The sequence below is a fragment of the Emys orbicularis genome, chromosome 21, assembly GCF_028017835.1.
Source record: "Emys orbicularis isolate rEmyOrb1 chromosome 21, rEmyOrb1.hap1, whole genome shotgun sequence".
Classification (NCBI taxonomy): domain Eukaryota; kingdom Metazoa; phylum Chordata; order Testudines; family Emydidae; genus Emys; species Emys orbicularis.
In genome coordinates this window covers 12,837,521-12,981,699 of record NC_088703.1, presented here as the reverse complement: position 1 = coordinate 12,981,699, position 144,179 = coordinate 12,837,521, and the positions used below count along the sequence as shown (strand labels likewise).

Below are 144,179 nucleotides of genomic sequence, written 5' to 3'. Positions count from 1 at the left end.
TCATACATTCATACACACATTCATTCCCCATATCTAGATGCATCTCATTTAACAATAATCTTAATTCTTTATGTCCGGACTTAATACAACTTTTCCCTTATCTGAGGTGGCAAAAACCTCTCAGCACCAATGCATTAACCTTATTGAGGGCGGCAAAACTATTCCTCAGAACTGCAGTTACTAACCTTACTTGAGGACGGTAACAAGTGTCATAAGTATAAAGGGAAGGGTAACAGCTCTCCTGTGTATAGTACTATAAAATCCCTCCTGGCCAGAGACTCCAAAATCCTTTTACATGTAAAGGGTTAAGAAGCTCAGGTAACCTGGCTGACACCTGACCCAAAGGACCAATAAGGGGACAAGATACTTTCAAATCTTGGGGGGGGGAAGGCTTTTGTTTGTGCTCTTTGTTTTGGGGGTTGTTCGCTCTTGGGACTAAGAGGGACCAGACATCAATCCAGGCTCTCCACATCTGTCTGAACAAGTCTCTCATATTTCAAACTTGTAAGTAAACAGCCAGGCAAGGCGTGTTAGTTTACCTTTGTTTTGTCAACTTGTAAATGTACCTTTTACTAGAGTGTTTATCTCTGTTTGCTGTACTTTGAACCTAAGGCTAGAGGGGGGTCCTCTGAGCTCTTTAAGTTTGATTACCCTGTAAAGTTATTTTCCATCCTGATTTTACAGAGATGATTTTTACCTTTTTCTTTAATTAAAAGCCTTCTTTTTAAGAACCTGATTGATTTTTCCTTGTTTTTAGATCCAAGGGGGTTGGATCTTGATCCACCAGGAGTTGCTGGGAGGAAGGAGGGGGGATGATTAATTTCTCCTTGTTTTAAGATCCAAGGGGTTTGGATCTGTATTCACCAGGGAATTGGTGAAGAGTTTCTCAAGGCTACCCCGGGAAGGGAATTAGCTTTGGGAATGGTGGCAGCGGACCATATCTAAGCTGGTAGTTAAGCTTAGAAGTTTTCATGCAGGCCCCCACATTTGTACCCTAAAGTTCAGAGCGGGGAAGCAGCCTTGACAGAAGGAAAAAAGGATCGGGCTGAGACAAGCAGGCAGGCAACAGATAAAGAAATTGGAAAACAGCCTAGAGGGCATAGTAGCAGGAGTGAAAAAAAAAGGAATAAGTGCAGACATGGGGAATTTAAATCCCTGAAACAGTACTTGAAATGGTAAAATCTGAGTTAATTAAGGTGTCATTTTGGGAGATAAGCAAGTGATTTAAGGAGAGAAAGTGAGAATTTAACTCTGCAGAGACTGGAGGGAATAAAGCAGTGGAATGTTGTAAAAGTGTTAAAGAAAAGAGAATCCTTGATTTCTTTACAGCTATTCTGAAGGAAAATGGGCCCTTTCCCATTCCTTTGAATGTCTATAAATAATCCAGGCAAAAAGGTTATCTAAGTGAAATCATTTGACTGTGAACAAGTTAGTCAAATTTGCTAAAATAACACTCCTGGTGGGTATAATCTCTGTGTTGTAGGTTTAAGAGAAATTGGTGTTGTGTTAAGTAATACCACTAAAATCCATTTGAATCAACACCGAGAAACACTTTTGCCAGATACAGGTAACTAGTGTTGTTTAATTTTGGTATTCAGCATTTAACCCTTAAGGTAACTTAATGCTTTACAAAACTTAAAATGTTTTTAAATAAAGACCAAAGTCATGCCTGCAGCAGGGCAGTCAAAGCCAGGAGAATGGGAAAAAAATAGCAGATATGAGCTGTAGTAAAAGAGAGAAAGACCGTGCCCCACACTGCGCCTTTAGGTGACTCTGTGTAATCAAACTGTCACTTTGCCAAAGGGAGCCACAAAAGGTTATATCTTCCTTTTCAAATCACTGTGTGTTTTGGAAGCAGGGGTTAAAAGTTAGAAGTAATCAAAACTCAGGTAAAAGTTGATTGTGTCCCTTGTAAGACAGAGTCTGTAAGCTGCTGATAGCTTTAAATCCAAATGCAAGCTAGAATGCATCTGTGTTAATGCAAATTACCTAACTGATAAAGGTAAAAACCATTGAGATCTGGCCTGCCTATAGAACAAACACAGGCCAATTCTAAAAATAAATGCCCCATAATTGATTTTATTCAAATGTCTAAATGTTGCAATTATGAGTATGTGTTATGTGCAGCTTTGCAGATACAACACAACCTCCACTGCCCCCACCACCCACAGTCTGCCGGGACAATGGAACATAAAAATGGGATTTTGAAAAATAAACTGGCCAAGATCTGTGCTGAAACAAAATTAAAGTGGCCAGATGCCCTTCCATTAGCATTGATGAATATGAGAGCCACTCCCAATTGAAAGACTGGACTCAGCCCTTATGAGATTCTGACAGGACGTCCACTGCAGCTTCCAGCAGCACCTCCGCTGACCGTTGCCCAGATGGACATTCATTTAATGGATGACACAATGCTTAATTATTGTCAGGCACTAATGAAATGTGTCAGGTCTCTTTATACACAGATGAAAGAAGCACTACCCAAGGATACTGAGCAACCCTGCCACTCGCTGGAACCAGGAGACTGGGTCTACATAAAGGTTAATCAGCGAAAGACCGCCATGACCCCATGCTGGAAAGGCCCTTACCAAGTCCTGTTAACTATCAACACCGCTGTGAAGTGCCAAGGACTGACTCCCTGGACCCATGCTTCTCACTGCAAAAAGGCCCCTCCACCTCGAGATGACTCTCCGACTGATGATCGGTCTATCTCTCCTTCTGGTGCTGCTGTTCCTTCTGGACAGCAGGAGAAAAGGATAAGGTGAAGTGCTAGTAACCTCTCCCTTGTCCACTGACAGAACTATCATGCATTTGGATTTCGCTAGAAGAACCAAATCATTACAGGGTGATGTGTTTGTAACCTCTCCCCTGTATAATGCTAAACCACGACTGTTCCAGGAGAGAAGAAGGAACACTTGCTCTGCTGAACCCACCAAGGTCCAGGAATTCCTGACTACAAAAGACATTAAGCATTGGCCCTGGTGGAGAAGACGGGGTATTGTAAATTGGCAGGGAGGGACTTGCGGGGACCGCACTTGGGAATGTGGGGTTGAGTGGTGGTTTGGGTTTCTTCTGGGGGCTGGGATCTGTGCTTACGGACAAGTACCATCAGAATGCACCACTCTCCCTAATTGGCTTCTGGATGATGAATACCAAAGGCGCCTTGCTGCCACGAGCACTGCCCCCACCAGCTTCTCCACCACCACTGACACCCCTGTAACTTACCTAAATATCAACAACACCACATATTCTGATGAAACCCAATGGTCAAAACCTTCACACCTTAGTGATTTATTTAAATATTGTTTGGAAAACTTATTTTTTAAGGTTCAGAATATCTTATACAAGCAAATGACTGAGTGGAAAACAGATAGGTCAGTAGAGATAGAAGTGCATGAGATCACTACAAATAAGTTTCAATAATCCGTCATTGAGATTAGTGGGTTTCATAGTGAGGTGACATGATGGCCATTCCCAGAGCCTGCAATATGTTGGAAGGAAGGGGTCCTTACTGTTATTTGGTTATGCAATTAGTCAATAATCGAATTCATACCAAAGAGAGATGTGCTAGGGTATCGATGGACAATAGTTAATGCCACTCTAGGGATTGTAAAATTCACACTGCCATTATCTAATTTTCAGGTTACCTCTTTATACCCAAATTGCTCGAAGGGGGCTGCCATTCGGTTAGCAGAGCATAGGGCATGGGTCTTCTCTAGAAGGAAAAGGGACTTGAGTGAACACCTATGGACGGTGCCAATAGTGCAGCAGCAATTTGGAATATTTAGAAGAGCCAACAACATGAGGAAAAAATTAGGGCAGCTGGAAAAAGCCACAGGTCTTATTACTGGAGCACAGTTAACCCAGGTACAGGCTAGAGTTGGTGAATTATGTGTTATCTCCGCCCTTAGTTCTATGACCCAGAAACTTCTGGTGACAATGGTGTTAAATAGCACTGAGGCTGGAAAGGCACTGCAGTGGGATCTGGCTTGTTCAGAAATTCAGGATTTCCTGAATGACCAGCTTATGGCCATTCGGAGTGATCTTGAGCATCAGGCTTGGCCCACTGCCCTTACAGACACTTCAGGAGTATCATCTGATCTGTGGCCATAAAGACATACTTAGAGGTTTCAGGGTGGAAATGCAGATGTTCACAGTGCTCCTTCCAAGCATATGGGCTGGTTGGAGGGGTGTGGGCTCCCACAAACTGAATCCTGCCGGGTCCTTGGGGAGGATGCATGTGGGATTGGATAATTCACCAAGACATTTGGGAAATTAAACTACCTGCTATGCCTAACTGATTTATAGTCAGTGCTCCTGGAATAACACCGGATATTTGGATAGGGATAGGGAGTCAATGGACACTCTGTCTGTTAGAACCCCCACAGCTTCAGTGAGTACGTAAACTGAAGCCCGGGGAAGTTGTCACTCTTCATGACAATGTTTGTTGGGAGGGTATGGGACAAGGAACTATCCTGACAGGATACCTGCTTTTCCAAGCTAATGACAGCTATGTGTATGTTAAGACCACCACTTTGCAAGACATACATTTTAATCTTACCACTGCTGCAGGCAATAATATCATTTATTGGCCTGCGGATAGAATTCTCCAATCAGCCCTTAGGTTTCAGATATCCTTTAATTGGACTGCCTTAGCACCTGATCGATTCCAAAATTTGCTTTCACTTCTACCAGAGGTCCAGAAAATCTCTGAATTACAAGGAAAATGCATATGCTCCAAAATATATATCAAATTGAGAAGTATGCCTTTCATACAGCCTATGGAGTGTCTACTTTATGTACTAATTATGATGTATCGTGTTTTGTGACTAAGGCTATACAACAACCCCGTTATATTATTACAATGGGAATGTTAATGCTTTTATTGTTGTTGTTTAGTTTAGCATTATGTTATTGTTGTTGTAAAGGATGTGATAATACTAGCACCTTCTATGTTCATACTAACCCTGCATTGTCGTTGCATTCAAACAGAACCCAGAAGGCTGAACCATTTGATCTAGAATCAGAAATACAAGATTTAATGAAAATGGAGGTTTAAGATTGATAGTTGTGCTGGAAACACAAAAGAGGGGAGTGTGAAAGTAGAGAAAGGGATAAAGGGAATTGAATGCAGACATCTTAGTTACTAGGAATAAAGCAAGAGTCAGGCTAACAATAATTCTAATAAGGCAAGACTTTAAGGCAGGGTCTGGGCAAGTGGGAAGCGAGTGGGAAAACTGTAAGACCATGTTTTGACCTTGTGTTAGATAAGAATGGAATGCAGAATATAGCAGGAACTGCTAAGAAAAGTAAGATATCAGGAAGTAATATGTATAAACAAGACGTGGTTGTTGATCATTATTGTAAGATATAAATGCTTGCCCTAATTGTTTATCAGTGGGAGACCTGCCTAGGAAGGGAGAATCCCTGTCTGTGTGCACTCTCCTACTTGCAATTGCTTGTAATAAAATTGTCTCTGGCTTGTTGCTAACAAACGCAGAGTGAGGACTTTGTTTTCTTTCACACTGGTAATAAACGATTCAATATTACCTTTGCTGACCTGTCACATGCAGTTCAATTACCACCTCATCATACCAATTCTCAGAAACCACTTGGCACATGTAATTCCTGTGTCAGAGGTCTGGACATTCTTCAGCTTTAGGCCTGGTCTACACTAGGAGCTTATATCGAATTTAGCGCCGTTACATCGAATTAACCCTGCACCCGTCCACACCAGGAAGCTACTTAGTTCGAAATAGAGCTCTTTTAAATTCGACTTCTGTAATCCTCGAAAACGAGAGGAGTAGCGCTAAATTCAAAATGGCAATATCGAATTAGGCTAGGTGTGGATGGAAATTGATGGTAATAGCTCCGGGAGCTATCCCACAGTGCACCACTCTGTTGACGCTCTGGACAGCACTTCGAGCTCGGATGCTCTGACCAGCCACACAGGAAAAGCCCCGGGAAAATTTGAATTCCTTTTCCTGTCTGGCCAGTTTGAATCTCATTTTCTGTTTGGACAGCGTGGAGAGCTCAGCAGCACTGGCAACGATGCAGAGCTCTCCAGCAGAGTTGGCCGTGCAATCTAATAGAAAGAGGGCCCCAGCATGGACTGATCGGGAAGTCTTGGATCTCATCGCTGTGTGGGGCGATGAGTCCGTGCTTTCAGAGCTGCGCTCCAAAAGAAGGAATGCAAAGATCTACGAGAAGATCTCTAAAGCCATGGCAGAGAGAGGATACAGCCGGGATGCAACGCAGTGCCGCGTGAAAATCAAGGAGCTGAGACAAGGCTACCAAAAAACCAAAGAGGCAAACCGACGCTCCGGATCCCAGCCCCAGACATCCGGTTTCTACGAGGCACTGCATTCCATCCTAGGTGCGGCCGCCACCACTACCCCACCACTGACCGTGGACTCCGAGGATGGGATATTGTCCACGGCCGGTTCCTCCTCGGAAATGTTAGGTGATGGGGAAGATGAGGAAGGAGATGAGGAGGACGAGGCAGTCGACAGCGCTTGCACCGCTGATTTCAACGACAGCCAGGAGCTCTTCATCACCCTTACCGAGATCCCCTACCAACCGTCCACAGCCCTTACCCCGGACACCGAATCAGGGGAAGGATCAAGCAGTGAGTGCTTTAAACATCTAAACATTTCATTTTAACATAAGTGGAATATTTATATTGTGAAGAATGGGCTTTTCAGTCACTCATTTAAACATAGAAACTTTTATTTATAACAAAACAGGAATATTAACTATATTAGTAATTTGTTGTTCATGATTTGGTTGGCTTAGTGAACTATTTACTACTAACTATATATAGAAAATCAAGTACTGTCCGGATATTCATGATTAGTCCACCACAGGACGCTCCACTCTGTAGTCCGTTATGCTGAACTTAAATGAAAAGGCGGTCAATGTGCCCGGGAATGGACAGACAGTCCTCCTGGGATAGCTCGGCATAGCTCTCCTGCAGGTACCGCTCCAGCATGCGCACGAGGTTCAATGGCAGGGCGATCTTGTTTGGTCCCCCGTGGTAACACACGTTCCCACGCCATGAGTCCATCAGGTAGTCGGGGATCAGTGCGCGGCACAGCATGGCGGCATACGGCCCAGGCCTCTGCATGCTTTCACGCAGCATCCTTCCCCTCTCGGTCTCCGAGATCCTCATGAGGGTTATGTCACACATGACGCCCTGCTTTAAATTAGGAAGGGGAATGTTAGTATTGGGACTGCTTTACAGCCACGCTGTGGAGGCGGCAGAGGGGCAGCATACAGGGATCTTTCCCGGGGACAGCCGCGAGGTGGTGGGACAGGGGCAGAGCTCATGCTTCCCTGATTGCTGCCAGCACAGAGTGGCCTTGCATTCAGTGCGAAAGGAGCCCAGTGCTACTATTACATGTTTAAGCTGCCACAAGTCTACGGCTTACCATGTTTTCCTGCAGCAGAAGTAGAGGTGTCCTGCAACGCTTCTCTGATCGCAACTGCAGGACCCCAGACACATAAGGCGAGGGCCGAAAATTCGACCTTGTCCTGAGTGCGCATGTGAAAGGTGCAGTGCATGGTGTTGTTCACAGAGAAAGACTATGCTCTTTGTTAGCAACTTCATGTATCTGTCTCAGGAATTTACTCCCTTTTTCCCATTCCCACAGACACATCTGCGACTGTCTCCCAACCCAGCCTGGCATCACACTCCCAGAGGCTAGCGCAGATTAGAAGAAGGAAGAGAAAAACTCGTGAAGACATGTTTTATGAACTTATGGAGTGCTCACGAGAGCAGGCAGCCCAGACGACACAGTGGAGGGAGAACTTGTCACAAATGCACAGAGCAGTCATGGAACGGGAGGAGAGGTGGCGCCAGGAGGACCAGCAGGCTACTCAAACCCTGCTTGGACTAATGAGGGATCAAACGGAGACGCTCCGGCGCCTAGTGGATGTTCTGCAAGACCGGAGGCAGGAGGACAGAGCACTGCTGCTGTCTATCTCTAACCGCCCTCCCCCGCCACCAAGTCCCACACCCCCCTCACCAAAAGTACAAAGAAGGAGGGGCGGCAAGGTCCGTTAAAACTGTCAGTCGGCCACTGCACACTGCTGCAGCAATGGAAGGCTCTCGTTCCAAAGTTTGAAAAGTCCTTTCCTACCCATCTCACACTAGCCCATGTCCAAGTTTCCTCCACCCCCCCCCCCCTTTTCATGTGCGGTTCACAATAAAACATCTGTTTCTGTTAAGTACTGTTTCCGAGAGTGTCTTTTGGAGGGAATTCTGTCTGAAGGGGGGGAAGGGGTTTGTTACTTGGACAGGACAGTCACCTGTAGCAGGCTACAGTGGCGGGTGCAGGTCCAGCATCAGGACACATACACAGCACAGTCACCAGTTACCCTGGTTAGTCTGGTAGGCGGTTTTCTTGTTCTGGGGTGCGAGGGGGTTGATCTGTGACTTTGTGTCGGGGGAGGGCAGTTAGAGATCCTATGCCGCGGTCCTTATCCTGGATCACAGAGCCACGCAGCAGGGGATCTGTTACCCTCCGCCCCCTGCCAGAAAGTCACTTGGCCGACACATACATCCAGTCCCGCCCAGGACTGCTGGCAGGCTGCGTTGAAACAACCAGTCCAGCACTGCGAAGCCTGTCATTCCCGGACTTTAGAAGCATCATTTGCATCAAAACACTAAGCCCGCCCCCCCGCCACAGTCTGCGTCCCCGGTTTAAAACATTCCCGCGAAAACAGTAAAAAAGAGAACCTTGTGCATTAACGGAACAGAAAAGATTTTATTTGTTGGGAAGGTGGGGAAGGGGGTATGTAACTTGGAAGGATAGTCAACAGTAACTGGGTAAAGAAACGGGGGCAGGTTCAGCATCTGTGTCCACAAAGTAAAAAGTCACTGGAGACCCTGTTCAGTCAGGAACTTGGCTTTCAAAGCCTCCCTGATGCACAGCGCGTCCCGCTGTGATCTTCTAATCGCCCTGCTGTCTGGCTGGACGTAATCAGAAGCCAGGCTATTTGCCTCAACCTCCCACCCTGACATATAGGTCTCCCCCTTGCTCTCACACAAATTGTGGAGCACACAGCAAGCAGCTATCACAATGGGGATATTGGTCTCGCTGAGATCACAGCGAGTGAGTAGGCTTCTCCATCTCCCCTTGAGACGGCCAAAAGCACACTCCACCACCATTCTGCACTTGCTGAGCCGGTAGTTGAATAGTTCTTTCCCTGAGTCCAGTGCGCCAGTGTAGGGCTTCATGAGCCAGGGCATTAGCGGGTATGCGGGGTCCCCGAGGATGACTGTAGGCATCTCCACATCCCCAACAGTTACTTTGTGGTCCGGGAAGTAAAGACCGTCCTGCAGCCGTCTACACAGACCAGAGTTCCTGAACACCCTAGCGTCATGAACCTTGCCAGGCCATCCAACGTAGATATTGGTAAAACGTCCCCGATGGTCCACCAGTGCTTGCAGCACCATGGAAAAGTAGCCCTTCCGGTTGATGTACTGGCTAGCCTGGTGGTCCGGTGCCAGGATAGGGATGTGAGTCCCATCTATAGCCCCACCGCAGTTTGGGAATCCCATCTTGGCAAAGCCATCTCTGATGAGCTCCACGTTTCCCAGGGTCACTACCTTAGATAGCAGTAGCTTGACGATTGCCCTGGCTACTTGCATAACAGCAACCCCCACGGTAGACTTGCCCACGCCAAACTGGTTAGCGACGGACCGGTAGCTGTCTGGCGTTGCGAGCTTCCAGAGGGCTATGGCCACTCGCTTCTGGACAGTCAGGGCTGCCCGCATCCGGGTGTCCTTTCGCTTCAGGGAAGGGGACAGCAACTCACACAGTTCGAGGAAAGTCCCCTTCCGCATGCGAAAGTTGCGCAGCCACTGGGATTCATCCCAGACCTGCAGCACTATGCGGTCCCACCATTCCGTGCTGGTTTCACGGGCCCAGAATCGCCGTTCAACAGTATCAACAAGACCCAGTGACAGCGAGATGTCCTGGGCGCTGGGTCTCATGTTCTCAGAGAGGTCGGAGCTAGTGTCCGACTTCATGCCGTCACGGTAGTGCCGTAGCCTCCTCTCATGATTGATCTGCAGCTGCCTCTGGTACAGGTGGAGGAGAAGATGCGAGGCGTTGAGAACTGCCACAACTGCAGCGATGGTCGCAGCGGGATCCATGCTCGCACTGCTGTGGCGTCCGCGCTGTCAGTAATCAGAAAAGCGCGCGAACTGATTTCCCGCCGGCGCTTTCAGGGAGGGAGGGAGGGAGGGCTTGAGTGACGGACGGATGACGACAGGCGCCCAAAAGCACCCTCGACACATTTTTTTACCCAGAAGGCATTTGGGGCTCGACCCAGAATTCCAATGGGCAGGGGGGACTGCGGGAACTGTGGGATAGCTGCCCACAGTGCACCGCTTCCAATGTCGACGCTTGCCCCGTTAGTGTGGACTCACAAAGTCTCACAAAGTCGAATTACTGTCCTTAGTGTGGACACACACGTTCGACTTAGTAATATCGATTCCACATAGTCGAATTAACTAAAATCGAAGTACTCTCGTAGTGTAGACAAGGCCTTAGAGACATGTTTGCTGAGTTCATTTCATGTTGAAAGAACTCCATTCCCCCCGGTATCTCTGATCCTGTTTTTCTTCTTTGTTTCCTCTGGAACTCACATCTATATTTTCCTGGGGTCAATCAAGTCTCCAGTGGAGAGTGATGTCCCCAGGGATACTCGTGGATATCACCTGGCAAGATGGGGTAACGTCTTCTCCAAGGAATCCAATAACAGGCGATTCAGGGTGAATGATTTTTTTTCATTTGTAGGGATACACAGATATACATTTTCTCTGTTTCAGATAATTAGTAAATCAATGAACTTTATGATATAGGAGCAGCCTGAGATGAAACGAGATAGTCATAAGGTTCCCACCTGGAATTTTACAGTTGTATTTTCTGTTTTTAAATGTTAAATGGGATAATCTAATTGGTGCTTCAGGCTGTGATTTTTGGCACCATGTGCACTCTTATTATCCCTGTGAAGTTCACTAGAGTTCTGAGGAGCTTTATGCAGTTCTGCTGGATCAGCTACAGTTCTGCCAAGCACCCAGGATCCCACATTCTCATATGCAGGAATGGACCTCCCTCCTCCTGTGCGGGAGCCAGCAATCCTTGCAAAGTGCCGCAGAGACGAAACAACCTCTTCAGGCACCACTGGAGTGATGCACATTCCTAGCCATGCGAGTTGCTGACAAGGCCCCTAAAGCACTCTAGTGGCTGAGAGCTTCATAAGGATATGTCAATGCTGCAATTAGACATCCACAGCTGGCCCATAACAGCTGACTTGGGCTTGCGGGTTTGGGCTAAGGAGCGGATTAATTGCAGTGTACATGTTTGGGATTGGGCTGCATTTTCTCAGGCACATACGTTTAGAAAGGTGAGTGAATATTAGTATCCCAAATGTAGAGTGAGGAATTCAAGACAGAGAGCAATTAAGTGACCTGTTCAAAATCACAAACGGAGTCAATGGGCAAGTCAATAATAGAACCCAGGTCTTCTACCATTCAATATTGTGCCCTAACTAATAAACCAGATCCCTCAGAAATGGGACTTACAACCTGCAGGCCCTAACCTCTGAAATAATTTCTCATTGATCAGATATTTCACTGCAACAGCCATGTCGGCCAGAGCATGATAGATACAGATGAATCTTACTTTTTTATTAGGCAGCATAGTTCTTGTCTAATGGCAAATAAACTTCTTTGCCTCTGAATACACTTAGAAGTTTCATAGAGTGATGGGGGATTGGAAGCATCCCATGAATGAGGTTGTTCAGTGAATATTCTGTGTTGGTATTGCATATGGCATTAGAGTCGAGCCATTTCTCTTCACATTGGGGTGAACAAACAAGTGAGCTGCATTGCACTGCAAAATGAAAATGTTAAATACTTAAAAAAATAATGAAACCTTAGATTGTCTGTGCCTGTAATTTTTTTCTCACCCTGGCAATAATTAATTACTTCATTAAATAAATTCATCAAAGAACTCTTATCAAGTAGGTTGTAGAAAAATCAGTATTTGAATAGCTGTCATCCACTGGAATAAGGAACCATTGCTGGGCAGACATTCAAAACACCAGTACATCAACAAACTTCTTTAAAAGCAACATGCTGGGGGAGGTGTTATTAGGCTTTCCCAGGCATTTGAAATGAAAGCACTATATGTTTCAGTGTTATTGCTGTACAAGAAAGAGCAATGCATTAGCGAGCAATGCTGTAATCCATATTCCTATTGACTGACCTTTCTGTTCATTACTCTAAACCCATCCAATTCACAATTTGCTTAAGAGGTTCAAAGTTCTGTCCAGGTGCTGAACAAAGCAAAAAATAGTTGTTAAGAAAATGTAGTAACATTACATGAGTCAGATCCTTAACTTGGATCAGTGGGGCCTCATCAGTTTACACCAACTGAGGATCTGGCCTGAAATTGTAAAGAAGCTGGAACGTGTCCCTTTCACCACGTTTAAATCCATTTCTGCAAAAGGATAGAGAGGCTGGATACTTTTATACATGTTCTGAGCATTAAAATCACAAAATAATAAACCCATTCCATTAAGTATATGAACTTGAGGATCCAAAGGTGGAGGAAGCCTGGAATTACTTCAAGTCAAAGTTGCAGAAACTATCAGAAGGCTGCATCCCAAGAAAGGGGAAAAAATTCATAGGCACGAGTTTTAGACCAAGCTGGATGAGCAAGCATCTCAGAGAGGTGATTAAGAAAAAGCAGAAAGCCTACAAGGAATGGAAGATGGCAGTGATCAGCAAGGAGAGGTACCTTATTGAGGTCAGAACATGTAGGGATAAAGTTAGAAAGGCCAAAAGCCATGTAGAGTTGGACCTTGCAAAGGGAATTAAAACCAACAGTAAAAGGTTCTATAACCATATAAATAAGAAGAAAACAAAGAAAGAAGAAGTGGGACCATTAAACACTGAGGATGGAGTGGAGGTCAAGGATAATCTAGGCATGGCCCAATATCTAAACTAATACTTTGCCTCAGTCTTTAATGAGGCTAATGAGGAGCTTAGAGATAATGGTAGGATGACATATAGGAATGAGGATATGGAGGTAGATATTACCACATCTGAGGTAGAAGCCAAACTCGAACAGCTTAATGGGATGAAATCAGGGGGCCCAGATAATCTTCATCCAAGAATATTAAAGGAACTGGCACATGAAATTGCAAGGCCATTAGCAAGAATTTTTAATGAATCTATAAATTCAGGTGTTGTACCTTATGACTGGAGAATTGCTAATATAGTTCCTATCTTTAAGAAAGGGGAAAAAAAGTGACCCAGGCAACTACAGGCCTGTCAGTTTGACATCTGCAAGGTCTTGGAAAAAAATTTGAAGGAAAAAGTAGTTAAGGACATTGAGGTCAATGGTAATTGGGAGAAAATACAACATGGTTTAACAAAAGGTAGATTGTGCCAAACCAACCTGATCTTCTTCTTTGAGAAGGTAACAGATTTTTTAGACAAAGGAAATGCAGTGGATCTAATTTACCTCGATTTCAGTAAGGCATTTGATACAGTTCCACATGGGGAATTATTAGCTAAATTGGGAAAGATTGGGATCAATATGAAAATTGAAAGGTGGATAAGGAACTGGTTAAAGGGGAGACTACAACGGGTCGTACTGAAAGGTGAATTGTCAGGCTGGAGGGAGGTTACTAGTGGAGTTCCTCAGGGATCGGTTTTGTGACCAATCTTATTTAATCTTTTTATTACTGACCTTGGCACAAAAAGTGGGAATGTGCCAATAAATTTTGCAGATGACACAAAGCTGGGAGGTATTGACAATACAGAGAAGGACCGGGATATCATACAGGAAGATCTGGATGACCTTGTAAACTGGAGTAATAGTAATAGGATGAAATGTAATAGTGAAAAGTGCAAGGTCATGCATATAGGGATTAATGACAAGAACTATTGTTATAAGCTGGGGAGGCATCAGTTGGAAGTAACAGAGGAGGAGAAGGACCTCGGAGTATTGGTTGATCACAGGATGACTATGAGCTGCCAATGTGATATGGCCGTGAAAAAAGCTAATGAGGTCTTGGGATGCATCAGGCGAGGTATTTCCAGAAGAGATAAGGAACTGTTAGCACCATTATACACGGCACTGGTGAGACCTCATCTGGAATACTGTGTGCAGTTCTGGTCTCCCATGTTTAAGAAGGATGAATTCAAACTGGAACAGCTTCAGAGAAGGGCTACTAGGATGATCCGAGGAATGGAAAACCTGTCTTATGAAAGGAGACTCAAAGAGCTCGGCTTGTTTAGCCTAACCAAAAGAAGGCTGAGGGGAGATATGATTGCTCTCTATCAATATATCAGAGGAATAAATACCAGGGAGGGAGAGGAATTATTTAGGCTCAGTACCAATGTGGACACAAGAACAAATGGATATAAACTGGCTATCAGGAAGTTTAGACTTGAAATTAGATGAAGGTTTCTAACCATCAGAGGAGTTCTGGAACAGCCTTCCAAGGGGAGTAGTGGGGGCAAAAGACATATCTGGCTTCAAGACTGAGCTTGATAAGTTTATGGAGGGGATGTTATAATGGGATAGCCTAATTTTGGCAATTAATTAGTCTTTGACTATAAGCGGTAAATATGCCCAATGGCCTGTGATGGGATGTTAGATTGGGTGGGATCTGAGTTACTACAGAGAATTCTTTTCTGGGTGTCTGGCTGGTGAGTCTTGCCCATATGCTCAGGGTTTAGCTGATCGCCATATTTGGGGTTGGGAAAGAATTTTCCTCCAGGGCAGATTAGCAGAAGCCCTGGGGGGTTTTCGCCTTCCTCTGCAGCGAGGGGCATGGGTCACTTGCTAGAAGATTCTCTGCACCTTGAAGTCTTTAAACCATGATTTGGGGACTTCAATGACTCAGACACAGGTTTGATACAGGAGTGGGTGGGTGAGATTCTGTGGCCTGCATTGTGCAGGAGGACAGACTAGATGATCATAATGGTCCCTTCTGACCTTAAAGTCTATGAATTTTACCTACATATAGAAAAACTATCAAAAACACCCTTGTCTTGAAACAACTTCCTTATAACCAACCTGCTTAAACCTCTCCAGTAGAGAGGAATGTCTGAAATTCTGTGGCATGTAAACATATAACCTTTCAAAGCAAGTTCATAGGTATCTGAAAATGGCAGTGAGTTATCCTCCAGGCTGTTTCAGACCAAGAATCTGATTGTAATCTCCCAATTACATGTGAGAACTAGACTTGCAATAATCTATCTATGATCGGTTTTTCTAATCAGTGATTTCTTACCTACATATCTGGATTTCATGCACTGCTACGTGCTGTACATGGATTGTGGCTGTCAAGGCTGTATCCCTACTTTGAACTTTAGGGTACAAATGTAGGGGCCTGCATGAAGACTTCTAAGCTTAACTACCAGCTTAGTTCTGGTCCGCTGCCACCATCCCAAAGTTAATTCCCTTTCCTGGGTAGCCTTGAGAGACATTCACCAATTCCCTGGTGAATACAGATCCAAACTCCTTGGATCTTAAATAAGGAGAAATTGACCCTTCCCCCCTCTTTCCTTTCACCAACTCCTGGTGAATACAGATCCAAACCCCCTTTGGATCTTAAAACAAGGAGAAATCAATCAGGTTCTTAAAAAGAAGGCTTTTAATTAAAGAAAAAGGTAAAAATCATCTCTGTAAAATCAGTATGGAAAATAACTTTACAGGGTAATCAAACTTAAAGAGCTCAGAGGACCCCCCTCTTCTGTCTTAGGTTCAAAGTACAGCAAACAAAAATAAACACTCTGGTAAAAGGTACATTTACAAGTTGAGAAAACAAAGTAAATCTAAGACGCCTTGCCTGGCTTTTACTTACAATTTTGAAATAAGAGAGACTTGTTTTACAAAGATGGGGAGAACCTGGATTGATGTCTGGTCCCTCTCAGTCCCAAGAGCGAACAACCCCTTAAACAAAGGACACACACAAAAGCCTTTCCCCCCCCAAGATTTGAAAGTATCTTGTCCCATTATTGGTCCTTGGGGTCAGGTGTCAGCCAGGTTACCCGAGCTTCTTAACCCTTTACAGGTAAAAGGATTTTGGAGTCTCTGGCTAGGAGGGATTCCATAGCACTGTACACAGGAGAGCTGTCACCCTTCCCTTTATAGTTATGACACGCCCCCCAAATCACAGATAGTGTTGGACGTCCGGTTCCACACTGGCTGTGATTTCTTCCTGGAGCTCTAGGAGAAAACAGAGTTAATAAAACACATGTACCTTTAGACATACTACTGATTATATAAAAACTAACAATATGTTTTATTTCAAGAACAATTGTTAACCAGTTAACTCTGGGAAACTTTCCCGGGAGAGTGCATCAGCCACTTTGTTAGAAGCTCCCGAAATGTGTTGTATTTCAAAATCAAAATCTTGGAGAGCTAAACTCCACCGAAGAAGTTTTTTGTTATTTCCCTTGGCGGTATGAAGCCACTGTAGCGCAGCATGGTCTGTTTGTAGTTGGAACCGCCATCCCCAAACATATGGGCGTAGCTTTTCCAGCGCGTACACAATGGCGTAGCATTCCTTTTCGCTGATTGACCAGTGGCTTTCCCTCTCAGACAGTTTCTTGCTGAGAAACACGACAGGATGGAATTCTTGATCCGGTCCTTCCTGCATTAAAACTGCTCCCACACCTCGCTTGGACGCATCTGTGGTTACTAGGAACGGTTTGTCAAAGTCTGGGGCCCTTAGCACAGGGTCAGACATGAGTGTTGCCTTAAGCTGGTTAAAGGCCTTTTGACACTTATCAGTCCACTGAACTGCATTTGGCTGTTTCTTTCTGGTTAGGTTTGTCAGCGGGGCGGCGATTTGGCTGTAGTGTGGTACAAATCGCCTATAATATCCGGCCAAGCCTAAGAAGGATTGGACCTGTTTTTTTGACTTTGGAACCAGCCACTTTTGGATAGCATCCACTTTGGCCTGTAGGGGATTTATAGTTCCTTGACCCACCTGGTGTCCCAGGTACGCCACTCTGTTTTGGCCTATTTGACACTTTTTAGCCTTAACAGTTAGTCCTGCCTGCCGGATGCACTCGAAGACTTTTTTCAGGTGCTCCAGGTGTTCTGTCCATGAATCAGAAAAAATGGCCACATCATCGAGATAGGTAACGGCAGATTCTCCCAATCCCGCTAAGAGACCATCTACAAGTCTTTGGAAGGTGGTGGGTGCATTTCGCAACCCGAAAGGGAGTACATTGAATTCATACAGCCCTGCCTGGGTGACGAAGGCGGACCTTTCCTTAGCGGGTTCATCTAGTGGTACTTGCCAGTACCCCTTGGTTAAGTCTAAAGTAGAGATGAATTGGGCATGTCCCAATTTCTCCAATAGCTCATCTGTGCGTGGCATTGGATGGTTGTCAGGACGAGTTACAGCATTTAGCTTACGGTAGTTCACGCAAAAGCGTATTTCCCCATCTGGTTTGGGAACTAGAACCACTGGAGATGCCCATGCACTGCTAGAGGGGCGGATTATACCCATCTGTAGCATGTCCTGGATCTCCCTTTGTATAGCCGCTTGGGCATGAGGTGACTCCCGGTAGGGTGGGGTTCTAATTGGGTGAGCATTACCTGTGTCAATGGAGTGGTATGCCCGTTCGGTCCGTCCTGGAGTGGCTGAGAAAATCGGTGCAAAGCTTGTGCACAGCTCCTTTATCTGCTGTCGCTGCAGACGTCCCAGGGTCGTGGAGAGGTTCACCTCTTCCACGCCACCATTCCTTTTTCCTTCATAGTAGACACCTGCAGGCCACTCCGCGTCATCAGTTTCCTGGGATGTAAACTGGCAAACGTTTAATTCTCTAGAATAAAAGGGCTTAAGAGAATTAACATGGTATACCTTAGGCTTTATGTTGGAGGTGGGGGAGGCTATGAGATAGTTAACCGCTCCTAGGCGCTCCTGGACCGTGAATGGTCCTTCCCACGACGCTTCCATTTTATGGGCCTGGAGCGCCTTTAAGACCATGACTTGGTCTCCTACTTTGAAGGACCGTTCTCTGGAATGTTTATCATACCAGGCCTTTTGCTCTTCCTGAGCATCCTTTAGGTTTTCTTTAGCAAGGGCTAAAGAGTGTCGGAGGGTGTTTTGTAGGTTGCTTACAAAGTCTAGAATGTTAGTTCCTGGAGAAGGCGTAAACCCCTCCCATTGCTGCTTCACCAACTGTAATGGCCCCTTAACCTCGCGGCCATACACAAGTTCAAATGGTGAAAACCCTAAACTGGGATGTGGTACAGCCCTGTAGGCAAAAAGCAACTGCTGCAACACTAGGTCCCAATCATTGGAGTGTTCATTTACGAATTTACGTATCATGGCCCCCAAAGTTCCATTAAACCTCTCCACCAGACCATTGGTTTGATGGTGATGAGGGGTGGCAACCAAGTGATTCACCCCATGAGCTTCCCACAGGTTTTCCATGTTCCCTGCCCGGAAATTAGTTCCCGAATCTGTAAGGATGTCGGAGGGCCAACCTACCCTGGCAAAAATGTCTGCTAATGCCTGGCACATACTTTTACCCTTGGTGTTGCTTAAGGGTACAGCTTCCGGCCATCGGGTAGCAAAATCCATGAAAGTCAGTACGTACTGCTTTCCTCTGGGTGTCTTCTTTGGGAAAGGACCCAGAATATCCACAGCTACTCGCTGAAATGGGACCTCAATTATGGGTAGTGGCTGGAGAGGGGCTTTAACCTGGTCTTGGGGCTTTCCCACTCGTTGGCACACCTCACAAGACCGGACATAATTAGCAACGTCCTTGCCCATTCCCTCCCAGTGGAAGGACTTCCCCAACCGGTCTTTGGTTCTGTTCACCCCAGAATGGCCACTGGGATGATCATGGGCTAAGCTCAAGAGCTTTACCCGATACTTAGTGGGAACTACCAACTGTCTTTGAGGATGCCAGTCTTCCTGGTGCCCACCAGAAAGAGTCTCCTTGTATAAAAGTCCTTTTTCTACAACAAACCGGGATCGGTTAGAAGAGCTGAGAGGCGGTGGGGTGCTCCGCGCCGCCGCCCAAGCTTTCTGAAGGCAGTCATCTGCTTCCTGCTCAGCCTGGAACTGTTCCCTTGATGCTGGAGACATCAGTTCCTCCTTGGACTGTGGACTGGGGCTTGGTCCCTCTGGAAGCGATGCAGGTGCTGGGGCTGTTTCCATTGACTGTGAACCGCTGTTCACTGGTGCACTATGTGGTATCTCAGGCTCTGGCTGAGCCTCTTGGGTAAGGTTATCTGCTGCTTCCGCCAGTTCAGGCTCGCTGGTGTCCTCTGGCATTGGAGTTGTAGACGGGCTTGCAAGCGCTGGACTCAGTGCTGACAATGGTTCTGGTGCTGGTTGCGTTGCCAGTTCCGGTTCTGGGACTGGCTTTGGCTGGGTCTCTGGGATTGGATCCACTACGGCTGTTGCAGTCGTTGGCAGGGGATCCGGGTCCACCACCTTTGTTTGGGTCTCTGGTAACACAGACGGGGTCCTGGTGGACGGCTCAGGAACAGGGATGGGGGTGGAAGCTTGCTTAGCCTGGCTGCGGGTGACTATTCCCACCCTCTTGGCTAGCTTCACATGGTTGGCCAAGTCTTCCCCCAGTAGCATGGGAATGGGATAATTGTCATAGACTGCAAAAGTCCACATTCCTGACCAGCCCTTGTACTGGACATGCAACTTGGCTGTAGGCAAGGTTACAGACTGTGACACGAAGGGTTGAATTGTCACTGTAGCCTCCGGGTTGATGAGTTTGGGGTCCACTAGGGATTGGTGAATAGTTGACACTTGTGCCCCAGTGTCTCTCCAAGCGATAACCTTCTTTCCGCCCACTCTCAAGGTTTCCCTTCGCTCCGAGGGTATGAGAGAGGCATCTGGGTCTGGGGTTCCTTGGTGTGATTGGGGTGTAATGAACTGTAATCGGTTGGGGTTCTTGGGGCAGTGAGCCTTTATATGCCCCAGTTCATTACATTTAAAACATCGCCCTGCTAATGTATCACCGGGGCGATGTTGGTTGATGGAGACTGGTGTGGTGGGGTGAGAAGGCGTCTGGGGTTTCCCTTGGGATGTGGGTGGGGCCTTAGGTTGTCCCCGGTGATAAGGTTTTGTTTCGGCTTGCCCCTTCTGATATTCGCTCCAACTGCTACTAGCTTTTTTCTTTTCTGTCACCTCCACCCATTTGGCTCCAATCTCCCCCGCCTCGGTTACAGTTTTGGGCTTCCCATCTAGGATGTACCTTTCTATTTCCTCAGGAACACCCTCTAAAAACTGCTCCATTTGCAATAGGAAGGGCAACTCTTCCGTAGATTTAACATTTGCTCCTGATATCCAGGCATCCCAATTTTTCCCAATGTGGTAGGCATGTCGGGTAAATGACACATCAGGTTTCCACCTTAGGGCTCTGAACCGCCGACGGCCATGCTCAGGTGTTAGCCCCATTCTGATTCTGGCCTTGTTTTTAAAAAGTTCATAACTGTTCATGTGTTCCTTAGGCATTTCAGCCGCCACCTCTGCTAAGGGTCCACTGAGCTGCGGCCTCAGCTCTACCATGTACTGGGTTGGAGGGATGTTGTATCCAAGGCAGGCCCTTTCAAAATTTTCTAAGAAGGCCTCAGTATCATCGCCTGCCTTGTAGGTGGGGAATTTCCTGGGATGGGAAGTGGTACCTGGAGAGGAGTTGTTAGGATGGTCTGATGCACCCTGCCTAGTCCTTGCTGCTTCCAGTTCCATCTCTTTTTTTTTCAGCTCCATCTCTCTTTTATGGGCCTCCTGTTTGGCTTTTTCTTCTCTTTCATGGGCCTCCTGTTTGGCTTTTTCCAGCGCCATTTCTCTCTTGTGGGCCTCCTCTTCAGCTTCTTTCTCGAGTTTTTTAATTTCAAGCAGTCTCTGATGTTTTCTCTCATTTTCTTCTGCTTCTAGTCTGGCCAGTTCTATTTTGTTAGCTGCGTCTTTGGTAGTCATTTTTCTGTTTTCTTGTGCTGGGTCACACCCTCTGCAGTTGACTGAAACTGGGATGTATTTAGCTTAGGCTCCTGCTGAGTGCTGCTGAGTTAACAGAGACTTTCTAACTAGTTACTTCCAAGGATGTAAAAAGAAAAAAAAATTCAGCTTGTAAATTACCTTTACCAGATCAAAGTTTGCTCACTTATTTGAACACTTCTCTTAACAAAGGACCTTGTTAAAAAAACTTAACACCTCTGCCTTCAGGCAAGGAGAGATAAGATATGCATCTACCTTCAGCTCTGCTCTCCAAGCAGCTAGAAGGAAAAAAAATCTCTTACTGGCTTTTGGGTTTAAAACGATCCCACCGCTGTGCCACCATGTCAAGGCTGTATCCCTACTTTGAACTTTAGGGTACAAATGTAGGGGCCTGCATGAAGACTTCTAAGCTTAACTACCAGCTTAGTTCTGGTCCACTGCCACCATCCCAAAGTTAATTCCCTTTCCTGGGTAGCCTTGAGAGACCTTCACCAATTCCCTGGTGAATACAGATCCAAACTCCTTGGATCATAAATAAGGAGAAATTGACCCTTCCCCCCTCCTTCCTTTCACCAACTCCTGGTGAATACAGATCCAAACCCCTTTTAGATCTTAAAACAAGGAGAAATTGACCCTTCCCCCCTCTTTCCTTTCACCAACTCCTGGTGAATACAGATCCAAACCCCCTTTGGATCTTAAAACAAGGAGAAATCAATCAGGTTCTTAAAAAGAAGGCTTTTAATTAAAGAAAAAGGTAAAAATCATCTCTGTAAAATCAGTATGGAAAATAACTTTACAGGGTAATCAAACTTAAAGAGCTCAGAGGACCCCCCTCTTCTGTCTTAGGTTCAAAGTACAGCAAACAAAAATAAACACTCTGGTAAAAGGTACATTTACAAGTTGAGAAAACAAAGTAAATCTAAGACGCCTTGCCTGGCTTTTACTTACAATTTTGAAATAAGAGAGACTTGTTTTAGAAAGATGGGGAGAACCTGGATTGATGTCTGGTCCCTCTCAGTCCCAAGAGCGAACAACCCCTTAAACAAAGGACACACACAAAAGCCTTCCCCCCCCCCCCAAGATTTGAAAGTATCTTGTCCCCTTATTGGTCCTTGGGGTCAGGTGTCAGCCAGGTTACCCGAGCTTCTTAACCCTTTACAGGTAAAAGGATTTGGAGTCTCTGGCTAGGAGGGATTCCATAGCACTGTACACAGGAGAGCTGTCACCCTTCCCTTTATAGTTATGACAGTGGCTTTGAGGACTCTTTTAGTCTTCACATCTGTTGTTCATTGCAGTTGAAGTTTGTACTTTCAGTTTATACTTTTATGTAGCTATTTATTAACCAAATAGAATAGTAAAAATGAAAGCAATTTTCCTTCAAAAAGAAGCAGGCAGCCAAGCTCGAATGTGAACTGACTGTGTTAGCCCTGACTGCACCAAAAAAAAAAGTTATGTAACTAAGGAGCTATTTTGGACATCTAAAACCTGGTTTTAGCATGACTCTGATGTACTGCACCCCTTTCCCCCCGCACCACCAAATCCCGCAGACGCCTAAACTCACATGGCTCTTACGTTTCTACAGGAAAAGTTCCCTCTGTGTCTATGTTCCTTCCTCTGTACACTGCAGCATCCCTTTAGATGCTTATCTCTGGCCTAAATCCCAGAGTGATTCACATACCAGTGGAAGATAGGCAGTTTAGGATGAGTGCAGGGCTCAATTGGGTAAGTGTGCTCAGAGGCTGCCTACTATATTGGGCCCCTCAGGTGAGCTCACACAAAATTGCCACTGGGGTAGAAGGAGGACAACCCTCAAAACACTTATCCCAGTAGTTAGGGTACCCACTTGAGTTATTGGAAACCCCTGGTAGATGTCCACCCTCCACCTGCAAGGGAGAAGGACTTGAACTGGGATCTTCCACCTTGCTGTACCCACTGGGCTATGGGACAATCTGGCATGAGGCTCCCTCAATCTCTCTTTTTGAAGCTGTTGCACTGATAGTCAGTAATTATAGAGTAATTGGAGCAGGGAGGCTGGATCCTGCATCATTCACATATCATATGAGTGGTTTCATCACCAGGCTACAGAGTCATTCTCATAGCATCATAGAATCATAGAATATCAGGGTTGGAAGGGAGCTCAGGAGGTCATCTAGTCCAATCCCCTGCTCAAAGCAGGACCAACACCGACTAAAACATCCCAGCCAGGGCTTTGTCAAACCTCTAAGGATGGAGATTCCACCACCTTCCTAGATAACCCGTTCCAGTGCTTCACCACCCTCCCAGTGAAATAGTGTTTCATAATATTCAACCTAGACTCCCCCCACTGCAACTTGAGACCATTACTCCTTGTTCTGTCATCTGCCACCACTGAGAACAGCCTAGCTCCATCCTCTTTGGAAAGCCCCCTTCAGGTAGTTGAAGGCTGCTATCAAATCTCCCCTCACTCTTCTCTTCTGCAGACTAAATAACCCCAGTTCCCTCAGCCTCTCCTTGTACGTCATGTCCCCCAGCCCCCTAATCATTTTTCTTGCCCTCTGCTGGACTCTCTCCAAGTTGTCCACGTCCCTTTTGTAGTGGGGGGGACCAAAACTGGACAAAATACTCCAGATGTGGCCTCACCAGTGCCGAAGAGAGGGGTATGATCACTTCCCTCAATCTGCTGGCAATGCTACAACTAATGCAGCCCAATATGTCATTAGCCTTCTTGGCAACAAAGGCAAGCTGCTGACTCATATGCAGCTTCTCATCCAGTGTTATCCCCAGGTCCTTTTCTGGAGAACTGCTGCTTAGCCAGTCAGTCCCCAGCCTGTAGCGGTGTCTGGGATTCTTCCTTCCTAAGTGCAGGACTCTGCACTTGTCCTTGTTGAACCTCACCAGATTTCTTTTGGCCCAAACCTCACATTTGTCTAGGTCATTCTGGATCCTATCCCTACCCTCCAGCGTATCTACCTCTCCCCGCAGCTTAGTTTCATCTGCGAACTTGCTGAGAGTGCAGTCCATGCCATACTCCAGATCATTAAGGAAGATATTGAACAGAACCGTCCCCAGGACTGACCCTTGGGGCACTCCGCTTGATACCGGCTACCAACTAGACATTGAGCCGTTGATCACTATCCATTGAGCCCAACGATCTAGCCAACTTTCTAGCCACCTTATAGTCCATTCATCCAATCCATACTTTTTTAACTTGCTGGCAAGAATACTGTGGGATACCATATCAAAAGCTTTGCTAAAGTCAAGATATATCATGTCCACTGCTTTCCCCATATCCACACAGCCAGTTATCTCATCCTAGAAGGCAATCAGGTTGGTCAGGCATGACTTGCCCTTGGTGAATCCATATTGACTATTCCTGATCACTTTCCTCTCCTCTAAGTGCTTCAGAATTGATTCCTTGAGGATCTGCTCCATGATTTTTCCAGGGACTGAGGTGAGGCTGACTGGCCTGTAGTTCCCCGGATCCTCCTCCTTCCCTTTTTTAAAGATGGGCACTATATTTGCCTTTTTCCAATCATCCAGGACCTCCCCTGATCACCATGAGTTTTCAAAGATAATGGCCACTTTTCACAGCAGACTTAGTTGCTAGCAAGTCTAAAAAAAAAGCAATGAAAAATAGCAAAAGAAACAATAAGAAAAAAAGATGAACATTGAAAACACCTTATTTGTATTTCTATTCTGTTTAGGTCCAGTAACGAATATAGAAAACTATACATTATTTTTATTATTGAATCTGTAAAAAAATGGCGGCTGCTTGCGGTGGTTGCTTGTTCTGCTGCAAAAACCCAACCCAGAGTTCTGGCCCTGATATTCTTTTCTTGTGCTTCTTCTCCCAACTGTCTTCTTTTCCTGCTCCTGACCATCTGACTGACCGACTGACTTTGCTTGCTGACTGTGAGCCTTTTATTCAGTTTTACCAGCCTCTAGACCCTTTCAGTTTAGTTTGTTTCCCCAATCCTGGCATTAGCATACTCTAGCCTATAATCACCTTTAATCCCTCTGTCACCGTGTCTCAGTGGGTCACATCTGAGAATACCAGATTCAGGACAAGCTGCAGAGAAATGGGGCAGATTCACCCCAAAACTGGTGATTATTCATCCATGAGATAAATCAAACTACAGCAAAAATAAACTTCTGTCTCACCACACTGGCTAACAAGTAGTCAGAAATGTAGCATCCTTAGGTATTCCAGTCCTTGTTTCAATACCCAGACGGTAGACTTAATGATGAGTGGTTATTTAAAGTCAATGTAATCAACCAAAGGAGTCTTCTGATCCCAAAGGACCAGCCACATACCCAGGTCAAAATATCACTCAGATCTTACCCAATTATCACGCTGTTCCCAATCCTTTAGTATCTAATATCTAAAGGTTTATTTCTAAGAGAAAAGAAAGAGGTGAGCGTGGTTAAAGGAATCAAATGCATACAATACTTGCAAAGTTCTTGGATCAGGCTTGAAGCAGTGATGGAATAAACTGCTGGCTTGTTAAGTTTCTGGTTGTTTCCAAATGATTGGAAGGTCCTCAGTCCCTTGGTTAGAATGCTCCCGTTAGTGTAAGTCCATAGTACAGAGATCAGAGCAGGAAAAAGGCAAAATGAGGATGTTTCTAGTGACTTTTATAGCTTCTGCCATGTGGAGGAAACTTCATTGTCCCAAACAAAGCCCCCAGCACAGTTAGTGGAAAAGTACAGACACAAGGTGGAGTTCAGTGTCATATGAGCTGGTCACATGCCCTTGCATGCTTTGATGAATCTTAGCAGGGGCCATTAGACATATTCTGGATAAAACATCCACAGGAAAGTCCATCAGGTAGGAAAACGCTTCTTCCATGGCCCATTATTTTCGTTGATAGCCCATCAACTTGAATAGTCCATTCACAATGTGCTGGCTAGACTGGATGTAAACTACCTTGTGGGTGTTACCACAGGAGCAAAAACATTTTAAATACAGGTACCTAGTCAATATTCATAACTTCAGATGCAAAAACGATACATGCACGCAAATATGATAATCATATTCAGCAAACCATAACTTTTCCATCGACACCTTACATGAAATTCTTTGTACAACATTTGTTGTAATTGTATCACAGTGGTAGCAACAATGATATACATGGTCATATTTTACTCATATAACATCACACCCTTTCTCATTGGTCCATACTTATAGTCCAATCACAACCACTAAATTCAGCTGTCAACCAAAGCTATTACACAACTAGTCTTAGTATTATGGCCTGTTTACTATTATGGGGGTGACCCTCACCTAGTTTTGGACTGAGCATGGCTGACTGACCCCTCCATGCAATGTTGGAGTAACCTTTACTTGACCTCAGTCCACATTTGTTTGCCTGCCAAAATACTAGCCATAGGCTGACCTGAAACTGCTAGCTCATTCTCCTTGGCTATATGCCAACATTTTACACAAACCAAATTACCAAACTATTACAGAATCATAGAATATCAGGGTTGGAAGGGACCTGAGGAGGTCATCTAGTCCAACCCTCTTATCAAAGCAGGACCAATCCCCAACTAAATCATCCCAGCCAGGGCTTTGTCAAGCCTGACCTTAAAAACCTCTAAGGAAGGAGATTCCACCACATCCCTAGGTAACCCATTCCAGTGCTTCACCACCCTCCTAGTGAAAAAGATTTTCCTAATATCCAACCTAAACCTGCCCCACTGCAACTTGAAACCATTACTTCTTGTTCTGTCATCTGCTACAACTGAGAACAGTCTAGATCCATGCTCTTTGGAACCCCCTTTCAGGTAGTTGAAAGCAGCTATCAAATCCCCCCTCATTCTTCTCTTCTGTAGACTAAACAATCCCAGTTCCCTCAGCCTCTCCTCATAAGTCATGTGCTCCAGACCCCTAATCAGTTTTGTTCGAGTTCCGCTGGACTCTTTCCAATTTTTCCACATCCTTCTTGTAGTGTGGGGCCCAAAACTGGACACAGTAATCCAGATGAGGCCTCACTAATGTCGAATAGAGGGGAATGATCATGTCCCTTGATCCGCTGGCAATGTTCCTACTCATACAGCCCAAAATGCCGTTAGACTTCTTGGCAAGAAGGGCACACTGTTAACTCATATCCAGCTTCTCATCCTTTTCTGCAGACTGCTGCCTAGCCATTCGGTCCCTAGTCTGTAGCGGTGTATGGGAGTCTGCACTTGTCCTTGTTGAACCTTCATCAGGACAAAGTCACAAAGCTTAGCCACCAGGCGTGCTGTGGCCTCATCAGGGATACTGTTCCTGACAGCTTGTAGTCGATCCTCATGCGGAATATTGGTGTAAAGTGCTTCTACATCCATGGTGGCCAGGATGGTGTTTTCAGGAAGAACGCCAATGCATTGTAGTTTCCTCAGGAAGTCGGTGGTGTCTCGAAGATAGCTGGGAGTGCTGGTAGCGTAGGGTCTGAGGAGGGAGTCCAAATAGCCAGATAATCCTGCTGTAAGAATGCCAATGCCTGAGATGATGGGGTGTCCAGGGTTTCCGGGTTTATGGATCTTGGGTAGCAGATAGAATACTCCTGGTCAGGGTTCTGGGGGCGTATCCATGTAAATTTGTTCCCGTACTGTAGCTGGGAATTTCTTGAGCAGATGGTGTAGTTTCTGTTGGTATTCCTCAGTGGGATCAGAGGATAGTGGCCTGTAGAATGTGGTCTTGGAGAGTTGCCTGGCAGCCTGCTGTTCATAATCCGACCTGTTCATTATGACTACAGCACCTCCTTTGTCAGCCCCTTTGATGATAATGTCAGAGTTGTTTCTGAGGCTGTGGATGGCATTGCGTTCCGTACGGCTGAGGTTATGGGACAAGTGATGTTGTTTGTCCACAATTTCAGCGTGTGCACGTCTGCGGAAGCACTCTGTAGAGGTCCAGTCAGTCTGGAAAATGATCCCTCACTCTCACAGACCTTGGGAGGCAGGCCAGTCCTCGCTTACAGACAACCCCCCAACCTGAAGCAAATACTCACCAGCAACTACACACCACACCACAGAAACACCAACCCAGGAACCAATCCCTGTAGCAAACCTCATTGCCTACTCTGTCCCCATATCTACTCTGGTGACACCATCAGAGGACCCAACCACATCAGCCACACCATCAAGGGCTCATTCACCTGCACATCTACTAATGTTATATATGCCATCATGTGCCAGCAATGCCCCTCTGCCATGTACATTGGCCAAACCGGACAGTCCCTCCGCAAAAGAATAAATGGACACAAATCGGACATCAGGAATGGTAACATACAAAAGCCAGTAAGTGAACACTTCAATCTCCCTGGTCATTCTATTACAGATTTAAAAGTCACTATCATTGAACAAAAAAACTTCAGAAACAGACTTCAAAGAGAAACAGCAGAACTAAAATTCATTTGCAAATTTAACACCATTAATCTGGGCTTGAATAGGGACTGGGAGTGGCTGGCTCATTACAGAAGCAGCTTTTCCTCTCCTGGAATTGACACCTCCTCATCTATTATTGGGAGTGGACTACATCCACCCTGATTGAATTGGCCCTGTCAACACTGGTTCTCCACTTGCGAAGTAACTCCCTGCTCTCCATGTGTCAGTATATAATGCCTGCATCTGTAACTTTCACTCTATGCATCTGAAGAAGTGAGGTTTTTACCCACAAAAGCTTATGCCCAAATAAATCTGTTGGTCTTTAAGATGCCACCAGACTCCTTGTTGTTTTTGTAGATACAGACTAACACGGCTACTCCCTGATACTTGATACCATGCAAGGCACTAAATTTAGCTGTATGGAGTGGAAATCCATCAGCCTCAACAAAAAACTTGCACAGATACAGATAGGCATCATCTTCCTCTCCAAATGCAAACAGATAGACATCATACCAAATGGACTGAAGGTAAAAAATCCATTGCAATCAACATACTACACTGACTATGGTGAGAGACTGTGCCACACAATCTCAAAGAAACTGAGGAACCACCTGATCAGCATCCTGTACAGCAGACAGGAGAAGTTCAAGAATGAGCTCTCAAAACTGGAGACTCTCATACAATACCAACCTTCCACACAAACTTCCACGTGGCTGGACTTTGCAAAAATGAGACAAGCCATTTACAATGCACACTTCACTTCTCTACAGAGGAAAAAGGACAGTAAGCTATCTAAACTCCTACCTGCCACAGGGGGCTACAACAGTGGCACCCTCAACTCATTTAACAACATTGTCAATCTTTCCAACCACACTCTTAGCCCAGCAGAAGAGGTCTGAGGAGAGAGTCCAAATAGCCAGAATGACCAGGGATATTGAAGTGTTCACTTACTGGCTTTTGTATGTTACCATTCCTGATGTCCAATTTGTGTCCATTTATTCTTTTGCGGAGGGACTGTCCGGTTTGGCCAATGTACATGGCAGAGAGGCATTGCTGGCACATGATGGCATATATAACATTAGTAGATGTGCAGGTGAATGAGCCCTTGATGGTGTGGCTGATGTGGTTGGGTCCTCTGATGGTGTCGCCAGATTAGATATGGGGACAGAGTAGGCAACAAGGTTTGCTACAGGTACTGGTTCCTGGGTTGGTGTTTCTGTGGTGTGGTGTGTAGTTGCTGGTGAGTATTTGCTTCAGGTTGGGGGGTTGTCTGTAAGCAAGGACTGGCCTGCCTCCCAAGGTCTGTGAGAGTGAGGGATCATTTTCCAGGATAGGTTGTAGATCGTGGATAATGCGCTGGAGAGGTTTTACCTGGGGGCTGTATTTGACGGCCAGTGGTGTTCTGTTATTACAGAAGCAGGTTTTCCTCTCCTGGAATTGACACCTCCTCATCTATTATTGGGAGTGTACTACATCCACCCTGATTGAATTGGTCCTGTCAACACTGGTTCTCCACTTGCGAAGTAACTCCCTTCTCTCCATGTGTCAGTATATAATGCCTGCATCTGTAACTTTCACTCTATGCATCTGAAGAAGTGAGGTTTTTACCCACGAAAGCTTATGCCCAAATAAATCTGTTAGTCTTTAAAGTGCCACCAGACTCCTTGTTGTTTTTGTAGATACAGACTAACACAGCTACCCCCTGATAATTGATCACTGTATCATTCATACTGTAAACAATTACCTCATCCCTTTCAATATATATCCAATTGTTAATTTATGCATCTTAATGTTAAGGTCTACTGTTGCCACCCTATTTCTTACCAATGTAGTTATTTTTATTTTAGTAAAAAAAATAACCCTGCATAAATAGATTACATTGATTTGGGCATGTACCTGTACGTATTCATTTATTTTTACTAAAGTTAATTAAGTATTTTAGGAAAAATAAGGTTGTTACAGAGGTTCAGAGTTCTTCCCAGGTGCTGAACAAAGCAAAAAATAGTTAAGAAAATGTAGTAATGTTACATGGGTCAGATCCTTAACTTGGATCAATGGGGCTACATTAGTTTACACCAACTGAGGTTCTGGCCTCAAATTGTAAAGAAGGTAGAATATATCTCTGTCTCATCCTTCAAATCCATTTCTCCAAAAGGATAGAGAGGCTGGATACCTTTTTACATGTTTTGAGCATCAAAATGAGAATTAAATTAATAAGCCCATTCCATTAAGTGTAAAAGATTATCAAAAACGTCCTTGTCTTGAAACAACTTCCTTCTAACCACCCTGTGCAAACCTCTCTAGTAGAGAAGAATGTCTTATTTTCTGTGGTATGTAAACATAAAACTGTTCAAAGTATGTTGAAAAATACCTGAAAATGGTAGTCAAATATCCTACATGTTGTTTCCGATCTGACCATAATTTCCCTATTAAATTAGGTGGCTGGGCTCGCAATAATCTATCTCTCTATGATCCTTTTTGCTAAACTGATTTCTTACCTGCATAGCAGGGTCCTATGCACTGCTACGTGCTGTACATGGATTGTGGCTTTGACGAATTATTCGGTCTTCATGGATATTTTTCCTTGCAGTTGAAGTTTGTACTTTCAGTTTACACATTTATGTAATTATTTTTTAACCAAATACAATAGTAAAAATTAAAGCAATTTTTCTTCAAAAAAAAGCAAGCAGCCAAGCTCGAATGTGATCTGAGTGTGTTAGCCCTGATTGCACAAAAAATAGTTAGGTGCCTAAGTCCCTATTGTAGACATATAAGTTCTGGTTTCAGCACCACTGTGATGTACTTCGCCCTTTTCCCACCCCACCACCATATCATGCAGGTGCCTAAACTCACTCAGCTCTTAAGTTTCTACAGGAAAAGTTCCTGCCTCTGGGCATGTGCACTGCAGCTTCCCTCTAGGCTGCCAGATGCTTAGCTCTGGCATAAGCCTGAGAGCAATTCACAAACCTGGGGAAGATAGGCAGCTGACCACCTATGTTGTGTGCAGGGCCCAATTGGGTCGGTGTGCTCAGAGGCTGCCTATTAGATTGAGCCACTCACACAAAATAGCCACTGGGGTAGAAGGAGGACAGCCCCCCAACCTGAAGCAAATACTCACCAGAAACCACACACCACACAACAAAAACACTAACCCAGGAACCTATCCTTGCAACAAAGCCCGATGCCAACTCTGTCCACATATCTATTCAAGTGACACCATCATAGGACCTAATCACATCAGCCACGCCATCAGGGGCTCGTGCACCTGCACATCTACCAACGTGATATATGTCATCATGTGCCAGCAATGCCCCTCTGCCATGTACATTGGCCAAACCAGACAGTCTCTACGCAAAAGAATAAATGGACACAAATCAGACATCAGGAATCATAACATTCAAAAACCAGTGAGAGAACACTTCAACCTCTCTAACCACTCAGTGACAGACTTGAAGGTGGCAATTTTGCAACAAAAAAGCTTCAAAAACAGACTCCAAAGAGATACTGCTGAACTTGAATTAATATGCAAATTAGATACAATTAACTTAGGTTTGAACAGAGACTGGGAATGGTTGGGTCATTACACTAATTGAATCTATTTACCCATGTTAAGTATCCTCACACCTTCTATGGGTGATCTCGATTATCACTTCAAAGGTTTTTTTTTTCTCCTGCTGAGGATAGCTCATCTCAATTGATTGACCTCTTACAGTTGGTATGGCTACTTCCACCTTTTCATGTTCTTTGTATGTATAAATATCTTCTTGCTGTATGTTCCATTCTATGCATCCGATGAAGTGGGCTGTAGCCCACGAAAGCTTATGCTCAAATAAATTTGTTAGTCTCTAAGGTGCCACAAGTACTCCTTTTTGCGGATACAGAGTAACATGGCTGCTACTCTGAAACCAGTCCCCTTAGTGTCTCCAGTCTACCTTGTCACCCAGACAAACTGAACTTCGTGATAAAAGGTTACTCATCTTGAGTACTGTGTCCAGTTTTGGGCCCCACATTACATGAAGGATGTGGACAAATTGGAAAGAGTCCAGTAGAGGGCAAGAAAAATGATTATGGGGCTGGAGCACATGACGTACGAGGAGAGGCTGAGGGAACTGGGACTATTTAGTCTGCAGAAGAGAAGAATGAGGGGGGGATTTGATAGCTGCTTTCAGCTACCTGAAAGGGGGTTCCAAAGAGGATGGATCTAGACTGTTCTCAGTGGTACCTGATGACAGAACACGGAGTAATGGTCTCAAGTTGCAGTGGGGGAGGTTTAGGTTGGATATTAGGAAAATCTTTTTCACTAGGAGGGTGGTGAAGCACTGGAATGGGTTATCTAGGAAGGTGGTGGAATCTCCTTCCTTAGAGGTTTTTAAGGTCAGGCTTGACAAAGCCCTGGCTGGGATGATTTAGTTGGGGATTGGTCCTGCTTTGAGCAGGGTGTTGGACTAGATGACCTCCTGAGGTCCCTTCCAGCCCTGATATTCTTTGATTCTATGAATCTGCCGCTTTCCCAAAAGTCTTTTCAGAGTACCCTGATTGTGTCTGGGGTTCTCTGCTTTTCATCTGGTAAACTTCCCTGTAAGAGTCCAAACAGTCCAGAGATAAAGGATCTCTCTCTGAATCCATATTTATATCTTCTTCTCATAGAAGACAAGCTGACAGTCTGTCTACCCACATGGGTTTTTCCTTTGAGGAGGATGAGTGAGGAATACATTTAGCCTTTTGTCCTCCAACCTCCAAGCATAATGGCCACTCTATTTGAAATTAGCATTTTCTGTTAAAGCCCTTAAGTGTTTCATTAGCATTTCACAAGCTTTCTTTGGTGGGTTATTTTGTCAGAGGAGTATACAAAATTAAAGTGTTTGCTATTACATTATAACACAAGCAGACAAGTAAAACAATAGAGGTAACATTCCACTAGTTTTCATGAAGTTTAAACATCTGAATAAACTCTGACATTTGCGCTCATCTTGATCTATATTAACAAGTGAATTGGACTGAATACAGCCTAACATGACCTGGTCTGCCAGTGTCACACCTCCCCCCCACCCCATACCTAGGGAAATACTGGGTGATGTGAAAGATGCAGATTAAAGTCCCTCCTGTGAATGAGATGAAGAAGGGACTTAAACCTGGGTTTTCTACATGCCAGGTGACTGCACTGTTTAGGGGTGGCTGGGTTTCTTCCTCTGGTATGTCTCTTTGTCTCTGGCTTTTGGGAAAAAAAATGAAAGATCTCAATTTCACCCCAATGTGGGTCAGGACATTGTTTTGAAATCTCCAATATTTTTGCAGGAAGAGATATCTGTTTCCTGCCAAGCTATGGTGGTGCTAGTGATTTCATGAGAGCCCTGACTTGCAGGTATGGGAGGGCGTGACCTCTCATATGGACTCTGAGGAGAGTGACCCTCACTTTTAGGGGATGACTCCTTAATAGGGGCAGGCCCCAGGAACCCATCTTAATGATACTGTGCCTCACGCCTCTTCCTGCTCTTTCCGCATCCCCCAGGGCATTGAGATGTCACTCTGCTCAGGCAGGGCTTTTGCACTGTCAGTGTGTTGCCCTGGCAACTGGGTCCTGAGGTAGCTCTAGGCTCTGCAGGGGTCAGGCTCAAAAGGGATGCAGCTCCTCCCCAACTGGGCCTCCCAATAATGAGGGCCCCATATCGCCCAACTGGTGGCCCAACCCAGCCAGCCACTGATAACAGGGTGTATAGGCCTGGCCAGAACCCCCAAAAGATGCACCAGAGAAGAGGGGCTGAATAACGTTATCTACTTCCAAGATGAACTGTCCCCCACCCCCAATCTTTCACCCTGGCAGACTTGTATCCTATAACCTCTGTGCCAGGGGGAATTACACTTCATAATGTGTTTTTGGTTGAAATGTTCCCCTAATCTACTCTACACTCCATAATCTGTCCTTTAGGAGAGACTGCACCCCATAATATGTTTATAGGGAATTAGCCCTCCAAATTTGCCCTTCTAGGGCACTTACATTGCATAATTTGTTCCTGAGACACCTGCACCTCAGTAAATCTGCCTCCTCAAATACCTCTGCCCCTTGACCCACACAGTCTGAAGAGCAACATATATCCTTAAAGATGGATTTTACTCATGACAGTTTATCTGGATGCACCAAAGAATGGAAGGAAGTTGGTATACAGGTCTGTCACATCTTACACGCATTTAACATGCATGATTTCAGCTTTACGCGGTCAGCAAAAACAAAAAACAAAAAAACAAAAAAAAGAGAAAATACTGTACCTGTAGTGCGGGCAATTCCACCCGCCATTGAACTCAATGTAATTTTGACTATACGCGGTTTTCACTTTACGCGCTAACCGCGGAACGGTACCCCCGCTGCGTAAGATGAGACAGACCTGTAATTGAAAACCCAGGGTGCAGGAATCTAAATGATAAGCACATACATCTAGCATGATGCTGCATTATGCAAATGGATTATTTCAGGTTGTATTTGTTGGACTGGTGATGTTCAAAATGATTTTAAAGCACCAGGTATTTTTGAATTGTTTCAGTTGTGTTGAAATAAGCAGCTTTGGATTCTTTTTAGAGGAAGAATAATGCATAAAAATAAAACCACACAAAATAAGTAGAATAAAAAAGGAAAAGAACATTGATTTGGTGTTTAGAGTAATAATAACACCTGGCTTTTATACAGCACTTTTCATCAGTAGATCTCAAAGTGTTCTACAAAGGACATCAGTTTCCTTATCCCAATTGTACAGTTGGGGAAACTGAGGCACAGAGAGACTGACTGGGCCAATGTCACCCAGAAGAGCAGCAGAACTGAGAACAGAAACCAGGTCTCATGAACCCCACTCCAGAGATTGATTATCTAGGTCATACTGCCTCCCTCTTGGTAACTGGCTTATATAAAATATATGTTTTATCATTAGAGAGAGAGAGTCCAATTATAAGGAGAAGTATTAAAATCTACTCTCCTTTGTCCTCCATCTGTAGAATAGTTTTGTTTTTGATTATTTGAGATGAACTGGGCAGGTGTTTTGGAGACACAAGGGGGCTTTGCTTCTTGAGAAAGTTCCTAACACTTTGTGACTCATCTTAATTCCTAAACTGCTTGAGCTAGTGCGGGAAAAGTAGAATATGAAGCCCAGGAGTCATTTATAAAGTAACTACTTCAAGGTTTCTGAGGAACATAATGAATGTTGTGCTGCTTAAGCTAAATTAGTGACTCAGGAGTACCTACAGATTTATATAATGTATTAACAAAACTACTATACGTACTGGGATCAATGGAGCCATAGTTAGGGAATTATCCGCACCAGTGAAATACACGAAGAGGCAGTTTCCATGTTTACTGAAATAAGGACAGTGGAGGTACTTGAAAGCTGCTTGTGTTTTGTTAATGGCTTTGACAAAGTTCTTCATCAGACCCAGCTTGATGTGTAAGGGTGGTAACAAAATCTTCCTTGATTCAACAAGTGGTGGATGCTGAACACTTTTCCTCCCAGGCTCCAATGACTGTCGGAGTGGCCAATCTTTCTTGATGTAGTGGGAATCTCTTGCACAACTATCCCATTCACAGAGAAAACAGCAGTACTTTGTGTATCCAGTCTGCAGACCAAGCAAGAGAGCAACAACCTTCAAATCGCCACAAAGCTGCCACTGATGTTGGTCATAGTTTATGCACCTCAAAAGTTGTTTCATGTTGTCATAGGTTTCCTTCATATGGACTGCATGACCAAGTGGAATTGATGGCAAAACATTGCCATTATGCAGTAAAACAGCTTTAAGACTCGTCTTCGATGAATCAATGAACAGTCTCCACTCATCTGGATCGTGAACGATGTTGAGGGCTGCCATCACACCATCGATGTTGTTGCAGGCTACAAGATCACCTTCCATGAAGAAGAATGAGACAAGATCCTTTTCACGGTCACGGAACATGGAAACCCTAACATAACCTGCCAGGAGATTCCACTGCTGTAGTCTGGAGCCCAACAGCTCTGCCTTACTCTTGGGTAGTTCCAAATCCCTGACAAGGTCATTCAGTTTACCTTGTGTTATGAGGTGTGGTTCAGAGGAGGAGGATGGGAGAAAATGTGGGTCCTGTGACATTGATGGTTCAGGACCAGAAGTTTCATCCTCTTCCTCTTCCTCGTCTGACTCAAGTGAGAATGATTCTGGTGCATCAGGAACCAGCAGTCCTTCTCCGTGGGGTACTGGGCGTATAGATGATGGAATGTTTGGATAATGCACAGTCCACTTTTTCTTCTTTGACACACCTTTCCCAACTGGAGGCACCATGCAGAAGTAACAATTGCTGGTATGAGCTGTTGGCTCTCTCCAAATCATTGGCACTGCAAAAGGCATAGATTTCCTTTTCCTGTTCAACCACTGGCCAAGATTTGTTGCACAAGTGTTGCAGCATATGTGTGGGGCCCACCTCTTGTCCTGATCTCCAATTTTGCAGCCAAAAGAAAGGTGATAGGCTTTCTTAACCATAGTGGTTATACTGCACTTTTGTGATGCAAAAGTCACTTCACCACAAACATAGCAGAAGTTATCTGCACTGTTCACACAAGTACGAGGCATCTCTGCTCACTTTGGCTAAACAGAAATGTGTCCCTTTGCAAAATCAAACACTGACGAATAAGAGAGCACGACACTGTATGATTTCTAGAGCTGATATAGGGCAATTTGTTCAGCAGAGTGATGTAAGCTTCGTTATGATTGCATCATCCATGACTTCTAGGAATAACATGATGCAATTCATATCATGTATGACGCAATACCAGCTTCAGATTGCATCACTCATTGTTTTGCCTAAAAAGCAAGTACTGTCCAAACCCAGTCATAGATTTATTCATAGATCCAGTCAAAGATGTATTTTAGTCATATCTGGTTTAAATTGAGATCCCTTCCCTTTATAACTCACTTATCCTCTGCCATTCTCAAGTCAAGGGTTGTATATACTGACCCAATAGCATATCTTGAAAACTAGAGCCAATCAACAATTTTAAGCTTCATTTTCATTCTCATTGACCCAGAATTAGTAAAGTTTGACTACATTTATTTCAGAAGCATTTTGGCTGTAGAGCAGTGTATTGCTACATTGCTGGCAATATCACACTTACATTTCCCCTCCATCTCAACACATCCCCCCACGACTTTGTCATTAAAGTATTTTCCTATTTAAAAAAAATGCAACAGAAAGTTAAAAATATTTCTATGAAGACAAGTCTCATTTCTTTCAGAATTTATTGATTTTGATTTCTGAGTCAACAGGCCTATGACAAGTGTTTTTGTCCTTTTTCTTCTGTTTCATGTATTTTATTTTATCTTCAATTTCTACTTTGCTTATTTTACTGTTTCTGGTGTTTCACATGTTTACATTCCCTTCTCCCCTCTGTTTTGAATTTTACTTCTCTAAAGTAACTAGAGCTCATTTTTCCTTTCTCAGAGGCTGTAAAGGAATAGGGACTCTGATGGGGTGGATTGCTAGTGGTTTCTGCTCGCCTGTGTTGTTCCTGGGACTGAGGAATGGGTAATACAAAATTTTATTAGTAAACTCTGCAGGGATAGTTGTGATGAGGGACATCATTCCTGCATCATAAAATGAGATTCTTCCCTCTTCCTGATCCAGAAATACACCAATCACTTTATTTGGCATCTCCCTCTTTTCAATCTTATCATTTTTTATGCTTGAAAAAAAGTCTCCCTGGGATCTCTTCAGAGACCAATATCCCTCCTCAGGGAGTTTCTCTGCCTTCTCTCTTTTCACTCTGTCCCTTGCCGACTGACTAAGCACCCCCAGCTCCCACTCCAGTTTCCACCCCACCTCCACCTCCCAGTACTGCCTCCCAGCCACAAATCCCTCCTTCCCCACCACGAGCAGGGCCCCGGAGGCTGCATCCAGCTCAGGAGATGCAGGTTCTTGCCAGACTCTTTTCTGATCCTCTGACAGTTTGAGTTCTGGGTGTTTGCAATCCGGATCCAGAGTGATGGGAACTGGGGAGAGAAACCAGAATGGTCCCTGGTCAGTAAGGAGTGAATCAGGGACACTCAGTGCAAAGAGAAGAGACAGAGAAAAAAACAGGGAAGAAATGAATTTTAAAATTACAAATTCATATAAACACAGGGGTGAAAGTGAGCCGGTACAGGCCGGTACTCTGTACCGGTAAAAACTTGCACCAACCCATACCCAGCCCACATTAAAGTGCTGCTGTGGCAGCGCTTTAATGTCCCCGCCCCTTTGGCCTCCGCTGTCGGGTCCTGCCGGTCGGGTCCGTACCAGCAGGGCCGCCAACTGGTGGGGGTGGGGGGAAGGGGTAGCAACGTTAAAGCGCTTTAAGGATGGTCCTTTGCTGCGGCAGTGCTTTAACGTAGCTGCCCCTTCCTCCCACCCACCCCTGTCGGTGGCCCTGTCGGTAGGGTCCGTACCGCCAGAGCCGCCGACAGGGGAGGCAAAAGCGGCAGGGGGGTGCAGCAACCTTAAAGTGCTGCTGCAGCAAAGGAGCCTGCAGCGCTTTAACGTCCCTGCCCCTTTTGACCCCCCGGCCGCTGACGGCCGGGGGGGGGAAGGGAGCAACTGCCCTGGGGCTGGTGATTTAAAGGGGCCCGGGGCTCCGGACACCACTGACACTACTAATCAACACGGGAGACTTGGGTGGTGCGGGCCAAGGGCTGGCTGGGGGATGCTGACCCAGCCCCGCCCCTTCTGTCTGAGGCCCCTTCCGGGGGCCAGAGCAACCCCCCCCCACCCGGTACTGGTAAGTGTCCTCAGTTACTTTCACCCCTGTATAATCATCAGCATAAAGGGGTCAGAGTGCTCAGCACCTTGCAGGACCAAATCTTATGTGCTGTATAACACACACACCACCCCACAAACACCTAAAGGCAAGAATCACACAATGCTCTGCCATGTCGTAAGGCCACCACAACTGACCAGAAGGATGTGACATTTTGGTGTTATGTTACAAACCAGTAATGCTTTAAAAACTGGACTCAAAGGGTGAATTAAACCTGGAGTGAAACTCTATTCTGGAATTGCTTTAGTTGTCTTTAAGAGGCTTATTTCCGGCTTGATCTTCCAGACAAATGGTCCATCCCAGAGCTCCCAGCATGAAGGGGAGCATCAAGCAGCACACTTAAGATCATAGAATCACAGAATATCAGGGTTGGAAGAGACCTCAGGAGGTCATCTAGTCCTACCCTCTGCTCAAAGCAGGACCAATTCCCAACTAAGTCATCCCAGCCAGGGTTTTGTCAAGCCTGATCTTAAAAACCTCTAAGGAAGGAGATTCCACCACCTCCCTAGGTAACCCATTCCAGTGCTTCACCACCGTCCTAGTGAAAAAGTTTTTCCTAATATCCAACCTAAACATCCCCCATTGCAACTTGAGACCATTACTCCTTCTTCTGTCATCTGGTACCACTGAGAACAGTCTAGATCCATCCTCTTTGGAACCCCCTTTCAGGTAGTTGAAAGCAGCTATCAAATCCCCCCTCATTCTTCTCTTCTTCAGACTAAACAATCCCAATTCCCTCAGCCTCTCCTCATAAGTCATGTGCTCCAGACCCCTAATCATGTTTGTTGCCCTCTGGCGGACTCTTTCCAATTTTTCCACATCCTTCTTCTAGTGTGGGGCCCAAAACTGGAAACAGTACTCCAGATGAGGCCTTACCAATGTTGAATAGAGGGGAATGATCACTTCAGTCGATTTGCTGGCAATGCCCCTACTTATACAACCCAAAATGCCGTTAGCCTTCTTGGCAACAAGGGCACACTCTTGACTCATATCCAGCTTCTCGTCCACTGTAACCCCTAGGTCCTTTTCTGCAGAACTGCTGCTTAGCCATTCGGTCTCTAGTCTGTAGCAGTGCCTGGGATTCTTCCATCCTAAGGGAAGGACTCTGCACTTGTCTTTGTTGAACCTCATTAGATTACTTTTGGCCCAATCCTCTAATTTGTCTAAATGCCTCTGTATCCTACCCCTACCCTCCAGCGTATCTACCACTCCTCCCAGTTTAGTGTCATCTGAAACTTGCTGAGAGTGCAGTCCACGCCATCCTCCAGATCATTAATGAAGATATTGAACAAAACCAGCCCCAGGACTGACCCTTAGGGCACTCCACTTGAAACCGGCTGCCGACTAGACATGGACAATCTAGCCAGCTTTCTATCCACCTTATAGTCCATTCATCCAGCCCATACTTCTTTAACTTGCCGGCAAGATTACTGTGGGAGACCGTATCAAAAGCTTTGCTAAAGTCAAGGAATAACACATCCACTGCTTTCCCCTCATCCACAGAGCCAGTTAACTTATCATATAAGGCAATTAGGTTAGTCAGGCATGACTTGCCCTTGCTGAATCCATACTGACTGTTCCTGATCACTTTCCTTTCCTCGAAGTGCTTCAAAATTGATTCCTTGAGGACGTGCTCCATGATTTTTCCAGGGAATGAGGTGAGGCTGACTGGCCTATAGTTCCCTGGATCCTCCTACTTCCCTTTTTTAAAGACGGCACTACATTAGCCTTTTTCCAGTCATCCGGGACCTCCCCCAATCACCATGAGTTTTCAAAGATAATGGCCAATGGATCTGCAATCCGCCAACTCCTTTAGCACCCTCGGATGCAGCGTGTCTGGCCCCATGGACTTGTGCTCATCCAGTTTTTCTAAATAGTCCTGAACCACTTCTTTCTCCACAGAGGGCTGGTCACCTCCTCCCCATACTGTGCTGCCCAGTGCAGCAGTCTGGGAGCTGACCTTGTTTGTGAGAGTGTTGAGAGTCCTGCCGCTCATTAAGCTGAGCCCATTATAATGGGCATACATGTCTTAATATCCCCATAGAGTCTGCCAGGTGCTATTACCATACTTCATTGACAATAAACCTGGCCAAGTGTCTTCACTACTGAACCAAGTCTGTGGTCTTATTGAGCAGTTGGAGCGAGGTCTGCTGTGTCAGCAATCTGTACAGAGGCAGCATAGCACACAGAGAGAACACACACATAGCCAACAATTGACAACAGGGTTATTCATGTTTAGAATTATGCTCATGTTTAAACACTGTACTGGACTGGGGCCTTCAACTGTAAACTGTTCTTGACAGGGACCGGACCTTCCACAGAGCTCGTCGTTAATGCTTAACAGATAATTACTGCTGGTTGGAAACAGGTCAATACAATAGAATTTAAGGTACCGATGGACTGAGAGATATAACATATGTTTATAACATCTGTAAATATATCCAGTGAATGTACGAGGAATGATTTTCAATTCAAATATTAATTTGTCAAAGAAAATATCTCATATTTTATAGATAACAGGTTTACTGTATGCACTGGAGCTTACCTGCATAGCTCTGAGCTCTTCTGAATTCTAGAGAGGGAAAAAGCAATTACTGCCTTGACAATCTATGGCATAGTGAAATACAATGGAGTTTAAAGTATCTTCTGTCTGCCTACCCATGTGTTTATAACATACTCATCTCCATGCTGTTCTAATCTAGTTAATGCACGAGCAATAATTATAATTTTCATTTAAAGAATAAGCAGATAATTTAAAACCAATCAACTTACCCAGCTCTCTTGAGAGTCGATCTGAAATGAAAGGAAACTCCGGTCACTGACCCTAACTAGTTCTTTTCTGATACTGTTTTTAAAATTCTGAGAACTCTGTACAAACAATGCTTAGACAATGGGGCTCAGTCATGCAATTTTTTTTGTGCTAGTAGTTCTTTAACCATGCTAACAGTCCCATTACATTTAATGGAACTACTCACCTAAGTAAGAACTGAGCTTTTAGTTTCAGAGCTTCTTTACGGGAAGAGTGGCAATCACTTGGCCACTGAGGCTGAGATTTATGAGAGCTGGGCACCTATTTTCCTTAAGCTCCCTTGAAAATCCTAGGCATAAATGTTATTGACAATGATATGTTACAGTCACTGTGCCGTGACTATCAAAGACACAAAGCAGAGAGCAATGTTGGTTCATTCCATTATATAAATACTTCCCCAACATCTTTATATTCAATTGTCTACAGTGCAGTCCCCCATTAACTCAGCCATTCAAAGTGCCTCTAGCCAAAAGTGACTACCGGGGTCTGTTTTTGTAGTTGTAGCCTCATAAATCTTATATAAATTATTGTACCTGTATCATACAATCAGGCACCAGAAATAAATGTTTTCAGTTCTTATCTTAAACATCATCATTTACCAGTGCTATTGTCTAGCACTGTTGAGTCCTGCCTCACAATTTTTGTGTGATACTGAAGTACAGTGTAAAATGTGTTAGCTAATATGATTGTTGTCTCCCTAATAGCAGTGTTGCAAAAACTAAATGAGCCAAATTCATCCCTGTTGCAGTTCCAATGACTGCCATGGTTTTAAAACGAAGATAATTTCTTTAAAAAAAAAACTCACAAGCATTAATATTGATAATCTGAGCACTATGGTTAGTGCACATACTATCATTATATACCTGAATCTGTGTAAGTATAAAGATGTCATTACCCTTAGCATCTAGGCTATAATCCTAAGGTGGACAGGGCCACAACATTTTAATGATTTTGCAAGTGTGTGTGAATCACCAGTGCCTTCTGCTGGATGGAATCAGAACTGTTCAACTGCATTTCACAAGCCCTCTACATCTTACAGTTATTGAAGACATTTGTTTAGCTGAAGCCTGTGTTATAGAAATAGGAGAGATCTGTGTTCCATCTGTGCTGTTGTCATGGATGTCCAAGTGGCCATGATGTGTAGAATAGTAACATCTGTAGTCTTACTTAGATTGTAATCCCCTTGAGGCAAGGGCTGTCTTTTTGTTCTGTGTTTGTACAGCACCTAGAACAATGGGGCCCTGCTCCATGACTGGGGTTCATAGGCACTGCCATAATACACCTACTAAATAACGTACAGCACCAAACACTATGGGCTCTTGGGTTATGCCTGAGGATACTTAGTGCTACTGTAACTCACCTAACAAATAATACACACCACCTAGCAAGTGCCATGACTGGGATCTTAGCTGTTACTGTAATTCATCTAATACATGTTGTACAGCTCCTAGCACAGTGGAGTTTGACTAGGTGTTATGCTAATAAATAAATAAATAGATAGATAGATAGATAGATAGATAGATAGATAGATAGATAGATAGATAGATAGATAAAAATTGATTTGTGCCCACAGTTTTGTTACAATGTATTAAGCAAGATAGACTCATGGTCAAAGGAGAATGTTTCTCAATCCCCAAAGAGTGGGGATAATGGGCCACATGCTTTGCTTTCAAAATACAAAAAGCAGGGGTCACACCGTGAAATTAATAGGCAGGTTCAATACAACAAGAGGAAGTAGTGTTTTCACCCAACACCCAGTCAACCTGGTATGTTGTGATGGCCAATTTAATAAATGGGTTCAAAAAAGGATTTGATATATTTATGGAGGACAGGTCTATCACCGGGTATTAGCCAAGATGGTCGGGGATGCAACTTCTTGCTGGAGGTGACCCTAAATCTCTGATAGCCAGCTGTCATAACTATAAAGGGAAGGGTAACAGCTCTCCTGTGTACAGTACTAAAATCCCTCCTGGTCAGAGACTCCAAAATCCTTTTACCTGTAAAGGGTTAAGAAGCTCGGATAACCTGGCTGACACCTGACCCACAGGACCAATAAGGGGACAAGATACTTTCAGATCTTGGGGGGGGGAAGGCTTTTGTGTGTGCTCTTTGTTTTAAGGGGTTGTTCGCTCTTGGGACTGAGAGGGACCAGACATCAATCCAGGTTCTCCCCATCTTTCTAAACTAGTCTCTCTTATTTTCAAAATTGTAAGTAAAAGCCAGGCAAGGCGTCTTAAATTTACTTTGTTTTCTCAACTTGTAAATGTATCTTTTACTAGAGTGTTTATCTTTGTTTGCTACACTTTGAACCTAAGACAGAGGGGAGTCCTCTGAGCTCTTTAAGTTTGATTACCCTGTAAAGTTATTTTCCATACTGATTTTACAGAAATAATTTTTACCTTTTTCTTTAATTAAAAGCCTTCTTTTTAAAAACCTGATTGATTTCTCCTTGTTTTAAGTTCCAAAGGGGGTTTGGATCTGTATTCACCAGGAGTTGGTGAAAGGAAGGAGGGGGGAAGGGTCAATTTCTCCTTGTTTAAAATCCAAGGAGTTTGGATCTGTATTCACCAGGGAATTGGTGAAAGGTTTCAAAAAGCTTCCCAGGGTAGGAAATGGTGGCAGCGGACCAGAACTAAGCTGGTAGTTAAGCTTAGAAGTCCTCATGCAGGCCCCTACATTTGTACCCTAAAGTTCAAAGTGGGGATACAGCCTTAACACAAGCTTAGGATGGATCTCCTCAGAATTGGCTGCTCTGTACACTCCCCCTGAAGCTCTGGTACTGGACAGTGTAGGAGACAGGATAGCGGGCTAGATGGACCTTTGCTATGACCCAGTAGAGCAGATCTTATGTTCCTGAAGTAGAAGCAGAGTCTCACAGGCTGGTATTTGACCACATTTATTGGGCTTCACCTTCCAGATGCCCTAGACAGACTCACCAGAACATTCACCTCTTTTATTCTAAGATAAGTAACAAAACAGACAAGTTTTCTTACCAATATTTTCTTGTATGTCTTGAATTGCTGCAAAATAGTAATTAAAATTAGTGCAATGAACAGCAGAGAGAGAGCGAGAGAGAGAATAGGAACTGAGAGAGTGAGCAAAGAGTTAGTGACCCATGGAAAATGTTGTGAAAACTATTCATAGAGAATTCTACTATTACACATGCATAGCAGGGATCCTGCTAAATTCTCACTCAATATTTAATAGCCATCTGTTTTTACGACTCAGTCTGTGTGCCATTTATTTCAAACAATAGAGTGCAAAACACTTGAAGAGGCTTTGAGTGATCTCTGTCATTATTTTTATTATTTGTAGCTTGCCAACAGCATGCTACATGCTTTAAGACATTTAACTCAACGAGGCTCCTGTCACTAAGAGCATGTCATGTACACTGACAATTTCCTGTAGAGATGAAGGATGATATGCAAAAAGAGTGATTGACAGAGATGTTTAGCAGAGTCCTCTTAGTTAGTTGCACAATTAATCTTTAAATGTGTGTATGTTTGTTTAATATTTCTTTTATCTCATTATATGATGAAGCAGATCAGGGTTTTTTTTTGTTTATTTCAGAACTGTGAAGAAATTATAAATGGAAAAAGGGGGAAATTGAAAAAAAATGTTTGTGAAAATTGTTTCCATTTTTTCAAGCAGCTCTACTTTGTGGAGCTCGGGTTTACAGGCATTAGAAGTGAAATGTGTTTTAATAAGAGACTTGCAGTTATATAGTGTGGAGGTACTTTGGATCATCATTGGTCTGTGAGGTTTAAAGCACAGGGGAAACGGGACGAAATCATGGATGAAAAATCGAATGAAAGTTGCAGTTGCAGGTGGAGCAAAGAAGGTGTTGGAGGAGAGAAGAGAAACTATATTGGAGAAATCAGACAGGAGATGAATTTTAGGACAACAATCTCATCTTTGTTGTAGATTGCAAGGGAAAGCTAGTGAAAGACTATTACGAGAAGAGTGGACTTACATCAGGGGAGAAATTAGGTGACTAGTCACGCAGAATTTGAGTCAATGGAAAGTGGGAGGGGATGCGGTGAGGGTCTAGCAGGTTGTAAAGGTGGACATTGTGGTGGTCAAGCTGAAAGCTGTAGAAGGTGGTGGAAATTGAGTAGAATGAGCCAATATCATTGTGGAAGAACACAAAATAGTCAATCCTGCCCACTCCATTAACCTATGGGAAAATGGAGAGAGAGGAGAAGGAAATGATGACAAAGCTGCATTCCAAGGGAGATAGAGAAGGGAGGAAGAGAGCAGGGATTTTGAGGAAAATAAATTCATTTTGTGGTTGCTAGTGGCAAGACAGCCTGGGAGTGGTATCTGAAAGGCAGTCAGAGATGTGTGACTGAATGGAGAGAAGAGATAAGAGGTGAAGAAGATGATCTATGAGTCTTTGTTTTAGAAGAGCTAGTAGAAGCTGTGTGTTCAAATGATGTCCCACAGGGAGAGAGAGCATAGGAGAGGGTCAAAGGCATAGAGACACCAGTGGAGATCTCTATCCAGTCCCTAGTATGGGAGCAATGATTATGATGTCGGTAAGTAGGCAGCTATGTATGATCACCTTTTCTAGCATTCAGCCCCATTTATTCATAATCTCTGACAGTGATTGAAAATAAAATACATATAATAGTCATTCAAATAAAAAATATGCTGCTGTTCATTTTTATAAAGCAGCTTATTTTCATTTATGGCAAAGCTCTGTCTGTCTACACTGAGCATTTTAATAAAATGAGACTTACCTATTTGATCTGTCCTTTTGTTCGTCTCTAAAAGAGTAAATGAATGAAAAACAAGAACAAATGCATGTTACTGGGGTAGTGATCGGCTTTAATTGAGAGAGTTCATGGATTCCAAGGGTAGAGGGGCCATTGTGATCACCTAGCCTGACCTTCTTTATAACATTGGCCATAAAACTGCCCCCAAATAATTCGCGGGGTCCTGGGTGAAAAGCTGTGAGCTGGGCTGTGACACTTTATTCCATATTATTCCATTGTTAAACCAGATTCAAGTCTTTGCAAAATGGATATGAAAACAATTTCTAAAATAATAAATAACCCATGAAATTAAAAAAAAAACCTAAATGTCTCCACACACATCCAAGAAAGAGCATTTCACTTGGAAATGATCTACAGTCAATTATCCATATTTAATATTGAAAATCTAAATTCATACAAGAACTTGACTGGGCCTGTTAACCAGACAAAAATACTTGGGGATTGTGGTCTTTCTTCTATACGTGCACATGAACACACATAAGAGAAATGACGAACCATAAGAGCATTTGCATTCTCACCTAGTGTGGAGAGCAGACGTTCTTTTTCTGAAAGAAATTTAAATATCATTGTAAGATAGAAGGCAAATGTCATTTAGTTTATTTTATGGCATTTATGAAATATACATTACACTTTACACCTATATCTATAATTTATTTTAAAATGCAATCATTCATACTGTATAGGTCAAATTCTGCTCTCAGTTACACTAATGCAAATCCAGTGTAAACTCACTGATTTAATCTATGAGCATATCACAATGTTTTTTACTTTATTTGAATATTTGTATAGTTCACTACATTTTTAGATGTAACTGAAAATGGGACTGTATTGTCAAAAACACAAAATTTTAAAATCCATATGCAACAACCAAAAGTTTAAAATGTTCAGGCAAAAACCAAAAGTTTTTGTTTTAGAAATGTGCAGTGTTTGTATGAATACTGTAGGTTTTCCACAGAACATAAACACTTCCTGGAAGAAAAAATAGTGACCCCCGCCTCCAAAATTTTGAACAGGCCAAACTTTGGACCTTGTTGAAAAATGCAGTATTCCCGTGATTTTTATATATCTCTCACACACAGCCTTAGACATTAGACTATATTTAGTACTGCCTTTATCTCAGCCAACATAATATATTAACATAATCTGCCTATGTAGATCTCAATGAAACTATATAACCAACCAGTATCAAACAGATCCCCATCATTCATGAATCAAAATCTATTAATACTTTTTTGAAGTAAATTACATAATAAATTTTCATGCTCAGATCGTACTTACATATGAAGGTTTTCTGGTGTTATATGATACTCTAAAGATTAGTCTTGTTTAATCTATCATATACAGTTATTCAGTCATTACATATATTGTACTTAGTATAAATTATGCTTTGAGTGATTTACTCTTGGTTCCTTTCTTCCTTATTTTTTGTAGTGGATTAAGATTCAGTTTTTAAGTTTTTTGTAGTAGTTCATATCCACTTTTGATTGATTTTACTTTGGTTGTTTGTGGTGACATACAGAAGCTGATTTTAATTTTGATTTGATAGGAGATTAGCACCTGAGTTAAGAGTTCAGTGAGACTACTTGGGTATTTAAAATTGAGCAAATGCTTAAGTATTATGTTGGATTTCAGCCTAGGCTTGTTTCACTTAAATGCATCAGTGATCTAATAATGTTCCTGTAGTTTGAAGTTTCTTTTGAGAGTACCTGCGGAACTGAAATATGGAAGCTCATGAGACTAGGAAATGACTTTATTGTAATTTCTTCTTTTCTTTCCTTTCCTTTCTTTTTTCCCCCCAAAATGAAATTTTATTTTAAAATTTCTTGCCTTCTGAAAGACAGGGCAGCAGCAGGTCTAGATTTACTCATAATTACCCATACTTAGTGGCTTTCTAATTATTATGTGTGCTACATTCCCTATGGAGAGAAGTTGACATGCTTGATAGCAAAGCTCACTCACAGCAAAATTCTCCCCGGTGCAGAATGAATATCTTAATTCCTATTTAGGACCTCAGACTAAAATTTAAGAGAGACGTAACTCATGCACAAGACTAGTGTTGGCTCTCTAAGGCTATGGCTACACTAGAGAGCTTACAGTGATGCAGATGGATTGGTGCAGCTAAGTTCTCTAGTGTAGCCATTCTAAACTGATGGGAGAGAGCTCTCCAGTAGATTTAATTAATCCTCATACAACAAATGGCTATAACTTTATCAGCAGGAGAAGCTCTCCCACTGACATAGTGCTGTCCACACCGGCACTTAGGTCGGTGTAACTTACGTTACTTAGGTATACTTAGGAGCTTATTCAAACCCCTGAGTGACATAACTTGTTGACTTAGTTGGGGTTGGTCCTGCTTTGATCAGGGGGTTGGACTAGATGACCTCCTGAGTTCTCTTCCAACCCAAATCTTCTATGATTCAATGCTTCTGTGATAATTTACCGACCTAAGCTGTAGTGTGTACATAGCCTAAATCTCACGTAAGCCTTATTTTGAGGGCATAAGTAAGTCTTTAGTGGTGAATAGCCTGGTGTAATCCCTTAGTGACAGATAGATTCAGAGATTCTTATATTAACAAAAGTCCTAGTCCTCAGTGATTCCTTTACCTGGGTAAGGACTGACACCTCTGTGGTTAATGTCTTGGAAAATTTCAGCATGCTATGTAATACTGTCTCCATGAATCTGACTCATGGAAATACTCCTAACACCTTATGTTATATCGCATCAAAAATATATTTACCTTCTTCCATTGTTTTCTTCTCAGTTACTGCAAATACATGGAATCACATTGCAATGTTAAATACTCTTATAAGTTTCCCAAAACCTTATTTCAACCACAAAACTGCTTTAAAATACAGGACCAGATTCTCTCCATTTAGGGAAAACCTGCTTTAGGAGACAGGAACACATTGTTTCACTTGAAGATCATCTCCTCATTCACTGTATTGGAAGATGGTTTCTTCCAGTTCAGTGATTATGCAGAGAATCTGACGACATAAAGCAACGGATGCCCATCATCTGTGAAAATGTCAGGATACTTATAGAGATCACTGGCCTCAGCACATCCCCCCAACCCACATCCTCTGACTTTACAGGACAGCTTCTGAGTGAGCCAGACAAAGCCATCAGTGAAGAGGATCAGATATCAACTGGTACAATGATTGGGGTGGGAAAAGAGGGGCATCAGAGTGAAGTTTTGGGAGAGCTGAAAAATTAAGGAAGGAGTCCAAAACAATTAAGTGTAGGTGAAGTGAAATAAATAGAACCGATCATGAGACTTACAATCTGCTGAAGAAGACTAAAGTGAAACTTTAATTGAGGAAGAATTTTTTTTTACGAGAGAAATATTATGGGATGTGACATTTCTAGGATACCCCATGAATACCCACAAGGGAAATGAGTGATCAGAGGAGCTAGATGCTCACCCAGCTTTTTAAATAAGTCCAGGTCTTGCCCTAGTCCTGAATGAATCTTATGGACTAAGAGCAAATCCACTATGGCCAAACATAATTCCCAGGCAGACAACCAGCAGGAGGCAATCTCTCCTGTTTCCAGTGCCTATGTTATAAAAGGCCTTGAATTTTATACTTTAGCTAGTCTATATTGGAGGATATAAGTGATTTCTTCATGTACATGAGCAACACTTTTCTACAACTGTGAATGATTCTGGAACAATGTCCACATAAGGATGAATGGCAGAAGGCTAGCCTGAATGTGATCTATTTTAATAACAAGATCTGTCTATAATAGAAGGAAACAAACTTTCCCAATGAGCCACTAATGGCAATAGTTGCTGTTGCTCAATTCCTGAATATAAACCCCAACTCCTATGAAATCATTGGATGCATACTGCAAACGTTAAAAGCACCCAGCTGTTGACCACAATTAAAACAGAACAAACCCACCCATCTCCTATCTTTTATAAACAGCTTCTCAGATCAGAACAGCAACTGCTACATTAAACTTTTGTTCTAAAATCAGAGAAATGTAGGGGCTGAAAGGGACCTTGAGAAGTCATCCAGTCCCACCCTCTGTGCTGACGCAAGACCAGGTAAACCTAGACCATCTCTGAGAAGTGTTTGTCGAACCTGTTCTAAAAACTCTCTAGTGATGGGGATCCCACAGGCTCCCTGGGACTATGTCAAAATCAAGATATAAAATATGTTGATATTAATTTGCATTCACCTGCCTAATTACTTACCTGATTGAGATGTTGTGTCATTATTCTCTGAAAAAAATTAAAATGCCTTTTGAAAATGAAACACTTTTCATAGCATCCTACAATAGTTTTGACTGAAACAGTCACTGTCATGAACGCTAAGTCTGTAATCCTGAACCATCCATTGTGTCTATTCTGGCCTTGAATATATTTATATGTGAGGCATTTAAAAATTGTCTTTCAGAACAAGGAACTTATCTGGTAAGGAATTATAATGTACAGACCCTTATATTTAATTTTTTGAATCTGCCCCTAGAAAACTCATTTCAGTTTTTGTTTGGTTTTAGGATAGTGTAAGAATTCCATATCATCTGTTTAAACATTTTCACATATTTATTGAAAAAACATACAAAGAAATACTTACTTTTCAATTTATACCCTACAGCAGCAATAAGGGCTATGCTAAGAAATAAAATGACCAGGAAAACAGCCATCCAAGGGGAGGTGGTTGGGAAGAAAACATCTGAAAAATATGTGAAAATGTCAGTTACATTCCAATAATTCTTAAGAAACATCATGAAAATTATAAGGCCAACCAAATGGAGTCTGTCTGAGGAGCCGGTGAAATCAGATTTCATTTGAATTTAAAGACTGCTGTTTGTTTCTGGCAGAACAAAGTCTAGATGAATTTAGATCAAAAGATTCTACACATCTTCAAGGAAGGATATCATGGAGAACAGATCTGTGGACTCCTCCAATGTGTTCTGGAAAAGCACACACCTTCAGCCACACCCAGGTCACCTTACTCATGCAGATAGAAACACCTCAGATATTGGCATGTCTCACATGAGTAAGGTTCGCAGGATTTACCTCAAATACCCTTTCAGAGCTAGTATTCATACAGAAATTGTATGCATATTTAATAACAGGTTTTAATGTCCACATATTTAAATTATAACTTGTTCTCCATCAGTCCATGAAATGATGAAAGTCATACCTAAACAGCCCCTGCTGTTTACTGTGGAAAATGCAAGATGCATCTCTTTGCCATAGCATTCCCACCAGAAATAGTATAAAGTAAAAAGAAAGGCAGAACGATCCTCTACTGAGGAAGGGAGCTAGAGAACCTAAAAGTAGTATCCTTGGTGGGGTTACTCAGGTTAATGATATAAACCATTTCTCTGTATGCACTAAAATTAATTAACCCTGTCAACAGCCATGTGAAGTAGGTGGGATAAATATCATTACCTCCCTATTCAGGTGGGGAAACTAAGAGAAGTTAAGCAATTTCTCTGAGGCCATAAAGCACGTCAGTGGCAAGGCTTGAACTCAATACAGAATCCCTGTACTCAACAGATATAAACGGGACAACTCACCTGAGTGAGTACTTTGAAGTATGAGTAAGGACTATGGAATCTGCCCAATAACCATTAAATAATAATGAAAACTTAAAGTAATATTAATGTTGAAAAATTAAGCACAGAAGAATCAGAAGAGGCCAAAATGAAGGTCATACACACCACCTTAACTTTACCCTCTTTTTCAATGATGCACCAGTACATTGAATGAAACAGTTTTCCATATCTTTTAGTAATATTGAAAATGCCATGCAACTTTGTTACATATTCACGTGCAATGAAAGCTATTAGAACACTGGATTGTTATGTAGAAAGAAAACACTTAATGTAATTATGCAAATTATGATTTTTTAAAGTTTTAACACAGCTTTATCAAAATGGGTTTTTTTTTTGGAAAATGACAGGCAAGTATTTAAAAGGAGATAGAAGAGATAGGAGTTACCAGGCATTTCAATGGTAGACCTGAAAACATTGTACAAAGGAGGTCAGTATCTTTGTGCTGTTTTATGGGGAAACTGAGGCACGGGACAGGTAATTGATATGTCCAGTGTCACTGAATGGGTGAGCAGCACATTGAGAAATAGAACTCAGTCACCCTAACTCCTAGCACAGTGCTCCATCCGCTAGGTCAGACAAACTGGGCATTTATTTCTTACCACAAAGGAGAGAGAAAAACGGGACCCATCTCATTAACCAAGCAGCCTCTTTATTGCTCCTTAAAGTCACTGATCCCAATGTGCACTCACCTGAAATTAGGACTCTGGACTCGCTCGCTGTCTTTAGTATGTTATTGATTATTTTGCAGGAGACTTCGTTGTCTGAGCCAGGTTCTACGTTAATGGCACTTTCAATATTGTAGATTCCAACAGATGTTTTTGTGTTGCTGGTCGTAGGCTTTTCTGGTCGGTTTTGTCCTTTACTGTCTAACCAGAGCACTTGGGGCTCAGGGAACCATCCTTCCGACTTGCAGGTGAGGCCGATCCCCTGGCCTGCATAATTGTTCAGGAAAATGGAAGACTCACCACCCCTAGCTAAAAAAACGGAGTAAAAACAATATTTAAACTTTTCATGCCTTTCACAAACAGACCAGAGCCTGGGGAAATTGCCCCAAAGACAGCACCTTGTGTACAAAAGCAGCCTTTGAGGTCCATCGGAATTTGGGAACTGAACTTTTCATTAGAGGGAAATTCCCAGCCTCTCTTTCCCACTGAGCTTTTGTACAATTTCTCCCCTCATGTAAATCTGAGGAGCTTTCATCATCAAGTTCAAACAAAGATGTTGTGCCTCAAAGTGCACTGCAGTCAGTAGTACCTCAAGAAAACTTATTTTCCTTGATATTATTTCAGAATCTATAAGAGAAGTGAAATCCTGTGTGGACACACTCTCTCTCTTACTCACTTGCGGCAAAGAGGTTAAGAGAACCAAGTTGCTAAGTGAGTTGGTTCACTAGACAATCTTGCTAATAAGCATTTGAGGTCAAGTCTATAGTTTTTAAGGCCAGAAGGGACCATTATGTCAGACTTCTTTTACAATGCTAGGCATAGATTTCACCTGATTGTTTCTGGGTTGAGACCAGTAGTTTGTGGTGATATCTTTAGGAAAGATATCCACTCCTGATATAAAACGGATGGAGAATTGACCAAATACCTTCGTAATCTGTTCCAAAGGTTAATTAGCCTCGTTTTTAAAAATTTAAATCATATTTCCAATTTGAACTTTGCTGACCTTAAATTTAAGGCACTGGATCTTGTTTTGCATTTTTCTGTGCGACTAAAAATCCTTCCAATATCTGAAATCCCTTCCCCATGCAGGTAATTATAAACTGTGATCAAACTGCCTCTTAAACTTCTCTTTGTTAAACTAAATAGATTGAGCTTCTTTAGTCTCTCACTGTGAGGCAGGCTTTCTAGGGCTTCAATATTTTTGTGTCTGTTCACGGAAACCACAAATCGTTCTCACAGCTCTTCTCATTCCTGGCGTAATTCTGTGGACTAAAAAAGAGCTACAGAAAGTCTTAATTGAGCTCCTTCTCTCTTTCTCTCAATAACACAATATCTGGTAATAAATGATTCAATATTACCTTCACTGACCTGTCACATGCAGTTCAATCACCACTTCATCATACCAGTTCTCAGAAACCACTCGACACATGTAATTTCCTGCGTCAGAGACCTGGACATTCTTCAGCTTTAGAGACATGTTTCCTGTGTTCATTTCATGGTGAAAGAACTCTGTTCGATCCTGGTATCGCTGATCCTGTTTTTCTTCTTTGTTTCCTCTGTTATAAGAACTCACATCTATATTTTCCTGGGGTTGAACCAGACTCCAGTGGAGAGTGATGTCCCCAGGGATACTTGTGGCGATCACTTGGCAAGGGAGGGTAACGTCTTCTCCAAGGAATCCAATAACAGGCAATTCAGGGTGAATGATTTTATATTCCCCTATAAGGATATACAGATAGACATTTTCTCTGTTTCAGATAATTAATCAATGAATAAACTTTATGCTGTAGAAGCAGCCTGAGGTGAAATGAGAGGGTGATAAGGTTCGTGCCCTGAATTTTACAGTTGTATTTTCAGTTTTTAAATGTTGAATGGGATAATGAAATTGGTGCTTCAGGCTGTGATTTTAGGCACCATGGGGACCCTTATTATCCCTGTGAAGTTCACTCGAGTTCTGAAGAACTTTGCCCAGTTCAGCTGGATCAGCTACAGTTCTGCCAAGCACCCAGGATCCCATATTGCCATATGCAGGAATGAGCCTTCCTCCTGCTGTGCAGGAGCCAGCAATCCTTGCAAAGTGCCCCAGAGGTAAACAGCCTCTTCAGGCACTCCTGGGGTGTCATAACTATCAAGGGAAGGGTAACAGCCCTCCTGTGTACAATACTATAAAATCCCTTCTGGCCAGAGACTCCAAAATCCTTTTACCTGTAAAGGGTTAAGAAGCTCAGGTAACCTTGCTGACACCTGACCCAAAGGACCAATAAGGGGACAAGATACTTTCAAATCTTGGGGGGGGGCAGGCTTTTGTTTGTGCTCTTTGTTTTGGGGGTTGTTTGCTCTTGGGACTGAGAGGGACCAGACATCAATCCATGATCTTCAAATCTTCTGAACAAGTCTCTCATATTTCAAACTTGTAAGTAAACAGCCAGGCAAGGCGTGTTAGGTTTATCTTTGTTTTCTCAACTTGTAAATGTTCCTTTTGCTAGAGAGTTTAGCTCTGTTTGCTGTAACTTTGAACCTAAGGCTAGAGGGGGTTCCTCTGGGCTCTTTGAATCTGATTACCCTGTAAAGTTATTTTCCATCCTGATTTTACAGAGATGATTTTTACCTTTCTTTCTTTAATCAAAAGCCTTCTTTTTAAGAACCTGATTGATTTTTCCCTGTGTTAAGATCCAAGGGGATTGGATCTGGTCTCACCAGGAATTGGTGGGGGGAAAGTGGGAGGGGGGGGTGATTAATTCTTCCTTCTTTTAAGATCCAAGGGGTTTGGATTGGTGTTCACCAGGGAATTGGTGGAGGTTGTCTCTCAAGGCTACCCAGGGAGGAAAAGGTTTTGGGGGGGGGAAGACAGAGTTTCCCAAATAACTCATAAATCATTTGGGTGGTGGCAGCAAAAACAGATCTAAGCAGTTAGGCACCGGTGGCTGGTCCGCACCAGCTGACTTGTGCTTGCAGGGCTTGGTCTAAGACACAGTTTAATTGTACAGCTCAGGAATCCAAGGCAGAGAAAGATGAAGTGACCTGCCCAAAGTCACTAAGGGAGTCAATAGACAAGACAAGAATAGAACCCAGGTCTTCTAACACTCAATATTGTGCCCTAACTAATAAACCAGATTAATCAGAAACGGGACTTACAACTTCTGAAATCACCTCTGAAATAATTTCTCGTTGATCAGTGAACAGATGTTTCATCGCAAAACCCACGTGGACCAGTGTATGACAGATAGAGATGGATGTTACACTTATATTGGGCAGCCTGTTGCTTGGCTGATGGCAAATAAACTTCTTTGCCTCTGAATAGACTTAGGAGTTTCATAGTGTGATGGGGGATTGGTAGCATCCCGTGAATGACATTGTTCAGTGAATAGTCTGTGTTGGAATTGCATATGGCAGTAGAGTTGAGCCATCTCTCTGCACATTGGGGTGAACAAAGAAGTGAGCTGCATTGCACTGACAAATGAAAATGTTAGACACTATTAAAAAATAATGAAACCTTAGATTGTTGATGCCTGTGATTTTTTTCCTCACCCTGGCAATGATTAATTACTTCATTAAAATAAATTCAACAAAGAACAAAGAACTTTGTTTACCTTTTATCAAGTAGGGTGTCTGTAGAAAAGTCAGTATGTGAATAGCTGTCATCCACAGGAATAATGAATCCATTGCTGGGCAGAAATTCAAAACACCAATACGTCAACAAACTCCTCAAAAGGCAGCATGCTGGGGCAGGTATTATGAGGTTCTCCCAGGCCCTTAAAAAGCAAGCACAATATGTTTCAATGTTATTGCTGTACAAGAAAGAGCAATTCATTAGTGAGCAATGCTGTAATCCTTATTGCTATTGACTGACCTTTCGGTTCGTTACTCAAAAAACACGTCCAAATCAAGTTTGTTACAGAGGTTCATAGTTCTGCCCAGGTGCTGAACAAAGTAAAAAATAGTTCAGAAAATGTAGTAATGTTACGTGGGTCAGATCCTTAACCTGGATCAATGGGGCTACATCAGTTTACACCAACTTAGGCAGCTAGACTTCCAATAATCTATCTCTCTATGATCATTTTTTACTAAACTGATTTCTTACCTGCATAGCAGGGTCCTACGTGCTTTACATGGATTGTGGCTTTGAGGAATTATTCAGTCTTCACAGATATTTTTCCTTGCAGTTGAAGTTTGTACTTTCAGTTTACACATTTATGTAGTTATTTATTAACCAAATACAATTGTAAAAACGAAAGCAATTTTCCTTCAAAAAGAAGCAGGCAGCCAACCTTGAATGTGATCAGAGTATGTTAACCCAGACTGCACAAAAAAAAGTTAGGTGCCTAAATCCCTATTTTGGACATATAAGTCCTGGTTTCAGCACCGCTGTGATGTACTGTGCCCCTTTCCCTCCCCACCACGAAACCATGCAGGTGCCTAAACTCATTCGGCTCTTAAGTTTCTACAGAAAAAGTTCCCTCTGCATCTACGTTCCTGCTTCTGCTCATGTGCACTGCAGCTTCCCTCTAGCCTGCCAGATGCTTATCTCTGGCATAAACCTGAGAGCAATTCACAAACCTGGGGAAGGTAGGCAGCTGACCACGTATGTTGTGTGCAGGGCCCAAGTGGGTCGGTTTGCTCAGAGGCTGCCTATTAGATTGGGCCACTCACACAAAATAGTCACTAGGGTAGAAGGAGGACAACCCTCATAACTTTTAGCCCACTGGTTAGGGTACTCATCTGGGTTATAGGAAACCACTGCTTGAGGCCCCCTCTTCACCTGCAGGGCAGAAGGGATTTGAGCTGGGATCTGCCATCTCTCAAGTAACTGCTGTACCCAATGTGGTATGGGACAATCTGGTGTGAGATTCCCTAAGTCTCTCCTTTTGAAGCTGTTCCACTGATGGTCAGGGAGGCTGGATCCTGCATCTCCCACATATCACATGAGTGGTTTAATCACTGGGCTACAGAGTCATTCTTATGTTTGCTTTTTGTCTTTCTGTGACCCAAAACGCTCTTTAAGATATGAATGATGGAGAGCAAAAAAAAGAAAGCATGGAAAATTGATAATAACTCCATAGTCTGCTGGTTAGCTCACTCTGGCAGGATGTGGGAGACTCAGGAACCAGCTCTCCTGCTCCAATGACTCATTATTTATCTACAGTGGAACAGCTTCAATGGGATAGAGAGACTATCCTGTAGCCCAGTGATTAGAGCACTCCCTGAAAGGCAGCAGAGCACTACTCAAATCATTTTTACCTATCAGAAGAAGGGGTACCCTAAACCAGGGGTCTCCCTGCTCATCAGGCTGGCTTTTGCGAATCTCATTTTAGGGCTCCTATCACTCTTCATTCAGTGTATAGGAGATTAGGTGCTGAGCTCCAAGTCTGTGTATTACAATGATTTTCCAGGGTGCCTAGAAGTTAGGTGTTGTGATGCTGAACATCACATCACCTAACTCCTTTTGTGCATTCAGGCCTCACAAGCTTTTGGCTGAGTTTTCTCATATTCTGTAGACAAGATACGATTGAGTGTCATAGAGCTGGGGTTCTCAATGAGAGGGTATGCTGGGATTTCTGGGGAACGGGGGGCACAAAGCTTACGGAGGAGCAGTTTAAAACAAGCAATCAGGAGGAGGGTGACCAGGCACAGTACCACACCTGTGAGGAGGAGACGCACAAGGCTATTTCCCAGTCCTCCTAGGTTGGGCAACCAACTCCAAAGGGAATCAAAAACTGTGGGTTCCCTTTCCTGAGCCTTCCACTGCTCAAAAGCCTGTTCGGCTGACAGGACGTGCTTGTTAATGTCCTGTGAGTTTTCTGGGACATAAGTACAACATTCACTCCCAATAAGGACACACACCCCGCCCTGGGAGGCTAAAACATAATCTAAGGCCTGTCTGTTTTGCAGGGACAGCAACCGGAGCTGGTAAAGCTCTGAGTTAAGGCTTTTCTCTATGGCCAAGGTCTCATTGGCATACTTGGTGAGAAACACAGAGAGCCTACGATAAAATTGAGCCAATCGTCCCACCCCATAGGATGGGAGAAAGATCATACCCAATCTGTCTCCTTCTGTAATGGGCTCTGGGGTGGCATACAAAGATCTACGCTGCCTAGGGCGGCCAGGGGCAGTTTAGGGAGGACACGAAGGGGAGGGGCAAGATATCCTAGATAGCAGCTTCCATACCACCGATGCGGTAGCCACTTATAGGCAGAGATACCGCAAATATAAAAGGAGTGGCCATTCCCTACCAAGCCATTATAACCGCTACTCCACCTATTTACTTGTCTGTCATTAAACGATCCGAACCGGGCGGTAGAGTCGGATTTGCCGTTAACATAGACAGGGATGGAAGCGTCACTGTCAGGGGATAAATAATACTGACAGGTGCTATTCCCAGCAAACCAGGTGTGATTGCTGGACTTAAACTGTCGATAGGACACCAAACCAGGGGCCACTGGCCGCAACCTAATAGGGGAAGGGATATACGTTGAGTTGGCCTGCGGCTTCCAGGGGTCGTCCCTTAACGCATACTGGGACTCAATGGAACAGTTCTGTGACAAGGGGGTACCCGAGGCATTTTTCCCTCTACTGAACCATCCCCAACAGATATCTGACCAATTCTGGGGAACTACCCTCCAGGGTAACCTTGCAGCATGGTGCGGGATTTGGAAGCACACCCAGCAGTTGGAGATGTTAAACTCTTGGGCAAAGCAAACCTTCAGGGACTCATATGTGTTTGTCTCTAAGTTAGTAGGGATTCCTTTCCATCCCGCATGTGCCTGGGGGGAAACGGGAGTTAACAAGAGGAGTGTCTCTATGGCAAAGAGCACCACTGTGGCAGACCCTGGACCTGAACTCATATTGGGCAGGTGACCCTAGGGCCTAACAATCACAATTCCCACAAAATAACAATTACCAATAGCAAGCAGATTAAAAACAAAAGGGACCAGGCCACCAGGTTAGGCCGGCCCTGTGAAAATAAACACAACCAACGCTCAGAGGTCTCGCGGGGAGTGCGCTGTGACTGTCCAAAGAGATCACAGGGCATTCCCAGCAGACACTATTGTCGTCTGAATAACAGCTTAAGTCCCAGATCATCGCTGGCAGTCTTCTCTGCAGGCTGGACGGTCCACCATTCAGGAGCAGGCACTGCTTTCAGGTGAGAGTGATGAATCCAGTTCTTGTGTCCCTCAACCTTTGCTGCTGTATGGGAGACCAGCAGGACGGTGTGGGGTCCCTTCCACTTCTCTTGGAGAGGCTCGTCCTTCCAAGTCCAAACGAGTACGGAATCGCCTGGCTGCAAGGAGTGGATCGGGGCATCCAGCGGGAGAGGCTGCAAATCTTTGGTATACCTGTGGAGAGAACAGAGAACAGCAGACAGAGAGCACATGTACTGAGATAAGAAGCCACACCCCATTTCCCACTCCCCTGCCAGAACCAGTGTACCATTCATAGGCCATGCCCTTCCAAACATAATCTCGAAGGGACTGAGCCCTAACCTGCCCTTAGGGAGAGCGCGAATGCGGAGCAAAACAAGGGGCAAAGCATCAGGCCACTTAAGGGAAGCCTCTTGGCAAACCTTTGAGAGGTGCCGCTTAAGAGTCTGATTTGTACGCTCCACTACCCCACTGGCCTGCGGTCGCCATGGCGTGTGAAGCTTCCAGGGGATCTGTAGGGCATCCGATATCTTTTGAACGACTTGGGATATGAAGTGTGTTCCGTTGTCAGATTCCATCCACTGGGGGAGCAAACTGAGCCTTACTCTGTGCTACTCGATATCCTCGGAGTCCAACAAAGTTCAGGAGGCTCACAGTGGCTTTAAGGCAAGAGGTTAGACCCACAGCAGCAATTAACAAGTCATCCACATATTGCAGGAGGAGGACTTTGTCCTCGTTGTCCCACTCCTCCAAGTCTCTAGACAGGGCCTGGCTGAAAAGGGTGGGGGAATTTTTAAATCCCTGGGCCAGCACTGTCCAGCAAAGCTGCTTTCTAACCCTCCTTTTGTCCTCCCACTCGAAGGAGAAAATCTCCTGAGACTGGGGGTCAACCGGAATCATGAAGAAAGCATCCTTTAAATCCAGGACTGAAAAATGGGTGTACTGCCCCCCTATGGAGGCCAACAATGTATACGGATTTGGAACAAGGGGGTGTAGAGTCTTAACCCGCTCATTAACTGCCCTCAGGTCCTGGACCAGCCGGTATGTGCCATTGGGCTTTCGTACAGGCAAGATAGGAGTATTCCAAGCTGACTGGCATTCTCGAAGTACCCCGCACTTTAGGAACTGGTCTATAGTCTCCTGCAGTCCCTCTCTGGCTTCCCTTTTGATCGGATACTGCTTGATTCGCACTGGACCTTTTCCTGGCAAGAGCTGAACAATAATAGGAGTATGATGGGCTGCCTTTCCTGGGATCCCTGATGCCCATACCAGAGGAAAAACCCGCTTCTCCCACTGACTCCACTGTGGGGCTTGCATAGCTGAGGGCTGAATTGCAAGTGTCATTATCCAGGCATTCTCTGGGGGTAAGGTGAGGCTTATTTCATCTTGAGTGAAATGCAGGGTGGCACCTAAGCGACAAAGCAGGTCCCGTCCTAATAGTGGCGTTGGACAATCGGGGAGGTAAACCAGTCTGTGAGATAGAGTTCTGTTTCCCAAAGCACATTCTGCTGGGGCATATACTGGGCACTTAGTTCCTTTCCCTGTGGCTCCCACCACAGTGAGGGAATCTGCCACAGGCAGCTGAAGGGGTTGGTTTACAGCAGTTCGTGCAGCTCCAGAGTCTATTAAAAAGTCTATGTCTGAATCTCCCACCCGCATTTTTACTCGGGGTTCTGGGGGCAGAATAGTCCGTCTCCCCTGACACCCCTATTCTTGATCCTCTGCTGCCATCATAGGGGTACCTTCCCTTTCGGGGCACTCATTTTTCCAATGTCCCTCATTTCGGCATATGGCACACTGGTTGCGACCCAGATGCCTTTCCTGTAAGCCAGGGCACCCACGCCCATGTCCTCTCATTCCCCGGCCCCTTCCACCTTCCTGAAATCTTCCCCTGCCACCAGCCTGTACTGCTGCAACCATCATTTTCACTTGCCTCTTTTCCTTTTCTTCCTCCCTAAGGCTGTAAGCCCTGTTTGCAGTTTCCAGAATCTGTGCCATTGTCATGCCCATCAAATCCTCCTTTTTCTGCAGTTTCCTTTTAATATCAGGGGCCGCATGGCTGGTAAAGATACCCTTTATAATTGCCTTGGTAGCCTGATCATCGGGGTTTGCATTAGTAGTTTGCCTGATGGTATCCTGAATACGCTGCAGAAAAGCAACCGGACTCTCTTTTGGCTCCTGTACTAGCTCATACGGCTTAGCCCAATTGTTATGTCGGACAGCCGAGTGTCGGAGACCATGTAATAGGAGCTCCTTGTATACAGTGAGACGGGTGAGATCCGCCGGCACGTTGGGATTCCACCGGGGGTCTGCTGTAGGGACCTGGACTGCAGCAACAGGGACGTTTGCTGCGTCTGCCTCATGTCTAAGCTGTGCCTCCTCCCGTGCCTTAGACACAACCTGATTACACTCCACCTCAGACAGCAGGGTCCGCATAAGGATATTACAGTCATCCCAGTCAGGCTTATGGCTAGCCAGACACCCTTCAAAGACCGAGATAAACTTGCTTGGATTCGTAGAGAATTCCCCTGCCTGTGCCTTAAAGGCTGCTAGGTCCACTGGGTTAAAAGGCACATGGGTATAAACCTGCATTGTAGTGGCTGGGCAATTTTCTGCTCCAGGACGGGCTATCCGAGTCTCAGTAATCAATGGATAGAATCCCACCAAGGGGGCAAGCTCTGGGACCTGAGGCACCGTGTCTTTATATGGTGGGGGTGCTGGAGCCGAAGGGGACACCGACTCTGCCATCACAACTGGGGGAGGGTTCTGGGGACTAACAGTAGTTACTACCGAACCTGTCGGAGTCAAATTACACCTTTGCAAAAGATCTGACCTATTTCTTAACAACATAAACAACTGTGCATACATACGTTCATTCCATTTACCCGCACGCTGACAAAACAAAAGCAATTGAAGGATCATATTATAATTAAGTGATCCCTCCGGTGGCCACCTTTCCTGGTCCTCTAGCTGATATTGAGGCCAGTCTACTGTACAGAATCTTTTCAGTTTACTTTTAATCAACGGATCCGATCCAAACACTTTCCAGTTCACCAGAATGCATTCTAAGGGCGTACACCTTGCCCTGCCTGCAGTACTCTGCCCCTGCCCCATACTCTAGGGAGACACTGGGCGTCCCCAGGTCAAAACAGGTGAAGTCCCCACTGGACTGTTCCTACCTTATCCAAGGGTCCAGTTCTGCACTGTCGCCCGCAGCTGCTTCTCCACTAATCAAGCGCATTGCACCGTTGTACCCTCCGGGGTCGACCAAACCACGTCTCCGCCGAGGCCCCCGATGAAGTCACCGGTGCGTGCTGGGCGTTGGTCGTCACCACAATCCGTCGACCTCCGAGAGGGGTCCAGGCAAGGCTAAATTTCAGCCTCGAGCCCACCCAGGGACGCCAAGACTGTTGCCGGCACAGAGGCCCGAGGACAGCAACAGCAGGGTTCGTTGCCCGGTGTGCTTCGCGCCAATAAACATACCGGGGTGGAGAAACAATCAAAGTTTATTTGAGATCTCAATGTGGTGCAAGGAGACAGGCAAGTCTCAAATCAAGCACACCAGCAAAAAACAGTTTCTCTCTTCTTATACATTTTACAACTAAGCCCCCCCTCTCTCCCCCTCTCTACTCCCCCTCCCCTCTCTACCGAAGGCATGTTTATACATTTAAGCTGTTAAATCATTCTAGGGCTATAAATCTAGCTTGTTAGTAACACTCCTCTAAACAGTTATTTGGTCCTGTTTACCTTTAGTTTATTACCCCTTCTCCAGCTAGAAACATGCAAACCTCATCATTATTGCTTGGTACCTGGTATGAGCAAGGTCGTAATTGGTAACTGGCTGTTTACACATTCCAATTTCTGTCCTTGGCTTTTGAGGTCGATTAGAGTTAAACATGGAAGGACAGAGTTTAAACATGGAAGAACTCTGGCTCAGGCAGGCCTAGTAACCCCAACAAAACTGCCTCTTAAACTTCTCTCTGTTAAACTAAATTGACTGAGCTTCTTTAGTCTCTCACTCTGAGGCCGGCTTTCTAGGACTTCAATATTTTTGTGTCTGTTCTCTGAAACCACAAATCATTCTCACAGCTCTTCTCATTCCTGACATAATTGAGTTGATTAGAAAAGAGCTTCACCAAGACTTAATTGAACTCCTTATGTCAATAATAAAATATCTGGTACTAAAAGATTGAATATTACCTTTACTGACCTGTCACATGCAGTTCAATCACCACCTCATCATACCAGTTCTCAGAAACCACTCAGCACATGTGTCAGAGACCTGGACATTCTTCAGCTTTAGAGACATGTTTCCTGCGTTCATTTCATGTTGAAAGAACTCCATTCGCCCCTGGTATCTCTGATCCTGTTTTTCTTCTTTGTTTCCTCTGGAACTCACATCTATATTTTCCTGGGGTCAAACAAGTCTCCCATGGAGAGTGATATCCCCAGGGATACTCGTGGATATCACCTGGCAAGGGAGGGTAATGTCTTCTCCAAGGAATCCAATAACAGGTGATTCAGGGTGAATGATTTTTATTCACCTTTAGGGATATAGAGATAGACATTTTCTCTGTTTCAGATAATTAATCAATGAATGAACTTTATGATGTAGAAGCAGTCTGATATGAAACGAGATAGTCATAAGGTTCCTGCCCTGAATTTTACAGTTGTATTTTCAGTTTTTAAATTTTGAATGGGATAATGAAATTGGTGTTTCAGGCTGTGATTTTAGGCACCTCATGGACTCTTATTATTCCTGCGAAGTTCACTAGAGTTCTGAAGAACTTTACCCAGTTCAGCTGGATCAGCTACAGTTCTGCCAAGCACCCAGGATCCCACATTCCAATATGCAGGAATGGGCCTCCCTGCTGCTGTGCCAGCAATCCTTGCAAAGTGCTGCAGAGATGAAACAGCCTCTTCAGGAACTCCTGGAGTGATGCACATTCCTAGCCACGCAAGTTGCTGACAAGGCCCCTAAAGCACTCTAGTGGCTGACAGCTTCATAAGGATATGCCAATGCTGCAATTAGACATCCGCAGCTGGCTCATAACAGCTAACTCGGGCTTGCGGGTTTGGGCTATGGAGCAGTTTAATTGCAATGTAGATATTTGGGCTTGGGCTGCATTTTCTCAGGCACTAAGGGTTTAGAAAGGTGAGTGAACATTAGTATCCCAATTGTAGAGTGAGGAATGCAAGGCAGAGAGAGATTAAGTGACCTCCCCTAAGTCACAAAGGGAGTCAATGGGCAAGTCAAGAATAGAACCCAGGTCTTCTAACACTCAATATTGTGCCCTAACTAATAAACCAGATCCATCAGAAACAGGACTTGCAACCTTCAGGCCCTAACCTTGAAATAATTTCTCATTGATCAGTGACCAGATGTTTCACTGCAACACCCATTACATTTTTATTAGGCAGCGTGGTTCTTGCCTGATGGCAACTAAACTTCTTCACCTCTGAATACACTTAGAAGTTTCATAGAGTGATGGGGGATTGGAAACATCCCATGAATGATGTTGTTCAGTGAATAGTCTGTGTTGGAATTGCATATGGCATTAGAGCTCAGCCATTTCTCTTCACATTGGGGTGAACAAACAAGTGAGCTGCATTGCACTGAGAAATGAATATGTTAAACTATTAAAAAAAAATGAAATCTTAGATTGTCTGTGCCTGTAAATTTTTTCTCACCCTGGCAATAATTAATTACTTCATTAAAATAAATTCAACAAAGAACTTTGTTTACCTCTTATCAAGTAGGGTGTCTGTAGAAAAGTCAGTATTTGAATAGCTGTCATCCACTGGAATAAGGAATCATTGCTGGGCAGACATTCAAAATACCAGTACATCAACAAACTTCTCAAAAAGTGACATGTTGGGGCAGGTATTATTAGGCTTTCCCAGGCTCTTGAAATGAAAGCACTATATGTTTCAGTGTTGTTGCTGTACAAAAAAGAGCAATACATTAGCAGGCAATGAGGTAATCCTTATTCCTATTGACTGACCTTACTGTTCGTTAATCTAAACCCATCCAATTCACAGTTTATTTCAGAGGTTCAGAGTTCTGTCCAGTTCTGCTGAATAAAGCAAAAATATCAGTCTCCAGACTGATTCTTGCCTGCATATTTATACCTGCCTCTGGAAATTTCTATTACATGTGTCTGACGAAGTGGGTATTCACCCATGAAAGCTTATGCTCCAATACATCTGTTAGTCAATAAGGTGCCACAGGACTCTTTGTTTCTTTTTAAAGCAAAAAATAGTTGTTAAGAAAATGAAGTAACATTACATGGGTCAATCCTTAACTTGGATCAATGGGGCCCCACCAGTTTACACTAACTGGCCTGAAATTGTAAAGAAGGTGGAACATGTCCCTTTCTCTTCGTTCAAATCCATTTCTCCAAAAGGATAGAGAGGCTGGATACTTTTATACATGCTCTGAGCATTAAAATCACAAAATAATAAACCCATTGCATTAAGTGTATGAGACTATCAAAAACACCCTTGCTTGAAACAACTTCTTTATAACCAACCTGCTTAAACCTCTCCAGTAGAGAGGAATGTCTTAAATTCTGTGGTGTGTAAAAATAAAACTATTCAAAGTATGTTCCTAGGTATCTGAACATGGCAGTGAATTATCCACCATGCTGTTTCAGACCAAGAAACTGATTGTACTCTCGCAATTACATGCGAGAACTAGACTTGCAATAATCTATCTATGATCAGTTTTTCTAAACTGTGATTTCTTACCTACATATCTGGATTCCATGCACTGCTATGTGCTGTACATGGATTGTGGCTTTGAGAAATCTTTTAATGTTCATGGATGTTGTTCATGGCAGTTGAATTTCCTACTTTCAGTTGATAGATTTATGGAGTTATTTATTAACCAAATAGAATAGTAAAAACTAAAGCAATTTTCCTTCAAAAAGAAGCAGGCAGCCAAGATCAAATGTGAACTGAGTGTGTTAGCTCTGACTGCACAAAAAAAAAGTTAGGCACCTAAGTAGCTATTTGGGGCACCTAAAACCTAGTTTCAGCATGACTCTGATGTACTGCACCCCTTTTCCTCCGCACCTCTAAATCCTGCAGCTGCCTAAACTCACATGGCTCTTAAGTTTCTACAGGAAAAGTTCTCTCTGTGTCTATGTTCCTGCCTCTGGGCATGTGCACTGCAGCTTCCCTCTCAATGCTGATCTCTGGTGTAAGTCCCAGAGTGATTCACAAACCAGGGGATGATAGGCAGCCTAAATTGAGTGCAGGGCCCAATTAATTAAGTAAGATTGCGCAGAGGCTTCCTATTAGATTGGGCCTCTCAGGGGAGCTCACATAAAATCACCACTGAGGTAGAAAGAGGACAAGCCTCATAACTCTTATCCGAATAGTTAGGGTACACATCTGGTTTATAGGAAACCACTGGTAGAGGTCCACCCACCTGCAAGGGAGAAGGGACTTGAGCTGGGATCTGTCACCTTGCTGTACCCACTGGGCTATGAGACAATCTGGTGTGAGGTTCCCTCAATCTCTCTTTTTGAAGCTGTTCCACTGATGGTCAGTAATTATAGAGTAATTGGAGCAGGGAGGCTGGATCCTGCATCTTTCACATATCACATGAGTGGTTTGGTCACCAGGCTACAGTCATTCTCATGCTTCCTCTTTGTCTCTCTTTGTGGCCCAAAAGACTCTTTAAGATTGAACCATGGAGAGTGAGAAAAAGAAAGCATGGAAGCTTGATAATGACACCATAGTCTGCTGGTTAGCTCACTTTGGGAGGATGTGGGAGACCCAGGATCCAGCTCTCCTGCTCCAATGACTCGTTAATTATTTATTCACAGTGGAACAGCATCAACAGGGGAGCTTGAGAATCTCATAGCCCAGTAGTTAGAGTACTCCACTGAGAGGTCGAAGAGCTCTGTTCAATTTCTTTCTACCACTCAGAAAGTGTAAGGGTATGTTTACACTACGAAATTATGTCAATTTAATAGAAGTTGATTTTTTAGAAATCGATTTGATAGAGTCGATTGTGTGTGTCCCCACTAAGCGCATTAAGTCGGCGGTATGCATCCACAGTACCGAGGCTAGCGTCGACTTTCGGAGCGTTGCACTGTGGTAGCTATCCCACAGGACCTGCAGTCTCCACCGCCCATTGGAATTCTGGGTTGAGCGCCTGTAGCGAGGTGGTATGGCTCCCCGCCACCCCAGAGGGGGACGAGCCTCTCTGGACACCAAAGTGGGAGGAGTCAGCAAGCCCTGTGCCTGCCCCTCAGAGGTCAGGGCGCAGGACAGGAAGTATAAAAGCCCGATCCCAGAGTTCACTTGGGTCTCAGCCACCAGAGTGACCAGACGCCTGTGGCGTAGCTCCCAGTGGGGAGACCACGGCGATCGGCGGCCGAACCGAGGACTGGCCAGACCAGCCAACGCCTGATGCTAGCCCGAGCCCGGAGACGCTGCCAAGCCTACCGCTCACTCATTACCCTGAGGAACTGCCAGGCCTTCTGTGTGCCACTTACCCAAGGAGCTGCCAAACCAACCACTCGCCAGCTACCCCGAGGAGCCCATGGTTTGTGACCCCGTGGAGTGCGCCGACCGGACCCAGGTACCTCTAGAGGGGGAGGTAGGAAGTAGCCCGGGGGCAGCTGACCCAAGTCTGGCTGCAACACTGCCAGAGCCAATGTCAGTGTGTTGCGGTCAGGATCCCCACTGACACAGCAGCGGGTCTTCTGCCACTGCTAGGGCCCCGGGCTGGGACCAGATTCCAGTGGAGGGTGGTATGGCAAAGCTACCAAAGAACCAGAGAGGCAAATGGCCGCTCCATATCAGAGCCCCAGACATGCCGCTTCTATGATGAGCTGCATGCCATTCTAGGGGGTGCCCCTACAACTACCCCACCCCTGTGCTTCCCTCCTCCCCCATCCCTCCCAGGCTACCTTGGCAGTTATTCCCCCATTTGTGTGATGAAGTAATAAAGAATACTTGAATTTGAAACAACAATGACTTTATTGCCTCTGCAAGCAGAGATCAAAGGGGGGAGGGGAGGGCGGTTGGCTTACAGGGAAGTAGAGTGAACCACCATTCTGCACTTGCTCAGCCTATAGTTGAACTGCTCCCTACTACTGTCCAGGCTTCATGAGCCATGGGAGCAAGGGGTAGGCTGGGGTAGGTGCGACCGTGCGGTACTGCCGACTGGGAGAGCAGCCTGAGGCAGAAGCCTCCAGCTGGCATGATATTCCAGGCAGGACTGAATCTCTATTAGATGAAACTTAAAGAAGAGAATGACCTGAAATCATTCCTATTTTTGTCCAGGTGCCCCCGACCGACCTCACTGAGGTTGGCCAGGAGCACCCACGGAACGATGATGATGGTTAGCAGTTGAATTGTACCGTTTGCCGTCCGCAGGGCAAGGCAAGGGGATGCTGCTGTGTAGCACTGCAGTACCGCGTCTGCCAGCAGCACCCAGGAGACACACGGTGACAGTGAGCTGAGCAGACTCCATGCTTGCCATGGTATGTCATCTGCACGGGTAACCCAGGAAAAAAGGCGAGAAATGATTTTTTGCCGTTGCCTTCACGGATGGAGGAGGGCCTGATGACATGTACCCAGAACCAACCGCGACAATGTTTTTGCCCCATCAGGCATTGTGAGCGCAACCCAGAATTCCAACGGGGCAAGACTGCAGGAACAGTACAGTAAGCCAACCCTGTAAGCCATGTCATCAGTCGCCCCTCCCTCAGTGAGAGCAACGGATGAGAATCGTTTTATGCCTTTTTTCCGCGCAGACGCCATACCACGGCAAGCATGGAGCCCGCTCAGATCACCGCAGCAGTTATGAGCACTGTAAACACCATGCGCATTATCCTGCAGCACCAGAACCTGCAAAAGCAGGCGAGGAGGCGATGGCAGCGCGGTGACGAGAGTGATGAGGACATGGACACAGACTTCTCTCAAAGCACGGGCCCTGGCAATTTGGCCATCCTGGTGGCAATGGGGCAGGCTCATGCCTTGGAACGCCAATTCTGGGCCTGGGAAACAAGCACAGACTGGTGGGACCGCATAGTGTTGCAGGTCTGGGATGATTCCCAGTGGCTGCGAAACTTTCGCATGCGTAAGAGCACTTTCATGGAACTTTGTGACTTGCTTTCCCCTACCCTGAAGCGCAAGAATACCAAGATGAGAGCAGCCCTCACAGTTCACAAGCAAGTGGAGATAGCCCTCTGGAAGCTTGCAAAGCCAGACAGCTACCGGTCAGTCGGGAATCAATTTGGAGTGGGCAAATCTACTGTGGGGGCTGCTGTGATCCAAGTAGCCAATGCGATCACTGAGCTGCTGCTATCAAGGGTAGTGACTCTGGGAAATGTGCAGGTCATAGTGGATGACTTTGCTGCAATGGGATTCCCTAACTGTGATGGGGCAATAGATGGAACGCATATCCCTATCTTGGCACCAGAGCACCAAGGCAGACAGTACATAAACCGAAAGGGGTACTTTTCAATGGTGCTGAAAGCACTGGTGGATCACAAGGGACGTTTCACCAACATCAATGTGGGATGGCCGGGAAAGGTACATGAGGCTTGCATCTTCAGGAACTCTGGTCTGTTTGAACAGCTGGAGAAAGGGACTTACTTTCCAGACCAGAAAATAACCATTGGGGATGTTGAAATGTCTATAGTTATCCTTGGGGACCCAGCCTACCCCTTAATGTTATGGCTCATGAAGCCATACACAGGCACCCTGGACAGTAGTCAGGAGCTGTTCAACTATAGGCTGAGCAAGTACAGAATGGTGGTAGAATGTGCCTTTGGACGTTTAAAAGCACGCTGTCTCAGTTTACTGACTCGGTTAGACAGAAACCAATATTCCCATCATTATTACTGCTTGCTGTGTGCTCCACAATATCTGTGAGAGTAAGGGGGAGACGTTTATGGCGAGGTGGGAGGTTGAGGCAAATCGCCTGGCCGCTGATTACGCGCAGCCAGACACTAGGGCGGTTAGAAGAGTGCAGCAGGGCGTGCTGCGCATCAGAGAAGCTTTGAAAACCAGTTTCATGACTGGCCAGGCTACGGTGTGAAAGTTCTGTTTGTTTCTCCTTGATGAAAACCCGTCCCCTTGGTTCACTCTACTTCCCTGTAAGCAAACTGCCCTCCCCTCTCCCCTTTGATCTCCGCTTGCAGAGGCAATAAAGTCATTGTTTCAAATTCATGCATTCTTTATTACTTCATCACACAACTGGGGGGATAACTGCCAAGGTAGCCCGGGAGGGGTGGGGAAGGAGGGAAGCACTGCATGGGGTAGTGGAGGAGGGGAGGAGGGAAGGACAAGGCCACACTGCACTTCAAACTTATTGAATGCCAGCTTTCTGTTGCTTGGGCAGTCCCCCGGGGTGGAGTTGTTGGGTGCCCGGAGGCCCCCACACCGCGTTCTTGGGCATCTGGGTGAGGAGGCTATGGAACTTGGGGAAGAGGGTGGTTGGTTACACAGGGGCTGCAGCGGCGGTCTGTGCTACTGCTGCCTGTCCTGCACCTCAACAATACACCAGAGAATATCAATTTGATCCTGCAGTAGCCTGAGCATTGCTTCCTGCCTCCTTTTATCACGCTGATGCCACCTATCATCTTGATCCCTCCACCTGTCCTCTCGCGCGTCCCTCCTGTCCTCGCGTTCATTTTGTGCTTTCCGGCACTTTGACAGTGTCTGCCTCCACACATTCTGCTAGTCTCTTTCAGTGTGGGAGGACTGCATGAGCTCAGAGAACATTTCATCGCAAGTGCATTTTTTTCACCTTCTAATCTTTGCTAGCCTCTGGGATGGAGATGATACGGGGAGCGTTGAAACATTTGCAGCTGCGGGAGGAAAAAAAAGGGAGAGTAGTATTTAAAAAGACACATTTTAGAGAACAATGGGTAGACTCTTTCACAGTGAACCAAGCTGTTAACATTACATGGTTTCAAACAGCAGCGCCCTCATTTCCCATACCAAGAAGCCGTTGGGTTGGCCATTTAAAATGGGTTGGCCATTTAAAAGGAGGGGCTGCAGTTTTTGGGTTAATGTGCAGCACAAACCGAACTAATCCCCCGCCCCCACACACCCTACTCTCTGGGATGATCGCCTTACCCCTCACCCCACCACGTGGCGCACAGCGGGGATGATTTCTGTTAAGCCACAGGCAAACAGCCCAGCAGGAATGGCCACCTCTGAATGTCCCCTTAATAAAATTCCCCTATTTCAACCAGGTGACCATGAATGATATGACTCTCCTGAGGATAACACAGACAGATAAAGAACGGATGTTTCTTGAATGCCAGCAAACACTGGGACCATACACTGCCATGCTTTGTTATGCAATGATTCCAGACTACATGCTACTGGCCTGGCGTGGTAAAGTGTCCTACCATGGAGGACGGAATAAGGCTGCCCTCCCCAGAAACCTTTTGCAAAGACTTTGGGAATACATCCAGGAGAGCTTCATTGAGATGTCCCTGGAGGATTTACACTCCATCTCCATACACGTTAACAGACTTTTCAAGTAGCTGTACTGGCCGCGAATGCATCCCAAGTCTTCAGGGCAAATTAATCATTAAACACACTTGCTTTTAAACCATGTACAATATTTACAAAGATACACTCACCAGAGGTCCCTTCTCCGCCTTCAAGGTCCGTGAGCCCGCCTTGGGTGGGTTGGGAGGGTACTGGCTCCAGGGTGATAAACAGTTACTGGCTGTCGGGAAAAACGTTTTCTCCGCTTGCATGCTGTGCGCTATCTTCAATGTCCTCCTCATCATCATCTTCCTCGTCCCCAAAACCCACATCCCTGTTGCGTGAGAATCCATTGACGGAGTCCACGCACAGGGCTGGGGTAGTTGTAGGGACACCCCCTAGAATGGCATACATTGCAGGGAGGGATAGCTCAATGGTTTGAGTGTTAGCCTGCTAAACCCAGGGTTGTGAGTTCAATCCTTGAGGGGACCATTTAGGGATCTGGAGCAAAAATCTGTCTGGGGATTGGTCCTCCTTTGAGCAGGGGGTTGGACTAGATGGGCTCCTGAGGTCCCTTCCACCCTGATAGTCTATGATTCTATGATAGAAGCAGCATGTTGGGGGCTCTGACCCAGAGCAGCAATTTGCCTCTTTGGTAGCCTTGCCTCAGCTTCTTAAGTTTCACGCAGCACTGCTGCAGGTCCCTGTTATAACCTCTGTCCTTCATGCCCTTGGAGATTTTTTCAAATATTCCGGCATTTCATCTTTTGGAACGGAGTTCGGATAAAATGGATTCATCTCCCCATATAGTGATTGTCATAAACAGATAGTTAAGGGTTAATGCCTCTTTTACTTGTAAAGGGTTAAGAAGTTCACCTAGCCTAGCTGACACCTGACCAGAGGAACCAATGGGAGGACAAGATGGTTCAAAGGGAAGGAGGGAAGTTCCCTTTGTCTGTAGAGTTTTCACTTTGGACCGGAGTGGGAAAGCTCCAGAATTCAGCCTCTTATTAAGTAGTGATTATTAGTGAAGGAAATAAATAGGTTTATGTTTATTTCTTTGTAACCTGTCTTGTGCAATTAGAGGAATAGTCAAATTAGGTATTTGGGTATTTTTTGTGTAAGTTTTTGCCCAGGGGAACATCCTCTGTGTTTGGAATCTGTTGTCTGTGAGAGTAGCTGGTATGCTAATCTCTCCCAGAGGGTTTTCTTTTACCTTTCTTTTCTTTAATTAAAAGCCTGTTTTAATCACCTGATTGATTTTTTCCTTGTTTTTAGATCCAAGGGGTTGGATCTGGATCCACCAGGAGTTGGTGGGAGAAAGGAGGGGGGATGGTTAATTTCTCCTTGTTTTAAGATCCAAGGGGTTGGATCTGTGTTCACCAGGGAATTGGTGAAGAGTCTCTCAAGGCTACCCAGGGAAGGGAATTAGTGCTTGGGAGTGGTGGCAGCCAGACCAGATCTAAGCTGTTAATTGAGCTTAGAGCTTCTCATGCAGGTCCCCCACATCTGTACCCTAAAGTTCAGAGTGGGGAAGGAACCTTGACAGCGATGAGATCAAGTACCTCCCATTTGGTCCATGCTAGAGCTCTTTTGCGATTCTGGGACTGCATGGTCACCTGTGCTGATGAGATCTGCACAGTCCCCTCTGAGCTCTCCACGCTGGCCAAACAAGAAATGAAATTCAAAAGTCCACGGGGCTTTTCCTGTCTACCTGGCCAGAGCATCGGATTTGAGAGTGCTGTCCAGAGCAGTCACAATGGAGCACTCTGGGATAACTCCCAGATGCCAATACCGTCGAATTGCGTCCACACTACCCCAAATTTGACCCAGTAAGGTCGATTTCAGCGCTAATCCCCTCGTCGGGGAGGAGTACCGAAATCGATTTTAAGAGCCCTTTAAGTCGACAAAAATGGCTTAGTCGTGTGGACGGGTGCAGGGTTAAATTGATCTAACGCTGCTAACTTCTACCTAAACACGTAGTGTAGACCAGGGCTAAGTTGTAAACCAGAGGTCTCCTAGGTTAGCAGGCTGGCTGTTGTGAATCTCAGTTTAAGGCTCCTATCACTCTTCATTCAGCGAATCGGAGATTAGGTCTGAGCTCCAGGTCTGTGTATAATGGTGATTTTCCAAAGTTAGGCATTGTGATGTTCAGCATCACGTCACCTAACTCCTTTTGTGCATTCAGGCCTTACTCACTGAGAGGTTGAAGTGACAAATACAGATACTGGGATCCACTTCTAAGTGAAAATGTGGATCTCAGTGCTAGAGATTGTTCATTATTAGCAGCAATCGGTCCCTTTTTCACCTGCTCTGACTGATTTGTAAAACTCCATATTTGGTTGTCCCCTTCTGACATCTTTTCCCCAGGCTTCTTCACTTTTCCCTATGACAACACAGCTCAGGAAGCAGCTCTCCATCTACACACCTCCCTCCTGAAACTCAGCCACACAGAGAGTCATTCCACGGACCTCACTTGCCCTGCCCCTCTCCCAATATTACCTTCCTTCCTCACCCTCCTTCTCTGGATCCCACCTGTTTCCCTTCTCCTTACAGAACTCTCTCTGCCTCTTGGCAGATCAGCAACTGGCCATCTCCTTTGACAACTGACTGGCTTCATCTTAACAGCAAACTATAGGAGGTGGAGGCCATCTTTGTCAAAGGAAGCCTCACCAGCACTTGCAAAGGCTGTCAGGAAGTAGCTATTGTCATTTTCTTGCCTGAAGGTCTCCTGTGACTTTATCACTGGTGATAGCAATGGGAGATGGCAGCCATTAGACAAAAAGAAAACCTCTGTTTGTTTATACTTCAAGGGAATACCTCTGCAAAACCCGGTATTGTGGGTTGGTGATTTGAGCTGATGGGAATTTATGGACAAAATGTTTTTTGTTCTTGTTGAAAAAATGCTGTTGTCTCAAAAATGAAACTTTGTGTGGGAAAGACTAGACTTTGATTAAACTTTTGCTGGGTAGGTTGCTGCAGTTCAGGATGGAATTTCTGTTAAAAATGAATGAACCCACCACAAATTAAGTATTAGCCCCATGTCACACTTTCTGGAACAGCTCACAACTCTAAGTACCTATCTCAGGGCAGACTGTCAGAAAACAAAGGCACATACCCTAAAATGGTGGTGTAGTCCATAATTAGATTTCACCAAGCCAGTAACAAACACTCTTGGATCACTATTCCAGTCTTACAGTGGAGACACAGACAGTCCCCTTAGAGTCTCCAGTCTATCTTGTCACCCAGACAAACTGAACTTTGTGATAAAAGGTTACTTAAACCTAAAATCACACCACATCAGGCTTCTCTCAGTCCCAAGAGACCAGTCACCCTAGGTCAATTGGTACTCCAGATCTTACAACAAAGACAATGCTGGTAGCCAATTCTATAGTAAATTAATTAAAGTTTTATTAGATAAAAAAAAGGAATTGAGAGGCATTGAGAGGTTAAAGCAGATCAAATATAATAACAGGTGAGTCACAGTCTATAATTCCAATTCGAAGGAGAGATGTAGTAATCTGCCACTTTCCCAAAACTCGTTTCAGAGTATCCTGATTGTCTCTGGGGATCTCTGCTTTGCATCTGGTACACTTCCCTGTAAGAGTCCAAACAGTCCAGAGATAAAGGATCTTTCTCTGACTCCATATTTATATCTTCTTCTCACAGAAGACAAGTTGACAGTCTGTCTACCCACATGGGTTTTTCCTTTGAGGAGGATGAGTGAGGAATACATTTAGCCTTTTGTCCTCCAACCACCAAGCATAATGGCAACTTTCTTTGAAATTAGCATTTTCTGATAAAGCCCTTAAGTGTTTCATTAGCATTTCACAAGCTTTCTTTGATGGGTTATTTTGTCAGAGGAGTATACACAGTGGAAGTGTTTGCTATTACATTATAACACAAGCGGACAAGTAAAAACAATAGAGGTAACATTCCACTAGTTTTCATGAAGTTTAAACATCTGAATACACTTTTACATTTACGCTCATTTTGATCTATATTAATACACAAGTGAATTGGCCTGAATACAGTCTGATATGACCTAGCCTGCCAGCATCCTAAAAGTGCACTCTTTAGGGGTGGCTGGGTTTCTTCTTCTGGTATGTCTCTGGCTTTTGGGGAAAAAATGAGAGATCTCAATTTCACCCCAGTGTGGGTCAGGACATTGTTTTGAAATCTCCATCATTTTTGCAGGAAGGGAAGTCTGTTTCCTGCCAAACTATGGTGGTGCTAGTGATTTCATGAGAGCCCTGACTTGCAGGTGATGGGACTGAGGCTGTGGGAGTGGATGACCCCTCATATGTGAGGAGATTTTCTCTCACATTTAAGGGATTATTCCTCAATAAGGGCAGGCCCCAGGAACCTGTATTAACCAGTATTAACCAGTATTAATGATACTGTGCCCCTCTCCCCTTCCTGCTCTCTCTGCATCCCCCAGGGCATTCAGATGTCACTCTCCTCAGGCAGGGCTTTTGCTCTGTCAGTGCATTGCCCCTGAGGGCAGCTACAGGCTCTGAAGGGGCCTGGCTCAGAGGGGGAGCAGATCCTGCCCAGCGTGGGCCATCCAATAATAATGAGGGTCCCATATCACTCCACTAGTGGCTGAGCCGAGCAAGCTGCTGGAAGCAGGGGTGATAGGCCTGGCCAGAGCCCCCAAAAGATGTAATAGAGAAGAGGGTTCTAATAACATTATCTACCCTCAAAAGAAACTTCCCCCCAATCTTTCTCCCTGGGGGACTTGTACCCCATAATCTCTCCACAGGCGGGAATTACACTTCATAATGTATTCCTGGTTTAAATGTCCCCATAATCTACTCTCCAGAGGTATTACGTTCCTCGATCTGCCAGCAGATCGAGGAACGTGATCGTTCCCCTTTATTCGACATTGGTGAGGCCTCATCTGGAATACTGTGTCCAATTTTGGGCCCCACACTACAAGAAGGATGTGGAAAAATTGGAAAGAGTCCAGCGGAGGGCAACAAAAATGATTAGGGGTCTGGAGCACATGACTTATGAGGAGAGGCTGAGGGAACTGGGATTGTTTAGTCTCCAGAAGAGAAGAATGAGGGGGGATTTGATAGCAGCCTTCAACTACCTGAAGGGAGGTTCCAAAGAGGATGGAGTTCGGCTGTTCTCAGTGGTGGCAGATGACAGAACAAGGAGCAATGGTCTCAAGTTGCAGTGGGGGAGGTCCAGGTTGGATATTAGGAAACACTATTTCACTAGGAGGGTGGTGAAGCACTGGAATGCGTTACCTAGGGAGGTGGTGGAGTCTCCTTCCTTGGAGGTTTTTAAGGCCCGGCTTGACAAAGCCCTGGTTGGGATGATTTAGTTGGGAATTGGTCCTGCTTTGAGCAGGGGGTTGGACTAGATGACCTCTTGAGGTCCCTTCCAACCCTGATATTCTATGATTCTATGATTACACTCCATAATCTGTCCCTTAGAAGAGTCTAGACCCCGTAATATGCTGATAGGGAATGATCCCTCCAAATTTGCCCCTCTAGGGGATTTACATTCCACAATTTGTTCCTGACAGAACTGCATCTCTGTAAATCTGCCTCCTCAAAATATCTCTGCCCCTTGACCCACTCAGTTTGAATACAAGAGCAACAAATATCCTTTAAGATGGATTTTACTCAGGACAGTTTATTTGGATACACCAAAGAACGGAAGGAAGTTGGTATAATTGAAAAGCCAGGATGCAGGAATCTAAATAGTAACCGGAAACAGCTACCATGATGCTGTATTATCCAAATGGATCATTTCAGGTTGTATTTGTTGGACACGTGATGTTCAAATTGATTTTAAAGCACCAGGTATTTTTGAATTGTTTCAGTTGCGTTGAAATAAGTAGCTTTGGATTCTTCTTAGAGGAAGAATAATGCATGAAAATAAAATGACACAAAATAAGCAGAATAAAAAAGGAAAAGAACATGTAGTTGGTGTTTAGAGTAATAATAACACCTGGCTTTTATACAGCACTTTTCATCAGTAGATCTCAAAGTGTTCTACAAAGGACGTCAGTTTCCTTATCCCCATTGTACAGTTGGGGAAACTAAGTCACAGAGAGACTGTGACTGAGCCAATGTCACCCAGAAGAGCAGCAGAACTGAGTACAGAAACCAGGTCTCATGAACCCCGCTCCAGAGATTGATTAACCAGGTCATACTGCCTCCCTCTTGGTATCTGGTTTATATAAAATATATATTTTATCATGAGAGAGAGAGAGAGAGTCCAATTATAAGGAGAAGTATTAAAATCTTTTTTCCTCCATCTGTAGAATAGTTTTATTTTTGTTTATTTGAGATGAATTGGGCAGGTGTTTTGGAGACACAAGGGGGCTTTACTTCTTGAGAAAGTTCCTAACACTTTGTGACTCATCTTAATTCCTAAACTGCTGGAGCTAGTGTGGGAAAAGTAGAATATGAAGCCCAGGAGTCATGTATAAAGTAAGTACTTCAAGGTTTCTGAGGAATATAATGAATTTTGTGTTGCTTAAGCTACATTAGTGACTCAGGAGTACCTAGAGATTTATATAATGTATTAACAAAGCTATTATATGTACTGGGATCAGTAGAGCCAAAGTTAGGGAATTATCCCCATCAGGGAAATACACCCAGAGGCAGGTTCCGTGTTTACTGAAATATGGACAGTTTAATAAAAAATACATCATAATGACAACACCACTCTTTGAGGTCTAACCACTTAAAAAGGCAGCAGAAAACATCTGAGGACTTCCAAGAGGGCATAAAGTTAGACTCTATTCATAACCTTAATTTTTTTAATTTTCTGTATTGCATAATCAAACTCTGTCTTCCTAGTATTGCTTTAGATGTCACAGGGGAGAGCTAATATGCTTTTTGAGGGTTTGTATTAGAAATTTCATTTTTCTTCATAACCATTCCTGTATAACTTCTAGCCAGCAACTGAATAATTGCAAGATTGTATCCTCTTCTTTTGGGTAGCCATCCATAATGGTGTCTTTTCTAACTATTGCTACAATGCTTGGCAAATCACAATTTCATTTCCCCTCCATCTCAACACATCCCCCCAAGACTTTGTCATTAAAGTATTTTCCTATTTTAAAAAAATGCAACAGAAAGTTAAATAAAAATATTTCTATGAAAACAAGTCTCATTCCTTTCAGAATTTATTGATTTTGACTTCTGAGTCAACAGGCCTATGACAAGCGTTTTTGTCCTTTTTCTTCTGTTTTATGTGTTTTATTTTATCTTCAATTTCATCTTTGCTTATTTTACTGTTTCTGGTGTTTCACATGTTTACATTCCCTTCTCCCCTCTGTTTTGAATTTTACTTCTCTAAAGTAACTAGAGCTCATTTTTCCTTTCTCAGAGGCTTTAAAGGAATAGGGACTCTGATGGGGTAGATTGCTAGTGGTTTCTGCTCGCCTGTGTTGTTCCTGGGACTGAGGAATGGGTAATACAAAATTTTATTAGTAAACTCTGCAGGGATAGTTGTGATGAGGAACATCACTCCTGCATTATAAAATGAGATTCTTCCCTCTTCCTGATCCAGAAATACACCAATCACTTTATATGGCATCTCCTTCTTTTCAATCTTATCATTTTTTATGCTTGAAAAAAAGTCTCCCTGGGATCTCTTCAGAGACCAATATCCCTCCTCAGGGAGTTTCTCTGCCTTCTCTCTTTTCACTCTGTCCCTTGCCGACTGACTAAGCACCCCCAGCTCCCAGTCCACTTTCTCCCCCACCTCCACCTCCCAATACTGCCTCCCAGCCACAAACCCCTCCTTCCCCACCACGAGCAGGGCCCTGGAGGCTGCATCCAGCTCAGGAGATGCAGGTTCTTGCCAGACTCTTTTCTGATCCTCTGACAGTTTGAGTTCTGGGTGTTTGCAATCCGGATCCAGAGTGATGGGAACTGGGAAGAGAAACCAGAATGGTCCCTGGTCAGTAAGGAGTGAATCAGGGACACTCAGTGCAAAGAGAAGAGACAGAGAAAAAAACAGGGAAGAAATGAATTTTAAAATTACAAATTCATATAAACACAGGGGTGAAAGTGAGCCGGAACAGGCCGGTACTCTGTACCTGTAAAAACTTGCACCAACCCATACCCAGCCCACATTAAAGCGCTGCTGTGGCAGCGCTTTAATGTCCCCGCCCCTTTGGCCTCCGCTGTCAGGGGTCCTGCCGGTCGGGTCCGTACCAGCAGGGCCGCCAACTGGTGGGGGTGGGGGGAAGGGGTAGCAACGTTAAAGCACTTTAAGGATGGTCCTTTGCTGCGGCAGTGCTTTAACGTAGCTGCCCCTTCCTCCCACCCACCCCTGTCGGTGGCCCTGTCGGTAGGGTCCGTACCGCCAGAGCCGCCGACGGGGGGGGGGTGGGAGGAAGGGGGGTGCAGCAACCTTAAAGTGCTGCTGCAGCAAAGGAGCCTGCAGCGCTTTAACGTCCCTGCCCCTTTTGACCCCCCGGCCGCTGACGGCCGGGGGGGGGGAAAGGGAGCAACTGCCCTGGGGCTGGTGATTTAAAGGGGCCCGGGGCTCCGGACACCACTGACACTACTAATCAACACGGGAGACTTGGGTGGTGCGGGCCAAGGGCTGGCTGGGGGATGCTGACCCCAGCCCCGCCCCTTCTGTCTGAGGCCCCGCCCCTTCCGGGGGCCAGAGCAACCCCCCCCCCCCGGTACTGGTAAGTGTCCTCAGTTACTTTCACCCCTGTATAATCATCAGCATAAAGGGGTCAGAGTGCTCAGCACCTTGCAGGACCAAATCTTATGTGCTGTATAACACACACACACCCCCACAAACACCTAAAGGCAAGAATCACACAATGCTCTGCCACGTCGTAAGGCCACCACAACTGACCAGAAGGATGTGACATTTTGGTGTTATGTTACAAACCAGTAATGCTTTAAAAACTGGACTCAAAGGGTGAATTAATCCTGGAGTGAAACTCTATTCTGGAATTGCTTTATTTGTCTTTAAGAGGCTTATTTCAGGCTTGATCTTCCAGACACATGGTCCATCCCAGAGCTCCCAGCATGAATGGGAGCATCAAGCAGCACATTTAAGATCATAGAATCACAGAATATCAGGGTTGGAAGAGACCTCAGGAGGTCATCTAGTCCTACCCTCTGCTCAAAGCAGGACCAATTCCCAACTAAGTCATCCCAGCCAGGGTTTTGTCAAGCCTGACCTTAAAAACCTCTAAGGAAGGAGATTCCACCACCTCCCTAGGTAACCCATTCCAGTGCTTCAACACCGTCCTAGTGAAAAAGTTTTTCCTAATATCCAACCTAAACATCCCCCATTGCAACTTGAGACCATTACTCCTTCTTCTGTCATCTGGTACCACTGAGAACAGTCTAGATCCATCCTCTTTGGAACCCCCTTTCAGGTAGTTGAAAGCAGCTATCAAATCCCCCCTCATTCTTCTCTTCTTCAGACTAAACAATCCCAGTTCCCTCAGCCTCTCCTCATAAGTCATGTGCTCCAGACCCCTAATCATGTTTGTTGCCCTCTGGCGGACTCTTTCCAATTTTTCCACATCCTTCTTCTAGTGTGGGGCCCAAAACTGGAAACAGTACTCCAGATGAGGCCTTACCAATGTTGAATAGAGGGGAATGATCACTTCAGTCGATTTGCTGGCAATGCCCCTACTTATACAACCCAAAATGCCGTTAGCCTTCTTGGCAACAAGGGCACACTCTTGACTCATATCCAGCTTCTCGTCCACTGTAACCCCTAGGTCCTTTTCTGCAGAACTGCTGCTTAGCCATTCGGTCTCTAGTCTGCAGCAGTGCCTGGGATTCTTCCATCCTAAGGGAAGGACTCTGCACTTGTCTTTGTTGAACCTCATTAGATTACTTTTGGCCCAATCCTCTAATTTGTCTAAGTGCCTCTGTATCCTACCCCTACCCTCCAGCGTATCTACCACTCCTCCCAGTTTAGTGTCATCTGCAAACTTGCTGAGAGTGCAGTCCACGCCATCCTCCAGATCATTAATGAAGATATTGAACAAAACCAGCCCCAGGACCGACCCTTAGGGCACTCCACTTGAAACCGGCTGCCGACTAGACATGGATGATCTAGCCAGCTTTCTATCCATCTTATAGTCCATTCATCCAGCCCATACTTCTTTAACTTGCCAGCAAGATTACTGTGGGAGACCGTATCAAAAGCTTTGCTAAAGTCAAGGAATAACACATCCACTGCTTTCCCCTCATCCACAGAGCCAGTTAACTTATCATATAAGGCAATTAGGTTAGTCAGGCATGACTTGCCCTTGCTGAATCCATACTGACTGTTCCTGATCACTTTCCTTTCCTCAAAGTGCTTCAAAATTGATTCCTTGAGGACGTGCTCCATGATTTTTCCAGGGAATAAGGTGAGGCTGACTGGCCTATAGTTCCCTGGATCCTCCTTCTTCCCTTTTTTAAAGACGACACTACATTAGCCTTTTTCCAGTCATCCGGGACCTCCCCCAATCACCATGAGTTTTCAAAGATAATGGCCAATGGATCTGCAATCCGCCAACTCCTTTAGCACCCTCGGATGCAGCGTGTCTGGCCCCATGGACTTGTGCTCATCCAGTTTTTCTAAATAGTCCTGAACCACTTCTTTCTCCACAGAGGGCTGGTCACCTCCTCCCCATACTGTGCTGCCCAGTGCAGCAGTCTGGGAGCTGACCTTGTTTGTGAGAGTGTTGAGAGTCCTGCCGCTCATTAAGCTGAGCCCATTATAATGGGCATACATGTCTTAATATCCCCATAGAGTCTGCCAGGTGCTATTACCATACTTCATTGACAATAAACCTGGCCAAGTGTCTTCACTACTGAACCAAGTCTGTGGTCTTATTGAGCAGTTGGATCGAGGTCTGCTGTGTCAGCAATCTGTACAGAGGCAGCATAGCACACAGAGAGAACAGACACATAGCCAACAATTGACAACAGGGTTATTCATGTTTAGAATTATGCTCATGTTTAAACACTGTACTGGACTGGGGCCTTCAACTGTAAACTGTTCTTGACAGGGACCGGACCTTCCACAGAGCTCGTCGTTAATGCTTAACAGATAATTACTGCTGGTTGGAAACAGGTCAATACAATAGAATTTAAGGTACCGATGGACTGAGAGATATAACATATGTTTATATCATCTGTAAATATATCCAGTGAATGTACGAGGAATGATTTTCAATTCAAATATTAATTTGTCAAAGAAAATATCTCATATTTTATAGATAACAGGTTTACTGTATGCACTGGAGCTTACCTGCATAGCTCTGAGCTCTTCTGAATTCTAGAGAGGGAAAAAGCAATTACTGCCTTGACAATCTATGGCATAGTGAAATACAATGGAGTTTAAAGTATCTTCTGTCTGCCTACCCATGTGTTTATAACATACTCATCTCCATGCTGTTCTAATCTAGTTAATGCACGAGCAATAATTATAATTTTCATTTAAAGAATAAGCGGATAATTTAAAACCAATCAACTTACCCAGCTCTCTTGAGAGTCGATCTGAAATGAAAGGAAACTCCGGTCACTGACCCTAACTAGTTCTTTTCTGATACTGTTTTTAAAATTCTGAGAACTCTGTACAAACAATGCTTAGACAATGGGGCTCAGTCATGCAATTTTTTTTGTGCTAGTAGTTCTTTAACCATGCTAACAGTCCCATTACATTTAATGGAACTACTCACCTAAGTAAGAACTGAGCTTTTAGTTTCAGAGCTTCTTTACGGGAAGAGTGGCAATCACTTGGCCACTGAGGCTGAGATTTATGAGAGCTGGGCACCTATTTTCCTTAAGCTCCCTTGAAAATCCTAGGCATAAATGTTATTGACAATGATATGTTACAGTCGCTGTGCCGTGACTATCAAAGACACAAAGCAGAGAGCAATGTTGGTTCATTCCATTATATAAATACTTCCCCAACATCTTTATATTCAATTGTCTACAGTGCAGTCCCCCATTAACTCAGCCATTCAAAGTGCCTCTAGCCAAAAGTGACTACCGGGGTCTGTTTTTGTAGTTGTAGCCTCATAAATCTTATGTAAATTATTGTACCTGTATCATACAATCAGGCACCAGAAATAAATGTTTTCAGTTCTTATCTTAAACATCATCATTTACCAGTGCTATTGTCTAGCACTGTTGAGTCCTGCCTCACAATTTTTGTGTGATACTGAAGTACAGTGTAAAATGTGTTAGCTAATATGATTGTTGTCTCCCTAATAGCAGTGTTGCAAAAACTAAATGAGCCAAATTCATCCCTGTTGCAGTTCCAATGACTGCCATGGTTTTAAAACGAAGATAATTTCTTTAAAAAAAAAAACTCACAAGCATTAATATTGATAATCTGAGCACTATGGTTAGTGCACATACTATCATTATATACCTGAATCTGTGTAAGTATAAAGATGTCATTACCCTTAGCATCTAGGCTATAATCCTAAGGTGGACAGGGCCACAACATTTTAATGATTTTGCAAGTGTGTGTGAATCACCAGTGCCTTCTGCTGGATGGAATCAGAACTGTTCAACTGCATTTCACAAGCCCTCTACATCTTACAGTTATTGAAGACATTTGTTTAGCTGAAGCCTGTGTTATAGAAATAGGAGAGATCTGTGTTCCATCTGTGCTGTTGTCATGGATGTCCAAGTGGCCATGATGTGTAGAATAGTAACAACTGTAGTCTTACTTAGATTGTAATCCCCTTGAGGCAAGGGCTGTCTTTTTGTTCTGTGTTTGTACAGCACCTAGAACAATGGGGCCCTGCTCCATGACTGGGGTTCATAGGCACTGCTATAATACACCTACTAAATAATGTACAGCACCAAACACTATGGGCTCTTGGGTTATGCCTGAGGATACTTAGTGCTACTGTAACTCACTTAACAAATAATACACACCACCTAGCAAGTGCCATGACTGGGATCTTAGATGTTACTGTAATTCATCTAATACATGTTGTACAGCTCCTAGCACAGTGGAGTTTGGCTAGGTGTTATGCTAATAAATAAATAAATAGATAGATAGATAGATAAAAATTGATTTGTGCCCACAGTTTTGTTACAATGTATTAAGCAAGATAGACTCATGGTCAAAGGAGAATGTTTCTCAATCCCCAAAGAGTGGGGATAATGGGCCACATGCTTTGCTTTCAAAATACAAAAAGCAGGGGTCACACCGTGAAATTAATAGGCAGGTTCAATACAACAAGAGGAAGTAGTGTTTTCACCCAACACCCAGTCAACCTGGTATGTTGTGATGGCCAATTTAATAAATGGGTTCAAAAAAGGATTTGATATATTTATGGAGGACAGGTCTATCAACGGGTATTAGCCAAGATGGTCGGGGATGCAACTTCTTGCTGGAGGCGACCCTAAATCTCTGATAGCCAGCTTAGGATGGATTTCCTCAGAATTGGCTGCTCTGTACACTCCCCCTGAAGCTCTGGTACTGGACAGTGTAGGAGACAGGATAGCGGGCTAGATGGACCTTTGCTATGACCCAGTAGAGCAGATCTTATGTTCCTGAAGTAGAAGCAGAGTCTCACAGGCTGGTATTTGACCACATTTATTGGGCTTCACCTTCCAGATGCCCTAGACAGACTCACCAGAACATTCACCTCTTTTATTCTAAGACAAGTAACAAAACAGACAAGTTTTCTTACCAATATTTTCTTGTATGTCTTGAATTGCTGCAAAATAGTAATTAAAATTAGTGCAATGAACAGCAGAGAGAGAGCGAGAGAGAGAATAGGAACTGAGAGAGTGAGCAAAGAGTTAGTGATCCATGGAAAATATTGTGAAAACTATTCATAGAGAATTCTACTATTACACATGCATAGCAGGGATCCTGCTAAATTCTCACTCAATATTTAATAGCCATCTGTTTTTACGACTCAGTCTGTGTGCCATTTATTTCAAACAATAGAGTGCAAAACACTTGAAGAGGCTTTGAGTGATCTCTGTCATTATTTTTATTATTTGTAGCTTGCCAACAGCATGCTACATGCTTTAAGACATTTAACTCAACGAGGCTCCTGTCACTAAGAGCATGTCATGTACACTGACAATTTCCTGTAGAGATGAAGGATGATATGCAAAAAGAGTGATTGACAGAGATGTTTAGCAGAGTCCTCTTAGTTAGTTGCACAATTAATCTTTAAATGTGTGTATGTTTGTTTAATATTTCTTTTATCTCATTATATGATGAAGCAGATCAGTTTTTTTTTTGTTTATTTCAGAACTGTGAAGAAATTATAAATGGAAAAAGGGGAAAATTGAAAAAAAATGTTTGTGAAAATTGTTTCCATTTTTTCAAGCAGCTCTACTTTGTGGAGCTCGGGTTTACAGGCATTAGAAGTGAAATGTGTTTTAATAAGAGACTTGCAGTTATATAGTGTGGAGGTACTTTGGATCATCATTGGTCTGTGAGGTTTAAAGCACAGGGGAAACGGGACGAAATCATGGATGAAAAATCGAATGAAAGTTGCAGTTGCAGGTGGAGCAAAGAAGGTGTTGGAGGAGAGAAGAGAAACTATATTGGAGAAATCAGACAGGAGATGAATTTTAGGACAACAATCTCATCTTTGTTGTAGATTGCAAGGGAAAGCTAGTGAAAGACTATTACGAGAAGAGTGGACTTACATCAGGGGAGAAATTAGGTGACTAGTCACGCAGAATTTGAGTCAATGGAAAGTGGGAGGGGATGCGGTGAGGGTCTAGCAGGTTGTAAAGGTGGACATTGTGGTGGTCAAGCTGAAAGCTGTAGAAGGTGGTGGAAATTGAGTAGAATGAGCCAATATCATTGTGGAAGAACACAAAATAGTCAATCCTGCCCACTCCATTAACCTATGGGAAAATGGAGAGAGAGGAGAAGGAAATGATGACAAAGCTGCATTCCAAGGGAGATAGAGAAGGGAGGAAGAGAGCAGGGATTTTGAGGAAAATAAATTCATTTTGTGGTTGCTAGTGGCAAGACAGCCTGGGAGTGGTATCTGAAAGGCAGTCAGAGATGTGTGACTGAATGGAGAGAAGAGATAAGAGGTGAAGAAGATGATCTATGAGTCTTTGTTTTAGAAGAGCTAGTAGAAGCTGTGTGTTCAAATGATGTCCCACAGGGAGAGAGAGCATAGGAGAGGGTCAAAGGCATAGAGACACCAGTGGAGATCTCTATCCAGTCCCTAGTATGGGAGCAATGATTATGATGTCGGTAAGTAGGCAGCTATGTATGATCACCTTTTCTAGCATTCAGCCCCATTTATTCATAATCTCTGACAGTGATTGAAAATAAAATACATATAATAGTCATTCAAATAAAAAATATGCTGCTGTTCATTTTTATAAAGCAGCTTATTTTCATTTATGGCAAAGCTCTGTCTGTCTACACTGAGCATTTTAATAAAATGAGACTTACCTATTTGATCTGTCCTTTTGTTCGTCTCTAAAAGAGTAAATGAATGAAAAACAAGAACAAATGCATGTTACTGGGGTAGTGATCGGCTTTAATTGAGAGAGTTCATGGATTCCAAGGGTAGAGGGGCCATTGTGATCACCTAGCCTGACCTCCTTTATAACATTGGCCATAAAACTGCCCCCAAATAATTCGCGGGGTCCTGGGTGAAAAGCTGTGAGCTGGGCTGTGACACTTTATTCCATATTATTCCATTGTTAAACCAGATTCAAGTCTTTGCAAAATGGATATGAAAACAATTTCTAAAATAATAAATAACCCATGAAATTAAAAAAAAAATCTAAATGTCTCCACACACATCCAAGAAAGAGCATTTCACTTGGAAATGATCTACAGTCAATTATCCATATTTAATATTGAAAATCTCAATTCATACAAGAACTTGACTGGGCCTGTTAACCAGACAAAAATACTTAGGGATTGTGGTCTTTCTTCTATACGTGCACATGAACACACATAAGAGAAATGACGAACCATAAGAGCATTTGCATTCTCACCTAGTGTGGAGAGCAGACGTTCTTTTTCTGAAAGAAATTTAAATATCATTGTAAGATAGAAGGCAAATGTCGTTTAGTCTATTTTATGGCATTTATGAAATATACATTACACTTTACACCTATATCTATAATTTATTTTAAAATGCAATCATTCATACTGTATAGGTCAAATTCTGCTCTCAGTTACACTAATGCAAATCCAGTGTAAACTCACTGATTTAATCTATGAGCATATCACAATGTTTTTTACTTTATTTGAATATTTGTATAGTTCACTACATTTTTAGGTGTAACTGAAAATGGGACTGTATTGTCAAAAACACAAAATTTTAAAATCCATATGCAACAACCAAAAGTTTAAAATGTTCAGGCAAAAACCAAAAGTTTTTGTTTTAGAAATGTGCAGTGTTTGTATGAATACTGTAGGTTTTCCACAGAACATAAACACTTTCTGGAAGAAAAAATAGTGACCCCCGCCTCCAAAATTTTGAACAGGCCAAACTTTGGACCTTGTTGAAAAATGCAGTATTCCCGTGATTTTGATATATCTCTCACACACAGCCTTAGACATTAGACTATATTTAGTACTGCCTTTATCTCAGCCAACATAATATATTAACATAATCTGCCTACGTAGATCTCAATGAAACTATATAACCAACCAGTATCAAACAGATCCCCATCATTCATGAATCAAAATCTATTAATACTTTTTTGAAGTAAATTACATAATAAATTTTCATGCTCAGATCGTACTTACATATGAAGGTTTTCTGGTGTTATATGATATTCTAAAGATTAGTCTTGTTTAATCTATCATATACAGTTATTCAGTCATTACATATATTGTACTTAGTATAAATTATACTTTGAGTGATTTACTCTTGGTTCCTTTCTTCCTTATTTTTTGTAGTGGATTAAGATTCAGTTTTTAAGTTTTTTGTAGTAGTTCATATCCACTTTTGATTGATTTTACTTTGGTTGTTTGTGGTGACATACAGAAGCTGATTTTAATTTTGATTTGATAGGAGATTAGCACCTGAGTTAAGAGTTCAGTGAGACTACTTGGGTATTTAAAATTGAGCAAATGCTTAAGTATTATGTTGGATTTCAGCCTAGGCTTGTTTCACTTAAATGCATCAGTGATCTAATAATGTTCCTGTAGTTTGAAGTTTCTTTTGAGAGTACCTGCGGAACTGAAATATGGAAGCTCATGAGACTAGGAAATGACTTTACTGTAATTTCTTCTTTTCTTTCCTTTCCTTTCTTTTTTCCCCCCAAAATGAAATTTTATTTTAAATTTTCTTGCCTTCTGAAAGACAGGGCAGCAGCAGGTCTAGATTTACTCATAATTACCCATACTTAGTGGCTTTCTAATTATTATGTGTGCTACATTCCCTATGGAGAGAAGTTGACATGCTTGATAGCAAAGCTCACTCACAGCAAAATTTTCCCCGGTGCAGAATGAATATCTTAATTCCTATTTAGGACCTCAGACTAAAATTTAAGAGAGACGTAACTCATGCACAAGACTAGTGTTGGCTCTCTAAGGCTATGGCTACACTAGAGAGCTTACAGTGATGCAGATGGATTGGTGCAGCTAAGTTCTCTAGTGTAGCCATTCTAAACTGATGGGAGAGAGCTCTCCAGTAGATTTAATTAATCCTCATACAACAAATGGCTATAACTTTATCAGCAGGAGAAGCTCTCCCACTGACATAGTGCTGTCCACACCGGCACTTAGGTCGGTGTAACTTACGTTACTTAGGTATACTTAGGAGCTTATTCAAACCCCTGAGTGACATAACTTGTTGACTTAGTTGGGGTTGGTCCTGCTTTGATCAGGGGGTTGGACTAGATGACCTCCTGAGTTCTCTTCCAACCCAAATCTTCTATGATTCAATGCTTCTGTGATAATTTACCGACCTAAGCTGTAGTGTGTACATAGCCTAAATCTCACGTAAGCCTTATTTTGAGGGCATAAGTAAGTCTTTAGTGGTGAATAGCCTGGTGTAATCCCTTAGTGACAGATAGATTCAGAGATTCTTATATTAACAAAAGTCCTAGTCCTCAGTGATTCCTTTACCTGGGTAAGGACTGACACCTCTGTGGTTAATGTCTTGGAAAATTTCAGCATGCTATGTAATACTGTCTCCATGAATCTGACTCATGGAAATACTCCTAACACCTTATGTTATATCGCATCAAAAATATATTTACCTTCTTCCATTGTTTTCTTCTCAGTTACTGCAAATACATGGAATCACATTGCAATGTTAAATACTCTTATAAGTTTCCCAAAACCTTATTTCAACCACAAAACTGCTTTAAAATACAGGACCAGATTCTCTCCATTTAGGGAAAACCTGCTTTAGGAGACAGGAACACATTGTTTCACTTGAAGATCATCTCCTCATTCACTGTATTGGAAGATGGTTTCTTCCAGTTCACTGATTATGCAGAGAATCTGACGACATAAAGCAACGGATGCCCATCATCTGTGAAAATGTCAGGATACTTATAGAGACCACTGGCCTCAGCACATCCCCCCAACCCACATCCTCTGACTTTACAGGACAGCTTCTGAGTGAGCCAGACAAAGCCATCAGTGAAGAGGATCAGATATCAACTGGTACAATGATTGGGGTGGGAAAAGAGGGGCATCAGAGTGAAGTTTTGGGAGAGCTGAAAAATTAAGGAAGGAGTCCAAAACAATTAAGTGTAGGTGAAGTGAAATAAATAGAACCGATCATGAGACTTACAATCTGCTGAAGAAGACTAAAGTGAAACTTTAATTGAGGAAGAATTTTTTTTTACGAGAGAAATATTATGGGATGTGACATTTCTAGGATACCCCATGAATACCCACAAGGGAAATGAGTGATCAGAGGAGCTAAATGCTCACCCAGCTTTTTAAATAAGTCCAGGTCTTGCCCTAGTCCTGAATGAATCTTATGGACTAAGAGCAAATCCACTATGGCCAAACATAATTCCCAGGCAGACAACCAGCAGGAGGCAATCTCTCCTGTTTCCAGTGCCTATGTTATAAAAGGCTTTGAATTTTATACTTTACCTAGTCTATATTGGAGGATATAAGTGATTTCTTCATGTACATGAGCAACACTTTTCTACAACTGTGAATGATTCTGGAACAATGTCCACATAAGGATGAATGGCAGAAGGCTAGCCTGAATGTGATCTATTTTAATAACAAGATCTGTCTATAACAGAAGGAAACAAACTTTCCCAATGAGCCACTAATGGCAATAGTTGCTGTTGCTCAATTCCTGAATATAAACCCCAACTCCTATGAAATCATTGGATGCATACTGCAAACGTTAAAAGCACCCAGCTGTTGACCACAATTAAAACAGAACAAACCCACCCATCTCCTATCTTTTATAAACAGCTTCTCAGATCAGAACAGCAACTGCTACATTAAACTTTTGTTCTAAAATCAGAGAAATGTAGGGGCTGAAAGGGACCTTGAGAAGTCATCCAGTCCCACCCTCTGTGCTGACGCAAGACCAGGTAAACCTAGACCATCTCTGAGAAGTGTTTGTCGAACCTGTTCTAAAAACTCTCCAGTGATGGGGATCCCACAGGCTCCCTGGGACTATGTCAAAATCAAGATATAAAATATGTTGATATTAATTTGCATTCACCTGCCTAATTACTTACCTGATTGAGATGTTGTGTCATTATTCTCTGAAAAAAATTAAAATGCCTTTTGAAAATGAAACACTTTTCATAGCATCCTACAATAGTTTTGACTGAAACAGTCACTGTCATGAACGCTAAGTCTGTAATCCTGAACCATCCATTGTGTCTATTCTGGCCTTGAATATATTTATATGTGAGGCATTTAAAAATTGTCTTTCAGAACAAGGAATTTATCTGGTAAGGAATTATAATGTACAGACCCTTATATTTAATTTTTTGAATCTGCCCCTAGAAAACTCATTTCAGTTTTTGTTTGGTTTTAGGATAGTGTAAGAATTCCATATCATCTGTTTAAACATTTTCACATATTTATTGAAAAAACATACAAAGAAATACTTACTTTTCAATTTATACCCTACAGCAGCAATAAGGGCTATGCTAAGAAATAAAATGACCAGGAAAGCAGCCATCCAAGGGGAGGTGGTTGGGAAGAAAACATCTGAAAAATATGTGAAAATGTCAGTTACATTCCAATAATTCTTAAGAAACATCATGAAAATTATAAGGCCAACCAAATGGAGTCTGTCTGAGGAGCTGGTGAAATCAGATTTCACTTGAATTTAAAGACTGCTGTTTGTTTCTGGCAGAACAAAGTCGAAATGAATTTAGATCAAAAGATTCTACATATCTTCAAGGAAGGATATCATGGAGAACAGAGCTGTGGGCTCCTCCAATGTGTTCTGGAAAAGCACACACCTTCAGCTACACCCAGCTCACCTTACTCATGCAGATAGAAACACCCCAGACACTGGCATGTCTCACATGAGTAAGGTTCACAGGATTTACCTCAAATACCCTTTCAGCGCTAGTATCCATACAGAAATTGTATGCATATTTAATAACAGGTTTTAATGTGCACATATTTAAATTATAACTTGTCCTCCATCAGTCCATGAAATGGTGAAAGTCATACCCACGCTACCTCATGGGCACAGCCCGTGCTGCTTACTGGGGAAAATGCAAGATGTATCTCTTTGCCGTTGCATTCACACCAGAAATAGTATAAAATAAAAAGATCCTCTACTGAGGAAGGGAGGTAGAGAACCTAAAAGTAGTATCCTTGGTGGAGTTACTCAGGTTAATGATATAAACCATTTCTCTGTATGCACTAAAATTAATTAACCCTGTAAACAGCCATGTGAAGTAGGTGGGGAAAATATCATTACCTTCCTATTGTGGTGGGAAAACTGAGAGAAGTTAAGCAACTTCTCTGAGGCCATAGAACAAGTCAGTGGCAAGGCTTGAACTCAATACAGAATCCCTCTACTCAACAGATATAAACGGAACAACTCACCTGGGTGAGTACTTCAAAGTATGAGTAAGGGCTATGGAATCTGCCCAGTAACCATTAAATAATAATGAAAACTTAAACTCAACGTTAATGTTGAAAAATTAAGCACAAAAGATTCAGGAGAGGCCAAAATGAAGGTCATACACACCACCTTAACTTTACCCTCTTTTTCAATGATGCATCATCAGTACATTGAATGAAACCGTTTTCCATATCTTTTAGTAATATTGAAAATGCCAAGCAACTTTGTACATATTCATGTGCTATGAAAGCTGGATCATTATATAGAAAGAAAACATTTAATATTGTACTTGTGCAAATTATGATTTTTAAACTTTTTAACTCGGTCTAATCAAAATGGGTTTTTGCTGGAAACTGACAGGCAAGTATTTAAAAGAAGATAACAGCTAGCTCTTATATTGGGCATTTCATCAGTAGATCTGAAAACATTTTACAAAGGAGGTCAGTATTATTATCCCCAGTTTTGGGCAAACTGAGGCACAGAGAGGGGAAGTGGTTTGCCCAGTGTCACCCATGAGCTCAGCAGCATATTCAGGAATAGCACTCAGGCCTCCTAAATCCTAACCCAGTGCTCCACCTGCTAGACCAGACAGACTCTGGGCATCTATTTCTTACAACAAAGGAGGAGAGAAAAATGGAACCCATCTCATTAACCAAGTAGCCTCTTTATTGAGCCTTACATTCACTGATCCCAATGTGCACTCACCTGAAATTAGGACTCTGGACTCGCTCGCTGTCTTTAGTATGTTATTGATTATTTTGCAGGAGACTTCGTTGTCTGAGCCAGGTTCTATGTTAATGGCACTTTCAATATTGTAGATTCCAACAGATGTCTTTGTGTTGCTGGTCGTAGGCTTTTCTGGTCGGTTTTGTCCTTTACTGTCTAACCAGAGCACCTGGGGCTCAGGGAACCATCCCTCCGACCTGCAGGTGAGGCCAATCCCCTGGTCTGCATAGTCCTCCATGAAAATGGAAGTCTCACCACCTCTAGCTACAAAGAAAGAATAAAAGTTGTTATTACCTTCTCCTCCCCAAATAGTGGAGAGTTAGGGGGATTTCCCACTGCCTTGTACATATGCTGCCTGAGAATTCTGAGAGAATTTGTCACCCCTTCATATGAAATTACAGGGCAAGAACTCTTCCCATGTTAAGTTAAAATAGTGACGTATCTGAAGAAACCTATACATTGGAGCTGTTTCTCTTTGCCTATAGCAGTTCAGAATCTCTCAAAGACCTGAAAGCCTCTGTGGACACACTCCTATTTATCCAGATATCTTGGTGTGCAGATGTGGTGAAAACTCAGTTCAAATTGTAAGCTGTCACTTTAAATTTCAGGGCTTTTTCCGGGTCCCATGTGCTGCGCTCTGCAGAGAAGTGTGAATCTGGGTTTAGCAGCAGTCAGTCTGCAAAGAGGAAGTCTAGAGCAATGTGGGGTGAGTTGGGCCTCTCTGGTATAAGGATCAGCCTGCTTTGTCTCTCTCTGTTTTTTGGTTATTGTGTGTTAGGGTTTTGGATTCTAAGAAATTAGGTAATGTTATATTGCAATCTCCCAGAAAGAGCATTTTATGGCTTTTGTCTAACTTCTGTGTTTGTATGCCGTGACCCCATATCTGGGAGCTAAGTGGAATGCACCATGGTATGACCTAGATGAGTCAGGTAACATTTTACGTAAGGGCTTAGTTCTGTAGGGAAATCTTCTAACATAATGCCCTCCCTGTATAAAACTCATCCTCCATAGAATTTAATTGAGTTCAACAGAATTACATTAAGTCCTGTGAAGGGATACCCCCTCACCTGGTATGAGGAAGGCTAAGGAGCCCCTCTTTGGCCTGTTCCATGCTGACAAGACACACCTGCAAGGTTTGCCTGGACTTGGTGGGGTAACTCACATGACTGGAGCACTGTCATGGATGTGTATAAACTGTTCAGGAAGGAAGGCGGGGGAGAAAAGGTGGAGGAGTTGCATTGTATGTAAGGGAGCAGTATGATTGCTCAGAGCTACAATATGAAACTAGAGAAGGATCCCCTGGGAGGCTAATATGAGGGGGAAAGGAGACCAGGAGAGCTGGCTGTATTTTAAAGAAGCTTTATTGAGGGTGCAGGAACAAACCATCCTGATGTGCAGAAAGAATAGCAAATATGTCAGGAGACTAGCTTGGCTTAACAGAGAAATCTTCAGTGAGCTTAAACACAAAAACAAAGCTTACAAGAAGTGTAAGCTTACAAGTGTAAGAAAGCTTACAAGAAGTGGAAACTCAATGCTTTTTTCACCTCGGTCTTCACAGACAAGGTCAGCTCACAGACTGCTGCACTGGACAGCCCTCAGTGGTGAAAGAATAAGTTAAGGACTATTTAGAAAAGCTGGACATGCACAAGTCCATGGGGCCGGATCTAATGCACCCCAGAGTGCTGATGGAGTTGGCTGATGTGATTGCGGAGCCATTGGCCATTATCTTTGAACACTGGTGGCGATTGGGGGAGGCCTCGGAAGATTGGAAAAAGGCACTACGCTTGATACCGGATATGATGAGATAACTGCCTCTGTGGATATGGGGAAAGTGGTGGATGTGATATATCTTGACTTTAGCAAATCTTTTTATACAGTTTCCCACAACATTATTGCCAGCAAGTTAAAAAAGTATGAATTGGATTAATGGACTATAAGGTGAATAGAAAGCTGGCTAGATCGTTGGGCTCAACGGGTAGTGATCAATGGCTTGATGTCTAGTTGGCAGCCAGTATCAAGTAGAGTGCCCCAGGGGTCAGTCCTGGGGCTGGTTTTGTTCAACATCTTCATTAATTATCTGGATGATGGGTTGGATTGCACCCTCAGCAATTTAATGGATAACATTAAGCTGTGGGGAGAAGTAGATATGCTGGAGAATAGGGATAGGGTCCAGAGTGACCTAGACAAATTGGAGGATTGGGCCAAAATAAATCTGATGAGGTTCAACAAGGACAAGTGCAGAGTCCTGCACTTAGGAAAGAAGAATCCAATGCACCGCTACAGGCTGTGGACAGACTGGCTAAGCAGCAGTTCTGCAGAAAAGGACCTGGGAATTACAGTGGATGAGAAGCTGGATATGAGTCAGCAGTGTGCCCTTGTTGCCAAGAAGGCCAACGGCATATTGGGCTGTATTTGTAGAAGCATTGCCTGCAGATTGAGGGAAATGATTATTCCCCTCTATTCAGCCCTGGTGAGGCCACACCTGGAATATTGTGTCCAGTTTTGTTCCCCCCACTACAATTGTGGACAAATTGGAGAGAGTCTAGCGGAGGGCAATAGAAATGATTAGGGGGCTGGGGCACATGACTTATGAGGAGAGGCTGAGGGAACTGGGCTTATTTAGAGAAGACTGAGTGGGCATTGGATAGCAGCCTTCAACTCCCTGAAGGGGGGTTCCAAAGAGGATGGAGCTCGGCTGTTCTCAGTGTTGGCAGATGACAGAACAAGGAGCAATGGCCTCAAGTTGCAGTGGGGGAGGTTTAGGTTGGATATTAGGAAAACTTTTTTCACTAGGAGGGTGGTGAAGCACTGGAATGGGTTGCCTCGGGAGGTAGTGGAATCTCCATCCTTATAGATTTTTAAGGCCTGGCTAACAAAGCCCTGGCTGGGATGATTTAATTGGTGTTGGTCCTGCTTTGAGCATGGGGTTGGACTAGATGACCTACTGAGGTCTCTTCAAACCTTAATCTTCTCTGATTCTGCTATGAGTCTATGATTCTATTGAGGGGGAGGAGCTTAAAAGTCTAAGCTTAGCACAAGAAGGTGAACAGGAAGAAGGTTGCTCTGCCCAGGGACTACTGGCAGCACAGGGAGTCCAGCCAAGGAGGAGACAGCTACAAGACACACTGCCCCAAAGCCACCCTGAACGAGGTCAAAACAATACACCCCAGGAAGAGGGGTGGAAAGTAAACCCCATAAAAGGGCAACAGTCTTAGTGAGACTGAGCCCTTAGAGATGATCCTCTAGGGGCTGCGTGAGAGACTGGTCCTTGTTCCAGCCAAATCTTCCTTCCCCCCTTGCAAAGGGGAAGGGGAACAAGGGATCAAACCCTCGCCTGCGAGCTGTAGCTGGCCAACAGATTCCCCTGAAGACTGTTGACAGGGGGAGAAGAAGGGGTAAAGGAAGGACATTGGACCCTGGAGCCAAGGAAGGCCCCTCCCCCACGTCCCTTTACTCTTTGTTGGCCCCACATGGTTAGTGTGATACAGCAGGGCCAGGGAGCAGTGAGAGAGTGGTCAAGGGAGATATATAAGCCCTAGGCTAATTAAGGCATGGTTCCCTGTAGACTAGGGAGGGTTGCTACAGGTTAATTGGGGCACCTGTAGTCAGTTAAGGCCCTGCCAGGAATCTAATAAAACACCCTGCTTCAGGCAGACAGGGTGGTGTGAGGGAGGAGAGAAGACTGGAATTTGGAGGTGTGTTCCTGATAATTGAAATACCAGAGAACAGGAGGAAGGGAGACCCTGCCCCAGCAGGGCAGGGAGACTCCCTTTTCCACCATCTAAGGACTGAGGGTAACCCTACCCAAGGTGGAAGAGGGTAAGAAACCCGCAGGGTTGTGAGGGGCTGGGACTCAAAGTGAGGCACAAACCCAGACCCCTTCCCCACTTCCCTCCTTTACCACCTTCCCGGGCCACTAGCGGGGCCCTTGATGCCCCAAGAGCAGGGGCAAGGGGTGGCATCCTAGCCCCCCACCAAGAAAAGCGCAGGACCCACTATACAAACATCAGCCATTTTGCCACATTATATACTGCATTACCTTAGAGTGAAGAGAGAGAGAGCCATTCCACTCACCTGTCACATCCAGTTCAACCACCACCTCATCATACCAGGTCCCCAAAGAGACACTGCAGGTGTATTTCCCTTTGTCAGAGACAATGACATTCTTCAGGTTTAGAGACACGTTTCCTGCTTGAAATTCAGTTGGGAAGAACAGCGTTCTGTCCCGGTATCTCTCATCCTGTCTCTCCTCGTTATTTGGTCCATCATAGGTGCTCACATCTATTTTTTCTGAGGGTCTAGAAAGTATCCACTGGACAGTAATTGTCTCAGGGTTAATATGAGTTGTCAGATTGCAAGGCAGGACAACCACTTCTCCAATGATAGCAATGACAGGATTCTGAGGAGGGATGATTTTAAACTGACCTGTGTGTAGACAGAAACAGAGGTTGTATCCATTGTCGATGCTCTCATTTGTTGATTCTATAGGAAACTATCGGCAAATAGTTTTGGGTCAACTGAAACAGCAATTTTCATTGAATAAACTATTTGGCTGAAATATTTCACCCCGCTCTAGTTGCACTTTTACACAGGAAAAAATGGAACTGGTAATGCATAGCCAAAGCACCAAAAACTCCTACAAGGGAAGAACCACCAGCTGGGATGGTAGTTGCACAACCATGCATGGGCACACTTATGCACATACACAGGTCCATAGATTCCAAGGCCATAAAGGACCATTGTGATCATCCAGCCTGACCTGTATCACACAGGACAAAGAAGTTCCCTAAAATAATTCCTAGAGCAGATCTTTCAGAAAAAACCTCCAAACTTAATTTAGAAGATATCAGTGAAACAGAATTCACCACGACCCTTGGAAAATTGGTCAGTTACTCTCACCATTAAACATTTATATCTGAACAGTCTGAAATACTATCACACATTTGGTATTTTAGTCACAGATGCGATATTCTGCCATTCTTTCTCACAATGACTAACCCTGTGACTTGTAGCACTGACTTCAAGTGGGGCTATCACTGGAAATAGGTACTACCTAACATCAGTAAGTGTCTCACTTTGCATATTGAAAGGTGTGCCCACTGGATTTTGTCCTAATATGTTTTGCATGGCTCTTCCATAATGGGGGCTTCAATGATGTGGGTCCATATGATCTGTTATGGGACATTCAGATTTTGATAGTGAATTTTAGTGATCATGTAAGGTACACGAAGAACAGCCCTGGAAATTGATATGAGAACCTGCCTAGTAAATTATCATAGGCCAATGAACAAAATAAGTCCCACATTAACTCTATGGTGAGGGATTGAGTATCACTTAAGTGGTGCGGAGAAGTGAATTGCTCTCCCAAAGGGAATACATTTGTCTGTATGGATAAACTGTATTAGAATAGTACGTAATGTGATTGTTTGGCTTGCATTTGAGTCAAATGGTTCGGTTCGGTTTTGGGTCCGATTTTATTTAATCTATTCGTTACTGACCTCGGAACCGAATGCAGGAGTGGGCTGATAAAGTTTGCGGATGACACAAAGTTGGGAGGTATTGCCAATTCGGAGAAGGATCGGGATATTCTGCAGGGAGACTTGGATGACCTTGTAAATTGGAGTAACAATAATAGGATGAGATTTAATAGTGAGAAGTGTAAGGTGATGCATTTAGGGATGACTAACAAGAATTTTAGTTATAAGTTAGGGACGCATAGGTTGGAAGTGACGGAGGAGGAGAAGGACCTCGGAGTCCTGGTTGATCGCAGGATGACTATGAGTCGGCAATGTGACGTGGCTGTGAAAAAAGCTAATGCGATCTTGGGATGCGTTAGGCGAGGTATTTCTAGTAGGGACAGGGAGGTGCTGCTTCCGTTATACAAGGCGCTGGTGAGACCTCATTTGGAGTACTGTGTGCAGTTCTGGTCTCCTATGTTTAAAAAGGATGAACTCAAACTGGAACGGGTACAGAGAAGGGCCACTAGGATGATCCGAGGAATGGAAAACCTTTCCTATGAAAGGAGACTCGAGGAGCTCGGTTTGTTTAGCCTAACCAAAAGAAGGCTGAGGGGGGATATGATTGCTCTCTTTAAATATATCAAAGGGATTAATACAAAGGAGGGAGAGGAATTATTTCAGCTTAGTAGTAATGTGGACACGAGAACGAATGGATATAAACTGGCCGTGGGGAAGTTTAGGCTTGAAATTAGACGAAGGTTTCTGACCGTCAGAGGGGTGAAATTTTGGAACAGCCTTCCGAGGGAAACGGTGGGGGCGAAGGACCTCCCTGGCTTCAAGATTAGGCTTGATAAGTTTATGGAGGGAATGGTTTGATGGGATAACATGATTTTAGTCAATTAGGCATTAACGTGCCATCGCGGGTAGAATGAGGGTCCGGCTGTAGAATCTTGCCTGTATGCTCGGGGTTCTGCTGATCTCCATATTTGGGGTCGGGAAGGAATTTTCCTCCAGGGTAGATTGGCAGAGGCCCTGGAGGTTTTTCGCCTTCCTCCGCAGCATAGGGCAGGGGTCGCAGGCTGGAAGATTCTGTTATGGGTGGGACAGCTTTTGTGGCCTGCATCATGCGGGAGGTCAGACTAGATGACCATATTGGTCCCTTCTGACCTTAAAGTCTATGAGTCTATGAGTCTAAGTCATATGAGGTTGAACAGGACCGAGGGGACTGGTTATATGGAAATGTACCTGGAAAATAAAAAATTTAGACAGTTTTTTTTAATGAAACCTTATACCTCGCAAAGTAAAGGATGACATATGAATACATCATTTTTGTAATCTATGGTTTTCCATTGGCCCTGGTAATGATTAGTTGTTTCATTGCATATGTTTAACACAGAACCTATTTACCTGTAATCAAATGTGGCATCTGTAGAAAAGTCAGTATGTGAACAGCTGTCACCCAGTGAAATACGGACCCCATCGCTGTGTGGGCTTTCAAGACATCAATAGGACAGTGATGAAACATCCAAGGGAAATCTTTAGTCTTCCAGTCTCTTCAAATGCAGAACAAAAAACGACAGCAGTGAGGGTAGAAATTGCTCAACACAGTAGGAAAAATAAAAAAAAACCTTATAGACAAAGGACCTGATCCTGCTATTAATTGGAGCAGGATTGGAACCAATGTTCCTATGTACACTGAGCTGTGTTGAAGAAATATACCCGTTACAGACCCTACTTAGTCTTTCAAAGGTGTGCAGAATTTTTATTATCTTTACTGATAATTTTCCCACAGGAAGGAAGGAATAGGTAGTGCTCACCAGGGCCCTTGGGAAATGCCCAGGGGTTATAAAAGGGATTTTGTCAGATACATTTTTTTTAATTAAGAACCCATATGTAAGTTCTTAGCACTAAAAGATTATTGTGGGACAACTGCCATCTTGACTGACACTGAGGACTGAAGTGGGGATTTAGAGAACTGAAATCGTAGACTGTTATGATTGAGCTAGCTAGACAGGTACTTAATGTGAGAAAAGTAACATCTGTATACCACCTATGAAGTGATCACTACACACACACAGAGTGGATTACAGTTCCTCATAGAAGGCCTGACCCAAAGCTCACTGAAGTCAGTGCCTTTTTTTAATAGGGCTTTGGATCAGGCTCTAAAAGATGTATTGCTAATTATCTATCTGTTAACAGGCCCCTTGAGAGAAATTTGGGGCCCCACCCCCTCCCATTTCACTGAATTTAAGCAGATGTTACAGATCATTAATGATCTAGAGGATGGCTTGGATTGCACCCTCAGCAAGTTTGCAGATGATACTAAACTGAGAGGAGTGGTAGATACGCTGGAGGGTAGGGATAGGATACAGAAGAACCTAGACAAATTAGAGGATTGGGCCAAAAAAAGTCTGATGAGGTTCAACAAGGACAAGTACAGAGTCCTGCACTTAGGACAGAAGAATCCCATGCATTGCTACAGACTAGGGACCGAGTGGCTAGGCAGCAGTTTTGCAGAAAAGGACCTCGGGGTTACAGTGGACGAGAAGCTGGATATGAGTCAACAGTGTGACCTTGTTGCCAAGAAGGCTAACGGCATTTTGGGCTGTATAAGTAGGAGCATTGCCAGCAGATTGAGGGATGTGATCATTCCCCTGTATTCGGCATTGGTGAGGCCTCATATGGAGTACTGTGTCCAGTTTTGGGCCCCCTACTTCAAGGGGGGAGGGATAGCTCAGTGGTTTGAGCATTGGCCTGCTAAACCCAGCGTTGTGAGTTCAACCCTTGAGGGGGCCATTTAGGGATTTGGGGCAAAAATCTGTCTGGGGATTGGTCCTGCTTTGAGCAGGGGGTTGGACTAGATGACCTCCTGAGGTCCCTTCCAGCCTTGATATTCTATGATTCTCTGGTTTGGGGCCCCCCATTGTGCTCAGGGTCCTAGTACAATTGTTCCTCATTTCCTCCCCTCTGATCAACCCTATCTGCTAATAATATATCCCCATTATCAAGTCACATAGGAAAGATTGATCAGTGTAGAATTTGAATAACAACCCATCCATCCACACACACCCCATCCCTCCTATATCTAATTATAAATTCCACATAATTCTTTTGATATTTTTAAACTCAGTCCTGCCCAGCTCAGGTTGGAATGGGACTGGATTCTCCGTGGAGTCCAGCAATGCTCCTGGATAGACACAAGGGCACCCAGCAAAGCACACTAGGCACTCAGTCTTCTGTAAGGGTGAGTTACAGCATTCTCCCAACAAAGGAAAATGAAAGATCAGAGCTCAAATGGAGGACAGATCTCCTGCAGAACAAAATGGAACTACACATCAGTTCCCATTACTGTACTTCTCAATCCTATCAATGCACCTTTCTGTCAATCAGTCTATACGCTCTCTATGCACACAGAAGTTAATATCAGAGTGTGCTTTTCACTAGGTCTGGAAGGAAATAAAGGGAAACAAAGATTTAAAAGGGGGGAGGGAATAGATAGGCCTGATTCTCTGTTCATATAATCCATAGAGTTACTCCAGATTTACACCTGTGTGAAAGCAGAATCAGATCTGTTTTTAAAAAGGGTCAAATGTTTCTGTCTTAACTTTCAAAATATTTTACTCCCTTTTTTCAAAAGAAATCAGAAACTATAATTATCTCCAGGTCCCCTTTGCCACATAAACCAGAAAGGGGATTACTCAAACACAGACAAAACGCTAAAAAATAAAGGCTCATTAACTTTCAATGGCATTTTGGTGCCTAGCACCCATAGACCTTATTTAAAATCGCATCCACAGACTGATACAGATACATACACAAAAAGGTTGGCCATCCATAAATTTATGTATAAACTGCCTGGAAAACACCGGACATATTTAATTTTTCAATACAAAAGGAGAGCGTTTACAGACAACCTTTTTGTGTGCGCTTGTGGCAAAACCAATACATTGCAGTGGAGAACACAGTCTTCTTTGTCTTGGCTGATTTGACAACACAGCTCTTTTAATCATCGTTACTGTTTTATAAAATAAGCACAATGCTCACACCCCACTATTAATATAAGGAGCTGTCTGAAAACTCTCCCTTACAGAAACAACCTCAAATTCCTCATCTTTCTTCACGTCTGTTGGCTAGTTCACTTTATCCCTGAGATTAATGCCTGAAATAAGGTGAAACATAAACTATTCTGAGCAAATTCCTTCTTACCTGCAAATGACAGTAATGTTTCTCTGTCATGCAGTTTCAGACCTGGAAGAATCTAATTTTAATTCTCAAATTTAATCAGCCAGTGAGGCTTCTTTTTACCAGATCACTAGGCCAACATCCATCTGAATATCCCTGTAAACACGACAAGTTTTATTTCTGTTTTAGCTAAAATGTGATTTCTTACCTGAATAGCAGAATCCGGGGCAGCCATTACATGCTGTATGGGGATTAAGGCTGAAGCAGAAACTTTCTCCTGTTACAGATCCCTTTTATGGCTATTGAACTTTGTTCTTTACTCTTCTGTATTTATCTAGTGTGAGTTTAATAATTTGCTCAGTGGAGTCAGTGTACGGAAGAAATCATGTGACAAACGAGCAATACCATCCCTGCCCCACTTCCTCCAGGGATTAATTGTAGTGTGTTGAAAACTGTGTTTAAATTACAAGCTATCACTTTCAGTTTGCAAAGGGTTTCCTGGTCCTGATTGCATGCTAGGCGGCTTTGCAGAAAGGTGTGCATTCTGAGTCTTTCAGCAGGCAGCCTACAGAGAGCCAGCCTAGAGCAAGGTGGGGTGAGTTCTGCCTCTCTCTTTTAGGGAGAAGCCTGCTCCCTCTCCAGGGCCGGCTCTAGGCACCAGCATTCCAAGCATGTGCTTGGAGCGGCACTTTTCAAGGGGCAGCACTCCGGTTATTATTATCTTTTTTTTTTTTTTTTGCTTCAGCAGCGGTTCTCCAGCTTTTTCTTTTTCCTTGGGGAGGCAAAAAACCTGGAGCCGGCTCTGTATCTCTCTGTTATGCGGTTCTTGTATGGTAGTGTTCTGGATTCTAAGCAATAAATGATGTTAGGTTGCAACTTTCCAACAATCATATTTTATGTTTTTATCTAACCTCTCTGTGTGTGCACCATGAACATAACACTAATAACTGGTGATTGGTCTTTTACCAATAGCAAAGTACTACCCCAATCTTGTTATTGGCTCAGACGTGCTTGTCAGTGTCAAAGGTCTGCCCACTCCCTGCTCAGACAGGAATAGCAGGTGCACAGCAGCAGCTTCCAGATCCAAAGTTCAGGAGGGTTTGCAGGAACATATGCAGAAGGGGAGACTTATAAACGTTAACCCCTTGGGTACCTTTGCAGCACGATTCATCATCCAGCCTATAGTTATTCATCAACCAAATACTGCAATAAAACTGAAAACCATTTTCTATGAGAAAGAATCAGACAGAATAGAGAGATTTGCTTGGGTCTGAGATTCTATAAGGCCAACAGGCAGACTGAAATTCCAGGCAAATGTAAGTCTGAATATTAGCGATACTCTTCATATTATTATTCTGTTTCTGCTCTATTTGAGACTAGCAGGAGCTGTTATGTTGTATTTTCAGAAGCATTTTCCTCTCAGTTTCCACCGGTTGTTTGTCTAGTTTCTGTCTGTCCTGTCCAGAGGCGCACTGGGCACATCTGAAGCACTATTATCTGTGCCTGCACTTGTGAAATTATAGATGGTCACTGATTAGGGGATGTCCCAGAGTCTTTCAGTATTTGGTACTTGGGATTATAATACACTATAATTAATATATTAGTGCCTTGTCTCATGATTTTTGCATCACGGTGTTTCTTCCAACTAACATAACAAGTTGAATCTTTTTGATCAAAGCAAAATTTAAACAACAAAATGGTTGTTTCAACTAAATCAATATTTTAATGAAAAATATTCTTTTGGGGAAAAAAATCTTTGTGTATTCCTACATTCTTCACTTTGTTTCTACCCCATTACTCCCTGCTGGTACCTACAGTATATTAGTGGAATCATGGTTATTTGTAGGTGTCAAGGTTCCTTCCCCACTTTGAACTTCAGGGTACAGATGTGGGGGACCTGCATGAGAAGCTCTACGCTCAATTAACAGCTTAGATCTGGTCTGCTGCCACCACTCCCAAGCACTAATTCCCTTCCCTGGGTAGCCTTGAGAGACTCTTCACCAATTCCCTGGTGAACACAGATCCAAACCCCTTGGATCTTAACACAAGGAGAAATTAACCATCCCCCTCCTTTCTCCTACCAACTCCTCGTGGACCCAGATCCAACCGCCTTGGATCTAAAAACAAGGAAAAATCAATCAGGTTATTACAAAAAGGCTTTTAATTAAAGAAAAGAAAGGTAAAAGAAAACCCTCTGGGAGAGATTAGCATACCAGCTACTCTCACAGACAACAGATTCCAAACACAGAGGATGTTCCCCTGGGCAAAAACTTAGTTCCACAAAGAATACCCAAATACCCAATTTGATGATTCCTCTAATTGCACAAGACAAGTTATAAAGAAATAAACATAAACCTATTTATTTCCTTCACTAATACTCACTAGTTAATAAGAGGCTGAATTCTGGAGCTTTCCCAAAGTGAAACTCTGACTTAGACAAAGGGAACTTCCCTCCTTCCCTTTGAACCATCTTGTCCTCCCATTGGTTCCTCTGGTCAGGTGTCAGCTAGGCTAGGTGAACTTCTTAACCCTTTACAGGTAAAAGAGGCATTAACCCTTAACTATCTGTTTATGACAGTAGGGCAATAGGCTTTAGTGTGAGAAGACCCTCCCTCTGTTCAGATGACAGCATCACAGAGAAAGGTCTTGCTCTCCCACTTGGTGTTGCTCTGTGTTCTGACATGTTGCCCTTAAATTTAAGAGAAAAAGTTAATATTTATATACTGAGCTGCTCTGGAAATAGCAGAAACTCTAGGGCTCTCAGAGTCTAGGCTCCCAGCTCTGCAGCAGGGATCCTGGAAATACAGAGGGCTCTCAAGTTTTCCAGCTTCATTGCTGCAAGTCTGGGAGTCTGGAGGTCCTGGGAAAGGCTCCCAGGGTTTGCAACTCTGGGACAGCCAGCCATGCAGACTGACCTAGGGCTGGATACCCAGGGCTTCTGGGTCAGCTGGAGGTGCAGCCCTTGGGAGTCCCAGAAGCTGCAGAGTGAAACTGAATGAACCGGAAATCCTGAGTTTTGGCCAGCTCTGCCTAGCACAGTGGAACCCGACAAGTGCTTCTGCAGGCACCAATTTCCAGTCCCAAAGGAGATCAGACAGGTTTTGCCCCTGAGGGACTACTGCCACACATGGATGATTTGTCACTTATCCTGTGGATATTGGATTTTTAATTCCACCTGCACTGCGCTCTTATCATCTAGAAATGCTGTGTGGCAGGGTTTAATGTTTAACTACAGAATCATCCTGTTTTATGGACAGGATTTTTCAGATGAGGCTAAGGGAGCTGGGCACCCATATTCCACTGATTTTCAGTTAGGCCCCTGTCAAGGCTGTATCCCTACTTTGAACTTTAGGGTACAAATGTAGGGGCCTGCATGAAAACTGCTAAGCTTATCTACCAGCTTAGCTCTGGTCCGCTGCCACCATCTTAAGAATTCCCTCCCTGGGAAGCCTTGAGAAACCTTTCACCAATTCCCTGGTGAATACAGATCCAAACTGCTTGGATCTTAAACAAGGAGAAATTGACCCTTCCCCCCTCCTTCCTTTCACCAACTCCTGGTGAATACAGATCCAAACCCCCTTTGGATCTTAAAACAAGGAGAAATCAATCAGGTTCTTAAAAAGAAGGCTTTTAATTAAAGCAAAAGGTAAAAATCATCTCTGCAAAATCAGTATGGAAAATAACTTTACAGGGTAATCAAACTTAAAGAGCTCAGAGGAATCCCCTCTGTCTTAGGTTCAAAGTATAGCAAACAAGATAAGCACTCTGGTAAAAGGTACATTTACAAGTTGAGAAAACAAAGTAAATCTAAGACGCCTTGCCTGGCTTGTACTTACAATTTTGAAATAAGAGAGACTTGTTTAGAAAGATGGGGAGAACCTGGATTGATGTCTGGTCCCTCTCAGTCCCAAGAGCGAACAACCCCTTAAACAAAGGACACACACAAAAGCCTTTCCCCCCCCAAGATTTGAAAGTATCTTGTCCCCTCATTGGTCCTCTGGGTCAGGTGTCAGCCAGGTTACCCGAGCTTCTTAACCCTTTACAGGTAAAAGGATTTTGGAGTCTCTGACCAGGAGGGATTTTAGTACTGTACACAGAGAGCTGTTACCCTTCCTTTTATAGTTATGACACGCCCCCCAAATCACAGATAGTGTTGGACGTTTGGTTCCACACTGGCTGTGATTTCTTTCCTGGAGCTCTAGGAGAAAACAGAGTTAATAAGACACACGTAGATTTAGACATACTACTGATTATATAAAAACTAACAATATGTTTCATTCCAAAAACAATTGTTAACCAGTTAACTCTGGGAAACTTTCCCGGGAGAGTGCATCAGCCACTTTGTTAGAAGCTCCAGAAATGTGTTGTATTTCAAAATCAAAATCTTGGAGAGCTAAACTCCACCGAAGAAGTTTTTTGTTATTTCCCTTGGCGGTATGAAGCCACTGTAGCGCAGCATGGTCTGTTTGTAGTTGGAAACGCCGTCCCCAAACATATGGGCGTAGCTTTTCTAGCGCGTACACAATGGCGTAGCATTCCTTTTAGCTGATTGACCAGTGGCTTTCCCTCTCAGACAGTTTCTTGCTGAGAAACACGACAGGATGGAATTCTTGATCTGGTCCTTCCTGCATTAAAACTGCTCCCACGCCTCGCTCGGAAGCATCTGTGGTTACTAGGAACGGTTTGTCAAAGTCTGGGGCCCTTAGCACAGGGTCAGACATGAGTGTTGCCTTAAGCTGGTTAAAGGCCTTTTGACACTTATCAGTCCACTGAACTGTATTTGGCTGTTTCTTTCTGGTTAGGTCTGTCAGCGGGGCGGCGATTTGGCTGTAGTGTGGTACAAATCGCCTATAATATCCGGCCAAGCCTAAGAAGGATTGGACCTGTTCCTTTGACTTTGGAACCGGCCACTTTTGGATAGCATCCACTTTGGCCTGTAGGGGATTTATAGTTCCTTGACCCACCTGGTGCCCCAGGTACGCCACTCTGTTTTGGCCTATTTGACACTTTTTAGCCTTAACAGTTAGTCCTGCCTGCCGGATGCACTCGAAGACTTTTTTCAGGTGCTCCAGGTGTTCTGTCCATGAATCAGAAAAAATGGCCACATCATCGAGGTAGGCAACTGCAGATTCTCCCAATCCTGCTAGGAGACCATCTACAAGTCTTTGGAAGGTGGCGGGTGCATTTCGCAACCCGAAAGGGAGTACATTGAATTCATACACCCCTGCCTGGGTGACGAAGGCTGACCTTTCCTTAGCGGGTTCATCTAGTGGTACTTGCCAGTACCCTTTGGTTAAGTCTAAAGTAGAGATGAATTGGGCATGTCCCAATTTTTCCAATAGCTCATCTGTGCGTGGCATTGGATAGTTGTCAGGACGAGTTACAGCATTTAGCTTACGGTAGTCCACGCAAAAGCGTATTTCCCCATCTGGTTTGGGAACTAGAACCACTGGAGATGCCCATGCACTGTTAGAGGGGCGGATTATACCCATCTGTAGCATGTCCTGGATCTCCCTTTGTATAGCCGCTTGGGCATGAGGTGACTCCCGGTAGGGTGGGGTTCTAATTGGGTGAGCATTACCTGTGTCAATGGAGTGGTATGCCCGTTCGGTCCGTCCTGGAGTGGCTGAGAAAATCGGTGCAAAGCTTGTGCACAGCTCCTTTATCTGCTGTCGCTGCAGACGTCCCAGGGTCGTGGAGAGGTTCACCTCTTCCACGCCACCATTCCTTTTTCCTTCATAGTAGACACCTGCAGGCCACTCCGCGTCATCAGTTTCCTGGGCTGTAAACTGGCAAACGTTTAATTCTCTAGAATAAAAGGGCTTAAGAGAATTAACATGGTATACCTTAGGCTTTATGTTGGAGGTGGGGGAGGCTATGAGATAGTTAACAGCTCCTAGGCGCTCCTGGACCATGAATGGTCCTTCCCACGACGCTTCCATTTTATGGGCCTGGAGCGCCTTTAAGACCATGACTTGGTCTCCTACTTTGAAGGACCGTTCTCTGGAATGTTTATCATACCAGGCCTTTTGCTCTTCCTGAGCATCCTTTAGGTTTTCTTTAGCAAGGGCTAAAGAGTGTCGGAGGGTGTTTTGTAGGTTGTTTACAAAGTCTAGAATGTTAGTTCCTGGAGAAGGCGTAAACCCCTCCCATTGCTGCTTCACCAACTGTAATGGCCCCTTAACCTCGCGGCCATACACAAGTTCAAATGGTGAAAACCCTAAACTGGGATGTGGTACAGCCCTGTAGGCAAAAAGCAACTGCTGCAACACTAGGTCCCAATCATTGGAGTGTTCATTTACGAATTTACGTATCATGGCCCCCAAAGTTCCATTAAACCTCTCCACCAGACCATTGGTTTGATGATGATGAGGGGTGGCAACCAAGTGATTCACCCCATGAGCTTTCCACAGGTTTTTCATGTTCCCTGCCAGGAAATTAGTTCCCGAATCTGTAAGTATGTCGGAGGGCCACCCTACCCTGGCAAAAATGTCTGCTAATGCCTGGCACACACTTTTAGCCCTGGTGTTGCTTAAGGGTACTGCTTCTGGCCATCGGGTAGCAAAATCCATGAAAGTCAGTACGTACTGCTTTCCTCTGGGTGTCTTCTTTGGGAAAGGACCCAGAATATCCACAGCTACTCGCTGAAATGGGACCTCAATTATGGGTAGTGGCTGGAGAGGGGCTTTAACCTGGTCTTGGGGCTTTCCCACTCGTTGGCACACCTCACAAGACCGGACATAATTAGCAACGGCCTTGCCCATTCCCTCCCAGTGGAAGGACTTCCCCAACCGGTCTTTGGTTCTGTTCACCCCAGAATGGCCACTGGGATGATCATGGGCTAAGCTCAAGAGTTTTACCCGATACTTAGTGGGAACTACCAGCTGTCTTTGAGGATGCCAGTCTTCCTGGTGCCCACCAGAAAGAGTCTCCTTGTATAAAAGTCCTTTTTCTACAACAAACCGGGATCGGTTAGAAGAGCTGAGAGGCGGTGGGGTGCTCCGTGCCGCTGCCCAAGCTTTTTGAAGGCTGTCATCTGCTTCCTGCTCGGCCTGGAACTGTTCCCTTGATGCTGGAGACATCAGTTCCTCCTTGGACTGTGGACTGGGGCTTGGTCCCTCTGGAAGCGATGCAGGTGCTGGGGCTTTTTCCATTGACTGTGAACCGCTGTCCGCTGGTGCACTATGTGGTATTTCAGGCTCTGGCTGAGCCTCTTGGGTAGGGTTATCTGCTGCTTCCGCCAGTTTAGGCTCGCTGGTGCCCTCTGGCATTGGAGTTGTAGACGGGGTTGCAAGCGCTGGACTCAGTGCTGGCAATGGTTCTGGTGCTGGTTGCGTTGCCAGTTCCGGTTCTGGGACTGGCTTTGGCTGGGTCTCTGGGATTGGATCCACTACGGCTGTTGCAGTCGTTGGCAGGGGATCCGGTTCCACCACCTGGTTTTGGGTCTCCGGTAACACAGACGGGGCCCTGGTGAACGGCTCAGGAACAGGGATGGGGGTGAAAGCTTGCTTAGCCTGGCTGCGGGTGACTATTCCCACCCTCTTGGCTAGCTTCACATGGTTGGCCAAGTCTTCCCCCAGCAGCATGGGAATGGGATAATTGTCATAGACTGCAAAAGTCCACATTCCTGACCAGCCCTTGTACTGGACATGCAACTGGGTTGTAGGCAAGGTTACAGACTGTGACAGGAAGGGTTGAATTGTCACTGGAGCCTCAGGGTTGATGAGTTTGGGGTCCACTAGGGATTGGTGGATAGTTGACACTTGTGCCCCAGTGTCCCTCCAAGCGATAACCTTCTTTCCGCCCACTCTCAAGGTTTCCCTTCGCTCCGAGGGTATGAGAGAGGCATCTGGGTCTGGGGTTCTTTGGTGTGATTGGGGTGTAATGAACTGTAATCGGTTGGGGTTCTTGGGGCAGTGAGCCTTTATGTGCCCCAGTTCATTACATTTAAAACATCGCCCTGCTAAGGTATCACCGGGGCGATGTTGGTTGCTGGAGACTGGTGTGGTGGGGTGAGAAGGCGTCTGGGGTTTCCCTTGGGATGTGGGTGGGGTCTTGGGTTGTCCCCGGTGATAAGGTTTTGTTTCGGCTTGCCCCTTCTGATATTCGCTCCAACTGCTACTAGCTTTTTTCTTTTCTGTCACCTCCACCCATTTGGCTCCAATCTCCCCCGCCTCGGTTACAGTTTTGGGCTTCCCATCTAGGATGTACCTTTCTATTTCCTCAGGAACACCCTCTAAAAACTGCTCCATTTTTACTAGGGAAAGCAGATCTTCCAAAGATTTAACATTTGCTCCTGATACCCAGGCATCACAATTTTTGTCAATGTGATAGGCATGCCAGGTAAATGACACATCTGGTTTCCACCTTAGGGCTCGGAACCGCCGACGGGCATGCTCGGGTGTTAGCCCCATTCTGAGTCTGGCCTTGTTTTTAAAAAGTTCATAACTGTTCATGTGTTCCTTAGGCATTTCAGCCGCCACTTCTGCTAAGGGTCCACTGAGCTGCTGCCTCAGCTCTACCATGTACTGGGTTGGAGGGATGTCGTATCCAAGGCAGGCCCTTTCAAAATTTTCTAAGAAGGCCTCAGTATCATCGCCTGCCTTGTAGGTGGGGAATTTCCTGGGATGGGAAGTGGTACTTGGAGAGGAATTGTTAGGATGGTCTGATGCATCCTGCTTAGCACTTGCTGCTTCCAGTTCATGCTTCCTTTCTTTTTCTCTCGCCTCCTCTTTGGCTTTTTCCAGCTCCATCTCTCTCTTGTGGGCCTCCTCTTTGGCTTTCTCCTCTCTTTCATGGGCCTCCTGTTTGGCTTTTTCTTCTCTTTCATGGGCCTCCTGTTTGGCTTTTTCCTCGAGTTTTTTAATTTGAAGTAGTCTCTGATGTTTTTTCTCATTTTCTTCTGCTTCTAGTCTGGCCAGTTCTAGTTTGCTAGCTGCTTCACTGGTAGTCATTTTCCTGGTTTTCTTGTGCTGGGTCTCACCCTCTGCAGTTGACTGAAACTGGGATGTATTTAGCTCAGGCTCCTGCTGAGTGCTGCTGAGTTAACAGAGAGTTTCTAACTAGCTACTTCCGAGGATGTAAAAAAGAAAAAAAACACAATTCAGCTTGTAAATTATCTTTACCAGTTGTTTGCTCATTAATTGAACCCTTCTCTTAACAAAGGACCTTGTTAAAAAAACTTAACACCTCTGCCTTCAGGCAAGGAGAGATAAGATATGCATCTACCTTCAGCTCTGCTCTCCAAGCAGCTAGAAGGGGAAAAAAATCTCTTACTGGCTTTTGGGTTTAAAACTATCCCACCGCTGTGCCACCATGTCAAGGCTGTATCCTTACTTTGAACTTTAGGGTACAAATGTAGGGGCCTGCATGAAAACTGCTAAGCTTATCTACCAGCTTAGCTCTGGTCCGCTGCCACCATCTTAAGAATTCCCTCCCTGGGAAGCCTTGAGAAACCTTTCACCAATTCCCTGGTGAATACAGATCCAAACTGCTTGGATCTTAAACAAGGAGAAATTGACCCTTCCCCCCTCCTTCCTTTCACCAACTCCTGGTGAATACAGATCCAAACCCCCTTTGGATCTTAAAACAAGGAGAAATCAATCAGGTTCTTAAAAAGAAGGCTTTTAATTAAAGCAAAAGGTAAAAATCATCTCTGCAAAATCAGTATGGAAAATAACTTTACAGGGTAATCAAACTTAAAGAGCTCAGAGGAATCCCCTCTGTCTTAGGTTCAAAGTATAGCAAACAAGATAAGCACTCTGGTAAAAGGTACATTTACAAGTTGAGAAAACAAAGTAAATCTAAGACGCCTTGCCTGGCTTGTACTTACAATTTTGAAATAAGAGAGACTTGTTTAGAAAGATGGGGAGAACCTGGATTGATGTCTGGTCCCTCTCAGTCCCAAGAGCGAACAACCCCTTAAACAAAGGACACACACAAAAGCCTTTCCCCCCCCAAGATTTGAAAGTATCTTGTCCCCTCATTGGTCCTCTGGGTCAGGTGTCAGCCAGGTTACCCGAGCTTCTTAACCCTTTACAGGTAAAAGGATTTTGGAGTCTCTGACCAGGAGGGATTTTAGTACTGTACACAGAGAGCTGTTACCCTTCCTTTTATAGTTATGACAGCCCCTTTGAAAATCCCAGCTTAATTTTCCTTTAATGTTGTGTGACAACTGTATTAGCTATGGACCTGTGTGTGTCCCAGGAAATTAGCAAGAGAAATTGGGTGACGTAATATCTTTTGTTAGACCAATTTCTGTTGGTGAGAGAGACAAGCTTTCAATATTACAGAGAGCTCTTCTTCAGTTCTGGGTGCCACTTCTAGTTCATAATTATTTTATAGTGTATTGGGCATTTCCCCCTCCCTCTCTGGCTGTATTGTTCGTGTGTGGGTGGTTTGAGAGAGAGGCTGGGAGAATGGGAATTGAAGCAAAGCATTCTTTTAGTGGATGGAGCAGCCTGTACCAGCCTACTGTGCTAGGCTCTGGCTGCATTAACATTTTTTGGATTTTAGGCACGTTTTCTTGCCTAATTTCTTTGGTTTCCCATGATGTCATATTGGTATCAGAACTGTGGGATGATAATGAAGCAAACCCATGCTGGCAAACAGAAACAGGGCCACTGCCACAGGTATGATCAGGAGGAGCCAAGCTGGAGCAGGCTGGGCCACAGGAGATGAGACACAGATGGATGGAGACGTTGCAGAGATCTCCCACCAACTGAGAGGGCCAGGGAACCCAGGAAAAAACAGGGAAGGATACTGCCTTCTTCAGAGCCAAATAAATTGGTGGGGAACACCAGGACAGAAAGCATGCACATTTGATAGCAAAATGGGCTGGGAAGCATGCCTGATGTAGTTTAAACTCACAAGTAAGCTGAACTGCTGGTCAGAGAAGGAGAAAATAATCTATTAGGCCATAGGCCTGACTGGAGAAGCCCTGACAGTTCTTAGGTCTTTAGCATGTAGGAGGAGTGTGGCAATTACCAGTCCTCACATGAGTTCCTTGCTGTCAGGTTTGAGGTGGAGAAGCAGATGGACATGGCCACATCCAAGTCTGGTTATGATGGAGGGGCACAGCAGAGAAGCTCCCAAGTATTCCTGGGGGTTTGCAGCAGCGGGTGTGAGTGGCTTATTTATGGCTTCTGGGGAAATGTTCGAGGAGAGGATGCTGCAGCAGTTTGTGGATGGGCTAAACGATTCCAATCTGTAGAGGCAGATAAACCTGAGGGGACCCAAATCCCCGAAGGAGGCCTTGGTAGCAGCCCTGAAAATAAACGCAACCTGCTAAGCAGAAAACCAGACCAGTTAGTTAGTTCACGGTGCAAAGTTTGCCCAGCATCAAACAGGAACTCTGGCAGAGACAGAGATAGAATTCAGTTTTCCTGGGCAGCAATTAGCTGCCCTAACCATGAGACCATCCTTTATTTTCTGGAAATCCCCTCCCTCATTCACTAAACATGCTCCAACTTCTGCAACAAATGAAGTAGGGCCCTATAGACAACAGCCTTCTTTACTACACAAGCCTGATTCATAGCCAGAGCATGGTCCATCCTGTGCACTGAGTGAGGCAGGGGTTCTGTGGGAAAAAAATAGTATGAGATCATGTAACAAAAGATGGTATTACAATACATATAAAGGGGGGGGGCGTGTTAAGGTTGTATGGGCAACCTTAATTCATATATTTCCTAACATTTGAGTGTTTGGCTTTGGAACTTTAACATTTTTAATGTATTTTCAATATGTATTATATTAATCTAACAGTCAAGTATGTTTGAGATTTATGCAGGCCTCTAACCTCCAAATTAAAAAAAAAGAAGAAGCACATTAAGGTGTATGTAGTATGGCCACTCTTTCTGTAATGCATTAGCATATCTTATTATTGCTTTCTAGTCATGAATTTGACAATGGGTATTGATTTTTTCTCTTTCAGAAAAAAACCAAGATGCCATTAAGTAAGTATTCATTGATTTACAAATATTTTCACCAAATTTTATATTCCATATTATTGGGACCTTGATTGATCCCCCACATACCCAGACTGTTCTAGGTAGGAAAGAGGTATTTGGAGCCCACAATGTTGGGTGTGAAAATTAATTACAGAAGAAAGGTTAACTCACAGGCTTAATTGCTCTTTCTGTAAGGTTTAAGGACTGGATTGATATCAGAATATTATGGTAATTTATGAGTTGACATGTAATTTTAATGGGAAATTAACACATTATAAATGTCTGTATTATATTTTTATTAGCATTTATGGGATAACACTTTTTTATTGCTCAAAATGTATACGATAAGTTAAGGCAGTTTTCAAGAAGGCCATTTGGTGCAGGACCCCCTTGGCACATTAAAGAGGTCCTTACAATTCCTTTGCCTACAGCTAACCCTCGGAAAGTCTGCCCACAACATTTCAGCCACTGGGTTCTGTGTGGTGTACGGTAATGGTATTTGGTGATTGTGATAGATGTTAGGATGCAAAGTGATTGTGTTTGTCTTGTCTGAAACACAACAAAACCAGGCTCTCAATTTCTAATCACACACACACACACACACACACACACACACACACACACACACACACACACACACACACACACAAATATATCTACACTGTACACCAGGCCGTCAGCTAGATCCTGGCCAGGGAGCACGGGGAGCTGTGGGGTGGGGACACATGCCAGGGGCTGCTCTCAACCTCCTCACCCCAGGTAGGTGGAGGGTCTGCAGCTCCCGGCCCACTCTGACTTCCGGTTTGGCTGGGGGCAGGGCCTCGGGAGAAAGAGGAGGGGCAAGAGGCCCTGCTCCTCTCACTTTTGGGCAGGCTCTGCTGCCCTTGGCATAGCTACAAACCACAGTGAAAGGCTCCAGCACTGGAGCTCCAGCCTGGAAGCAATATTTTGCAATATTTTGTATTGGTACCAAGCTCCACAAAGAAACTGGAGATATACAGGTGTTGTCTTTAACTTATGCTGCAGGGCAGCAAGCAGGGCATATCTTCAAATCCTTTGACTTTACTGAAGTTAGTCACAAAGACGACTATGAAAGGTTCTGGGTATGTTTGATGCTGTGACAAAATGGGAATTTTTTGTACATTTTTTTATGAGTCCTGTTTATGCTTCAGTTTCCCCTATATGCTACTGTCATAACTATAAAGGGAAGGGTAACAGCTCTCCTGTGTACAGTACTATAAAATCCCTCCTGGCCAGAGACTCCAAAATCCTTTTCCCTGTAAAGGGTTAAGAAGCTCAGGTAACCTGGCTGACACCTGACTCAAAGGACCAATAAGGGGACAAGATACTTTCAAATCTTGGTGGGGGGGAAGGCTTTTGTTTGTGCTCTTTGTTTTGAGGGGTTGTTCGCTCTTGGGACTAAGAGGGACCAGACATCAATCCAGGCTCTCCAAATCTTTCTGAACAAGTCTCTCATATTTCAAACTTGTAAGTAAACAGCCAGGCAAGGCGTGTTAGTTTATCTTTGTTTTCTCAACTTGTAAATGTACCTTTTACTAGGGTGTTTACCTCTGTTTGCTGTACTTTGAACCTAAGGCTAGAGGGGGGTCCTCTGAGCTCTTTAAGTTTGATTACCCTGTAAAGTTATTTTCCATCCTGATTTTACAGAGATGATTTTTACCTTTTTCTTTAATTAAAAGCCTTCTTTTTAAGAACCTGATTGATTTTTCCTTGTTTTTAGATCCAAGGGGGTTGGATCTTGATCCACGAGGAGTTGGTGGGAGGAAGGAGGGGGGATGGTTAATTTCTCCTTGTTTTAAGATCCAAGGGGTTTGGATCTCTATTCACCAGGGAATTGGTGAAGAGTCTCTCAAGGCTACCCAGGGAAGGGAATTAGCTTTGGGAGTGGTGGCAGCGGACCAGATCTAAGCTGGTAGTTAAGCTTAGAAGTTTTCATGCAGGCACCCACATTTGTACCCTAAAGTTCAGAGTGGGGAAGCAGCCTTGACATGGTGGCAGAGCGGTGGGATAATTTTAAACCAAAAGCCAGTAAGATTTTTTTTCTCCTTTCTAGCTGCTTGGAAAGCAGAGCTGAAGGTAGATGCATATCTTATCTCTCCTTGCCTGAAGGCAGAGGTGTTAAGTTTTTTTTAACAAAGGTCTTTGTTAAGAGAAGGGTTCAATCAGTGAGCAAACAGCTGGCAAATTACAAGCTGAATTGTTTTTTTTTCTTTCTACCTCTCGGGGATAGCTAGTTAGAAAGTCTCTGTTACCTAAGCAGCCTGAGCTGAGTGCATCCCAGTTTCAGTCAATTGCAGAGGGGTGTAGCCCAGCACAAGAAAATAGGAAAATGACTACCAAAGAAGTAGCTAACAAACTAGAACTGGCCAGACTAGAGGCAAAAGAAAATGAAAAGAAACATCAGAGACTGCTTCAATTAAAAAAACTCGAGAAAGAAACTGATGAGAGAGCTATGGAGCAGAGAGAAAGAGAAGAGAAAGCCAAAGAGGATGCCCACAAAAGAGCTATGGAGGAAAAACAAAAAGAGATGGAGGAGAGGGAAAAAGAGAGGAAGCATGAACTGGAATTAGCAAGGGCTAGGCCAGATATACCAGCCAACCCTAACAACCCCTCTCCAGGTACCGCTTCCCATCCCAGAAAGTTCCCCACCTACAAGGCAGGCGATGATACTGAGGCCTTCTTAGAAAATTTTGAAAGGGCCTGTCTTGGGTACAGCATCACTACAGACCAGTACATGGTGGAGCTGAGGCCGCAGCTCAGTGGACCCTTAGCAGAGGTGGCGGCTGAAATGCCTAAGGAACACATGAACAGTTATGAACTTTTTAAAAACAAGGCCAGAATCAGAATGGGGCTAACACCTGAGCATGCCCGTAGGTGGTTCAGAGCCCTACGGTGGAAACCAGACGTGTCATTTACCCGACATGCCTACCACATTGACAAAAATTGGGATGCCTGGATATCAGGAGCAAATGTTAAATCTACAGAAGAGTTGCCCTTCCTAATGCAAATGGAGCAGTTTTGAGAGGGTGTTCCTGAGGAAATAGAAAGGTACATCCTAGATGGGAAGCCCAAAACTGTAACCGAGGCGGGGGAGATTGGAGCCAAATGGGTGGAGGTGGCAGAAAAGAAAAAAACTAGTAGCAATTGGAGCGAATATCAGAAGGGGCAACCCGAAACAAAACCTTACCACCGGGGACAACCCAAGGCCCCACCCACATCCCAAGGGAAACCCCAGATGCCTTCTGTGATGTTATTGACATAAACTGGGACCATATAGATCATTGTTGCAACCAAGGTCCTGTAGTGGCACCCAAATCTTGTATAAAGGGGATCAAATGGAGTGTCTAAGACAAGGTTATGGTTTACTGGTTATAATTATGCTGTCTATATGTGTGTATCAGTTTTGTAGTTGAAGTTATGAATATTGGCTCTGTACTGTCTCTATGGCAAACTTATGCTATGCTTCTGGGTGACATCCCAGACAAGCTGGGTTAAGCTCTGCCTAGCGTGCTTGATGGCCCATTAAGGACCATCAGCTATACAATGGACCCATTGAGAGAAGGCAAATATGCCTTCAGACTCAGCAAAGTATGCAGGGACTGGCCCATGTGACTCCAGGCTCCATTTTGCTGTAATTTTCCACAGTAAGAACAAAGAGGTGTTCTTACACCTGGAAAAGACTATATAAGGCTGATGCCTCATCTCCATTTTGTCTTCAATCCTGCTTCATACCTCTGGAGGAACTTTGCTACAAGCTGAAGCTTTGAACAAAGGACTGAGGACCCGTCCCAGCGGGGGATGTATTCCAGCGACTTGATTTGAACCTGCAGTTTATTCTATCGCTGCTGCAAGCCTGAACCAAGAACTTTGCCATTACTGTATGTAATTGATTCCATTTAACCAATCCTAACTCTCATCTCTATCTTTTTCCTTTTATGTATAAACCTTTAGATTTTAGATTCTAAAGGATTGGCAAAAGCGTGATTTGTGGGTAAGATCTGATTTGTATATTGATCTGGGGCTGGGGCTTGGTCCTTTGGGATCAGGAGAACCTTTTTCTTTTACTGGGGTCTTGGTTTTCATAACCATTTGTCCCCATAACGAGTGGCACTGGTGGTAATACTGGAATACTGGAGTGTCTAAGGAGATTGCTTGTGAGTCTTGCGGTTAGCCAGTGGGGTGAGACCAAAGTCCTCTTAGTCTGGCTGGTTTGGTTGGCCTTAGAGGTGGAAAAACCCCCAGCCTTGGGCTGTATCTGCTCTGTTTGAGCAATTTGTCCTGAGTTGGCACTCTCAGTTGGGTTCCGCCAGAACCGCATCATCACACCTTCTCACCCCACCACACCAGTCTCCACCAACCAACATCGCCCCGGTGATACCTTAGCAGGGCGATGTTTTAAATGTAATGAACTGGGACATATAAAGGCTCACTGCCCCAAGAACCCCAACCGATTACAGTTCATTACACCACAATCACACCAAAGATCCCCAGACCCAGATGCCTCTCTCATACCCTCGGAGCGAAGGGAAACCTTGAGAGTGGGCGGAAAGAAGGTTATCCCTTGGAGGGACACCTGGGCACAAGTGTCGACTATCCACCAATCCCTAGTGGACCCCAAACTCATCAACCCGGAGGCTACAGTGACAATTCAACCCTTCATGTCACAGTCTGTAACCTTGCCTACAGCCAAGTTGCATGTCCAGTACAAGGGCTGGTCAGGAATGTGGACTTTTGCAGTCTATGACAAATATCCCATCCCCATGCTGCTCGGGGAAGACTTGGCCAACCATGTGAAGCTAGCCAAGAGGGTGGGAATAGTCACCCGCAGCCAGGCTAATCAAGCTTTCACCCCCATCCCTGTTCCTGAGCCGTCCACCAGGGCCCCGTCTGTGTTACCAGAGACCCAGACAAAGGCGGTGGAACCGGATCCCCTGCCAACAACTGCAACAGCCGTAGTGGATCCAATCCCAGAGACCCAGCCAAAGCCAGTCCCAGAACCGAAACTGGCAACACAACCAGCGCCAGAACCATTTCCAGCACTGAGTACAGCGTTTGTAAACCCGTCTACAACTCCAATGCCAGAGGGCACCAGCGAGTCTGAACTGGCAGAAGCAGCAGATAACCCTACCCAAGAGGCTCAGCCAGAGGCTGAAATACAATATAGTGCACCAGCGGACAGCGGTTCACTGACAACGGAAACAGCCCCAGCACCTACGTCGCTTCCAGAGGGACCAAGCCCAAGTCCACAGTCCAAGGAGGAACTGATGTCTCCAGCATCAAGGGAACAGTTCCAGGCGGAGCAGGAAGCAGATGACTGCCTTCAGAAAGCTTGGGCGGCGGCGCGGAGCACCCCACCGCCTCTCAGCTCTTCTAACCGATCCCGGTTTGTTGTAGAAAAAGGACTTTTATACAAGGAGACTCTTTCTGGTGGGCACCAGGAAGACTGGCATCCTCAAAGACAGCTGGTAGTTCCCACTAAGTATCAGGTAAAGCTCTTGAGCTTAGCCCATGATCATCCCAGTGGCCATTCTGGGGTGAACAGAACCAAAGACCGGTTGGGGAAGTCCTTCCACTGGGAGGGAATGGGCAAGGCCGTTGCTAATTATGTCCGGTCTTGTGAGGTGTGCCAACGAGTGGGAAAGCCCCAAGACCAGGTTAAAGCCCCTCTCCAGCCACTACCCATAATTGAGGTCCCATTTCAGCGAGTAGCTGTGAATATTCTGGGTCCTTTCCCAAAGAAGAGACCCAGAGGAAAGCAGTATATACTGACTTTCATGGATTTTGCTACCCGATGGCCAGAAGCAGTACCCTTAAGCAACACCAGGGCTAAAAGTGTGTGCCAGGCATTAGCAGACATTTTTGCCAGGGTAGGGTGGCCCTCCGACATCCTTACAGATTCGGGAACTAATTTCCTGGCAGGGACCATGAAAAACCTGTGGGAAGCTCATGGGGTGAATCACTTGGTTGCCACCCCTTACCGCCATCAAACCAATGGCCTGGTGGAGAGGTTTAATGGAACTTTGGGGGCCATGATACGTAAATTTGTAAATGAACACTCCAATGATTGGGACCTAGTGTTGCAGCAGTTGCTTTTTGCCTACAGGGCTGTACCACATCCCAGTTTAGGGTTTTCACCATTTGAACTTGTGTATGGCCGCGAGGTTAAGGGACCATTACAGTTGGTGAAGCAGAAATGGGAGGGGTTTACGCCTTCTCCAGGAACTAACATTCTAGACTTTGTAAGCAACCTACAAAGCACCCTCCGACACTCTTTAGCCCTTGCTAAAGAAAACCTAAAGGATGCTCAGGAAGAGCAAAAGGCCTGGTATGATAAACATTCCAGAGAACGGTCCTTCAAAGTAGGAGACCAAGTCATGGTCTTAAAGGCGCTCCAGGCCCATAAAATGGAAGCGTCGTGGGAAGGACCATTCACGGTCCAGGAGCGCCTAGGAGCTGTTAACTATCTCATAGCCTCCCCCACCTCCAACATAAAGCCTAAGGTATACCATGTTAATTCTCTTAAGCCCTTTTATTCCAGAGAATTAAACGTTTGCCAGTTTACAGCCCAGGAAACAGATGACGCGGAGTGGCCTGAAGGTGTCTACTATGAAGGAAAAGGGGATGGTGGCGTGGAAGAGGTGAACCTCTCCGCGACCCTTGGACGTCTGCAGCAACAGCAGATCACGGAGCTTCGCACCAATTTTCTCAGCCACTCCAGGACGGACCGAACGGGCATACCACTCCATTGACACAGGTAATGCTCACCCAATTAGAACCCCACCCTACCGGGAGTCACCTCATGCCCAAACTGCTGTACAAAGGGAGATCCAGGACATGCTACAGATGGGTATAATCCGCCCCTCTAACAGTGCATGGGCATCTCCAGTGGTTCTAATTCCCAAACCAGATGGGGAAATACGCTTTTGCGTGGACTACCATAAGCTAAATGCTGTAACTCGTCCTGACAACTATCCAATGCCACGCACAGATGAGCTATTGGAGAAATTGGGACATGCGCAATTCATCTCTACTTTAGACTTAACCAAGGGGTACTGGCAAGTACCACTAGATGAACCCGCCAAGGAAAGGTCAGCCTTCGTCACTCAGGCAGGGGTGTATGAATTCAATGTACTCCCTTTCGGGTTGCGAAATGCACCCGCCACCTTCCAAAGACTTGTAGATGGTCTCCTAGCGGGATTGGGAGAATCTGCAGTTGCCTACCTCGATGATGTGGCCATTTTTTCTGATTCATGGACAGAACACCTGGAGCACCTGGAAAAAGTCTTCGAGCGCATCAGGCAGGCAGGACTAACTGTTAAGGCTAAAAAGTGTCAAATAGGCCAAAACAGAGTGACTTACCTGGGGCACCAGGTGGGTCAAGGAACTATAAATCCCCTACAGGCCAAAGTGGATGCTATTCAAAAGTGGCCGGTTCCAAAGTCAAAGGAACAGGTCCAATCCTTCTTAGGCTTGGCCGGATATTATAGGCGATTTGTACCACACTACAGCCAAATCGCCGCCCCGCTGACAGACCTAACCAGAAAGAAACAGCCAAATGCAGTTCAGTGGACTGATGAGTGTCAAAAGGCCTTTAACCAGCTTAAGGCGACACTCATGTCTGACCCTGTGCTAAGGGCCCCAGACTTTGACAAACCGTTCCTAGTAACCACAGATGCGTCCGAGCGAGGCGTGGGAGCAGTTTTAATGCAGAAAGGACCTGATCAAGAATTCCATCCTGTCGTGTTTCTCAGCAAGAAACTGTCTAAGAGGGAAAGCCACTGGTCAGTCAGCGAAAATGAATGCGACGCCATTGTGTACGCACTGGAAAAGCTACGCCCATACATTTGGGGACGGCGTTTCCAACTACAAACAGACCATGCTGCGCTACAGTGGCTTCATACCGCCAAGGGGAATAACAAAAAACTTCTTCGATGTAGTTTAGCTCTCCAAGATTTTGATTTTGAAATACAACACATTTCTGGAGCTTCTAACAAAGTGGCTGATGCACTCTCCCGGGAAAGTTTCCCAGAGTCAACTGGTTAAAAATTGTTCTTGGAATGGAACATATTGTTAGTTTTTATATAATCAGTAGTATGTCTAAAGGTACATGTGTTTTATTAACTCTGTTTTCTCCTAGAGCTCCAGGAAGAAATCACAGCCAGTGTGGAACCGGATGTCCAACACTATCTGTGATCTGGGGGGCGTGTCATAACTATAAAGGGAAGGGTAACAGCTCTCCTGTGTACAGTACTATAAAATCCCTCCTGGCCAGAGACTCCAAAATCCTTTTACCTGTAAAGGGTTAAGAAGCTCAGGTAACCTGGCTGACACCTGACCCAAAGGACCAATAAGGGGACAAGATACTTTCAAATCTTGGTGGGGGGGGGGGGAGGCTTTTGTTTGTGCTCTTTGTTTTGGGGGGTTGTTTGCTCTTGGGACTAAGAGGGACCAGACATCAATCCAGGCTCTCCAAATCTTTCTGAACAAGTCTCTCATATTTCAAACTTGTAAGTAAACAGCCAGGCAAGGCGTGTTAGTTTATCTTTGTTTTCTCAACTTGTAAATGTACCTTTTACTAGGGTGTTTACCTCTGTTTGCTGTACTTTGAACCTAAGGCTAGAGGGGGGTCCTCTGAGCTCTTTAAGTTTGATTACCCTGTAAAGTTATTTTCCATCCTGATTTTACAGAGATGATTTTTACCTTTTTCTTTAATTAAAAGCCTTCTTTTTAAGAACCTGATTGATTTTTCCTTGTTTTTAGATCCAAGGGGGTTGGATCTGTATTCACCAGGGAATTGGTGAAGAGTCTCTCAAGGCTACCCAGGGAAGGGAATTAGCTTTGGGAGTGGTGGCAGCGGACCAGACCTAAGCTGGTAGTTAAGCTTAGAAGTTTTCATGCAGGCCCCCACATTTGTACCCTAAAGTTCATAGTGGGGAAGCAGCCTTGACAGCTACATTGTTACGTTGTGGTTGGAAAGGGATTGTTTGCTCTCAGGGAAGGCCAAGATACAGGTGCGAATCGTACACTGTCTGGGGCTTGGGCCCCATATCAATGGAGCCTCTGCAAAGACTATGGCAAATCTAATCACTGGGACACTGAAACCTAGAAACCAGTGACCACAGATTATCCGTCTTTCCGCAGGAGGACTGAGCTGCATCTCCCTAGCTTGGGAACAAAGGACTGTAGAGGTGTGAAGTAGAGGTATAAATGTTGTGGGAAGCAGTCGGGGTACACCTGGGATTCTGATCAAGGAGGTCAGATAGAGGGAGAGACGGAGCTTGAATAATGGGGGTTCACTACAGTTTAGCTGGGCTGTGGCTTTGCAGAATGGACTATGCTTTAACCTTCATTTCTCCATACTAACCAAGGACTTCCTATGCCATGTTCCAGACAACCAATAATCTCTGCTGTTTGACTGCACTGGCTGAGTGCCACTGCAGATGCTTATGGAGGTGCATTGCTCCCTAAGATTGCACAAATCTCCCTCAGGGTTATGTCTCAGTGGGACTCACTGAATGGAGCTCACGGTGTGAAACAGCCATGGTGATGGTCCAGGGCTCCACTCTAAGGAGGCACTGAAGCCACATGGCTTACCCTGAAGTGTGACCCCAAGAAGCTCTGGCACACTGAAGGGGTTCCTCCCAGAAACTGTTCCAAAGCTGGGGCTATTGCAATAGTGCTGTGGATCTGTGTCAAATGCATACTTTATACCTCAGAGACATGTGGTTTATGAAAGAGTATGTTTCCACGAGAGAATTCAAGAACCAGGTGAAATAGTTGAATGTTTTGTAAGAGGTCTGTATACATGAGCAGGGCCGATGAGAGGGGGGGAAGCCAGTACAAATTACCAGGGCCCGGAAATCCGTAAGGGGGCCCGGGGCCCGGCTTGCCCCCCCTCGTCGGCCCTGTTTAGCCGGTCCACCCTCGCTGGGGGGCCTGAAAAAATTCCAGGCCCAGCTTCCCCGGCTTCCCCCCCCCCCTCGTTGGCCCTGTTTAGCCGGTCCGCCCTTGCTGGGGGGCCCGAAAAAATTTTTTCATTGGGGCCCGAACCCGCTCTCGGCGGCCCTGTACATGAGTATTGTGATTTTTGGCAATGCAAAACATGAAAATATCAGATACAGGCTAGTTATTGGGTTAACAGATAAAAACATTTCACAGCAGCTAAAATTGAAGAGAGATTTATCCCTGGCCACAGCTATTCAAAAAGCAAAGGTGTATGAGCTGGTAAGACAGCAAAACCAAGCGCAACAAGCCAAACTTGAAAAAGAAGAAACTAGTTTAGCTGCAGTAAAGAGATTTACCATAACTGTAAAAAGACATTAACATAAAACCCCTTAGGCAAGGAGAGAGAACTCCCAGGATAAGTGGACAAATTCCAGCCTATGTGCACAAGGTGTGGAAAAAATCATATTCTAAGAGAAGATGCATGTCCAGCCAGAGGCAGAGGATATAATTGACGTGTGATATATGAACATTTTGCAGCTATTTGCCACACCCAAGCAGGCAGGGAGTTGACTCCTATTATGGACAATCAAGAGCCATTGTTTCTGGGATCTGTCACTTTTGAAGACACAGAGCCTGCCTGGAGAGTGAAACTGAATATTCATGACAAGACTATTGACTTTAAAATTGACTCAGGAGCTGATGTCACAGTCATCTCATAAGAGACTTTCAATGTGATTCTATTGGACTTTTGAAAGGAGAAACAGTAGTAATCAACTTTAAGAGACAATGATGAACCACACAGTGTACAAATACTCCTATCAGAGAAACACTGGAAGAGATTAGCTGCCGATTTATGTGAATTCAGAAGACATCATTGCCTGGTTGTTGTAGATTATTTTTCCAGGTATATAGAAATAATGTATTTAAAGTCATAACATGAAAGGCATTATTGAGAAACTGAAGTGCACTTTTGCTCACTTTGGTATTCCAGATGGAGAATGTAGTGTAGTATATATTTCCTGGGGTTTCAGACATATACTGCACTGTGCTCTTCCTGCCCAAGCTGTGCCTCACTGTCTACATTCCTGTTTATACCCATGCTGGCTGGGTGTGCAGTGTCTGCACTCTAGTAATGATGGACAATGAACTTCAGCAGAATTTAAGTTATTTTGAATGAAAAATTATGTTGATTGTATTCCTAGCAGCCCACATTACCCCAAGCAAATGGAGAAGCTAAGAGAGCTGTACAGACAGTCGAGAAAATCCTACAGCAAGAAGATCCATTCCTTGCCCTTCTGAGTTACAGATCAACACCACTGACAGCTACTGGATATAGTCCAGCACAGCTACTGATGGGAAGACAACTCAGAGCAACTGTTCAATCTTTGGAAAAGAATCCATCTCCAAAGTGGCCAGACAGAAAGAAAGTAGCCAAATTGCATAAAAAAAAGATAAAAGAGCTTATGGACATTTTTACAATAGACGTGACTCGGTTCTACAGCTGCCAGTTCTAGAACCTGGTGACTGTGTTCATGTCAAATTGGATGGAGAAAAAGGATGGACAATTCCTGCTGACATAAAGAAAAGAAGTTCAGCACCCAGATCATATGTGATCAAGACCAACCATTAACAGAGGCCATCGCCATCTACAGTTTGTTCCTCAGAAAGAACAATCTACGGAACAAACTCTAGATGGTGGATGCAGAAGAAGATGACTCAGGGATTGCTAACTGACCATTGCCAGTTTTTGCAACTAATAGACAGCCAGATGGCCAAGTTGTTACATACTGGGCTCATGAAATTATAAAACCTGCACGACTCAGAGATGCTTAACAGGCTGATCCATATTGAGCTTCAAAGATAGCATGATACTGTAAATGATAGAACTGAAAGGAGGAAGCAAAATGAAATGCTAGACTGTATGATATAATTCAACAACTAGGTGGCCTTGTGTTTAAAATCATTATGTAAATGACCTTCAGCCATACCTGAGAAAGCATTAAAAGATTTAATGATGAACACATCTGGTGTGTATGAGCAAGCTCTGTAGCCAGGCCATATGTGGTACAGAAGTGCATGACAGCAGTGAAAGGCTCCAGGAGGGGAGAAGCAGCAAGACACTACACCACTAAAAATGGCGGCGTAGGCACTGCAGGCACTGCTCAGGCGAGTAGAGAGCCATGTAGCATATATTCCCTGGGGGTTCAGACATGTACTGCACTGTGCTTTACCTGCCCAAGCTGTGCCTCACTGTCTACACTGCTATTTATACCCATGCTGGCTGGACGTGCAGTGTCTGCACTCTACACATTGTCCTAACTATAGATGCACCGCTAGTGATAATGCCCCATGAGTGAGGTTTTCTACAGAGATACAGAAAATTCTGTGCCTCTGTGGTGTCTGTCCAGGTACATTTATCAGTGCAGGGCAAGTAGGCAGAAGGAGAGGGTTCAGAGTGTTGTGTCTCACAGTATCTGTAAATGAGAGATGCTCTGCAGCTGAGTCTTGAGTTTAACAGTGGGGGAGGAGATGATGCAAATGCCTGATTAGAGCTTGGCAAATGAACCATATAAAAACATCCACTGAAATGCTTGGAAAAATGAAATATATTTCTGTTTTACACGAGTCTGGGTTCTCATTTCCCATTCTGCCTCAGAAAATCAGAAAATGCTGCTCCTGAACACAAACCGATTAAAACACTATCACAGGTGTTTTAAGATTTAAGTAGTGTGAGAGTTGGCATGAAGGAAAGATGGAGCACAGACCGGAGAAGAGACAGAGCAACTGAGAGAGGAATATGGGAGACTGACAAATGGAGACTAGATCTTTTAGGGAAAAGAAGTGCTGGTATTGCAGGGAAAGAAGACATTACTGCACTGAGTGGCTCTGTTTCATGGAGGTAGCAGGTGCAAGTGTTTCCTCTTCTGATACTGACCTCTTTGTTAAGCGCATTGAGATCTACTGATGAAAAGTGCTAGATAGGAGCTAGGAATTATTATTATCTGCCATCACTTTGTTCTGGAGGGCTGCAGAAGTTCTGACAGTGGAGCCTATGTGACCTGGACATACCACACAATGCAGTAACACAGTAGCACCTGGCCTTCTGGGGGGGGGGGGGGGGGGGGGAAGGCCTCATCTACCAGATGAAAGGCAATGGACGAAATTGGAATTGGGTGGAGATAGCAAATATCAGAACCAGAGAAGTGGCATTTCCTCCAGCAGAGGCAGGAGTGTGAGTGCCCACCAGAGAGCCCTTCTCTTTGGCGACCACTAGGCATTCATTGTCATGCAGCACCATGGAGTTCATGACTCAGCCCATAGCTATGTGATGAGGAGAAGAGGGTTGCCCTCTTGGGAAATAGGCGGGCCCTGGAGGAGAGTGAAAGAGCCCTCACAGGCAGAGAAAGTTCTTTTGTTCTTGGCCTCAGCCTCTTTCAAGCTGTCTGTCCATCTCCTCAAATTCTGGCCTTGCCACATCTGTTATTATTGTATCAGAGCAAGATAACATTCTATTAAAGGTGATCTGAAGGGGGGGGGGGGGGAATTGGGGTTTTAAAGGCTGATTCCCCACTCTGGCACTTCAAGTGCAGAAGGGGGGGGGGGGGGCCACAAGGATTCTAAAAATTAATACTTGCCACTCCAGGCTTGTATTACACTCCCAAGGTTACAGCTTTTCTCTGACCTTGGCTTGGTAAACGCTGCCACCACCCAAGTGAAAAAACTGCCTCTTGCAAATTCTGGAAAAACTCACTTAGGAAGTTTTCCCTGAGGCCCCTCGGCTTTTCCACCCCTCCCTCAGGGAAGCCGAGAAAGGAAACAAACAAAAGGGAAACCCAGCTGTTGCCACCAGCTAATTGAAAAACATATGCACAGACCTTTTAAGACACAAAACCAATCAGGATTTTAAAAAAGGTAAATTTTATTAAAAAAAGAAGGAAGGAAACACATCTGAAAAATCAGGCTATTGCTAGATGTTATAAAGCAACTGAAAAGGGGTTAAACACCAGGAATGACTCCCCGGGGTCCAGCTTAATGTTACAAAAGAAAACAAAAATACCTGAATTTAGCACAGAGGAAATCCACAAGCTAAAATAAAGAGATACCTGATCGCGTCTATCTAAACATTCCCTGTCCCAATTAATCCTTCTAGGTATGGAAGATAATTTTTCATACTTGGTTCAAACTTTACACAGCATTCCTGCTGCCCCTGTCTCTTCAGCCAAGAGAGAACAACCAAGAGACAAAGGGAAAGCTTTTTTCCCCATTTAAAAAAGTTCTAGACTTCCCATTGGCTCTTTTGGTCAGGAGCCCACTCCCTTTTCTTTACCTGGGGAATGTTTTAACCCTTTACAGGTAAAACAAGCAGCCACCAATAGGGACCTAATAGCTAACAGGCTGGCTGGGTGTCCATAAAAGGGAGCTACTCTCCCCCCCTGATTCATTTATCACGGGGATTGTGCCATTTTAACCTTTTTTTATGATGTAGAAAGTAGGTGTGAAACAGTTTTAGCTGAATTCTTCTGCTTCTTAGTTTACATCAAAATTTCTAGTCCTGTCATTGCTGGAAGATTCTCTGGTATCTGGAAAACTAGTGGATTTGTGATTTCACAAGTACCAAGACATTGAAAGTTGAGCAGTTGAGAAGAAGGGACTTTTTCAGACTCTTCAACACTTATTTGTTTTGTTTGTTTGTTTGTTTGTTTATAGCCACTTAACTACAATGACTAACATTTTGGATAAAAGTCCTCTTTGTTAAAGTGTCAGTACCTTCTCCCTTTAGTTAATGGCGTCAGACGAATACACATTTTCTGAGACCTTCAATAAAATAGCATGAAAATTAGAGAGGGTTGAAAAATTTCTTCCAACCTTTTTAGATGGGAAAAAATAATGATAAAATCTTTTAATGATATGAAATTTTTCAAAACAAAAAACTCAGAACAAATTCCCTCACATTTTTTTTACTTTGAAATTGTGGATTTCATCCCACTTTCTGATTGATTTTAACCTTTTGACAGTTAGAATACAGTTACAAAATGTGTAAAAATGGATTTTCTCTCATTTTTGCCATACTGTTTTTTTTTTTAAATCTTTCAGTCTTTTTTCTAGTGGAAAATAGGGAGGAATATTAAAGAAAAAATCAATTACAAGCAAAATTGTTTAGAAGAAAACATTTTAACAAACCAATCTGAATGGTAACTGGGAGTTGTTAAGGAAACTTGCTAAATGTCCAAAACACACCAATTTCAGAATCACACACACACAAAAAGGGGGGGGGGGAGCTTTATCAGTTTTTAAAAATATGTAACCTGTCTAAGGCCTGGTCTACACTAGGAGGTTATGTCGAATTTAGCAGCGTTAAATCGAATTAACCATGCACCCGTCCACACAACGAAGCTATTTAGTTCGACTTAGAGGTCTCTTTAAATCGATTTCTGTACTCCTCCCCGATGAGGGGAGTAGCGCTAAATTCGACATGGCCATGTCGAATTAGGGTAGGTGTGGATGGAATTCGACGCTAATAGCTCTGGGAGCTATCCCACAGTGCACCACTCTGTTGACGCTCTGGACAGCAGTCCGACCTCGGATGCTCTGACCAGCCACACAGGAAAAGCCCTGGGAAAATTTGAATTCCTTTTCCTGTCTGGCCAGTTTGAATCTCATTTCCTGTTTGGACATCGTGGCGAGCTCAGCAGCACTGGCAACAATGCAGAGCTCTCCAGCAGAGGTGACCATGCAATCGCAGAATAGAAAGAGGGCCCCAGCATGGACTGATCGGGAAGTCTTGGATCTGATCGCTGTGTGGGGCGATGAGTCCGTGCTTTCAGAGCTGCGATCGAAAAAACGGAATGCGAAGATCTACGAGAAGATCTTCAAAGCCATGACGGAGAGAGAATACAGCCGGGATGCAACACAGTGCCACGTGAAAATCAAGGACCTGAGACAAGGCTACCAGAAGACCAAAATGGCAAATGGACGCTCCAGATCCCAGCCCCAGACATGCCGTTTCTACGAGGCACTGCATTCCATTCTAGGTGCGGCCGCCACCACTACCCCGCCACTGACCGTGGACTCTGATGATGGGGTATTGTTGACGGCCGCTTCCTCGGAGATGTTTGCGGACGGGGAAGATGAGGAAGGAGATGAGGAGGACGAGGCAGTCAACAGCGCATACAATGCTGATTTCCCCGACAGCCAGGATCTCTTCATCACCCTCACGGAGATCCCTTACCAACCCTCCCAAGGCATTAACCCTGACCCTGAATCAGGGGAAGGATCAGTCGGTAAGTGTTTTAAACATGTAAATATTTATTTTGATCAGAACAGGAATGGAATATTAACAATGGGTTTTTCATGATTACTTTGCCCTAGGCGCTCTACTTTTTAGTCCTTGCCAGTGCAGCTACTGGAAAATTCTGTCAATATGTCCGGGGATAGAGCAGAAATCCTCCTGGGACATCTCCACGAAGCTCTCCTGGAGGTAATTTGAAAGCCTTTGCATTAGGTTCCTGGGGAGAGTGGCCTTATTGCGTCCTCCATGGTAGGAAACTTTTCTGCACCAGGCTAGCAGCAAGTACTCCGGGATCAGTGCCTCGCACAGCATGGCCGCATACGGCCCTGGTTTTTGCTGGCATTCACGCAGCATGCGGTCTTTCTCTGTGTCCGAAATCCTCATCAGAGTGATATCACTCATGGTGACCTGCTTTAAATTAGGGGAATGTTAGTATTGGGACTGATTGCCTGTTCCTTTACATAACTGTAACTGGCGGTTTACAGCCACGAGGTGGAGGCGGGACAGGGGCAGCATCCAGGGATCTTTCCCGCGGACAGCTGCGAGGGGGGTGGGACAGGGGCAGAGTTCATGCTGGCCGGATTGCCGGCAGCAGGAACTGGCCAACGCTAGGGGCATTGCTTTGAACGTGAAAGGAGGGCACTGCTATAAATTAAGCTTTCAGCAGCCAAAAGTCTACGGCTTACCATGTCTGCCTGCTACCCAAATTCCACTGCCCTGCCCCGCTTGTGTGATCTGTACTCCAAGACTCCAGGCACTGAATGGGAAGGCCGAAAATTCGACCTTGTCCTGAGTGCGCATGTAATAGGTGCTGTGCATGGTCTTGTTCACAGAGAAAGACTATGTTCATTGTTCACAAAAATGTATCTTTGTGAGGACTTCACTCCCTTTTCCCCATCCCACAGCTGCAAGTGTCTCCCGACCTACCCCGGCATCCCCCTCCCAGAGGCTGGCGCAGATTAGGCGCCGAAAGAGAAGGACCCAGGACGAGATGTTCTCCGAACTTATGGGCTGCTCCCGAGCCGAGGTGGCACAGCAGACCCAGTGGAGGGAGAACATGTCGCAATACCAGCGATCACACAGCAAACGGGAGGACAGGTGGCGGCAGGAAGACCAGCAGGCGACTCAAACGCTGCTTGGACTAATGAGGGAGCAAACGGACACGCTCCGGCACCTTGTAGATGTTCTGCAGGACCGGAGGCAGGAGGACAGAGCCCCGCTGCAGTCTATCTCTAACCGCCCTCCCCCGCCACAAAGTCCCATCCCCCCCTCACCCAAAGTCCCAAGAAGGAGGGGCGGCAGGGGCCGTGAAAACAGTCACTCCACCCCTGCAGACTGCTCAAGTACCAGACAGCTCTCACTCCCAAAGTTTTGATAAGTCCTTTCCTTCACTCCAAAAGCACCTCACCCAAGCCCCCGTCCCAGGGTCATCCCCTAACTGTGTAGTTGTTAATAAAAAATACGTTTCTGTTAATTACTGTTTCCGTCAGGTTCTTTTAGAGGAGAGTGTGTTTGAAGGGGGGAAAGGGGGTTGGTAATTGGAGAGGACAGTCACCTTTACCAGGGTACAGACACGGGGGCAGGTTCAGCAGCAGGTTACACACACATTGCAGTCACTAGGCACCCTGGTCAGTCTGGGAGGTGGTTTTCATGTTCTGTGTGGGGGGGCTATGTGAGTTTGTGGTGGGGGAGGGCAGTTACAGATCTTATGCAGCGGTCCTTAGCCTGGATGACAGAGCCATGCAGCAGGGAATCTGTAACCGTCCTCCCCCACCACAAAGTCACATAGCCCCCACACACAGAGTCCAGAAAAGGATTGGTGGCAGGCTCCGTTGAAACAACCAGTCCACCACTGCGGACCGCTCTAGGAGCAGGAGCCTGTCATTCCTCGAGTTTAGAAGCATCCTTTCCATCACTACACCCTCTCCCCACCACAGTCTGCGTCCCAGTTTCAACCCTTTACCACGAAACCCTTAATAAAGAAAACGGTGTTAATGAACAAAGTTCCATTTATTTTATTTTTAAAGGTGTGTTGGAAGGGGGAAAACGGGGTGAAGGGGGTATGTAACTGGAGAGGATAGTCAACATTAAGTGGGTAAAGAAATGGGGGCAGGTTCAGCTTCTCTTTACACAAACTTAATAGTCACAGGTTACCCTGCTCACTGTGGAACCTAGCTTTCAAAGCCTCCCGGATGCACAGCGCATCCCACTGGGCTCTTCTAATCACCCGGCTGTCTGGCTGGGCGTAATCAGCAGCCAGGCGATGTGCCTCAACCTCCCACCCCGCCATAAACGTCTCCCCTTTGCTCTCACAGAGATTGTGGAGCACACAGCAAGCTGCAATAACAATGGGGATATTGGTTTCGCTGAGATCAGAGCGAGTCAGTAAGCTTCTCCATCTCCCCTTGAGACATCCAAAAGCACACTCCACCACCATTCTGCACTTGCTCAGCCGGTAGTTGAAGAGTTCTTTTTCACTGTCCAGGGCGCCTGTATAGGGCTTCATGAGCCAGGGCATTAGCGGGTAGGCTGGGTCCCCGAGGATCACTATAGGCATCTCCACATCCCCAAGAGTTATTTTGTGGTCCGAGAAGTAAATACCTTCCTGCAGCCGTCTAAACAGACCAGAGTTCCTGAAAACACGAGCGTCATGAACCTTGCCCGGCCATCTGATGTTGATGTTGGTAAAATGTCCCCGATGGTCCACCAGTGCTTGCAGCACCATTGAAAAGTAGCCCTTTCTGTCAATGTACTGGCTGGCCTGGTGCTCCGGTCCCAGGATAGGGATGTCAGTTCCATCTATAGCCCCACCGCAGTTTGGGAATCCCATCGCGGCAAAGCCATCTATGATGACCTGCACGTTTCCCAGGGTCACTACCTTTGAGAGCAGTAGCTCAACGATTGCGCTGGCTACTTGCATCACAGCAACCCCCACGGTAGATTTGCTGATGCCAAAGTGGTTCGCGACTGACCGGTAGCTGTCTGGCGTTGCAAGCTTCCAGAGGGCTATGGCCACTCACTTCTGGACAGTCAGGGCTGCTCGCATCCGGGTGTCCTTGCGCTTCAGGGCAGGGGACAGCAACTCACAAAGTTCAAGGAAAGTCCCCTTCCGCATGCGAAAGTTTCGCAGCCACTGTGATTCATCCCAGACCTGCAGCACTATGCGGTACCACCAGTCCGTGCTTGTTTCCCGGGCCCAGAATCACCGTTCCACAGCATCAACATGACCCATTGCCACCATGATGTCCACGGCGTGGGGTCCCGTGCTTTGCGAGAGGTCTGTGCCACTCTCAGACTTAATGTCCTCACCGCGCTGCCGTAGCCTCCTCGCCCGATTTCTCAGCATCTGCCTCTGAAAAAGGTGGATGATAAGGTGCGAGGTGTTGACAACGGCCACAACTGCAGCGATGATCGCAGCGGGCTCCATGCTCGCGGTGCTGTGGCGTCCGCGCTGTCACTCACCAGAAAAGTGCGCGAACTGATTGCCCGCCGGCGCTTTCAGGGAGGGAGGGCAGGAGTGACGGTTGAATGACGACAGTTACGCAAAACCACCCTTGACACATTTTTTTCCCCAGCAGGCATTGGGGGCTCGACCCAGAATTCCAATGGGCAGCGGGGACTGCGGGAACTGTGGGATAGCTGCCCACAGTGCACCGCTTCCAATGTCGACGCTTGCCCCATTAGTGTGGACTCACAAAGTCGAATTACTGTTCTTAGTGTGGATGCACACGTTCGACTTTGTAATATCGGTTCCACTAATTCGATTTAAGTAAAATCGAACTACTCTCGTAGTGTAGACATACCCTAAGAAAGGAAGTGAAAACATCTATCTAATCTGTCTAATCATGGAAAAGGTGAAGGTGATAGCAATGATAAAGTAGCACTCATGAAATGCAAACTACTGAGAAGCTAAAGATTTTAATGCAATATGTATGACCAGTAGAAATAACATATTTGGAACAGAAGGAATTCTAACGATTACTAAGTAACAATGGCAGAACTGTTAACTAAGATGCAGAAAAAGCAGAAATGTTCAATAAATATTTTGTTTCTATATTTGGAAAGAAGCTGGGTGATATATTTGCAGTTTACAGGGAAAATTAAATAGGTTTTATACAAATAGTAATTAGGGAGAATATTAAAAAGTAACTGCTAAAGCTAAACATTTTCAAATCTGCAGGACCAGATAATGTGCACTGAAGAGTTTTATAAGAATTGGCCACGGAGCTCTCTGAGCTATTTGTGTTACTATTTTGCAAATGTTGGAATACTGAGGAAGTCCCAGAACACTGGAGAAAACCTAATGCTCTTCCAATATTTAAAAAGGGTAAATGGGATAAACCAGGGTAGTATAGGCTGAGTAGTCTGACATCAGCCCCAGGCAAAAACATGGAAAGTCATATATGGGATGCAATTAATAAAGAATTAAAGGATGGTCGCATAGTTAATGCCATCCATCATGGTTTTGTGGAAAATAAGTCTTGTCAAACACATTCTTTTTTCTTTAAGAGATTACAAGTTTGATTGACAAAGATAACTGTACTGACATAATATACTGAAATGTAAGGATTTAACTTAATACTACAGAATAGTCTAATAAAAAATAGAACTAAGAAAAACCAATGCAGAACATATTAAATGTATTAAAAGCTAGTTAATTGATCACCCTAAAAATAGGGAATCATCATACAGTGGGGTATTTCCAGTTGGGTTTCAAAGGGATCTGTTCCAGCCCAAGGCTATTCAATATCTTTATCAATGATCTAGAAAAAAATATTGCTAATAAAGTTCACAGGTGAAAAAAAATGATGGAGTGGTAAATAATAATGACAGGTCTAGATGACACCAAGGATGTCGGTCAGACTTGCAGGATTTAGTGGCTGCATTTTGGAAAGCAGTGACTCAGAAAAAACACAGATCATGTGGAAATGAACTGAACATGAGTTTCAAATGTGATGCAGTGAATAAGAAAGCAAATGCAATCTTTAGTTGTATTATATATGTGGAATAGACGTAGTAGAAGTAGTGATGTATTATTACCCCTGTGTATGAGACTATTAGTGGGGCTGTTACTTCAAAACAGTGTCCATTTCTGGTGTCCATATTTCAACAGGATGTTTTAAAAAAAAACAACTGGACAGGATTCAGAAAAGTGCTGCAAGAATAAATTCAGGTCTCGAAAATTGTCAGAGGGTGAAGATCAATCTATTTAACTTATCAAGGGCATCTAAAGAAGTGGCTTCATCATGGTCTATATGTACCTCTGTGGGGAGGAGATTTCTGATAGTAGATAGCAACAGAGGGTCCTGTGGCACCTTTAAGACTAACAGAAGTATTGGGAGCATAAGCTTTCGTGGGTAAGAACCTCACTTCTTCAGATGCAAGTAATGGAAATCTCCAGAGGCAGGTATAAATCAGTATGGAGATAACGAGGTTAGTTCAGTCAGGGAGGGTGAGGTGCTCTGCTAGCAGTTGAGGTGTGAACACTAAGGGAGGAGAAACTGCTTCTGTAGTTGGATAGCCATTCACAGTCTTTGTTTAATCCTGATCTGATGGTGTCAAATTTGCAAATGAACTGGAGCTCAGCAGTTTCTCTTTGGAGTCTGGTCCTGAAGTTTTTTTTGCTGTAAGATGGCTACCTTTACATCTGCTATTGTGTGGCCAGGGAGGTTGAAGTGTTCTCCTACAGGTTTTTGTATATTGCCATTCCTGATATCTGACTTGTGTCCATTTATCCTCTTGCGTAGTGACTGTCCTGTTTGGCCAATGTACATAGCAGAGGGGCATTGCTGGCATATGATGGCATATATAACATTGGTGGACATGCAGGTGAATGAGCCGGTAATGTTGTAGCTGATCTGGTTAGGTCCTGTGATGGTGTTGCTGGTGTAGATATGTGGGCAGAGTTGGCATCGAGGTTTGTTGCATGGGTTGGTTCCTGAGTTAGAGTTGTTATGGTGCGGTGCGTGGTTGCTGGTGGGAATATGCTTAAGGTTGGCGGGTTGTCTGTGGGCGAGGACTGGCCTGCCTCCCAAGGTCTGTGAAAGTGAGGGATCATTGTCCAGGATGGGTTGTAGATCACTGATGATGCGTTGGAGAGGTTTAAGCTGAGGACTGTAGGTGATGGCCAGTGGAGTTCTGTTGGTTTCTTTTTGGGGCCTGTCTTGTAGCAGGAGGCTTCTGGGTACACGTCTGGCTCTGTTGATTTGTTTCTTTATTTCCTTGTGTGGGTATCGTAGTTTTGAGAATGCTTGGTGAAGATCTTGTAGGTGTTGGTCTCTGTCTGAGGGGTTGGAGCAGATGCGATTGTACCTCAGTGCTTGGCTGTAGACGATGGATCGTGTGGTGTGTCTGGGGTGGAAGCTGGAGGCATGAAGGTAGGTGTAGCGGTCGGTGGGTTTTCGGTATAGGGTGGTGTTAACGTGGCCATCGCTTATTTGTACGGTGGAGTCTAGGAAGTGGACCTCCCGTGTAGCTTGGTCCAGGCTGAGGTTGATGGTGGGGTGGAAGCTGTTGAAATCATGGTGGAATTCTTCCAGGGTCTCCTTCCCATGGGTCCAGATGATGAAGATGTCATCAATGTAGCGTAGGTAGAGAAGGGGCGTGAGTGGACGAGAGCTGAGGAAGCGTTGTTCCAGGTCAGCCATAAAAATGTTGGCATATTGTGGGGCCATGCGGGTGCCCATAGCAGTGCCACTGGTCTGGAGGTATATATAAGTCGTGCAGAACGCAATGCCATCCACAGCCTCAGAAACCACCCTGACATTATCATCAAAGAGGCTTATAAAGGAGGTGCTGTTGTCATCATGAACAGGTCTGACTACCAGAAGGAGGCTGCCAGACAACTCTCCAATACCAAATTCTACAGGCCACTTTATTTCAAATTTGAAATAATAATAATTCTATCTACTACCCAAGATCCACAAATGGGCACCCGCATGGCCACTTCCTAGACACCACTGTACAAATAAGCGATGGCCACGTTAACACCACCCTATACCGAAAACCCACCGACCGCTACACCTACCTTCATGCCTCCAGCTTCCACCCCAGACACACCACACGATCCATCGTCTACAGCCAAGCACTGAGGTACAATCGCATCTGCTCTAACCCCTCAGACAGAGACCAACACCTACAAGATCTTCACCAAGCATTCTCAAAACTACGATACCCACACAAGGAAATAAAGAAACAAATCAACGGAGCCAGACGTGTACCCAGAAGCCTCCTGCTACAAGACAGGCCCCAAAAAGAAACCAACAGAACTCCACTGGCCATCACCTACAGTCCTCAGCTTAAACCTCTCCAACGCATCATCAGTGATCTACAACCCATCCTGGACAATGATCCCTCACTTTCACAGACCTTGGGAGGCAGGCCAGTCCTCGCCCACAGACAACCCGCCAACCTTAAGCATATTCTCACCAGCAACCACGCACCGCACCATAACAACTCTAACTCAGGAACCAACCCATGCAACAAACCTCGATGCCAACTCTGCCCACATATCTACACCAGCAACACCATCACAGGACCTAACCAGATCAGCTACAACATCACCGGCTCATTCACCTGCATGTCCACCAATGTTATATATGCCATCATATGCCAGCAATGCCCCTCTGCTATGTACATTGGCCAAACTGGACAGTCACTACGCAAGAGGATAAATGGACACAAGTCAGATATCAGGAATGGCAATATACAAAAACCTGTAGGAGAACACTTCAACCTCCCTGGCCACACAATAGCAGATGTAAAGGTAGCCATCTTACAGCAAAAAAACTTCAGGACCAGACTCCAAAGAGAAACTGCTGAGCTCCAGTTCATTTGCAAATTTGACACCATCAGATCAGGATTAAACAAAGACTGTGAATGGCTATCCAACTACAGAAGCAGTTTCTCCTCCCTTGGTGTTCACACCTCAGCTGCTAGCAGAGCACCTCACCCTCCCTGATTGAACTAACCTCGTTATCTCCATACTGATTTATACCTGCCTCTGGAGATTTCCATTACTTGCATCTGAAGAAGTGAGGTTCTTACCCACGAAAGCTTATGCTCCAATACTTCTGTTAGTCTTAAAGGTGCCACAGGACCCTATGTTGCTTTTTACAGATTCAGACTAACACGACTACCCCTCTGATACCTGATAGTAGATGGCTCTTAAGAAAAAGTAGGACAGGAAGGGACCTCCTGGGTAGGGCCGGCCTTACAGACAGGTGAACTGGGCAAAAGCCCAGGGCACTGTTACAAACGGGACGCCTCCGGAGCAGGAGTGCCCCTCCCCCTGCTGCTCTGCTGGTGTCTGCAGCCCCGCAGCTCCTGCCCCCTGCCTTGGAGCTGCCCCTGGCCAACTGCTCCTGCGAGTTTCCCATTTACTATACGGAGACGGGGGGAGAGTAGGGGTGCTGATATCAGGGTGTCCCATGCAGGACCGGCTCCATAGTTTTTGCTGCCCCAAGCAAAAAGCAACAACAACAAAAAAACGCGATCGCGATCTGGAACTCTAACGCCGCCGCTTCATCCTTTGGCGGCAATTTGGTGGCCGCTCCTTTGCTCTGACACGGACTGAGCAGGGCCGACTCTAGGACTTTTGCCGCCCAAGGCAAAAACAATTTTGGCCGCCCCCATCCCGCCTCAACTCCGCCCCTTCCCCAAATCCCCAGCCCTGCCTCCTCCCCACAGGCTCTCAAGCCTAGGAGGGAGGGAGGGAGGGAGGGGGAGAAGCGGCGCCCGCGCCGCGGCCGCTCGGGATCTGCCCCTCCCTCCCAGGTTTGAGAGCCTGGGAGGGAGGGGGAGACTCCGAGTGGCCGCGGCGCGGGCGCCGCTTCTCCCCCTCACTCCCAGGTTTGAGAGCCTGGGAGGGAGGGGGAGACTCCGAGTGGCCGCGTCGTGGGCGCCGCTTCTCCCCCTCCCTCCCAGGCTCTCAAGTCTGGGAGGGAGGGGGAGCAGCGGCGCGCGAGACGGCCGCTCGGGATCTCCCCCTCCCTCCCAGGTTTGAGAGCCTGGGAGGGAGGGGGAGACCCCGAGCTGCCGCGGCGCGCGAATCAGCTGTTTTGCATGCCGTGGCAGCAGCGGAGGTGAGCTAGGGTGGCCGGGGCACATTTTTAGGGGCGGCATTCTGGCGCCGGCCATGCCGCCCCTAAAAATGTGCCGCCCCAAGCACCAGCTTGTTTTGCTGGTGCCTAGAGCCGGCCCTGGGACTGAGGGACCCGCCACCAAATTGCCACCAAAGAGCCGGACGTGCCGCTCCCTTCCAGGGGCCGCTTCAAGCACCTGCTTGCTGGGCTGGTGCCTGGAGCCGGCCCTGGTCCCATGCCCCCCCGCCCATGTACTCCATCTCCACAGAGCGGGGTGTGTGGGTGTGTGAGGACAGGGCTCACCAAGAGAGGGATGGAGCTGCTGGCAGCTGCTGCTGTGTCTGAAGGAGCTTTCCTTCAGACTGCTGAGTGCGGCTCTCTTAAAGGGGCAGCACGCGGTCTCTCACTCTCTCCCCCAGCTCACACACTCCCCCAGCTCACACACGCTGTCTCTTTCACACTCATCCTCCAAGACATACTTATATTGTTGTTGTTACTTGTTGGTACTTCCTGCAATGCATATATGTTCTCTGTAATTTATTCTTTCAAAGTGCTGATATTTTAGTTTTTTGACTGGTCTGTGCATTTCATAATTTTATTTCTCTCTCATACTTACATTTAATTCTTTGAGTAGTGAGTTCTAAAATGCCTAACCTGTCCTGCCTGGAGTAATTCTCATTATTAGTTTTATTATCATACTGTGCTTTGTCCTTCATTATTTAAAGTGATACAATCAAATAATAGTATCCCTGTAGAATGAAACTTTAGCTTGTACTAACCTTAGCAGTGCCAGTTTAAAAAACATTAGCTAAACACATAACTTTAGACACTGGGCAGATGAAGGTTGCTTATTTTCAAATTGTATTTTTAATTATATCTGTAAAATAACTTAAAATTTGCATGAAAATAAATGCAGTTCCAACTATGATACCAATAGCAATGATGGAGTCAAATGTTAGTGAGTCACATACATGATTGTGAGTAAACATAAATGCCAAAATAATTAGAACAATAAATTCCCTTTCTTAATAAAAGAGAAAAAAAAAACTTAATCACATATGTTAAAATTATGTTTTTAGTTAAAAACAATTGACTCAAGAAGATAATGGCAGTAACACAGATTTTAAGCAGATTTTATTTATTTTTATGTATCTCTAATAAAGATAGTGTACAAAGTATCAAACATAAACGTGTGTTTCTGATATCTGTGTTAAAGCTCCAGAACTGATATCTCAAGGCTTGGGATTGGGAATATCTTGCTGTATTATCTCCTGATTGTTCTAAATTTACATATAAACTTTAAACATGGGTTTAACTGGAGTTTGTACATATTTTTTTTCTTTATATAACAATTAGATACAGTGCTCCTATCAGCTAATTCCTAAGTTATTATCTGCAAAAACCTTAGAGTTTTCAGGTGCCTAAGTAGTCCCTAGAATCATGGTTAAAGTTTACCATCTCCACCCCCCCAATCTGAAATGGTGCCCTGGGTGAGCCAGGAGGGCCATGGGCTCTGGCAAGATACAGCCCCCTTTTGACAGTGCGAAGCCTGTCTTGAGCAATATGCCAAGCATCAGTCACCACAGCAGCAGCGCAGAAGTAAGGGTGGCAATACACCATATGCCATGCCACCCTTACATCTGCGCTGGTGGTGGTGGTGGTGTTGCCTTCAGAGCTGGGTGTCTGGCCAGCACCCGCCAGTATCAGGCCGCCCTGCCAGTGCTTAATTTGTGCCAGGGCTGAGCTCTAGCCTCTGGCATCTCTTTCAATGCAAATTAAACACTGGGGGAGGCAGCGGGGCCCAGAGGTAATGGGTGGGGGGAAGCCCAGGGAGCCTGTGGGGGCAGGAGTGATGGGGGGGCACCAAAATACAAGTTCACCAAGGGTGCCATTTCCCCTAAGGCCGGCTGTGCTCCTGGGTCATCAAGTTGAGTCCCTGATGTCATATTTAACCCCATTGTATCATCCTATTCATAAACTTATGTATAGGATGATAACTATCATCTGAAAACTAGTCAGGGTGTTTGCCCCACTCTTCCTATTGGGAGGTTGTTCCAGAACCTCTGATGGTTAGAAACCTTCCTCTAATTTACAGACTAAATTTATTCATGGTCAGTTGATGACTATTCGGTTTTGTGCCAACATTCTCCTTTAGTTGAAATAGATCCTCTTCCTCCTCGGGGTTTTCCCCTGATGTTTTTAACAATTAGATCCCCTGTCAGCCTTCATTTGTCTAGTTTAAACAAGCCAAATTCTTTCAGTCTTCTCTAGTAAGATCAGCCCTCCAGTACCTAAATCCTTCTAGTAGCCCTTCACTGCATCTGTTCCAGTTTGAATTCATCTTTCTTGAACATGGGTGACCAAAATTGTACATGGTTTCCAGATGAGTGTTTACCCGTGCCTTGTACAATGGCACCAATACATCCCTATCTCTACTAGGATGGCATTTGCCTTTTTCATGGTTGCATTACATTGGTGGCTCATAGTCATTCTGTGATCAACTAATACACCCAGGTCTTTCTGCTCCTCTGTTGTTTCCAATTGATCAGCCTGCAGCTTATGGTAGAAATTCTTGTTGTTAGTCCCTAAGTGCATGATCTTGCACTTTGTACAATCAAATTTCATCCCATTTATATTACTCCAGTTCTCAAGGTCACCCATTTCTTCATGTACAATGGTCTGATCCTCCTCTGTACTCATGGTGCCTCCGAACTTTGTAGCATCAGCAAATTTCATTAGCTCTCGTCCACTTTTTGTGCCAAGGTCATTAATGAACATATTAAATAAGAACAGCACTTTCATTATAACAATGCAAAATTATAACAAGAGTCAATAACTGGAAACTGAAGTTAGACAAATTCAGAATAGAAATAAGACAAAAAGTACAGTGAAGGTAACTAATGATTGCAACAGCTTTGCTTGGGATGTGA

The 144,179-nt window shown here is 44.5% G+C and overlaps 2 protein-coding genes across 2 annotated transcripts; both read right to left on the bottom strand.

Annotated features, from left to right (window-relative positions):
• Positions 1 to 37,792: 37,792 nt before the first annotated feature.
• Positions 37,793 to 56,645, bottom strand: LOC135893181 (butyrophilin subfamily 3 member A3-like). Its single transcript, XM_065420979.1, has 12 exons — positions 56,573 to 56,645; positions 54,351 to 54,701; positions 53,007 to 53,291; positions 51,327 to 51,425; positions 50,945 to 50,971; positions 49,484 to 49,510; positions 47,264 to 47,290; positions 46,710 to 46,736; positions 44,961 to 44,987; positions 41,931 to 41,951; positions 41,704 to 41,730; positions 37,793 to 38,358 (listed from the first exon to the last, which is right to left on the bottom strand). Exons 1-12 carry the CDS (start codon positions 56,643 to 56,645, stop codon positions 37,793 to 37,795), a joined length of 1,557 nt encoding a protein of 518 aa, XP_065277051.1.
• A 23,285-nt stretch (positions 56,646 to 79,930) lies between these two features.
• On the bottom strand, positions 79,931 to 101,306 carry LOC135893180 (butyrophilin subfamily 3 member A2-like). The gene is made up of 12 exons (XM_065420978.1): positions 101,189 to 101,306; positions 98,397 to 98,747; positions 94,302 to 94,586; positions 92,624 to 92,722; positions 92,242 to 92,268; positions 90,781 to 90,807; positions 88,561 to 88,587; positions 88,007 to 88,033; positions 86,259 to 86,285; positions 84,079 to 84,099; positions 83,852 to 83,878; positions 79,931 to 80,496 (listed from the first exon to the last, which is right to left on the bottom strand). The coding sequence occupies exons 1-12, from the start codon at positions 101,304 to 101,306 to the stop codon at positions 79,931 to 79,933; spliced, it is 1,602 nt and encodes a 533-aa protein (XP_065277050.1).
• Positions 101,307 to 144,179: the final 42,873 nt, after the last annotated feature.

Coding starts and splice junctions, on each gene's coding strand:
- LOC135893181 (XM_065420979.1), bottom strand. CDS start 56,645: ATGGATTCATTATTCCTGTGGATGACAGCTATTCACATACTGACTTTT. Junction 53,292..54,350: donor GATTGAACTGCATGTGACAG/GTCAGTGAAGGT, acceptor CCGTTTTTTTAG/CTAGGGGTGGTGAGTCTTCC. Junction 49,511..50,944: donor TGACACAACATCTCAATCAG/GTAAGTAATTAG, acceptor ATGTATTTGCAG/TAACTGAGAAGAAAACAATG.
- LOC135893180 (XM_065420978.1), bottom strand. CDS start 101,306: ATGTTTCATCACTGTCCTATTGATGTCTTGAAAGCCCACACAGCGATG. Junction 98,748..101,188: donor GATGCCACATTTGATTACAG/GTAAATAGGTTC, acceptor GTCTACACACAG/GTCAGTTTAAAATCATCCCT. Junction 88,588..90,780: donor GAAGAAAACAATGGAAGAAG/GTAAATATATTT, acceptor AATTTCTTTCAG/AAAAAGAACGTCTGCTCTCC.